The 144,179-nt window shown below is 41.7% G+C and overlaps 1 protein-coding gene across 3 annotated transcripts; it reads right to left on the bottom strand.

Annotated features, from left to right (window-relative positions):
* Nucleotides 1-46,231: 46,231 nt before the first annotated feature.
* Nucleotides 46,232-109,129, bottom strand: PRIMA1 (proline rich membrane anchor 1). Of its 3 annotated transcripts, none has more exons than XM_063440290.1 (5): nt 101,426-101,619; nt 100,782-100,904; nt 93,739-93,886; nt 78,006-78,117; nt 46,232-46,704 (listed from the first exon to the last, which is right to left on the bottom strand). In XM_063440290.1, the coding sequence occupies exons 2-5, from the start codon at nt 100,869-100,871 to the stop codon at nt 46,677-46,679; spliced, it is 378 nt and encodes a 125-aa protein (XP_063296360.1). In that variant the 5' UTR covers nt 100,872-100,904; nt 101,426-101,619; the 3' UTR covers nt 46,232-46,676. The 3 variants fall into 3 exon arrangements, with proteins under 3 accessions (XP_063296360.1, XP_063296359.1, XP_063296358.1); XM_063440289.1 differs by lacking the exons at nt 46,232-46,704; nt 101,426-101,619 and adding exons at nt 54,917-57,457; nt 108,612-109,129; XM_063440288.1 differs by lacking the exon at nt 46,232-46,704 and adding an exon at nt 54,917-57,457 and having other exon boundaries at nt 101,426-101,617.
* Between the last annotated feature and the right edge of the window lie 35,050 nt (nt 109,130-144,179).

Raw genomic sequence — 144,179 nt, 5'->3', positions numbered from 1 at the left:
TGCTGATTTAATCTACAGCTGTGATTTAAGTTGAAGAGGAGGAGCGTGATCTTGGAAACCAGCATGACAACAGCTGAAAGGTAAGTATTACCTTTCAAACCACTACATGGGAAAAAGGGTACCAAAATAGGTGTTAGGATACTAATAGAGTTATTAATTAGAGATGTCCCGAACAGTTCGCTGGGAACTGTTCAATGGCGAACATAGCTTGTTCGCGGTCGCCACGGTGGGCGAACATATGCGATGTTCGGTCCACCCCCTATTCGTCCTGGAGGTGGGAGGGTCTGGGAGGGAGGGTCTGCTGCTGATTGGCTGGAATGTGTCTGCTGACTGTGAGGTACAGGGTCAAAGTTTACTCAATGATGACGAATAGGGGGCGGACCGAACATCGCATATGTTCGCCTGCCGTGGCGACCGCAAACAAGCTATGTTCGCAGGCGAATAGTTCGGGACATCTCTATTAGGAATACATGTTTGTATTCCTAATGCTATGATGTTCCTTTAACACTGAGGACTGGTACATCATATTCTGTTATTTCAAGCGATAAAGGAGCCAAAAGTGAAATTTTCTCTTATTTCTTGCAGAGCTCTCATGAGGGGCGACAGATTAGCGTGGTAATCTTGGCCTTTATAAAAGTCACTTTTTTCACTTGCCCTTTTTTCCTGTTTCCAACACATGAAATTCAAGAGGTGACTGACTGTACACTTGCCTCCTTATATTTCCCACCCCTTGTCAGATGCCATTGTAACAATATAATCAATGTTATTCATTCTACCTGTCAGCGCTTTTAATATCAGTGTATATGGTTTGTCTCTTACATGGATGCTGTCTATACATGGACTTGCCTCACTTTTTGTTTCCGTGTTTGTTTTCTTAAATCTTATTATGTGTAAGATACTTTTGCCCTACGTTATAGAGGCTATGGATGTTTGTACATTCTCTACTATTGACAACTTTACCCCATTTCCTTTTTATTTCTTATGCTATGCTGTATTTTAGCATTTTTGTCTTGTATTCTTGAATTGTCAATCTCAATAAGATTTTTTAAATTTTAAAAACAAAAGGACATACTTAATTTTGATATTTATACATCTGCTGCATGTTGCTAAAATTCACAACCTTCTAAAGTGAGATGTCTTGTTTGCCAGATATGTCCTACTGTGTTGGAAGGTCAGACTTAAGCAAAAAAAAACCTGAGATACTTATGGTAAATCTCCCCAAATACTGCCATTTACACTTTTCTTCTCAAGATGGTAATATTTTGTATTAGAGTGAACTATAAACAAATTACATAATTTAACCACTGAAACTTACAAAATGGCTGACATTTTTGACTTGCAAGACTGACAACTCAGTGGCAATAAGATAATGATTTGGACTTTGATGAATGTGGCCAAAAAATGTGGATTATAGTTTGGGGCAGAAAAAAATTGTATAGCTGTGATTTTTTTCCCCAAAATTAGAAACGAGCTGTGGCGAAATTAACCTCGCCACTGGTTTTTGGAGGGGCCTGTTTGCCAGCCTCCTGCCCTGCGACTATGGTCCTGGGATGTATTGCCCTTTAAGGAACCGAGTTGGGGCTTATGGACTGGCCCTTAAACTACTTTGGAGCAGTGTTACCACAGATAGCTATGCATAACGAAAGACTATGTGAAAGACTTTGGCTCCATGGCAATTGAACTGTATGTATGTAATCTGAGCGCCATTACGTAATAATGTGCGCTCAGATCTAAGCTATCTGGGGATATGTTGAATGTACCTGTTTTATGCAATAGCTGCACAGTTATATATTTTTATGTATTTTATTGTATTTTGCTACCATGTGGCTAATGGAGTTTTGCCTCTGTCCTTGGAGATAATTTGATTACTTCCCAGTTATCTCCAGGATAGAAGACCCTGTGGAACTCGTTTGGGCAGAAAAGCCATGCTTCATTTGGTCACAAAGGACGTTGATCTAACTTTTGACCCACTGGACCGATTTGCATGATTTTTGACGTATGTTGGTATTTGGAGTATGCTGATTCTGAAAATGTAAGTGTGAATGCGATGTATACTTTTAGAGATATGAATATTGTGTAAAACTGTGTATTTTCCTGTCTGTGATAATTAAGTTAGACCATTGTGTTCAGTAATTATATCACAGGCAGAGGGGAGGATTTTGTGTGGGAGTGTCTGAGTGTATTGTACGTATTGATTGGTTGTTCGGCAAAACCCTGTGGGCAGTACTATGGTTGTGAGAAATGTGAATAAAAGAGGCTGTATGTGCCAGTACAGTCAGTTCTACTTCACCCTCAATCTAGAGTCCTGTCTCTTATTGGGGGAATTGCTATATCACCTGGAATAGGTATATGGAACCTGGAGCCTTGTCGTAGGTCCAGGGTGGGTAGGAGACGGCGAGACCCCAACCAAGCTGCAACGGTTCGTGGGGTCCACGGTGGTTGTGGTGTCTGCGGAGTACTTGGAGCCCTCTGTAAGCGCTAGGAGCATCCTTCAACGGAGGTACCCAGTCGGGGTGCCAGGTGATCCGTTACACGAGCAAAACACCTTTTGATCTTGTTAGGATTGTCTGTGTCTTTACAGAATATGTTCTCAATTTTATATTGTTATGATTTCTTTCCCCCTTTTTTTTTGTGGCAAAACTAGAAATTGCTTCAGTTTTGCTTTTCGTCTTCTTTTGGATGAACTGCAGAAATGGATTTCATGATCCTTAAAGGGGCAAAGGAATCGAAACGTTGATCATCTCTATGTAACTTAGTACTGGAAAAAAAGTCACTTTGGAATAAAGATCTGCGAGTGCTTCCATCTGTACTATATATGTAAATATATATTGTCCAAAAGTTAGATGAAGGCTGAAGTTGACTCAGCTAAGGCAGCTTCATAGGCAACCCAAGGGACAAACAGAGCAATATCAGCAACTTCCCACTGGCCACTCTCCTTCTGCTATATGGACTGATGCAATCCTAATGCTCTCAGGAAACCAGGTGCCACAGAGAACTGGGTACCTCTATGGCATTTGCCATATTTCATCACAAACCGAGATCTGTGAAATATCTTACATTTTCTCGAAGTTTTGTTACGTGGGTGTAAGGAATATGTCCATGGAATTGGGATTGATCCCAGAAGAAGGACACATGTGTAGGTTTATTCTTTGTTGCATGGAGGATAGTCTCCCTGTCTAAGACTCATTGGAATTTAAGTAAGTAGTCCCTGGGTGAGTCAGATGGACCACTAGAAGATTTCAGAAGCCAAAAATATCCCTCCAGTTGGATCAACTTTGCTATCTTAAGTGGCAACACAACAGAAAAAAAGCTTGTGAAGAGTGTGAGATAGTTCTACGTCTTAGAACAGGCTTCCCCAAACTCTGGCCCTCCAGATGTTGCTGAACTACAACTCCCATGGGGGGCGTGATTCCGGCTCTGACCAAGATGGCCGCCTATGAGGAGAGCTCCGCTGGACCCCAACAAAGCGTTAGCACCGCAATAAATTCAGCTTAAGGGGGCGCACCAAACGCCCAGAGCAACCCCAGACCCCAAAGAACCCCAGCAGGGCCCGCTGGACGGGTTCTTACAGCGACAGCCCGGAGCGAGCGGGGACTCAGCTAACCCCAAAATGGCGTCGACCATCGGAGATATCGGCCCTAGATAGAATTGAGCACAAACTGCGAGACCTGACGACCTCCATGGTCACAGGGACCAACCTCCAGACCCTGACGGCCACCATTCAAGAAACGCTGCGGTCGGAGGTAGCGGGGATCTGCGCAGAGATAACCGCACAAACGGGCCATATCACCGCGACGGAAGAGGTGACTGCGGCCCTCACGACCCACATGGCATCCACTGACATAGCGGTGGCACGCCAGGGCGAACTGCTGCTCTCCATGCGCCGTCACCTGAAAGATGTGGATAACAGGGGCAGGAGATGCAACATCCGCGTACGCGGAGTGCCAGAAGCCGAAGGGATGGAAAATGTGGAAGAGGTGCTCACGGAGCTTTTACAATCACTCTTACAGTCGCCTCAGCCACGCCATATAGAGTTTGAGAGGGCACACAGGGCCCTACGGCCCCGAGCTATAGAAGACAGGCCGCGGGATCTCATATGCTGCCTACACTCCTTCCCAGTGAAGAACGCTATTATGGCAAAAGCACGAGAATAACCGACTTGGCCCTTCAGAGGGGCTCAGGTCTCACTATATAATGACCTGTCCCCCATTACGTTAGATGCTAGGCGTGCACCTTGCCCGGTAACAGTGATACTGAGGGAACACAATATAACATACCCTTTGCTTTGGTGGCCAGACATCACAATAGCTGGATCACCATGAGATGGCCGGAAGAGGTGCCGTGGTTTATGGGAGAATTGGGACTCCCCTCACTGTCAGTTCCCAACTGGATCCTAGGATCCCTGGGCCCACCACCAAGACCGCAGAGAGGACCTAGGCGACAAAACACGAGATCACCCCTGCTACAACACTCTGGGCGACGCGGAGATCCGACATCCCCGGAGGAATAATTGCATTGGCTCACCCGCAACGACGACCACCGTCCCTCCACCCGATTCCCTGCGGAACCAACATCGACCCTGGCGAGTCAGATCCCCACGAATGGTCACCAACGTATTCTGCCTACTCCTGATACCTGAGATGAACAGGTTGGGCGCACTGTACACTAACAGGTACTTTGGGATAACATAGAAGAGCTTTGGGAGGTGGGAACACGGGTCCACAGATACGTGAGGGGGGACCACACACCTATGGAACTTACGCCCCTGGCCTATTATCAACTTCCTACTACCTGTGTCCTGGACTCTATCTACCACGGGGGGCTAGCAAACGTCTACCTGGGGTGGAAGGTAAAGGGGGAACAGCACGGGGAGAGCTCAACGGCAGCCTCGGACCCTAAAGATCTACCCAGAGGCCTTGGGCTTAACTCCCGCAATCTGGACACTCTATAACTGATGCTGATGTGAATTTAATCATAGCTGCACGGGACATGTGTAATGGGGCACCAAGGCCCTAAACCGCAGAGGGAGAGGTGAGGGGGAAGGGGGTGAAGAGGATATAGTCATGATTATTAATGCTGGAGATCTGTCCCCTAATGCTACGTGTCTCTCACCCACCACCATGCCCTGACCCACTGCCTAGTGCCAGCTCAAGTTTAATGTTTGATAGATAGGTACGATTATATGCCTTGATTCCCATGCTCTGGAGTGTGACGCGGAATCATACTAGTAGAGCTTGTGCTGGGCCCCATTATATTATACTACCTCGTATTGTTGGTTTGTCGACTCAGGCCTGTTAACTTAAAGCGATACTCTGACACACTGCACCGCCCTGGTTCCACCAAAAGTCATCACCTACACACGTGCAGCTAGACGCAACACTGGGCATGCATCCGACACTTACCCTCCTTGACACTTAATTGTCCCGTTATAGCCCTACACCCCAAAATAACACCCTCCTCGCTGACACGCACACATTCATGACTTCACCCATGCACACACATTCCGCATGGACCGACGAAGGTGATGGGTAGAGGCCACAAGCACATAACACTACCGACAAACCTGGTGAATAGCAGCTCGACCCCGGGAGATAGAGGGAAAGCATACAATGACATCAGGGACCACAGAACGGGGTACTACACCACCATTAAGCCAGGGGGGAAAATAACACCAACCAACATGACCGAGGGGTTGAAGGGAACAGAATGGAGCGTGCTGAGGCTGGGAGGGAGCTCACCGATTGGGGGGAAACTGGGGGGGAAAAAGGGTACTCTGGAACAGAAATGCTATGATAAGGTTACTGAAATTGTTTTTTTTTGAGTACTGAAGTTAATGCAAGCTAAGCCTTAAAGTGATTGCGCTCTATATGCATAAGTTGCTCTTGTCAATTTAGTTATAGTGCTGAGGGGTGGGATGGAGCGGAAGGTTCCACATCTGACTTCAATCCCTTTCTTGGGCGGAGCTCGAGTCGCGCTACCCAACTACAAATACTCGTGCTGAGAGTTGAGTGACCAGGCCGTGGGTACCCTCGACTTCTGGGCAGGCACCAGAGCGAGCCTCTACTGGCGCTGGTCACTGCCCGAGACCCCCCCTCCCTGTCTCGAGGGGGTTTGGATCTGGGAAGCTCCCGGAAACTGTGAGGACACCCACATACAGGGCAAACACCTCCTTCTAAATACCACACCACTTAGCTGGCCACGCCTCCCGGGACCCCGGGCTTTGGTTCTCCTTCTCATATTCCCTGCTACAAATTTCCTCTCCCTTTCCCCCTATCTCCCCACTACTCTCCCCCCCTATTTTTTCTCTCTCTCTTCTCCCTCCTCGTACCCCCCTGCCCGCCGTTTGCTGACAATTGACGTGAACGCGTGACCTCCACAAAATCACCAGAGGACAGAGGACGTTCTAAACCTCACACGAACCCAGAGTCACATACCACAAACGTAAAAAATATGGCATACCGGAGCACACCCTTGAAGATTATCACGAAAAACTGCAGAGGTCTTAACATCCCTGAACGCAGGACACACCTGCTAAAGGAATTGAAGAAAAAACGTGTGGCTGTGGCTATGCTACAGGAGACACATTTCATGGAAGGGAAATCCCCTAAACTAGAAAATAGGCATTACCCAAATAACTACTTCTGCAACTGTCCAACGGCCCACAAATCCGGAGTGGCCATAATATTAGCGGCTGAACTAGAATTTAGAGAATTATAACGTGTACAGGACTCACAAGGAAGATATCTATTCCTCAAGGGCATCATAGCGGATAGGATATATACAATAGCGACTATTTACGTGCCCAACCGAAGGCAAGCCCCCTTGCACCCTGCATCAACTGGAAGAATTCACAGATGGGACACTACTCATAGGAAGTGACTTTAATGCCCCGCTTGACCCAACACTAGACTCATCTACGGGTCATAGCTGCCTTCCGCAACGTAGCATCAGATCCATCCGGCGGTCGATCGAGTCTTTGAGACTGGTAGATTGCTGGAGAATGCTTCACCCCACAGTAAAGGACTTCACTTACTACTTTGCTCTCCATGATCGCTATTCTCGCATAGATTACCTCTTCATCACGCAGGAAGGTCTCTCCCACGTACTCAAAGCCGAGATCACACCGGCTACATGGTCGGACCACGGTTCGGTCGAGATGGAACTGGAGTCTCCACTGTTCAGACCAGTAGCCTGGACCTGGAGACTTAATGAGGCATTGCTACTAGACCCTGATACCAAAGAACAAATTAATCGGGCGTTGGAGCATTACTTCAGAGAAATGGGAAGCTCACAAGAGTGTTATCCACGGTACACTCATACGCATTGCCTCGCAGAAACGGAAGGCGATTATGCATGAGATGGCCGATCTATATCACTCAATCTCGACCCTTGAGTGACAACATAAACAATCCCAGCTAAATGAAGTCTACGGAGAATTAATGGAACACAGAAGAAAACTCAAAGACCTCATTACGAGAAGATATCTCCAAACCATACAGCGCAAGAAAGGCTTTTACTATGTACACGCTAACAAGGGAGGTAAATACCTAGCAAGACTGCTGAAAGGCCCCATGCCCCGCAGGCAAATACGTAAAATACGTCTGACCCCCTTCCCACAGAAGATCGCGGAGGAGTTTAGGACTTTCTACGAGAACCTCTATAATCTCCACACACCTGACGGGTATACTGGGACCACAAGTGACCACACTAGGATACAGGACTACCTGTCCGACACGGTCACAAGCAGGATCTATCAGGACTCAGCGTCAACCCTGGACACACCAATCAGCACAGAGGAACTAGCAGCGGCACTTAAAGCATCCAAAACTGGTAAGACTCCCGGCCCAGACTGCTTCTCCACGGGATATTATAAAAACTTCTCGGGAGTATTGCTGCCGTGGCTGACCAAAGCGCTCAACGCCATAGGGGAGGGAGGTACCCTGGGACCGGAATCAGTGGCAGCTACCATCACAGTTCTACTTAAACTGGGGAAGGACCCGCTGCTATGCGGAAGTTACCGACCAATCTCGCTGCTGAATGTTGATGCCAAACTATTTACGAAAGTCCTGGCAACCAGACTTAATCACCTTCTTCCCGACTTAATCCACGTTGAACAGACGGGATTTATCCCAGGCCGAGAGGCCAGAGACAGTACCTTACGACTCTTCTCCATCCAACACCATGTGAGGAAAACGGGGACCCGGTTGCTATTGCTATCCACCAACGAGGAAAAAGCATTTGACTGGGTCAATTGGACGTATATGTTAGCGACATTGAGGCAGCTGGGATGCGGTCAAAGACTCCTTAAGTGGATATCTGCTCTGTATAATAGACTGCGCGCAACCGTGAGGGTTAATGGGGCCACGACTGCTGACTTCGCGATCAGCAATGGAATCCGACAGGGTTGCCCACTCTCGCCGTTGCTGTTCACGATGACCCTGGAGCCATTGCTACAGGCAATTTGGCAGAACCCAGACATACAGGGATATGACGGTCAAGGAGAACAACATAAAGTGGCTGCATACGCAGATGACCTCCTCTTCTTTGTCCGCAACCCCAGAACCACATTGCCATGTCTCCTCTCGGAATTTGATAAATTGGGACAGATATCCGGATTTAAACTTAACATCTCAAAATGCTAGGTCCTGAACATCACACTCCCCACAGAGGAATTCCTGTCTCTAGAGTCGCAAATCGTGTTCCACTGGTGCCACGGCAAGATGAAATACCTAGGCGTATGGGTGACCACGGATCCAGGGGATATATTACGACACAATTTTACACCCCTATTGAAAACCATCCTCGCGGACTTGTCCAGATGGTCATACCCACACGTGACCTGGCACGGAAGAATCGCGGTGATTAAAATGAATATACTCCCAAGGATCCTGTATCTCATGCAGACCATACCATTCGCTATACCAGCGACTTTCTTCTCCGCGCTGAAAACGGCAGTGACTAGATTTGTATGGCGGGGAGAACGAGCTAGGATTCGACACCACATCCTGTGCCGACCAAAAAATTATGGAGGACTGGCGCTGCCAGACTTTAAGAAATATTACCAAGCCACGGTTATGCAACGCATACTGGACTGGCACTTGGTACCAACGACCAAACAATGGGTGAAGCTTGACAGAGACCTCATTGGACCAACACTGGAGGCAAGGATCTGGGGTAAACCTGGAGAACGAACAAACCATAGCGACAACGAGGGGATGGTCCTACAGACCTTACACAGCTGGAAGACATTCAGGCTGCAGGCCCACATATCACCCACGCCCAGCCCAATGATGCCGATCACGCATAACGAGGCCATAGGGGGAGGACTCCCCTCAGGAGCGTGGCCCATCCCGAGTACCGGATCATATATACACATACATAAAGCCCTAACGGATGGGAGACTGCGAGATCTACCTTCACTGCTGGGAGACAGACCACGAACCCCTCTCTCCCTACTCAAATATGTACAACTGAAACATTTCTATGACGCCCTGTTACACGGTTACCACGGCAACGTTACGGCTCTTGCGAGAGTAAACTCTAGCCCTGGAGCTACGGGCTAGAGTTCACTCTCAACACTGTGACCATCAGGGATTCCTGGTGGTCGCAGTGGTGAGAGTGAACTCTAGCCCCATAAACACACTGCCCCCACACACCATACGCATTCACACACTGCCCCCCATACCCACACACACCATACACATTTACACACATTGCCTCACACACACACACACATACACTGCCCATCCATATACACACAGCCCCCCATACTAACATTGCCACACACATACACAGCCCCCTCATACACACATTGCCCCACACACCCTACACATTCACACACTACACCCCCTCACACACACTGAACCTTTCACACACACCCCTTACACATTGCACCACTGCTCCTATACCCTAGTACAGCCTCATATCCCAGCAGACCCCAGGTAACTTGTCAAACTGTTCTTAAACGGTTTGACTACTTACTCTGGGAGGGGGGCCCGGCCCTCCTGGCACCATAACGACTACACAGAGCAGTAGTGGTTATTGTGCATGGATTATTTCTTTAAATAATCTACAAGTGCCCCAGTAGCCAGCAAGCCAGCCAGCCCACAGGTCGGCCAGCCAGCCCACAGGCCACCAGTTAGGCTTACAGCCAGCAAGCCCACAGCCTGCCAACCGCAGCCAGCAAGCCACAGCCTGCCAGCCAGCAAGCCACAGCCAGCAAGCCACAGCCAGCAAGCCACAGCCTGCCAGCCGCAGCCAGCAAGCCAACAGCCTGCCGGCCGCAGCCAGCAAGCCCACAGCCTGCCGGCCGCAGCCAGCAAGCCCACAGCCTGCCGGCAGTAGCCAGCAAGCCCACAGCCTGCCAGCAAGCCCACAGCCTGCCAGCCGCAGCCAGTAAGCCCACAGCCTTCCAGCAAGCCCACAGCCTTCCAGCAAGCCCACAGACTGCCAGCCAGCAACAGGAATTAAGGTAAGAGGAGCCAACTTGGCCTAGGTATCAGCGAGATATGTTGTGTTGCTATATTGTGAATCGGAACCAGAGTGTTGGAGAGACCCCCCTCCAGGCCCCATTAGACTCCATTGTAGTCTCTAATGGGACCTGGAGGAAATTCTTTCTAGCACACTCTCTAAAGGACACTGAGATAGCCTCTGCTTGAATGCTCCCCCCCCTCCATGGCCCATTAGCCCTCAATTGTAGTCTCTACTAGGGCCTGGAGGCGACTGTTTCCAGCAGTGACACTGAGATGGCCTCTGTTAGAAAGACCCCCTTCCAAGCCTGTTAGACTCCATTGTGGTCTCTAATAGGGCCTGGAGGGGATTCTTTCTAACACACTCTCTAAAGGACACTGAGATAGCCTCTGCTAGAAAGACCCCCCTTCATGGCCCATTAGCCCTCAATTGTAGTCTCTACTGGGGCCTCGAAGGGATTATTGCACTTTTGTTCCTTGTGTCTAAAGATTGTGTAGGGTGTGGCTGGAGGCGGTGCATGGAGGCGGGACATTGGTGGCGCTTGCTGTGGAGTATGGGTGGGGCCTGTAAGGGGGCCCTTGATTTATTTTGCCCGGGGGCCCTGAGGGTACTCAGTCCGCCCCTGACAGAGCCTCCCCATTCCAGTCACTGGACTTTGAGGGATTCCCTCTAGCAGGTTAGGAATTTTGTTAAGTTGGAGACACTGCCATCTGAGGATGAGTAGAAGGGTTCTGGCTCTGGCACCATCTTCTTTCGTTCCAGCCCTCTTTCCCAGAGGAAAAGCAAAATAGCAGGACAAAGGCTTATAGTCTAGACTGACTTACTACACCTTTGTTTTGTTTTTAAACACTCGAGGGTTGTTCATATCCAGCACAGATTTCTGGCATCATCAGTCTGTCTGTAAGGCTGAAATATCCAGCGTCATGTGATACAAAAAAAAAACATGATTACTGGATTAGCACGCCAACAGTGATTATTGGAGAATAAGGTGCCAAACACCATTTGTTCAAGCACCATTGCCCAAAGCTAGTGTGCAAAGCATTCATGAAAAAAACATATAATTTTAATGCAAATAATGGTACCTTGATCATGAGATAACAAAATAAAAAAGGTGTGTCACAGCTCCAGTTGGCCACACTTCTATCTCCTATCGTTGTAGTTTCCATGAGGCTCTTACCTAAGCAGTGGCCAGGTCAGGAAGTATTAGAGAAGCTGGCCGCCCTTGTTTCTGATGCTCACGAAGATGCGTGTGACGTCACACACGCACTTTCCAACACCACATGACAGCTGTGGGCCAATCAGATTTAACCCCTTAAGGACACATGACATGTGTGACATGTCATGATTCCCTATTATTCCAGAAGTTTGGTCCTTAAGGGGCTAAACCTAAAATTGCTAGTTTTCAGTGCCCTTTCATGATTTCCAGTTTGGTTATCTGAAAGCACGTTATTTCTATTGATTTTTGTGTATTTTGACCTTGGCTTGTTCTTTGACTATTCTGACTTTTGTATGCCTTGAATATTGGCTTGCCTACCATTTACATACATTCTGTTTCCCTGATTCTACCTGTCCTCTACTATCCTATATTTACATTAACCCCTTAAGACCGCAGGGCGTACTTTTTTAAGCGGCTCTTAACGCCGCCGGGCGTAATTGTACGCCCTCCGTTTTTTTTTTACTTACTCGGTCGCCGGCAATCCCACGCCGGCGATCGCGGTTGGGGGGACTCCCAGGGAGCCCCCCCGCGGCACGTCCGCCCTCTTCAGCCCCACCCCGGGCCATGTGAGAGTGAGGTCCTTGCGAGGACCTCACAATAACATGGCCGGTATAGCTGGCTGCAGCATTGCCACCAGGGGAACTGTCTGTAATGACAGGTAGTCCCCCTGCTGGCTGAAATCAAATAAAACAAAAGTTAAATAAGTGTAAAAAAAATAATTATATACTTAGATCATATATATATATATATATATTATACACATATACATACACACACATACACTGTCTAGGTGTATTTTACTATTAATATATATATAATTATATATATATATATATATTAATATCAAATTACACGTAGACTGATACTGATTAAATATATATAATTATTGTTATATATATATTTATATTTAATATAAAAAATAAATATGTAAATACGTAAAAAAATTTATTAAAAAAATAATTAAAAATAAATAACTAAAAAATATATAGATGTGTTATTTCGTTCTAACTGTATTGTGATATTAATATATATATTTATATCAAAATACACGTAGAACGAAATAATATATATATCTATATACATAAATATATACGTATATATCACTATATATATACCTATATATAAATAAAAATATTTAAAAAAATTATATATATATATATATATATATATATATATATATACGTATATATACACATATGTATGTATGTATATATATATATATATACACATATATTAATTCTACACATATATTTATGTAATATTTTTACATAATTAGGTATTCTAATTAATTACAATTAGCGGGACCTGCCTGACAACCCATGCCGAAAGTAAAGGGAATTTAATTTGCTAGCACTATATTTAACCCTATAACTTTCCAAAACACCATAAAACCTGTACATGGGGGGTACTGTTTTACTCGGGAGACTTCGCTGAACACAAATATTAGTGTTTCAAAACAGTAAAATGTATTACAACGATGATATCGCCAGTAAAAGTGTTGTTTTTTTAATTTTTCACGCACAAACAGCACTTACACGGACGATATTATTGCTGCAATACTTTTTACTGTTTTGAAACACAAATATTTGTGTTCAGCGAAGTCTCCCGAGTACAACAGTACCCCTCATGTAAAGGTTTTATGGTGTTTTCAGCGTTACAGCGTCAAATATAAGGCTTGTGCTTCATTTTTTTCACATTCAAATTTGCCAGATTGCTTACGTTGCCTTTGTGACCCTATGGTAGTCCAAGAATGAAAATTACCCCTATGATGGCATACCATTTGCAATAGCAGACAACCCAAGGTATTGCAAATGGGGTATGTCCAGTCTTTTTTAGTAGCCACTTAGTCACAAACACTGGCCAAAATTTGCGTTTTTTTGCATTTTTCACACACAAACAAATACTAACGCTAACTTTTGCCAGTGTTTGTGACCAAATGGCTACTAAAAAAGACTGGACATACCCCATTTGCAATACCTTGGGTTGTTTACTATTGCAAATGGTATGCCATTATGGGTGTAAATTTAATTCCTGGGCTACCATACAGTCTCAAAGGCAACGTAACCAATCTGGCGAATTTAAATTTCAAATGTAACGTGATTTCCTGGCCATATCCATGGCAGCACAACAATGGGTAGCTCCTCCCCTATCCCTAATTTAGACAGGAACTAATTAAAATTAAGGGTACAAATATCCCCTCCTACCTCCTCCTCCCTCAGTCTTTTTGTTCCTGTCCTATCCCTATAGGACCAACCTAGTCTATTCAGGACTATAATCAGTTTTTCTTTTTGGCTTACCTGAGGGTCTTTACCTTCTATCCCCAAGGGAGTTCAGCCTCTCTTCCTTGGGAAGCTTCAGTATCCGGCCCTGTGCAAAGGTGTCCCCCTGAAGACACCCCCTTAGTGACCGGGGGTAGACTTGCTGTGACCCTAGGGGTAGCAAGAGAAAATTATGCCAATTAATCTTATTCCCTGCAGTGACCAAGAGGTAGCAGGAAGTGGCAAGAAGACTTCATCCTGAAGGATCCTTATCTTTCTCCATATTGACAGCCCACATGTATGTATACAGACAAATACTTTTTTATTACAATGTATTTTGTATACTTGTATATGTGGGTTTCCCCTCCTGCCTTAGAATGATTGTTACTTACTTTTTGGGATTTCGTCCGTTTTCGGCGTCCTGTAGTTTCTTTTGCGCATGTGCGTTCGGCTCGCGCGTGCTCGCTGACCTAGTTACGTGCACGCCGAATTCGCGCATGCGCCCGGTATTGCCATCCATTACAGCGAGCCTGGCTTCCGGGTTTTTGCCGCGCATGCGCACATGTTACTTTACGGGTCTCCCCGTTCGGAGCATGCGCAAATAGGTAATGACGTCACGGGTGATGTCACAGGCCTATTTAAGCGCCAAATTCGATTGTGGTCTTTGCCTGGTTAATTTATTGGGTCTAATAAGGTTTCTTCTGTGCGGTATTGCAAGTTTGATTAGTTCTAACGAATTCCGGTTCTTCTTAAGGTAGGCTTTACATCTTAAAGGTGTATACTCATTTTATTTTATTTTTTTTTATTCCTTTTCCGCATTAATGATCAATCCTTTTGCCTAGATAATTTCAAATTATACCAATATGGAGAAAGAGAAAAGAAAATCAATATCTTCGGATTCTGACTCTTCTGGATATAAAAATAGGTCACACTCTAAGAGTTTTAGGTAAGCCATGTCTATTTCATTCCTATGTTGTAGGTGTAACAACTAAAACTAAAAGAGAGCTAATATATGATATTTTCCCTATCATGATAGTTCTACGGGAAAGAAAATGATGAGACCATCCAAGGGAAAGTCTCCAAAAAGGAATCAATGCGAAGCCTGTAATAACAAGCCGTTGGAAGGCAAACGATTATGCGGAGAATGTTTATCGGAAGCAGCCGGAACATCTAATCCTTCATCTGAAATTAAGCAATTCATTAAACAAGCGGTGGCTCAGGGCATTAAAGAAGCGGGTACGAGAACCAAGAGACCCCGGTTACATGACCCTTCTGACTACCAACAAAACCTCTCATCAGACGAATCCATAGATATGGAGTCATATCCGGGTAGTTTCTTATCTTCAGAGGAAGAAGAAACTCAAGCTCCCACTGATTTTCTTGAGCCAGCACAAGTAGATCATCTCATCTACAGAGTCCGCAAATCCTTGAGTTTGAAAGTGACAGCCTCGGAACAGTCGACTTCCAATCGTTATTTCTCAGACTTGAGAAAAAAGAGAGCAACCTTTCCTGTGCATGACACCATTAAAGAATTGATTAAGGACGAATGGTCCAATACTGATAAAAAGCTTTCAGCACAAGGCAGAATCTCTCGTCTCTACCCTTTCGACAAGTCTGACTCATGCAATTGGGATAACGCCCCTAAAGTGGATGCTGCGGTGGTTAGGCTGGCAAAACATACCACATTACCAGTCGATGATGCGGGCTCATTTAGGCACCCAATGGATAAAAAGATGGACTTGCACCTGTCAAAAGCGTATGTAGCAGCGGGTACTGGCTTTCATCCTGCCGTAGCCCTTACGTCAGTATCCAGGGCTTTGAAAATATGGATTGAAAATTTAGAAGAAGATATCAGAGATGGGAGAAGCAGATCTTCTCTGTTGGAAAAGCTGAATGATATTAAACTGGCTGTCGACTTTACCTCGGAATCCTCGGTTGATATGGTGAAGGCATTAGCAAGAAACATGGCTCTCTCAGTCTCAGCCAGAAGAGCTTTGTGGCTTAGATCTTGGTCCGCAGACTCATCATCGAAGTCTAGCCTATGTGCCCTTCCCTTTTTTGGAGAAATGCTGTTTGGTAAAAATCTAGACGATTGTATCAAAAGAGCTGCAGAGGGGAAACGTGCTTTTCTCCCACAAGACCGGAAGACCCGTGGATCCTTTCGAGCCAGAAGGTACTCAGAATACCCCTCCTTTCGAGATACCAGATCATATAAACCTGGTAGGGAATATGGTAGATCTATTCCTTGGAGAGGAGGTCATTCTTCCAGCAGAGGAGGTAGATCCAGGGGTTCTTCTTTCCACAAGAAGCCTTTATGACAAAGACATGGGCCAATCTGGGGGAGTAGGTGCCCGTCTACTACTATTCCAAGAGAGATGGATACATTCAGTTCAAGACAGATGGGTATTGGATATAATACAAAGAGGCTATCTTCTAGAGTTTGCCAGATTACCACCACCTCACTCTTTCCAAAGGACAAATTGGCCAGGAAATATAGAAAAAAGAACCACTCTAAAGAAATTTATATCGTCCCTTCAGGAGGATGGAATTATTGTTCGAGTCCCACGGGATCAGCAGACGCAGGGGTTTTACTCCCATATCTTTCTCACCAAAAAATCCACAGGAGGTTGGAGGCCAATTCTCGACTTAAGCAGGTTAAACAAGTTCTTGGACATAAGGAGGTTCAAAATGGAATCCCTTCAATCCATTGTGAAAGCTGTTTTCCCAGGTCAGTGGCTCATGTCAATAGACCTGGCAGATGCGTACTTCCATATTCCCATCGCATTCCAGCATCAAAAATTCCTCAGGTTCGCAGTGGAAGGAGGTCACTTTCAATTCCGTGCTCTCCCTTTCGGGCTAAGCACGGCTCCACGTACTTTCACAAAGGTTCTGGTGGTTCTAATCGCAGAACTCAGGAAAAGGGGAATAGCAATATATCATTACCTGGACGATATATTGATTCTTGCAGAAAACAGAGATATTCTAAACGAACACGGCCTTTTTTGTTTACAGTTTCTTCAGCAGCACGGTTGGAAGATCAACATCTCCAAAAGCAATCTGACCCCATCTCAGAGTATGATATACCTAGGAGCTTCATTCAACACGGCAATAGGTTTGATTCAACTGTCCCCAGAAAGAGGTACGAAAATTATGAGAAAAAGCAAAGACATGTCGGCATACAGTGTTTCCTCAGCAGAGAAAGCTATGAGTCTCCTGGGATCAATGTCTTCCACCATAGGTCTAACGAGATGGGCCCAATGGAGGATGAGGCCTTTTCAAAGGAATTTCCTTTATCAATTCAAAGGGGGGAATCTGTCTCAGCCTATAAGCATCCCTCCTCACGTGCAGAGGTCCTTGAAATGGTGGACACAGAAGAAATCTATCTTCAAAGGTTTTCCTCTAGGAAACATCCCATGGACCATCATAACCACAGACGCCAGCCAATGGGGTTGGGGAGCCCATCTTCAGGACAATTATGTCCAAGGAAGATGGTCCTTTTTGACTGTCAACACTCCTTCGAATGTCCTAGAGCTTCTGGCAGTTTTCAAGGCTCTGAAACACTTCCAACATCTGCTACTTCACCATTGGGTCAAAATCAGAACAGACAATGCCACGGTAGTGGCATATATAAACCATCAAGGAGGAACAAGGAGTTGCAGAATGATGAGGATTATGAAACCACTGATGTCCTGGGCACAAGTGAATTTGGAGGGCATCTCTGCAGTACATCTCCCGGGCATACAGAATTCGGTGGCAGATTTCCTCAGCAGGGTGAGACTAGACCCGGGGGAGTGGAGCCTATCTACCGAAGTATTCCATCAGATTGTACGGAAATGGGGCCTTCCACAGATAGATCTGATGGCTACAAGCAGCAACAGAAAGGTCAAGAACTTCTTCTCGAGAGTTCCAGATCCTCAAGCAATCGGAAGAGATGCACTAACATGCAGTTGGGAATTCGACCTAGCCTACGCCTTTCCCCCGAAACCTCTAATTTTTCCGCTACTGAGGAGATTACGTCAAGAGAAGGGATCATTGATTCTGATAGCACCTTTTTGGCCACGCAGACCTTGGTTTCCTCTGCTTCTAAGTCTGTGCACAAAAGACCCATGGAGCCTTCCAGCTGTTCCGTTTCTGCTACAACAGGGCCCAATTCTTCATCCAAACCCAGCATCCCTTCTTCTGATGGCTTGGTACTTGAAAGGGAAGGGTTGAAGAATAAAGGGTTTTCAAGAGCAGTAATCGAGACCCTTTTACAAGCGAGGAAGAAATCCACTTCATCAACTTATTACAGGATCTGGGATGTATTCTCTTCATGGGCCAGTTCAAGGTCTTTGGATATTCTAAATCCTTCAACCAATGATATATTAGAATTCCTACAATCTGGTTTAGAGAAGGGATTGAGTTATAATACCTTGAAGGTCCATGTTTCAGCCCTCTCGGCTTTGACTAATCACAGATGGGCATTGGACTCTGACATAGCGAGATTTATAACTGCAGTCATGAAGATTAAGCCTCCCATTAAGTCTATTACTCCCCCATGGGATCTACCTCTGGTCCTTAAGGCTCTTAAATCTGTTCCTTTTGAACCCTTGGAGTCTATTACCTGTCATCTTCTCACTATCAAAACAGTTCTCTTGGTGGCTCTAGCCTCTGGTAGAAGAGTGTCGGATCTTCAGGCTCTTTCGGCGGAAGAACCTTTTATAATTTTTCATAAAGACAGGGTCGTCCTAAGAACTGTCCCAGAATTCCGTCCCAAGGTTACTTCGGAGTTCCATATGAATGAAGAGATAGTACTTCCAGCCTTGTGCTCTAATGAGACGAATGACGGAGAAGACACCGATTTGTTGAATATCGACTTAGTGAGGTGTCTCAGGATTTATGTTCAGAGGTCCTCAGAATGGCGTATTTCCAAAAGTCTTTTTGTTGTCCCCAACGGCTCTAGGAAGGGTTTGCAAGCTTCAAAAGACTCTATCAGTAGATGGATTGTTTCTGCCATAATCCAGTCATATAACGCGTCTAATACGAAAATTCCTATAGGTTTGAAAGCGCACTCTACGCGTTCTCTCTCCTCTTCCTGGGCAGCTGCTGCTAAAGTGTCTACTGAACTGATTTGTAAGGCTGCCACTTGGTCGTCTTCTAACACTTTTATCAGACATTATTGTTTAGACGTCAGGGCTGGTAAATATGATGCATTTGGCAGATCTGTTCTCTCTGCAGCAAATAATTGATTGACCTCTTATATTGTTCATCACGTGTGAATTTTTGTGATAATACACTTGCATTATATAATATTTTGTCTGAGTTTTTATTTCCCTCCCTTGGTTTTAAGCTTGGGTATTACCCATTGTTGTGCTGCCATGGATATGGCCAGGAAAGAGTAAAATTTACTCATACTTACCGTAATTTTCTTTTCCTGGTCATAGGCCATGGCAGCACATAGATCCCGCCCAGGAATATTGCTGTTAACAAGACTGAGGGAGGAGGAGGTAGGAGGGGATATTTGTACCCTTAATTTTAATTAGTTCCTGTCTAAATTAGGGATAGGGGAGGAGCTACCCATTGTTGTGCTGCCATGGCCTATGACCAGGAAAAGAAAATTACGGTAAGTATGAGTAAATTTTACTCTATATTTGACCCTGTAACTTCCCAAAACACCATAAAACCTGTACATAGGGGGTACTGTTTTACACGTGAGACTTTGCTGAATACAAATATGTGTATTTTATTGCAGTAAAAGCAAACAGTATTATGACATTGACAGTTAAAATGTCATGTAGAACTAAAAAAATAACAAAATTTCTTATTTCCTCCCATTTTTTCCATATTAAATTATGTTTCATAGCTAAATATTTGATATTAAATGAAAGCCCCGTTTCCCCTGAATAAAATGATAAGGGGGGGGGGTGCATTTAATATGAAAGAGGTGAATTACGGTTGGACAGACATATAGCGCAAATGCCAGGTTTTGTTTACGTTTTGTTTTGTTCACAACTTGTACATTTGGCTCAGTCCTTAACCCCTTCAGGACGGGTGACGGACGAGGTCCGTCATCCAGGGGATACCCTTAATGACGGGTGACGGACCTTGTCCGTCACGCGATAAAATTAACCCCAGATCGCCGCAATCGCGGCGATCGCGGGGTTAATGGTGCTCCGGTCTGCCTCTGTATTAGAGGCAGACCGGGAGCACCGGATCGGGCTGTCCCAGCTCATGTGCCCGCTCTGACAGCATGTCAGAGCGAGCACATGTGCTCTGTATACTTACCTCCGCCTCCCTGCACTTCCGGGTTCACTGTGAAGTGCAGGGAGACGGATCAGTGATGATCCTGCCCCCTGCTGTAAAAAAAAAAAAGTTAAATTAAAATCCCACCCCCCTTTACCCTTTTTAATAAAAAATTAACCCCTTCCCTGCCAATTGATCACTGACTACAGTGATCAATTGGCAGGGATTACACTTTAATATGATCTGATTTTTTTTTTAACCCCTGAGGGTTAATTCTTTTTTTTTTTAACCCTCAGGGGTTAAATTTATTTTATTAATTAATTTAAATATTTTAAAATTATAAATTTAGCTAGCTGGGGAGGGTGGAAGTTAGTGGGGAATTGGGGGATTTAGTGTTAGGCTAACTAGGGGTTAACGTTAAAAAAAAGTTTTAAAATAAGCTTTAAAAAGTTAAAAAAATAAGTAAAAAAAAGTTTTAATAACGTTTAAGTTAAAAATTAAAAATAAATAAACCCTTTACCCAGTCCAAATAAAAATTAACCCCTTCCCTGCCAGTCTATCACTGCCTACAGTGATCAAAATACAGATAACAGTATTATACTGTGATCTAATTTTTTTTAACCCCTGACGATGAACTTTTATTTATTTTTTAACCCTCAGGGGTTAAATTTATTTAATTAACTAATTTAAATATTGTATAATTAAATATTTTGCTAGCTGGGGTTGGTGGGAGTTATGGGAAAATGGGGAATTTACTGTTAGTGCTGCTTACTGCTAGTTAGGGGTTAACGGTAAAAGAAAAAGCTTAGAAAAATGTTAAATCTGTAAAAAAAAGTTTTATGAAAGTTTAGGAAACTTTAAAAAAATTAATAAGCAAAACAAAAGTTTAAAAAATAGTTTTAAAAAGTAAAAAAAGTTTTAAAAAGTTAAAAAATACATTTAATAACGCTCATTACCACTACACTTGGTACAAGCTAGCGGAAAAATGATCCCACGCTAAGGTTCAAAATATGCCTTTTGAAATACCCTGGGATGTCTTCTTTAAGAAATGGTATGGCTTTATGGGGTATTTGGATTATATAGCCTGGTAAAATACTATAAAATGGGACATGGGCACAGCGTAAAAATTTAAAGTTTGGAAAAAATGGAATGGCTGTGTCCTAAATGTGCCCCTCCGATGTCCACATATACCTGGCAAAGGTACATACGGGGGTATTTTTGTACTCAGCCGACATAGCTGAGCAACATATAAAGTATTATAGAGTGGTGGTACACATAAGGTTTGCAAAATATACTGTGCAAACTCACTTTGTGTGTCAAAAAGGCAGAAAAAACGCTTATTACCACTACACCTGGTACAAGCTAGCGGAAAAATGATCCCACACTAAGGTTCAAAATATGCCTTTTGAAATACCCTGGGATGTCTTCTTTAAGAAATGGTATGGCTTTATGGGGTATTTGGATTATATAGCCTGGTAAAATACTCTAAAATGGGACATGGGCACAGCGTAAAAATTAAAAGTTTGAAAAAAATGGAATGGCTGTGTCCCAAATGTGCCCCTCCGATGTCCACATATACCTGGCAAAGGTACATACGGGGGTATTTTTGTACTCAGCCGACATAGCTGAGCAACATATAAAGTATTATAGAGTGGTGGTACACATAAGGTTTGCAAAATATACTGTGCAAACTCACTTTGTGTGTCAAAAAGGCAGAAAAAACGCTTATTACCACTACACCTGGTACAAGCTAGCGGAAAAATTATCCCACGCCAAGGTTCAAAATATGCCTTTTGAAATACCCTGGGGTGTCTACTTTTAGAAATGGTAGGCCTTTGTGGGGTAGTTTGAATTTAAAACCTGCGAAGATGCTTGGAAATTGCACATAGGCCCAGCGTCAAAATTCAAAGTTCTGTAAAAGCTGATATGGCTTGGTCTCCAATATGGCCCTGTAGCTTCACAAAATAGTGCCAAAGACATTCATTGGGGATGTCTTTTTACTCAGAAGACTTAGCTGAGCATAATTTGGGGGGTTTGAACTTAGTGGCGCATATGAAATATACAAAATACCCAGAAAAAATGCAATCCGTATGTAAAAAATGCACAAAATTATTTTTTACCACATACTTTGGCATGTAATGGTAAAAAAATGGGGGCATGTTAAGGCACAATATGCACCTTATGAGATACCCTGGAGTGTCTACTTTTACAAATGGTAGGCCTTTGTGGGGGTTTTTTGAACAGTCAAACTGTTATAATACCCCAAATGGAAGCATAGGCTCATTAAATCCGTCTCTCAAAATTCTACTGTGAATACTGAAAAGGACAGGTCTCCTATATGGCACTGTAGCTTCACAAAATAGTGCCAACGACATACAATGGGGGTACCGTTGTACTCAGCAGAAGTAACTGAACACATAATAAAACTTTGTACAGGAATAGCACACACCAACTTTACAAAATACACATGAGAAGTTCTTTGTTATAAGTTTGTGTGCGAAAACCCCCCAAAAACACAATTTTACTCCAATATTTAGCAGAGGTTGGTGGTAAAATGGCTACGTAGAAAGTGTCAAAACAACCTTAGGTAAATAGCTTGTGGTGTCTACTTTATATAAATATATACTTTTGTGTGGCAATTTTGTTTTCTTTTATGGCTATTAGGCTTACAAGACAAACATACCAAATTCTAAAATCGCTCCACATTAAAAGTTTATTTTACTCCTTGTGCTTTGTGACCTGTAACTACCAAAAAAAACTTAAAATCCCAGACACATTATATATTCTGTAAATCAGAACAACTAAATGAATTTATTTTTAATTACTTTCCGTAACCTGCACTAATTGTGCACACATTATTATTGCAAAAACTGTAAAAAATCAAGATTTTTCTTTTTTTTTGCATTTTTCTGTATTTTTTTAATAATAAATAAGCATTTATGTAAATATATGTTACATCAAATTAAAGCCCTTTCTGTCCTTTAAAAAACGGTATATAATATGCGTCGGTGCAATAAATTAGTAAAATGCAAATTGCAGTTAAACGCAAACAGCAAAAAATGCAAAAAAATGCTTGTGTCATTAAGTGAAAGACAAGCTTCTGAAGCTGTGTCCTTAAGGGGTTAAGGGTTAAGGGGGTTAAACCCAGCCATTCTAGGGCTCAGAAATACGTTTTTCGTGTTTCTTTGTTTATTAGTATTTGTTACTTAAGTTCTGCGTGTTGGCTGTTAGAATATCCTAACTAGGTGCAAAAATAGAAAATGCAGTTAACATGGTACAAAATCTAAAAAATGTACAGTAAAAGTAGAACTAGGATCAATTCAAAAGACTTAAGGGAATTAAAGATAAATCTGAGTCGAAAAATAAACTAGTTTATTTAATCATGCTGTGTCAGTGGCCTGCTCTAGGCCAATACTATTTGCACTTCAAGCTAACAGTCAGTAACTTTAACAAGCAACTGCCATCACATTATCATCGATAATGGATGTGACATTGTTTTAGCCCATAGCTAAAGCTATTGTCTTTAAATGTCACTCATGTCCCATAGCCAAGCCATAAAATCTGCTCACCTTTAAGAACAGAAAACGGAAAATGTAAATATGTGGTGAGTGATAAACAATTTTTAGTTAAAGTAATGTACAATATGGACCACAATCATCATTCTCTCTATGTGGGACTCGGTAAGAGGCCAGAGGGGAGGTTCTTTTCCTGACTTTCAAACATTTTAAAAATGTACTGCCTGTTTAAAATGTACTGAAATGTAGATACAGTTTCATGTTAAAGTAATTAAAGGGACAAGGACAAGCAGGAAAAAAGTGTTACATTACATTAACAGTGTGTTTACCCTATTTAGAAAATGAATATATTGAATGGACAACTTACACTACTACATCTTGAAATGCCGGCCTGAATTCCATCTCAGGTTGCAGAATTTATCAGCAATATGCTACATTCCTACTGAAAGTGGTAAATGCGGATCCTATCTTGAAAGAGTGTTCTGAAAAAATTACTGGATTCAGGCCTAGTCTGATTAGTGAGATTTTTACATATAGCAGAAATGTTAATGAGAATGAGAATGGGACTGTGAAGAGAAAATAACGGCTTGGACGGTGATGTGTGGCTTGTGGATAAATAGCAGTCTAATATTTTGACAGGGCAGCATTTATTAAATGTAGGGGGAAATGGTATGTTAACTAGTTGACCTTGGTTAAAGAGCTCAAAGTGCAATCAAAGAGAATTTCTAATTTAAGGCTAGAACGTAAAACATAGCTGACTTAGAGAATTTTTCCAGATGGGCTATATTACGGTAACCTTGAATTTGAAATTCACTTTGAATTCATCTTGAATTCTCACTTTCGTGAATAACCAAGTAAATCTAGCCTATGATACAGTGCCAAGACACAGGTGAAGCGAGGTCATGTGTGACCTGGGGGCAAATCTTTTGTTTGCGCACCCTCACCCTAAACAAATATTCTGAGTCTCTGACAGATTGCACGTTCTGGACAAGAATTGTACTTTTTATATTAATAATAATAATAATAATAATAATAATAAATGTTGTGTTGGTGCAATTTTTTTTTTTTTTAATTCTTTATTTTATCTTGCTTAAGTTAACAGTGCATGCTTGTCCAGCCACAATGGCATCTACAAGCTTAGTAGTAACAATTATATATGATTTTCATTATGACATAGCAAGTGATAGCACAGTTTCTAGTTTTATGAGCGAACAGTTTAAAGAAACATGTTAGTTAACGTAGAAGTACTTAATCATGCAGTAGATCGCTTCTAAAGTAATAATAACATATATAAACTTGCACAATACATGCTGATTTTCAAGTGTCAATAATAGTGTGTTAGAGGCGTCACACATTGTACACTAGGCATTCTAACTAACAGTAAAAATAAATTTATGAATATGCCCTATTTTATAATCTAGGCCTGTATATTGTACGGTTAAAGTTAGGCTAATGTTTATAGGCATAACCGGAATGCAGTGTGTGAAGGCTACGCGTTAATAGCAAGATGTCAGTTATGTATAAAAATAATATGTGTGTGAAAGGTGGACCTGTGCATATGAGTGCAGAGACTGCGGCAGATCTGGCTTTCCTCCGTGACAAAAGTATGCGTGGTGTCAGATTTTTAATACCAATGGCTTACATGAGGGGCACGGTAAGTTTAATAGGCTTGTGAGTTGAGAGTTAAAGTGGTGGTAATAGTACCTGAGCTGTATCGTCCACCAGAGATTTATATTGTGGTAAGCCTATTGGGTATGATGTGGTGTATGCTGAAGTTATACAGCTAGTGCATAAATGCTCGATGGAACCGACTGGCTGGTGTCATTAAACATAACTAGCTGTCCGGATGTGTGAGCATAGGCCCACAAGGGTAACAAAAATATAAATAAGAAATAAAAAGGGGGGGGGGGAAATACACAAGTTCCGTATTCTGCATAAAGTTACAGGCATGCCTGGGCTCTCAGGTTGTCGGGAGGTATGCACGGTGCTGTACAGTTCTTTATGCAAGCCCTACAAGATGTGTCCACCTTCAAGTAGTGACCTTGGCATATGCGTCTGTGGGTGTTCTCCGGGGTACGAACTCCGGGACATCGGCAGAGTATCCTCCTTGTGGGCGCGTTTGGCCTGTTGGTCGTGTCGACGGAGCCAGTGAGTCCATGGGAAGGCCAAGTAAACCCAGCATCCCAGTGGTCTCTTGTATGTCGTGGATTATATGCCTGTTACCTCCTGCTTCTATAGTGAGGGTGCGACCTGGTCCCCAGCGGTACCAGATTTGATGGAGGCGCAGGAGCGCTGTGAATGAGCTCATGTGTCTCCTCCACGCCAGAGTCCCGCCGATAAGTCCGCGTAGAATGAGAGGGTCATTCCCTCGAAGGGATATGTAGGCTGACCTTTAACAATATCTAGAACCGCTTTTTAGTCCCTGAAATTGGAGAATCAGGTCCCCTGTTGCGGCTGGTGGGGCCTTTGCTGGTCGTGGTATGCAGAATATTCCTTCCAGGGGGTTTGGGGTTAATAACGCTATGAGTAATCTCCTGATAAAATGTGGAAGTTCGGCCTCTGGGACGAAGCACATGCAACTAATAATGCCATCACGCGGCAAGGTTCCATGCGCCTGGCTCTGAGGCGCCAGATGGAGGATCAGGATAATCGAAGCCACAGGAGCAATATCAGGGTACGCGGGGTGCCGGAAACCCAGGACCCGGAGAATGCAGGGGAAGTTCTGTCTTCCTTCTTCTGTCTTATATTGCGGCAGGATCAACTAGGGATGTGCATGATCCACAAATTCGGTTTGATTCGGAAATTTGGGTAAGAAAAGAAAATTCTGGACTTTAGCTCGGCAATTCGGGACTTCAGTTTCGGAACTTCGGCAATTCGGGATTTCGGCAATTTGGAAAATCTGTAGGGCTCCCTAACCCTAATCCTACCCTAACCCTACCTTAACCCTACCCCTACCCTAACCCATTTTAACCGTACCATAACCGTACCATAACCCTACCCTAGCCCTAGCCTTACCCTAACCTAACCCTACCTTAACCCTAAACCTACCATAACCCTACTTTAACCCTAACCCTATCCTAACCCTGCCCGAACCTACCCCATATCCTAACCTTACCCAAACCCTACCCAAATGTCACATATTCATCCTCACCTTCTGGTATCTGTGATGGAAATTACCTTCCTGGCAAAAATGGTAGTGTCATTCAGCAGTCCTGCGCCAGTATACCTGACATCTGCAGCATGTCGGTGGACACCGGCTGCTGCAGATCCATGCCATATTATAGCCCCACGTCCGCCCACAGTAATGTCTAGGCCAATCAGATTTGCAGGAGGGTTATTTAAACAAATTTTTCCTTTTTCTCATTGTCCTGTCGTGGTTTCCCTTAGATGGTTATCCGAGAGTGTGTTCCTGATCCTGTATTTCTGTTTTTTGAGTTTGGCTTTGTTTTGACTTCCCTGACTTCTGGTATCCTTGACTATTGACTTTTCCTTAACACTTTGTTTCGTTCTGTGTCCCTGACCTCGGCTAGTATATTGACTATTCTCGGGTATGTTAAGTCCGGCCATTCCAGGTCCGGTTAGACGTTACCCTTAGTCCTAGGTGTGATACTATTCTGTGTGCTGTATCAACTGTAATTCTGACACCTAACCCTACCCTAACCCAACCCTACCCTACCCCTGCCATCAATTAGGTAATTTTCCCTCCCTCTCTTGCTTTGCCACTTTTCAGAAATCCAAAGCACTTCTGCACTTCCGAAATTCGGCACTTCAGGCATTTGGTTCGGTCCGAATGTCCAAATTGCCTGAAATTCGGCCAAATTCACATTCGGACCGAATCGAATTGCACATGTCTAGGATCCACCCTCCATTATCCAGTTCGAGCAGGCACATAGGGCTGCCAGACACCAGCTACCAGACGGACCACCACTGCCTTATATAATGATCGCTCACCCTTGGCCCTAGAGGCACAGAGGGCACTTAGGCTTCTCACGCAGGAACTCCGCTCTCGGAACATACCCTATAAGTGGGGCTTTCCATTTAACCTCATGGCAAGACACCACAACACCTGGCTATCGATGAGGGGGCCTGAGGAGGTCCCGCAATTACTGTGGAAGTTCGACATCCCGCCTATGCCTATCCAGAACTGGATCCTGAGAGCGGTGGAGCAGAAGCCCTAGCGGCTGCCCCAGAGGAGACGGAGTGGAACCCAGATGAGTCCTTCACCATGAAGACGGCTCATCCAACGATAGCTGAAAAGTAACCACAAGAAGACCCCGCCCTCTACTGCCCATGCTCCTGTCCCAGGCCCTGGCGCACTTGAACCCTGCTGACCCAGCATAGCGGAGATGGCAGAGACATACCGCACTTACACGACTCACACAGGTACCCAGGGGACAGAAAATTACAGCACGACAGCTGAGGCCTGCGACTGTCACTTGCAGCATGTTCACAGGTAGCGGGGGAGCCGTGACTGGGCCAGGGGTACTTGGGAGGCTGCGGGCCTACAGGGGAGAGCAAATGGGCGCATCCTGGTCTATAAGGAGTTACTCGATGCTAGGAGACAACTGGTGATGCTCCTCACCCAACGACAGTAACGAGCCATTCGGTTAACAAATTTCTATTATATCCACGCCAACAAAGGAGGTAGGCTCCTCGCTCACATGTTGTGCGGCCAACAAAAGTTAAACAATGAACACAGAATAAAGTTGCGCTCCAGAAGAACGTCACAACTCCTTACAGCCATCGTGAAAGAATTTGAGCAATTCTACTCGTCCTTGTGTACCCTGCGAGATGCCGGAGATCGCGGTAACCCTCAAGACATGACTCAACGAACACAGCGATATCTCAACGATTTCCCCCTGGAGTACGTCTCCCCAGCGGACGCAGAACAGTTGGATTCCCCTATTTCTGAGGAAGAAGTCAAACTAGCGATTAAATCTGCGAAGACAGGTAGAGCACCTGGGCCTGATGGTCTAACACTAGAATAGTACAAGAAATATGGTGAAATTTCTTATTCCGGATCTTACCTAAGCCTTCAACCACTTGATAGACTGGGGCCGATTCTGCCTGGAATCCCTTGCAGCCACGATACCTGTGCTGCTCAAACCGGGAAAGGACCCTGCGATCTGTGGGAGCTACCGGCCGATCCCGCTCCTGAACATGGATGTTAAGCTATTTACGACGGTCCACTCCACCAGGTTGTGCCATGTCCTACCAAACTGAATACACCCGGACCAGAAAGGATTCATTCCCGGATGCGATGCGAGGGATAGTACCCTGTGACTATTGACCATACAACATTTAGCCCAGCGACAGGGCCTCCCCTTATTGCTTCTCTCGACCGGGTGGATTGGACCTTCATGCTGGAGGTGTTCCGAAACCATGGGTTTTGGGCCTAGTCTTCTGACCTGGATTGAGGAGCTATACAGCTCAGCTTCGTGTCAATGGGGCTCTCACGGACTGCTTTCAGATCCGCAATGGGACTAGGCCTGCGTGCCCAATCTCCACTCTTGTATACCCTGTGAGATGCCGGAGATCGCGGTAACCCTCAAGACATGGGTTTTGGGCCTAGTCTTCTGACCTGGATTGAGGGGCTATACAGCTCGGCTTTGTGTCAATGGAGCTCTCACGCACTGCTTTCATATCCGTAATGGGACTAGGCCTGGGTGCCCAATCTCCGCTCTGTTGTTCGCACTGACCCTCGAACCGCTTCTGCGAAACGTATTATGGAGGAACAGGGACATTAATGACTTTGAATGGCAAGGTCACCACGACAAAATTGCAGCATACGGTGATGACCTTCAGTTTTTTTATTTGATTTGATTTGCCCCAAAACCACACTACCCGGTTTGATGGCCAAGATTGCGAAATATGGGGCGTTATCTGGACTCAATTTGGCAAAATGCAAAGTCCTCAATATCTCAATAATAGAATAGGACCAACTAAAAGCGAACTTCCCATTTAAATGGTGCGACACCCAGATTAAATATTTGGGGATATATGTATCTAGATACCTAGCCGACCTCTATCACTGGAACTTTGCACCGCTTCTCCGGCAAATTTAACTAGATCTGAAACATTGGAAATCCACAACACTCTCCTGGCTTGGACGTATTGCGGTTGTCAAAATGAAACCCAGGTTATTTTACTTGTATCAGACGGTGCCAACAGCTCTTCAGAAAACATTTTCTCTACACTACGATCTTCCATTTTACAAATGTATGGGGGGGAGGGTGAGAGACCCCGGCTGAGACATGACCTTTATGCCTATCCCGCTCATGGGGTGGCCTCGCCCAACCCGACCTTCGCAAGTACCATCAAGCGACTGTCCTCCAGAGAATCTTAGACTGGCATGTGGCTTTGAGTCAAGGACAATGGGTATCTTTGGAGAGGGGGTATTAGAGCATTCTGAGTAGCGGTCAGTGGTCAGATTAAAGACATTCTGGGGGAGGACGTCCCGCTGGACATGGCCAACATGTTACTACACTCTACGCCTCTCCTAATCGGTACCTAAAAGAAATCGATACTTAGGCATCTGCTGAATTCTGCAAAATCCTTGATCCCTGCACACTGGAAGCAACCCACGACTCGTTGGAACAATGGATGGAGAGGGTGGAAAAGATCAAGGCACTGGAATCAGTGCAGGCATCAATCACAAACAACAGCGACAAGTGCGATGGCAGCGGGGATCATATACCGGGGTGTCTAGAAGGCTCATTGAACGCGGAGGGGGGAGCCCACAGGGAGTGCCCTAGCAACTTTACCCTTCAATTACTCATCCTATTTACCTATTGAATTTAACATTCCCTCATGTCTTGTTTTCCATATTCTCTTTATTACTATATACCTTTTTAACATTGAATTGAATATCGACCAGCCCGCCTTGCCGCTCTTCACGGCCCACTGCAACTCGGATATGGGATGGTATGTCTGGGGGAAGGGAGTAAGGGAACAGGCAATATATTTCACCAACGTTCAGTGCCCTTCGGGATACGGAAGCAGTGCAGAGACTGGGTTAGGGAAATAGGAAGTGGCCTGAACGGGTGGACAAGGACTGTACCTGCCCCACCCGCACACTTTCAGAGATAGTGTAGGGGATAGGTGCACACTCCTAATTAAATGACTATACATTATCTTGCCCACTGGTATCAACACTACATGTACCACAATAGTTTCTACAAGCAACCTGGACTGACTGGTCTTTCGGTTTCAGATGATAAATCGCATATTGCTCACGCCCCTCCACAATGCACTGGGCAGTGAGGCCCCCGCCATACTAGAGCGGAGAATTAGCAATACTAGAGCAGAGAATTAACCCAAGGAAATCAGAGCATATCCCTAATTAGGGGTTCCTGTTCCCACACCTAGACTGACGACTTGATGATAGGGTCGATGTCCTGTAAAGTTTTACAAGAATGCATTAATCTAATCTAATGAAGCGTACCAGCTGTTAGAGATATTTCTGTTATAGTGCTATTTAATGTAAAACTACTGTTGGACCAGCGGGAAACTGCGAGTTCACCAGCGATACTTCTTTTTGTACCTTACTATACGCACAAAATAAAACTCTTTATTTTCTTAAAACATCACAGAACCTCTTTAAAGAGGAACTGTCACTTCATAAAAATTATACAATCGAATAAACATTGTAAAGCATCTATGATTTACAGTAAAACATTTTTAACTGAATAATGTAAAAAACTATTATGAACGCTAACTTTGGCCAGTGTTTGTGTCTAAGTGGCTACTAAAAAAGACTGAACACACCCCATTTGCAATACCTTGGGTTGTCTTGTTTTGCAACTGGAATTCCATCATGGGTGTGATTCTCATTCCTGGGCTACCATACACTCTCAAAGGCAACAAAACCAATCTGGCAAATTTCAATGTGAAAATTAAGCCTTATATTTGACCCTGTAACTTGCTAAAACACTGTAAAACCTATACATGGGGGTACTTTTATACTCTGGAGACTTCGCTGAACACAAATCTGAGTGTTTCAAAACAGTAAAACGTATCACCACAATGATATCATCAGTGAAAATGCTGTTTTTTTTGTTTGTTTTTTAATTCTTTATTTTTCTTGTGCAATTTATTATATAACAGAGAGACCTGTAGCGCCACGACAGCGTTTACAGGCGTTTCAATGGCATACATAGTCATGGCATAAATTAACCACACATTTTTTTTCCCCAAGAGACAAAACAGGTTAGTGACATATTAAGGTTCACAAACATACTAACTAAAACGTTGTAAGCTCAAGCTAGTTGATTGGCTAGGCAGGATTAATTTCAAGCATTAGGCAGCCAATCTGGCTGTTAACTGAAATGCATTCTCACAAAATCCTGTATTACACCGTTGGAGACAGAGAATAACAGTCTTAGCACTATAGTCAGGTTATAAAACAAAAGCATGTCATACTTGGCTGTTTATCTGGCTAGACATGGTAAAGTTAACTAGATGCATTTGCTGGTACCGAGATTAGGCTGGATAAGGTCTCAGATGTTATCTTGCTAAGATGTGCATTAAAATGATGTAAACAGAAGGATCCTTTACACAGATTAGCATGCCTAGCTAGCTGGTTTAAGTACTGGTCGCTTTAAATCAAGTAGAGAAATAACTGCCCCCCTGAACATTACTAAATCTAAGAAGAAGGTTGAGCAACTAGGCACAGAAGCTTATATAATTATCTGATTGTCGTCTGTATGGTCTCTTCTTCTGTGGGTGGTCTGAGTCAGAACCGGTCCCCAACACAGTCCTCTTTGTTCAGCCTATGCCGCCCCTGGAACCTAGACAGGTGTGCTGGGAGTGAGGGCTGGTGAGATTGACGGCGGGGAGTGCTGCAGGGAAGCAGGTATCGCATGGGTGAGTCAGGTTTCATAACTCCAGTCTGGGCTTCTCTGCTCCAATTCTCTCCACGCTGTTTTTGCTAGTGTACAGTTCACAAGGAGTGGTACTGCTGATGCGCAGCCAGGCAACCCTCTTGCCCCAGGCATGCGTCGGAGTCGGCGCCATTTTGCCTCGAGCCCCTTTGGGGGCAAAGTCCTTCCCATCAGGGAGAATGTCAGAGGCTCTGTGCGGCCTGTGTTTTTGTCTGCGTGGTCTGGGAGTCGGTCGCCTGGTGGCCTTAACCCCATGAAGGCGTGGAGTGGGGTATGCCGTCGGCGGCGGCATCGATTCGCTTGTGAGGTGCTTCTCAATTCTCTCCTTGCGTCGCTGTTTTTCCCCCACCTGGGGGACCATATCTGAGGTTGCTTGCTTTGTCCTCTTCTCCAAGGCAGCCCACCAGCGGTTGAAGACTGCCTCTAGACGGTCTGAGAGAGTGCCGCTTTTGTCAGGTGAGTCCGTTTGGTGTGGGGCCTGGTCTCGTGTCTCTAAGACAAGTGCGTCCGCCATCTTGTTCCCCACCGTTAGGCAATCTCTGTGTGATTCTGGAGTAGCTCTCCTGTGGTAGTCAAGTGCTGGAGAGTATCAGCAGCAGTAGAGGTGGGGACCGGGATAACCCCCACCGGTCCAAAGGGGGGGGGGAGGGGGTACAGGGCTCCGCCGCAGTTAAGCCTGTTCGGCTCTGCTTAGGATGTCGGCCGCCACTCCCAGCCGAAACCGCGCCAGGCCGCAAGGTTGCTGGACCAGAGCTTCTAGTCAGTGTCTCGTGATTGCCCCAATCGGTGCTCGAGGTATCCCTGACAGCCCTGGGTGTGCTCCAGAGTCGTATTTGTCTTATTTTTGTAGGATTTACACCGATTATAGAGAAATTTGTGAGGAGCCCTTGTCTCTTGCGTCCGCTCAGTTAGACGGTCAGGCCCCGCCACCCGAAAATGCTGTTTGAGTGTGAAAAATGCAAAAAACGTCACTTTCACTGACAATATCATGGCTGTGATATGTTTTACTGTTTTGAAACATTAATATTTGTGTTCGGCGAAGTCTCCCAAGTAAAACCCCATGTACAGGTTTTAGGGTGTCATGGAAAGTTACAGGGTTAAATACAGTGCTAGCAAATTCAATTCTCTGGGCTTTCGGCCTGGGTTGTCAGACAGGTCCCTCAAATTGCAAATAATAAAATTACATAATTATGTAAAAATATTACATAAATATGCAAGTAGAATTTAAATATATATAGATATATATATAAATAATACGAAATATATATATTTATATATATATAAACAAAAAAAAAAATAAATGAAAGTCCTGATGAAAGTCTGTGTATAACAGACTGAAACGTTGATTTTTTGTAAGGTTTATTAAAAGTTAAGTTTTATTCTTCTATATAGTCCTGAGAGTGCTATCTGAACGATCTTTTTCTATATATATATAAATATATATATATATATATCCATATACATAAGTACATAAATAAATTCATAAATATGCACGTAGAATCTAAATATATATACATATTTATATATTTGAAGTCTACGTGTAGATTTATGAAATTATTTATGTACTTATGTATATGGATGTGGATATATATATATATATATATATATATATATATTTCGTATTATTTTTATTTATTTATATATACATATATATAATTTCATTCTAAGTGTATTTTGATAGAAATATATATATATTATCAAAATACAGTTGTGTTTCAAAGCTGTTGTATACAGAAAAGCATAGACATGTTTAAAATGGAATGAGGCAAAAATTTGATTCTTTGTTAAAGGACCACTCTAGGCACCCAGACCACTTCAGCTTAATGAAGTGGTCTGGGTGCCTGGTCCCTCTAGGATTAACCCTTTTTTTTTTTATAAACATAGCAGTTTCAGAGAAACTGCTATGTTTATACTGAGGGTTAATCCAGCCTCCAAAACCTCTAGTGGCTGTCTCATTGACAGCCGCTAGAGGCGCTTGCGTGCTTCTCACTGTGAAAATCACAGTGAGAGCACGCAAGCGTCCATAGGAAAGAATTGTAAATGCTTTCCTATGCGACCGGCTGAATGCGAGCGCGGCTCCTGTCGCGCATACGCATTCAGCCGATGACGTCGCAAGGAAGAAGGAGAGGAGGAGGAAAGCTCCCCGCCCGGCGCTGGAGAAAGAGGTAAGTTTAACCCCTTCCTCCCCCCAGAGCCCGGCGGGAGTGGGTCCCTGAGGGTGGGGGCACCCTCAGGGCCCTCTAGTGCCACGAAAACGAGTATGTTTTCCTGGCACTAGAGTGGTCCTTTAAGCTAATTTGTGATTTCTGTGGGAAAAATAAGTCTTATGGCTTGACTGGTGTATATATAATTATTTTTCTAAATGTCTTATTTTAAAAATGTTTCATTTTTATTTACTTATTTATATTTTATAATATATATATATATATATATATATATATATATATATATATATATATATATATATATATATATATACAATATATATAATTATTTTACAAGTGTAATTATAATTACAAGTGTATTTTTATATTATTATATGTGTTACATATGTATATATGTATATTAATATATGTATTACAATAACATACACACACATACATATATATATTCTTTTTTTTTATTATTAACATTTTTTATTTTATTTTAACAGAAGCAGGGAGACTGCCTGTCAGTTTAGGCAGTCCCCCTGCAGGCAGCACTATGGACCCCTATTGCAGCCCTGTGATTGCACTTTCAGAGCGATCACATGGCCCGCAGGGACCTAATTTGCCGAGGGGGGACTGTCTGGGCTGTCAGGCAGTCCCCCCCAGACTAGCAATAACACCGATTGCCGGCGGGGGAATGACGGCAATCAGGTAAGTGCAACAATTTTTGTTGGACGTACCTAGTAGGTCCGCAGTCCTTAAGGAGATAAAGATTCATGAAGGCTTTTGCAAAAAAAATATTCAACTCCATAACATTTTCAGCCACCTACCTCTTGACTTACCATATCACCACAGGAGGGTGGCTGTTCTTTGGACCAGAGGAGATAGTTTTGATGCTGTGTGTGCAGTTAAATGGACTCTCCAGAGCTCTAAAGTACTTTAGCTTGCTGAAAAGCTTTATGTTTGAAGAGTGTGTGCTATTTTTTTCATTTAGTAAAATGTGCAGATTTTAATATAAATTGACACTTTTATAAATTAACCTTGTTACACCCCCCTGACTTTCAAGCAGAAAACAGATCCTGTTACTTCCAGGTTTGGTTAGCTCAGTGGCGCTAAACTCAAAGACTTCTCATTGAGCTGCATTGGGAAGTCTGTGATTGGACAGCCACAGAAAGTCTGGGCGGGGTTAGAAAAGGAGGACTTGCAAATGCAGCAGACAAGAGGACGGCAGGTTTTGCTAGCTGTTTTAGATATAACCCCAGAGGAAAATGCATAATTAAATGCATGCATGTTTTCATGCATGTATATCTATTAAACCGGGCTTTTAAAAAAAATATTTTTGTGAATATATTTTTATTCAGTATTTTCAATATTTTGTGGGATAAACCAACATTGTGGACACGCAAGGTTTCAGTGATAAGCATTGGTGACGTGCAAGCCGCCATAAAACTCCTATAACAACTGTCTGTTGGACTCGCAGGTCCTATAGCATATACGTACAGATAGGCAGAGCTCTTTAATCCCCAGTGATTATGGCCTTTATTCCTTCTCTATCGTGATGGGAGTTTTCCATAATTAGCATGATTGCTAAAGGTAAGTTTCACCTTACATGAGAGGGGGGGAAGGTGATGCGGTTTAGCTACTGGGGTCTGTTGGTGCCTGTGGCAGTAGTTTATGACCTGTGTTCCCGTGCCTCCTCTATGTCGTGTTGGTTTGGGCAGGGGTTCGTTGTGGGCGGTTAGTCTGTTGTTTGCCTGTCTGTTAGGAGTGGTGTTTTTCTCTGCTGTCGTGAAGTTACCTGACAGGCGTCTCTCATATCTCTGTTAATGGTGTGTTTTCCCCATTTCCCCTTTTCCGTTAACTTATAATTTGCGCTTCCCTTTGTTCTGGGCTCAGGGTTGCCTATCTGTGTTATCTCACCTCCTCCTCTTGTCTTGTCTGCAGTGTCGTTTCCCGGCCTGCGGGCTCCCGGCAAAGGGGGGGGGGGTGTGTGTGTGGTGGGGGGAGGTTTCGTTCTTTCCTTCTTGTCCGTCATATGTCTTGTCCGTGGCTCTTCAGTCAGCGCAACATGTCTTGGAAGTCTGGGCATTCGGTAGTCAAGATCCAATGTGTCCAGATCGTCATGTATGTCTATGTCTGTGCCTTCCCCTCTGCCATTAGGGAGAGCTCCTTCAGTGCCCTAAGTTCTACCATGCGTTGGTACCTCAGCCCTAGGGGGGGTGCATTTAGTTTTTTCCAGTAAAGAGGGATTAGGCTTTTGGCCACGTTAAGTATTCTGGTTGTCATGGATATTTTGTAAACTGATGCCTTTGTCGTGGTGTGGTGGATGAGGAATGTTGCAGGGTTCATGGGTGGTGGGGTGTCAGAGAATCTCTTAATGATTGTGTAGATGGACTCCCAGTATGGCTTAATGAGTGGTCATTCCCACCATATGTGGAGGTAGGTGCCTGTGTGTCTTGTGCATCTCCAACATAAGTCGTCAGTCGTGGGGTCATATATGTGTGTGTGGTACGGGGTTCTAAACCAGAGGGCTAAGATATTGTAGGCCATTTCCTGTGTCCCGCTAGATGGTGCGCAGTGTAGGGAGAGAGTGCATATTTTGTCCCATTGGTCAGGTGTAAATGTGGTGCCCAGGGCCACCTCCCATCTCCCCATGAAGCTTGGTGGCGGTAGTCTCCTCATCCACATGAGCATGCCGTAGAGCGTGGAGAGGCCTTTTGTCATTGGGTCTGGGTCCATGCATATCTCCTCGAATGTTGTTAGTGGTCTTGCAGGGTTGTTGGTTTGGAGGATTGTTTGTGTAAACCCTTCCAGTTGTCGGTACCTAAAATGTAGCATGAATGAGTTAGTATTGTTCCCTGTCATGGTCTCTAGTGTCTTGGTATGCTATGTCTAGTTGTCGATGGCATGGCAGAGTCTTGGTATGCCATGTCACAATAGATGGACAAATGTCCTTGGTTCCATCCCTGGTGGGAAGGCCCCGTTGTGGACCAGAGGAAGCAGTGGGGATGGTGTGGTGGTGAGTGAGAGCGGTATGGCCAGTGCGTGTCACACCTGCATGGTTGCTTTTATTAAGGGGGTGTGGGGCCGCCAGTTGTCTGCCTTGGTGGTGGTCTAGCCAAGGGAGGACCGAAATCGGTCTACTCACTTGTGCTGTCTCTATGTCTTTCCAGAGTTTAGTCACTCCTTGTTATCCTTTTGGATATGTGTGACTCTGTGATACTTTTTAAAATCTGGCAAGGTCAGGCCTCCCTTCGCTTTCGGAAGTGTGAGTGTTTTATCCTCGCCCTCAGTTTCTGCCAGGTGAACCTGAAGGCCATCGATCTAAGAGAGGCGAAGAAGGCCTCCGGAATGGCGGCGGGAATGGCCTGGAACAGGTATAATACCGCGGCAGGATATTCATCTTGAGCACTCCCACCCTTCCGAATCATGAGAGACGTCGCTTTTCCCAGTCCTTAAGATCTTTCTGTAGAGAGTTCAGCAGCGGCTGGAAATTGGCCGCGTATAATTGGGTGAGGTCTTTTGTGATCACCGCGGCAAGGTATTTCAGGGAGGTATCGGACCATTGAAACGGGAGACCCCGTTTCAGGGTTGTTGCTCTGTGTTTAGGGACAGAGACATTAAGGATCGTGGATTTAGTGAAGTTCGATAGCTCCCCATATGTGTCGAATTCCTCCATGATTGCTGGCATGGAGGTTTCTGGCTCGGTTACGAAGAACAGGAGATAATCCGCGTATGCTGCCACGGAGTGTTTCCCCCTCCCTGCCTCTAACCCTGGGATGTTTGGATTGTTGCGGATTGAATTAAAAAATGGTTCCAGGGCCAGCACAAAAAGCAGGGGTGAAAGGGGGCAGCCCTGTTTGGTCCCATTTCTTATCGGGAAGGGGTCGGTGAAGGCCCTGCTTATGCAAATTCACGCTGTCGGTCGTGAGTACAGCGCCTTGATTCAGGCCATCATGAATGGGGGCTTTTTAAAATTTATTTAAAAGTGGAGTGTCCCTTTAATAGAGGATCTCCTTCCCATGCATCTTTCATAGAGCACTGGGAGGAAGTGATATGATGTAATATCACTTCCTCCTAGTGCTGCTGAAGAGGAGTTTAGGAGAGAGCACCAGAACAGTGGACGTATTTTGGCCATGGTCAGCTGAGCTAGAGCTCCATCCAGCCCTGCCACTATGCCGGCTTCATGGACAGTATGTTTATGATGCCAGCAAGACATTCCATCAGACCGGCGCTCGGCTGCGCTCTCCCACCTCACTATGTCTAGATATATTTCTACTGTGATGTCATTACGTTTAATGACTTTTGTCTAGCTGTTTCTTATAAAGAAACACTGCAGACACATGTGACTATTGCCACCAATATTTTCAATACTTCTCACAGAGAAACATTGGATTTACACCCACTGTCCAACAGCAGCATACTTAATCCAGCAGTAAACATAATTAAATTATTGAAGTTTGACACTAGAGGCATGGGAATTCCAAAATCTAAACCGTGTAGCTTTTTACAAACAGCACAGTTTTCAAAAACAGAGGAGCAAGGGCAGCCTTCAAATCACTTTATTAAAATGAAGTATTTTTTATACTTGTGTACTGCAAGTACTAAGCCAACCCAAATTTTCTTTCAATGTATTTTTTTTGGGGGGGAAATAGAAGATTTAATCAGTTTCAACCAAGATTTCAATTTGGAAGGCGAATCATAATTACAAAAAAGTGAGCAGAAAATGGGCCAATCAATGTAGTGCAAAATATAATACATAAAATCATGTATATATTTTTCAGTACACTGATAGAATAATTTCCCAACATTTGGTTCACAGATAAAGCAAAATAAGTAACAGAGGGGAAAACCAGGAGAAGCAGAAAAAAGTTTCTATGTTTATTTAATATAAAATATATAGAGATATACACTGATCAGCCACAACATTAAAACCACTGGAAGGTAAAGTGAGTAAGATTGGTTATATTGTTACAATTGTACCTGTCAAGGGATGGAATATATTAGGAAGCAAGTGAACAGTCAGCTCTTTAATTTCATGCGTTGAAAACAGGAAAAATGAGATCTGAGAGATTTTGATAAGTACAAAAGTAGTGATGGTTAGACAACTGGATCAGAGCATCTCCAAAATGTCAAGTCTTGTGGGATACTCCTGGTATGCAAAATTGATGATCTCAGTCATGGAGTTTTTTAGATGGGGCCAGCAGCGGGACAAAAGGTGGGTAAATTCCCCTTTTCAGAGCGATCTAAGGGGACCTGGGAATTTAAAAAAATAAATAAATTCTCCTACTCCTTTTTTCTTTCTATTGGGAACATGTGCAGCACTGTGGAATTTGTTTGGTCTTTGATATGGTGTTTCACATTATTGGTCCAAATTTGGACAAATTGTAGTTTGGTCTGAAACAATTCTGTGTAATATTTTTTGTGTTTTGACTCTACCTTTAAATACAGACCGGCATACCCACAGTTGTCAGTTGAGGTTTTTGGGTTGCTGTTTTTATCTGTTTTCTTTTTTCTTTTTTTTTACAAAAAAGATGAAAACACACTGTACAGATTAAGAAAAATAAAACGTTTCAACCTTCCTAGCCATCCCATAAAAAAGAATTCTTCCCGTAATAAGAGTTCACTAGAAACTCGATAACTGCCCTTCTACTTTCTCACTGTCCATTAATGCTGAGTTGGGTATATTTCTAGTGCAGTGAGTGTGGCTTCTGCTTTTTTGAACACGGCAATACATGTTACTGAAAAACCAGTCACTCCAAGATACATTGATGATTAGGGATGATATTTACTTATTTGGAACTAGAAGTATTCCTTCCACTGTTGGAGCTGTCAACTCTAGTTTACCATCTAGCAGATCAAACTGTGATGCTGGACACTACAGGAATCTTTAAATTGCCTGAAATGTCTAATTGAATTATCCTCCGATTATAGATAAACATATATGGATATAGGTTGCAGACTTACACTGAACCAGTTTCCTTTAGTGTGTTGTTACTTTATTTTTATTTTTTTCCTTTGCCTATGCACGAAGACAACTGTCTAGTCATTAATGAAGGTTTACAATTATTTTGAGTTATGCGTTAAAATGTCTGTTTGGTTATATCACTTTGACACAATATTCAATATCCCATAAAATTAAGATGATCTATTTCAATGTTATAGGAATACGGTGTTATTATTAGTGGTAGCAGTAAATTTAAAAAAATATATTTTTCTTAAAGCTGTTCTTTATAACATTCTCTAAATAAGAATGAAGGCTATATGAACTTATTGTTACAATATCAATAGGCTCTCTAAGAATATCTAAAAGGATATAATAGAACTGTTTTTAATTGTCAGGATAAAACGCACATGGTTTTACTCATTAAAGAATGAATTGCATTTCATTCTTTAACCAATTGCGAAGCCATTTTGGTCTTCAATTTAGGATTATATATGTGTGAAAATAAATATAATAAAATAAATAAAAATACATATATATGTTTATTTATTTTCGTGATGCAGCCATACCTAATGAGCTATCTCACTTTTTTAAGTACTCAGTACAAACATGTGCAAGGTTTATGAGTTCATCACAGTGCCCCACAACAATAAAACTAAGAAGCAAATTTCAATATCTTATATGTATCAACATGTTAAGTTTACATTGTCAGCATTACAACTCACAGTAAACTAGAATGCATGAATATATCACAAACCCTCAAAGCAATGAAATGATATTGTGTATCACTTTATTAAAGGGATCCTATAGTGCCAGAAAAACAAACCCGTTTTCCTGGAACTACAGGCTCCTGGAGTGCCCCCCTCCCTCGCGCCCAACCTGCCCACGGGGCTAAATGGGTTAAAATTCCTTCAGCCACTTACCTGAATTCAGCGCCGATGTCCCTCGGCAATGGGTCCGGCTCCACCCACGCTCCTGCCGATGTCATCCAGCGGGGAAGACCTAACGTACATGAGCAACAATGGCCGTGTGCGCATTAGACCTCCCCATAGGAAAGCATTATTGAATCCTTTCCTATGGGGAAAATCTGATGCTGGATGTCCGTGAGGATGTCCAGTGTAAGATAACGGACCAAAAGTCCGTTTGTACTCCAGAAGCCCTCTAGTGACTGTCCACTGAAGGCAGACGTAGAGCTGCAATGTAAACATTGCAGTTATCTGGAACAGCAATGTTTTACACAGGGGTCAAGTCCTGGGGAAAAAAGTGTGGGTACTCACCCAAGATTCCCGCCCCCCTTCTACTCCCCTATGCATATAGTGCAGTGCAGGGGGTGTATAATGAATGTAATGTGTTTGTAGTGAAAGCAGAGTATGAATAATAAATGTAGTGAGTGCAGTGTGTATAATAAATGTAGTGTGTTTGTAGTGAGTGCAGAGTGTGTATAATGAATGCAGTGTGTTTGTAGTGAGTGTAGATTGTGTATAATGAATGTAGTGTGTTTGTAGTGAGTGCAGAGTGTGTATAATGAATGTAGTCTATTTGTAGTGAGTGCAGTGTGTATAATAAATGTAGCGTGTTTGTAGTGAGTTCAGAATGTGTATAATGAATGAAGTGTGTGTAGTGAGTGCAGTGTGTATAATGAATGTAGTGTGTTTGTAGTGAGTGCAGAGTGTGTATAATAAATGCAGTGTGTTTGTAGTGAGTGCAGGTTGTGTATAATGAATGTAGTGTGTTTGTAGTGAGTGCAGATTGTGTATAATGAATGTAGTGTGTTTGTAGTGAGTGCAGAGTGTGTATAATGAATGTAGTGTTTGTAGTGAGTGCAAAGTGTGTATAGTGAATGTAGTGTGTTTGTAGTGAGTGCAGAGTGTGTATAGTGAATGTAATGTGTTTGTAGTGAGTGCAGAGTGTGTATAATGAATGTAGTGTGTTTGTAGTGAGTGCAGTGTGTATAATGAATGTAGTGTTTGTAGTACGTGCAGAGTGTGTATAATGAATGTAGTGTGTTTGTAGTAAGTGCTGAGTGTGTATAATGAATGTAGTATGTTTGTAGTGAGTGCAGAGTGTGTATAGTGAATGTAGTGTGACTGTAGTGAGTGCAGAGTGTGTATAGTGAATGTAGTGTTTGTAGTGAGTGCAGAGTGTGTATAATGAATGTAGTGTGTTTGTCGTAAGTGCAGAGTGTGTATAGTGAATGTAGTGTGTTTTTAGTGAGTGCAGAGTGTGTATAATGAATGCAGTGTGTGTGTAGTGAGTGCAGGGTGTGTATAGTGAATGTAATGTGTTTGTAGTGAGTGCAGGGTGTGTATAATGAATGTAGTTTGTAGTGAGTGCAGAGTGTGTATAATGAATGCAGTGTATTTGTAGTGAGTGCAGAGTGTGTATAATGAATGCAGTGTATGTAGTGTGAGTGTGTATAGTGAGTGCAGAGTGTGTATAGTGAGTGCAGAGTGTGTATAGTGAGTGTAGTGTGTTTGTAGTGAGTGCAGGGTGTGTATAATGAATGTAGTGTGTTTGTCGTAAGTGCATGTAGTGTGTATAGTGAATGTAGTGTGTTTGTAGTGAGTGCAGAGTGTGTATAGTGAATGTAGTGTGTTTGTAATGAGTGCATAGTGTGTATAATGAATGTAGTGTGTTTGTAGTAAGTGCAGATTGTGTATATGAATGCAGTGTGTGCTGGATGATGTGTGTGTGTGTGCTGGATGATGTGTGTGTGTGTGTGTGTGATGGATGGTGTGTGTGTGTTGGATTATGTATGTGTGTGTTGGATTATGTGTGTGTGTGTTGGATGATGTGTGCTGGATGGTGTGTGTGTTGGATGATGTGTGTGTGTGTGCTGGATGGTGTGTGTGTGCTGGATGATGTGTGTGTGTGTTGGATGGTGTGCTGGATGGTGTGTGTGTGTGTGTGTGCTGGATGATGTGTGTGTGTGTGTGGGTGTGTGTGTGCTGGATGATGTGTGTGTGTGTGTGTGTGTTAGATGATGGGTGGGAGAAGCATTTTTTTTAACTTTATGTGTTTATATATTTTTGTTTTATTACCCCCTCCCTGCTTCTTACCTTGTCAGGGAGGGGGAGATCGCCTGGTGGTCCGGTGGAGGGAGGCAGCTGCTGCACACAGGGGCCATCACACGCTATGTTCCCTCTCCATCTCTAACTCTCGCGAGACTCGCCTGTGCGGAGCGTTGCCATGGTAACCCGTGGCAACGCCCTAACAGCCGCGGGTCTCGCGAGAGTTAGAGACGGAGAGGGAACACAGAGTGTGATGGTCCCTGTGTGCAGGTAGCAGGGCAGGTCCTGCAGGATCACTAGCAGGAACGGCGTTCCTGGTTTGGAAAAAGTGCAGGAACGCCGTTCCCATGCGTTCCTGCAGGACTTGAGCCCTGGTTTTACATTGCAGCACTAAGTGCAAAAGGGACACTACAGTGTCCTTTTAAAGTGCTGTACACCTAAGGATTATATAGTGTTAGGAAAACGAGTTTGTTTTCCTGACACTATAGTGGTCCTTTAAGCACAAAGTATACAGGGTTTTATACTTCTTATGAAAGAGCCATGTAACTTCTAAAACAGAGCTGCAAAAAGGACACTATAGTGTCCTTTTAAAGTGCTGTACATCAATACAATTTACAGTTATGTGCAGAGTTATTGAATGCAATGGAAACATTTCAAATGTAGTAAATGTATTTTGAGATGTATATAAACAATACATTTGATTTAAATTACTTTCTCAACTACGCAAATGGCTAAAGAAAAGCGAGCAAGAGTAGCAAATCTTATGACATGAAGAAAGTATTTCTCTGTTTTTTGCAGCTCTGTTTTAGAAGTTACATGGCTCTTTCATAAGAAGTATAAAACCCTGTATACTTTGCGCTTAAAGGACCACTATAGTGTCAGGAAAACAAACTCGTTTTCCTGACACTATATAATCCTTAGGTGTCCCCCACTCTCAGGGCCCCCTTCCCACTTACCTTTATCCCCCTCTTATCCTCCACTTATCTCCTCCCCCTCCGACGTCGAGTGGAGCCAGAGCCGGGCGCGCATTAAAAACACCCATAAGGAAGCATTTCTCAATGTTTTCCTATGGATGTTCTGCACACTGAATGCGATTTTCGCATTGAGCGTCGCGGAAGTGCCTCTAGCAGCTGTCAGGAAGACAGCCACTAGAGGCTGGATTAACCCTGCAATGTTAACATAGCAGTTGCTCTAAAACTGCTATGTTTACAGCTGCAGGGTTAAAACCTGGGGGACCTGGCACCCAGACCACTTCATTGAGCTGAAGTGGTCTGGGTGACTATAGTGGTCCTTTAATCATTTTCAAATTTTTTTTTTTCATAAAAAAAAAGTATATATGAAAGTTTGCTTGCTAACCTCGGTCACAGAGCATCATGAGAGTTTAATTTAAAAGAAATCCTGTGTCCTGCACAGCAGAATCATAGCTGTTACTCTGAAAATCACAGATTCTGGCTTGCATCATGTGGTTTCCACAACCTTGTTTTATCAATAATTGTGGATTTGAATATAATGATGCGATTCCAAGATGGCGGCTTCCATATTGCAATACTGATAGATTATTTTTTTTCAAATGGTAATTTCAGATAAACTTACTTTAGCTTGGTTTTATTAAAATGCTGTTAATCTACTTGTATTAAACTGATTTACGGAAATATATTTCCAGGTGGCCGTGACATTTTAAATGATCATGGAAGGAATGCGAAATAATGTAGAATCATCTAACTGAAGCTATAAAGCGATACATTTGAAAAAGTCTTTCATTTACTATTATTACATGGGGGAAAAACACACAGAACAAGGTAATATACAAATGTATTCATGATTATACTTATTTTATTTATTTGAGTGTTACAAATATAAAATTATTATAAAACAAAGATCAAGTTAATAGAAGACTATTTCTGCAGGATAGATGGTATAAATTTCTGCAGGAATGGCAGCACATTTCTCTCCATTGTTGAAACACATACATTATTTCTATAGTCTAAAAAAAATAATGTTGAATTAGTTTTGTCGTGGTTTTTTTCTAACCTTTTTCCATTTTAAGTTATTATTGTGTAAAGGTAGGTACTAGTTCATGTTACGGCCCTTATGTCTAAAGAAACCGCTAGAACATAATTTAGTTTCCAGTGCTAATGTCCTACTTTTCCTGAAATGTTTCTTTGTGTTACTTGACTATTGGTGGACCTCAGTCATCAGTCATATCTAAATGGAATAACAAAATTAAAGGGTTATTTCAAGCGCCGTGGCTACTTTAGTGATTTAAAGCGATCATGGTGCCTTGAGACTTCGTTTTGCTATGAAGTGCTGAACAACAGAAGTTTAGCTCCTGTGTTGCCAGCGATGCTAAAGAGTTTGCCCATTACTGGGAAATCGGACCTCCTAGCACCATAACCACTACAATGGGCTATAGTTATGATGCTTTTACTACCTTAAGCAGGAAGAAATGGTCTTGATTATATGTTGTACTTTCATGTATAGATAATATAAAACTAACACACCTTTAGATTAAATTAGAAGAAATATCTCTCCATCCTTCTTAAAGCAGAATTATAGGATATTGCAATTTATCAATATTCATTACCAAAAACTGTAGCATTAGTATGTTTTGATGGTAGTGTACAGCACTACGGAATCTGATGGCGCTATATAAATAGTAAAATAATAAGAATAATAGTGTAATATCACTCCATAATATTGCTCTTTTTTTTTTTTTTTTTCATATTGATAAAATTCTCAATATACTTTTCAGTCCATTTCCCACTAATATACTATAAATTCTTCTGGATTCCCATATTAAAAATTCCTCCAAGTCGTTTGCAGGATTTGGGCGGTCTTAGGTTGATTTATGGGTACACTGAGTGTCCTTCTGTCTTCAAGCAAGTTTGATTCAGCTGTCATGGAGCGACCAAGGTTAATTCTCATGGAAAGAGCCTGGTTACAATAGTCCTGAGGGCAATGTGCTTCCTGTACCCATTTATGATTTTTGGCACTGTGTAGTTATTTTTGACTTATTCTGACTGATGTGTCCTTTGTTGCCTGTGGACACAGGGGAAATGCTTTAGTTGTTTCACACACTAATATTTAAGTTTTCTTGTAATTCATATTTTTATTAAAGATATATAGTAGTACAGTAACATAAACCGAAGGTAAAGACTATTTTCTTTAAAATAACGATGCACAGAGAAATACCGTATGTTTTCCAATAATGGTGATGATGTCCAGCTTATAAAGGAAAAAAAAGTGTTCAGCTCTTTTCTTTATCTTAGAGGGTGACATGCATTGATAAAGGGGATAACCCAAAACGTTTGCACCTTATGTCCTTGTAAATAAATCTCTTTGTAGCACTTCGTGTGCACATCTTCAATTGTTTGCGCTGCCCTCATTTTTTCTATTTTTATGGTGTTCCCTGTGTGGGGTCTGACCGATACATACATTTGGGCATTACGTTACATAAAGAGCATGCATAACAAACTAGAATGTAGTCTATTATTAATTACCCTCCTCAGACCTGATATTGCTGGGATATCTGTTCAATATGCACTTTCATTAGATGTCTCTTACAGAACTTTGCTTAGCTGCATTAATCACAAGTTAATATGAGACAACCAATCAAAGTGTACAGTTCAATTACAGCGATAACCCCAATAGCAGGTAAGATGAGGGCTGATGAAAAAAGCATGTTAGCAGCCAATAGGAGGAGATGGGAGTGGATCAAAGGGTAATAGAGAATTGTGAAAAATAGAACCAGTGACATATTCATCATCGATCATAGTGTGATGTAGTCTTGCCAATATCAATTTAATATAAATTCATTGTTCTTTTGATAAAACTTTGCCCATAATGTTGTCCACAACTTTATTAAGATACATTATTTATTTATAAAATATTTTATTATTATTATTATTATTTTTTTTAGGAAAGATACATTGAGATTTCTCTAATTTCCAAGTATGTCCTGGGTACAACATGATAACATCCCCTGCTCATCTGTCAGGAAGTTCTTGTTTCGTACACTGGAGGAATAAAGGTCAAAAGGCTTTATTTTTTGGTTTACATAACTATTTTTGGTTGCTGCCTAGACACGGATACAAAATAATAACACTATATGAAGAGAGACACATACACTGTATATGAACCTGGAAACTATATAACGAATTTAACATAGTAAGAGCAAACAACACATAGTCATAGAATGAAACAATTGCTCTAAATATGGTGATAACCCTTTAATGCAGTAAATATGTGTTCTTATAGCTTAAACATTGTACCCCCTAATCATTATAATACTGTAATTAATATTACATTATGCAGTAAATATCATTATCTAGCTGCATTTCGTTCTTTGATCATAGTAACACATATATATGCACACACACCACTTACTATCAGAGATTTTAGCGAAGTGTATATATTTATCATTTCAAGTTGTACAATTATAGATTCCTGATTACCATAAATAATTATCAACAGCTGAGGATATATGTAAATATACTTATATACATTGTTGTCATTGAGCCAAGGAAATAGACAGAAAAGCACAGTTTGTTATTTCTTTATTCTGCAGTACACACAGCATAAATATTACCAAATGTATAAGCCACATAATATAACTATATAATGCATTTTCAAACATACACACTACAATATAATGTCTGCTGAGTTAAGAGCCCATTCAGTTAAAAAAATGTGTATGTGATCCCCCTGATTTGGTTTGCGCAAGCCACAATTTTGTAGTGGCATTTTTGTGACTCTTGGTTTGTTTCTAGTAATATCTGTATTATGTGTACCTGTATTATACACAGAGCAGTGTGTGTGTGTCTGTATAGGCAGCCGTGAGTCAACAGAGGGTGAAAAGGCTGAAGTGCTTTTGAGGTGTGGAGTGGTCCTTTAATCAAGTTAAATACTATACTGAGTGACCACCTGCTGTGGGAGCCAGCAAGTCAACATATTATCTAATACAGCAAATGATGTAACCAGAGATTGCTCTGAAGGGACAGTGGGGTCCAATCAAGATAACCTTTTGTTGTCAAGGTGTACTTGTATGAACGGGGAGGGGGATAAGTAGCAAGAGAGGTGAGAACGTACATCAGCTCAATTAGCCAGCTCTTCGGTGGGTCCCCGCTCAAATCTCAAGTTGATTTTAGCTGAACTTGTGCCATTACAGAGAAAACATATCTAAAGCATATCATATATATATATATATATGTATATTTTTTTCATTTGAACTTGATAAGATCTCAGCATCTTTTCTCAGGAGTGACACTGATATCAGCAAGACAATGATAATCCTTGCCAACTTAATTTTTCTTGGCCTTTGCCACCGTCACTGTTACCTGTGATTTTCGTATCTTCAGCATTCCTGGGTCAGTGGTATACTGTGCAAGACCACTCGGCAAAACTCTGTTGCATCAATTCAGCAAATTATCGATATCTTTTTTTAAATAAATTAGATTTTATTCAATGTATACGATTAAGGATCACAGTGATGTGAAGAGAAGTTCACCCTTTTGGATGTCAGCAAATCTCCTTGGTGGAGTATTTTGCCAAAATGTGAATTGTGGAGAATTGGCAAGAGAAATATGATTTTTAGGGTAAAAAGCTGAAATAGAACATTTTCCTCACTCAACTATTTTTATAGGGTTCCAATTTTGCTCTAAAATTTGAAATTCAGATCTCTGAAATCCTGGTTTGTTGTTGTTGTTGTTAAATAACCCATTAACCCCTCAAGGACTGAGCCAAATGTACAAGTTGTGAACAAAACAAAACGTAAACAAAACCTGGCATTTGCGCTATATGTCTGTCCAACCGTAATTCACCTCTTTCATATTAAATGCACCCCCACCTTATTATATATAATTTTATTCAGGGGAAACAGGGCTTTCATTTAATATCAAACATTTAGCTATGAAACATAATTTAATATGAAAAAAATGGGAGAAAATAAGAAATTTTGTTATTTTTTTAGTTCTACATGACATTTTAACTGTCAATGTCATAATAATGTTTGCTTTTACTGCAATAAAATACACATATTTGTATTCAGCGAAGTCTCACGTGTAAAACAGTACCCCCTATGTACAGGTTTTATCGTGTTTTGGGAAGTTACAGGGTCAAATATAGCACGTTACATTTGAAATTGAAATTCGCCAGGTTGGTTACGTTGCCTTTGGGACTGTATAGTAGCCCAGGAATTAAATTTACACCCATAATGGCATATCATTTGCAATAGTAGACAACCCAATGTATTGCAAATGGGGTATGTCCAGTCTTTTTTAGTAGCCATCTGGTCACAAACACTGGCCAAAGTTAGCGTTAGTATTTGTTTGTGTGTGAAAAATGCAAAAAACGCCAATTTTGGCCAGTGTTTATGACTAAGTGGCTACTAAAAAAGACTGGACATACCCCATTTGCAATACCTTGGGTTGTCCACTATTGCCAATGGTATGCCATCATAGGGGTAATTTTCATTCTTGGACTACCATAGGGTCACAAAGGCAACATAAGCAATCTGGCGAATTTTAATGTGAAAAAAATGAAAGACAAGCCTTATATTTGACACTGTAACTTTTGAAAACACCATAAAACCTGTACATGAGGGGTACTGTTGTACTCGGGAGACTTCGCTGAACACAAATATTTGTGTTTCAAAACAGTAAAAAGTATTGCAGCAATAATATCGTCCGTGTAAGTGCTGTTTGTGCGTGAAAAGTGCAAAAAACTTCACTTTTACTGGCGATATCATCGTTGTAATACATTTTACTGTTTTGAAACACTAATATTTGTGTTCAGTCTCCCGAGTAAAATAGTACCCCCCATGTACAGGTTTTATGGTGTCTTGGAAAGTTATTAGGTTAAATATAGTGCTAGCAAATTAAATTCCCTATACTTTCGGCATGGGTTGTCAGGCAGGTCCCGCTAATTGTAATTAATTAGGATACCTAATTATGTAAAAATATGACATAAATATAAGTGTAGAATTAATATATGTATATATATACATATGTGTATATATATGTATATATATATATATATATATAATTTTTTTCAAGTATTTTTATTTATATATAGGTGTATATATATAGTGATATATACGTATATATTTATGTATATAGATATATATATTATTTCGTTTTACGTGTATTTTGATATAAATATATATTAATATCACAATACAGTTAGAACGAAATAACACACATCTATTTATTTTTTATTTATTTATTTTTAATGATTTTTTTAATTTTATTTTTTTTACGTATTTACATATTTATTTTTTTATATTATATATAAATATATATAACAATAATTATATATATATATATTTAATCAGTATCAGTCTACGTGTAATTTGATATTAATATATATATATATATATTAATAGTAAAATACACCTAGACAGTGTATGTGTGTGTATGTATATGTGTGTGTATATATATATATATATATACATATATATACTTAGATCATATATATATATCATATCATGATCTAAGTATATAATTAATTTTTTTATTTAACTTTTTTTAAATTTTATTTGTCATTACAGTTAGTCCCCCTGCTGGCAATGCCTGAGCCAGCTATACCGGCCATGTGATTGTGAGGTCCTCGCAAGGCTGGGGGGGGGGGCTGCTGGAGGGCGGACGTGCCGCGGGGGGCTTCCTGAGGGGGAAAAAAAAACCGAGGGCGTACAATTACGCCCAGCGGCGTTTAGAGCCGCTTAAAAAAAGGACGGAATTGTACGCCCTCCGGTCTTAAAGGGTTAAGAGTTATATTTACAGAATTGTAGTCCAGCTGTTCTCAATAAGAAATGCAAATTTTATTCCGTTTTTATAATCATTTTTGTTGTATTCTTATTGTTCATTGTAGTTTATTTTGTTTTCGCTATAGGAAAAAAAAACATAGATTATTTGCTTAGATAAGAAAACAATTTTTAAAATGTGTTTTGAGTTCAATAGTCCCAAAACAGTACACTTGTATTTGCTTTTGAAATTTTTGGTAAATAAATCTTTCAATAAAGTAAAATATAACATAAAATGGTGAGAGCACTCTTAATACATTTAAAATTACCAAAGCTTCATAGGGAATATTCCTAAAAAATGAGATAAAAAGACCATAGGGTAATATAGTTACAACTAATATAAAACACCTAATTATTGGTCAAACTCACATATATCTGAGTCACTTAAAAGCTGACTCAGACTGGAAAGCGGAGAAGAGCATCTATATTGGTGGATATCTGTTAGGATTCAGGATACTTCCTGTAGTGCCAGACGGTAATCTCTCCAAAGGACCCAGGATGCAGGATCAATTCGAAAATAATTTATTCAGACACAAATCACAAATAAAATCAAACAGATTAAGTCCAACCAAGAATATCGCCACCTGACGCGTTTCGGCGTTACAGCCTTCTTCAGAAGCGGTTGTAACCTGAAGAATCTGGACACTACGCTGACAGACACAGCAAACCACCTTGCGACAGCTCACATTGATGTGCCATCCTGGATGAGCTGCACTACCTGAGCCACTTGTGTGGGTTGTAGACTCCGTCTCTTGCTACCACTAGAGTGAAAGCACCGCCAGCATTCAGAAGTGACCAAAACATCAGCCAGGAAGCATAGGAACTGAGAAGTGGTCTGTGGTCACCACAAGCAGAACCACTCCTGTATTGGGGGTGTCTTGCTAATTGCCTATAATTTACGCCTGTTGTCTATCCCATTTGCACAACAGCATGTGAAATTGATTGTCACTCAGTTGCTTCCTAATTGGACAGTTTGATTTCACAGAAGTGTGATTGACTTGGAATTACATTGTGTTGTTTAAGTGTTCCGTTTATTTTTTTGAGCAGTGTATGTTACAATAGCTTGACATACTTCACATAACTGAACAAACTCTATTTTGTATTTTTTGTTAGCTAAGGTATCCAGGCTCTCCGACAACATGTCTGAGAAATGTGTATGTGGGGGGATGCGGGTGTTGGGCATTATGTGCCTTGTGGCTTATTAGGACTTCGCCATTAAACATAGGCTCAAGTAAGGCGCTTTTGTGGTATTATATAAGCTATTAAGCCTTCAATAGCTTTGTGATGGTGCTGGGAGGAATATGTGCCTACGTGGAAGGTCATTGTTGTGGGCTGAGCGTGCGTTGGCTTGCTGTGGTAATTAAAATAGGTGCTTTTGCGTGCTCTAGGTAGGGGGACCGAGTTAAGCTGAACTAGGGTTTCTTCGCAAGCCTACGGAGCCTGGGAAACGGTGGTATGATAATGTAAATAACTCAAACTAGAACTAATTTACATATAATAAAGTTGAGGACACAAATATCTGCAGCCGCATAATTCAGGTAGGCAAGGTGGGTGTCCCTGGCTGTATTTTTTTTTTTAAAGTAAATAATTGTATTTTCTTTTGAACCCTAATAAAAAAAAAACCTTAACACGCCCCAGTTTGCTTATTTATATTTGAAAAAATGATTCTAAAATTCATTAATCTTGTTAGTGTGTAATTGTATGTGATATTTGAAAATTGCAAAAACTACATTTCTTTTGCTTTTGGTTGAAATTACTGAACGTAGATGGCATGTAATATAACAGAAATCCACCACTGAAACGTGGGTTCTACTGTCACTTGGACTTTTGGGGCTCTTTATTATTTAAATTTTTCATTTGGATGGGATACCAAAATGCAGTTGAATAACTTAAAAATTAGAAATTAATTTGTCAACACTGGGAGAATAGTAGGGCTAGGATTTTAAGGGACACAGTTGAATCTCAGGCATACAGGAGCATGTTTTGTGTGCAAGGGTCTTGTTTAAATCCTGTCTAAAGTGTGCTTACTGACCACACAAACCTATTATTTGATGCATTGAGCATAGGATTTGAGTTGCTACATTGGCAAACCTATTGTAACAAACGTTTCTAAGCCATGTGCCCGCGCTGCTCCCTTTGTCGCGCTGCACGTGGCCTGAATAGAGAATAACCTGTATACCAACCATTCAGCACGGCGAACAACTCCTCCTCCTGGTTCACGAGGGCCAATATACACACAGAAGTTGCTTCCCTGCATAGTTCAAGACGCTGCTCGCTTGAATGGTGCGTCTTTTATTCGTTCAAATGTAGTGACGTCACGGCCCCACTTAAAGTGACCAAGTCATCCAGGCGACCTTATTATCAATCACTTTGGAGTCGCAGACATGGTGTGGACCAATGAGAACATATGTAATCCCATATAATGCTTATTTAGTGCCCTATCATGGTTTCTGCTTTAACAAACGTTTTAGTGCTTATATTGTGGTGGAATTTCAGGGAAATGTAAATTTAGTAGGCCGAGATTTCCACGTGGCATATGTGTATGTTGTGTCAGTTAGTTAGCTACACGTAGCTAGGATACTGTCATCAATGTACTGAGCATGTGCAGGAATGCAGGAACTGAAATTACACTTATTTCTCCTTTGTCTTGGATGAGCCATGTGGTCTGACCAGATGAACAAGTCTATACTCTGCTCATTGATTGGTTAAGGGTATGTATGGGCGTAGCTATTAATGGGAGGAGCTATATTGCTATATAAGGAATGTACTCCATGTGCTCTGGGCTCATACCTTTTGAACACAAGTTCAGTGTGAGACCCGATCGTTATGTTAATAAAGACTTCTTACTTCCTTAAGGTCGGCATCCATCGCTCTGTGTTTTGCTTCTGTAAGTTTACTCGGCAACAATACGTCTTCATACTTTCATATTGACCATGGCTTGTATTTGACTTTGTGTATTTCTGGAATTCTGACCTGACCTGTTTATTCGTATTCTGTATTTCTATAATCCTAACCATAGGTATTACTGACTTTGTCTGTATTTTTATTAAGGTTAAGTCCAGCCATTCTAAGGCCCGGTAATATGTTTATTTTGTACCTATGTTTGTGGAATTCGCAGTTTGGGTACGACCCAGTGACATCTGTCCTAAAAAGAGCCAGACACTGTTAAAAATGACCTATCATATTCCTTTCTTAACACCCTTTGAAACATATTTTCTTCATTACATCTTCTTTCTCCTAAAATGTAGTCCTCTAAAATTCTGCTTGTCAATAAAAATTAAACTTCTTCAAATGCATTTCCCCAAATCAAAGAATCCAACACATATCTGCCTATTTGTGGCCAAAGTGAATTTCATAGAAACCATTTAGTGAGTTCAAAATAAGAATAATTGCTGAGAAATAAAAAATGCTACAAAGGTGTTTCCAATATTATATATTGTGTTATTAAATTTATTATACGTTCATATTTTCACAAAAAAAGTAGTAATTTTAGGAATATAATTGTGAAGGCAGGCATTTAGCACAACATAATATGAATATACAAGTGCTCTAAAGGATATGTACAGCTGCTGATCCTGTTTGTAAACAGTTACAATAATGATTCAACAGGACATGGATATTAACTCATTCAGTACTGCAGAGCCAACAAAGACTTCCTGAAATAGGCTGAAGACTCTATGGTTACTGCATGGATATTAACAGAGATGATTTCATTTCACATTGATTGATTTGCCCTGAAATAGTATTTTCTTTGTGTATAAATGGCAGATATATTATATCATATTTCATCAATACACCCTTTTAGAGAGAAAAGGGGGAAAAAAACGGAAATTACTAAGCAGTCCAATGGTTTTCTTTGACCCTATTGTGTCACTAATGCTACTAATCCTTAACCACCTAAGAACCATAACATAGGACCCTTTATAATATAGAATGCCCTTCCTCAATGAAGGTGACAGGTCTGTACACAGCTTCTAAGGATAAATAAACAGGATGTTCTATACCGGCATAAGGTTCAAACTGTGATGACCGCATTAAATGTCACTGGTCATTAAGGGATTAAATTATTCTCGTCCAACGATGTAATCATTCTAGTGTAATGTAATATAGAAATATATAGATCATGCATTTTACTCTTCGTTTACAAGCTCCTCTAACAAAGCAAAAAGTCCTGCAATGATTTGGGAGAAACATTGTAAATCCATTTGAATTATACCATATGAAGTTCAACTTTTTCTGAATTGTGACTTTTAATTGTAACCTGTCAAATTACCCGTTTTTATGCAACGTTTCAACAGTCATTAAAAAAAATGGTGCCAAATAAAATAATATTGTAAATATTGCTGCATATCTATGAAGTCAATACTGTATGGCATGTTATGTAGCCATAATGCTCTGGGTCAGACTTCATCTCCTTGGATTGAGTCTCAAATATTAATAAGAGACCACATGATGTTTGCCAACATCACAATCTGGTACCAGTACCAGCACCGTAAAGTCCTGTTTATGTTAAAGTAGACTTTCAGTGGGCACTTGGTCAGGAGAATTATTTAATTATCTGAACCTAGTTTTGTTAGTAACTTTGTAAAGAAGGTTAATTTACAGCTCTAACCACAAATAGGTTCGCTGTCACGTATATACTATTAACAGTTATTACCCAATGTTTTCATATAGTGTATAACCTATAAAATAACATTTGGATAATGATAATAAAATTACAGTAAACAAGTGCGATATAATCTGACAATGGTGAAGAGATTTCGACCCATATCCTGAATGATAGACAGAGCACAGAAGTAAAATGTGCAATTTTGTAGATAAGAGACTGATATATTGCACTAAATGAAAACCTACAAGCTCACTGTATGAGTGATTGTAACATACATGTATAGGGAGTATAGCATTTCCATTTAAATGTTTTATTTTTCGTATTATGCTGATAAATAAAATAGTCTGTATAAAAAGAGTTTTGTTATTAGAGCACCTTAAAACCTCTTCTGAATTTATGTGCCACAGGGGTCTGCAAAGCGCCGCCTTGCACTACCCTATGGCTTTCACAGGGTTAAACCATTAACTGCCGCGAAAAGCCAACAATACACTGGCAGGCGATGCAAACGGGTCAGTTCCGGCAATGAATGGGTTAAGCGCACTACCATGTTCTTTAACCCCTTAAGGACATATGACATGTGTGACATGTCATGATTCCCTTTTATTCCAGAAGTTTGGTCCTTAAGGGGTTAAACCCATCTCTTTTTGTCTGCTTGCTTCCAAAAGTCTTCAGCCATTGGGTATTGCATAGAAATGATACCTCAGCTGTATATCCTGGGTAAATTCATATATTGAGTGCATGCATTGTTTGTGGGGTTCCTCCAATTTTATAACACAGTACCCCCCCCTCATCATTAATAATAATCAGAATTATAATATTACAAAGTGTCTGTCTTGGGTATGGAAACACTGCACATGCAGGAAATTTGTTATTCCCTAGTACACAGGAGGTTTGCAGATCATGGGTCTCTGCAAACGATCTCATCCACCTTCTCCACATGAGACCCAGTAAGCACGGTCCTCCCATGTGCTTGGCGGGCAAGTCAGTGATCGGAGCTGCTATTCTCTCAGCAGATGCATGCTCTTTCTTACAAGCTCTGGTTGCCAGCCTAGTTGGCTGAACTTTATAATCAGGAAGTTTTAGGCCCTAACTCAGGCGATCTCCTCCTTCGGGAATCAAACCGGTGTGTACTCAAATTTCCAAGTGAGGTCCCTTCCACTTGCCTGCGTATACTGCTCTTTATTTGTGGGGAAAGACAGGCCCTTTTTCTCTCTGTTTTTTTTTTTTTTCCCCAAAAAACAAAAGTTCAATGCCTCTCATGTTTTGAAGGGTTTACATCAAGGATTTGGTGACCACGCTGCTAAAGTCCTGCATCTTAGGCAGTTTCGAGGGTCATTGCATATTCAGCCCTGGTTGTTCCATTTTCTTCTTTGTGGAGCGGTTTCCTTTTGGAGTGCATGATGATAAACAGAGACAGAGATTGGAATAAATAAAATACATATTTTTTAATATTGTAATAACAATGAGAAAGAAGGATGGAGGTGAAGTTATGGCTTGTTACATATATAAGGGCAGACAGACATTCCATATTACATCCATGGCAAACAACACTTTAAAAAGAATATCATGCCTGCCAACAGTACTGGTACTGAATCAATGAGATAGTTCTAACCTTGGACCCCCTGTTCCACCCTGTGTTACTTTTCTGCAGACACTACAAAAACTTCTCTGTGGCCAAAGTCAGAAAGAAGTCCAGGGCATTTCTGCCCTTGTTGGAAGAATGCATGCCAATATGACACCGGTAATCCTCCTGTCCTCTCACTCTTCCATCCTGGCAGCATACTGAAGCTGACAAATATGGAAAAGTAGAGCAATTCCAGTCCAATCCATTAATTTCTGTGGTGATGTCTCCACTTTCAAAACGTGGTCCCAGTATTCTACTTTAAACATCTGACTCAATCTCTATGATGCAGGGACATCTGAGAGGTGGTATGACCCTAATCTTTTCAGCATTGACTCAACACCAAGGCACTTTCAATAGGAAAAATTCTGGGAATTGACAAAGGATTGGCATATCAACATACCCAAATTGTAAATATTCACAAGTTTGACTTGTTTTTCCATCTAATTTAGTTTAGCAATTGCCAGTTTAGAGAAGAAAACCCAGTGGTCCTGGTAAAAGCATTGAAATACACTGAAAGTCTATGATAAAGGTAACTACAAGACAATCAAGCACACAGTAATGTAAAATTACATGGACACCTACTAGAGTTTAACTCTCGCACTAAATAGTTAATGATTAAAAAAATGAATTACAAAATCTGTTCTTAAAGGTCTAAGATAAACTGATGGGTTGTCAAATTGCCCCTATCTTCATTCTACACCCTCTGCTCATGGGGAACAGGGTGGGAAAATTACAGCTATAGGCTGTTGCTTTATTACAGCTTTTTTTTCCCTTTGTTAATCTTTTTCTTTTTTATTATGGGGGGCAGGGATGACCCCCTGGCCTGTTCTGATTTCCCTTTAACCCACCAGACCTCCCTCTTGTAAAGGTTGAATCCGGGAGACTTCATATCTTTGTTTTTCGTACTTTATATACCCAAATTATCTTGGCTTAGTACTTTGTTAACAAAAACAAAGGACCCCCACAAAGCTGAAGGAAGAAACCCCAGGAATCTCATTCAAAGCTGTGTCTGCATATAAGTTAGTATATTATGCCTACGTCTGTGCCAAAAAAGCCGACAGTCACCTGGGATGGCCAAGAGATACCTGTCTAACTGTTGTAAAACTACACTCCTCAGATGCTTTGCCAGTCTCAAACCATTTTTAGTGGTTGTAGTTCTGCAACAGCTGAGATTCTACATTATGGCCACCCCCTGTTCTCCACTTTTTTAGAGCCCTGTTATGATTCTAGTTAGAAAAATAGATTAAGAAACAGCACACACACATTAAAAAAGAGCTTTACATTTTACAAGGCTACTTAAAATCACCTATCTTAGCAAACAAATATGGTGATTCAGTTCCACCATTTACATATTATTATTATTATTTTATTATTTATATAGCGCCAGCAAAATGCCGTAGCGCTGTACAATGGGGTGACCATATGTTGGAAATAAATCCCCTTGTTTGTTTGCTAAGATAGGTGTTTTTTTTTGTTTGTTTTTTTAAGCCTTGTAAAATTAAAAACTGTATTTAAAAAAAATTACATTATTGTGGGCACCGTTTATTAGCCTATATTTTGATTAATTCAGCTCAAGGCACTACCACTTATGAGAAATGCATGTTGTAGGTGAGCCCTCAATACCATTTTTTTCTGTGGATATTTGGAATCCAAACCAGATTTCTCTTGGGTTTACCACCCCACCCCTCCACCACCGGTGCCCCTTTGGAAGGCACCACAGTAAAGCATAAATTTGAGGAGAATCTCTGGAAGTCGTTAAGCAGTAGGTATTGCAGTCAGCATGTTTATATCCCATGTTAAAGTTGGTGTAGGACCCACTGCTATTGGCATAGCGGTGGCGTTGAGATAATATGGCCATATGCTGGAACAGAATATATGTTTGCTAAGATGGGTGATTTTTAGTAGGCTTGTAAAATGTAAAGCTTTATTTTTTGTGTGTGCATGATGTTCCTTAATCTGCATTTTGTATAAATGTTGGTCTTTATGACAGAACTAGTTCTCGTAAATGCGTGTTCTGAGTATGCCTCCAATTTCCTTTTTTTTAACTTAGAAAAGTAGAACCATACTTTAGTTTCACATGCAGACCAAGATTTAATGAGTAACAATTGCTAACTGCCTTGGTTAAGTAGCTAATTGGAACAGATTTGCATACACCCTAGGTGAGGAGTCTTAGAAAACACTGGAATCTATCAGCAACAGGGGTTTGAACCGGAGAAGTTTGTGAAGTGTTTATTTTACTTGGGAAATGACAGTCCCCTAGCTTACAGGGTTGATAATCAGGCAGCTTTAAACGCTCCCTATGGAGAGCAACAGTAATTAAGCTTCATTAAGGACAGAAAAACAGCAATTCTGTGCAGATATCCCCCTGGGCAATCACTTCTGTGGATGGAAATAAGGAATGTTTAACACTGTCTATGCTACATGTAGTTCTGCTCGGCCCTGGGGTTCTGAAAGGTTGAGCACCGCAACTTGTTTGGTCTTGGCTCAAATATTTATCCATCAGGAGCCCTGCCAGCTTAATTATCTAGAGAGTCAGGGCTAGAAAATCCACAAGTTGTTAAATATGTTCCTGAAGTTTAATATTTTTCTGTTTCCCTTAGTACAGTTCTGCCCAACATGTCTACACTCTATAAATAAATGATAATATTAATAAGACTGTGACTATGTCTCTAGGCAACCACAAATATATCCTTCCAAAACATAGTGTAATGACACTTCCCTGCCAAAACTGCTGCATTAAGAGAAAAGAAGCAAGGATAATGACCTTTCTCATGACCGCCAATGGTCAGAGGTGTCTACCCAGAGGTGTCTGTTGGACTACAATTCATGAAGATTCAGAAGAACCATGACCACACTAGGAGATGGTGAAGATATTGTGGACTTTTATCTTTTTACTAGACGTGTGCATGACTGAAGAATTTGGTTCAACTGAATCAATTTGGCTGAAATTTTATTTATTCCTTTTAAAATCGGATGACAGAATTTTGCTTGACATGACATTTCTGCTCGTCTGAATTTTGGCCATGCAAACAATTCGGGAAAAGCAATATGGACGAACCATAAGGGTGCAATATGAGCTATGCAAATATATTAGTCAGTACAGTGATTTTTGAGCCCTTTTATTGAAACAGTATTTCACCATTGTAATTAGGTCCATTTTCCGTCAATATATTTATTTATAAAATATTTTACTAGGAAAGATACATTGAGATTTCTCTCGTTTTCAAGTATGTCCTGGGTTTTCAAGTATGTCCTGGGTTTTCAAGTATGTCCTATGAATTCTGAGTGGTGCTTTTGAGCATCTGGTTGCTTATTTTAAGCGTTCGGTCTGGCTGATCCCTGGTTTATATCACGTTTTCTTTATTTGATTTAGTGGCTCTACCCTAACCATATTTTTTTGTTATTTTGGCGCGACCTGGTTACCTACAGAATAACAAAATGAACAACCCAGCTCTTCCATTGCTTTTTTTTTGTTTGTTTCATTATTTGGTCATATAGAAATGTTAAAATTCAGATAACTCGTCGTGAATGAAAGGCAATTTGTTTGAAACTGATTGCACAGGTCTACTTCTTACTGTGACTCTCAACTGAATAAACAATACTTATTACTCATTTGCTGACCGTCAGTGTACATCCCATTGTACAGCGCTATGTAAGCTCCAATATTTTATTTTTCTGCCTTCAAGCTGTAAGTGGCATAATTCTGAAGTGGACCTCCTTGTCACCTAGCCCTTTAATCTGCAGAGTCCTGATGAAAGTGTTGAGAGAGACAAGCCCGAATATGGAAGAGATTTACCACAATGCTCTATTACAGGGATGGGCAACCTTTGGCACTCCAGATGTTGTGGACTACATCCCCCATAATGCTCTCACATCCATAATGCTGGCAAAGCATCATGGGAGGTGCAGTCCAAAACTTCTGGAGTGCCGAAGGTTTCCTATGCCTGCTCTATTCCATCAAACAAGTGAACATCTCTAAATAGCTATCAAGTAAGTAGCAGGATATAGGGTTTCAAGCCATATTTGACAGTGTCCATAGCATGTGAACATTTTATTCTTCCAAATCATTAGGACAACTTCTACTCTCCTCCAGTAGCACATTGTTGTGTTTTTGTACACACCCAGTAAAACATACTAAGGACTGGTGATGGAGGTGGCGTGGAGATGAAAAGGTGCAATATGTTAAAACTAGGAATGGTATATTTTGATTGAACTGTAACAAAATTTAAAATGGAATATGAGCAAATTTTCTGTGCTGTGTTGGCGAATTGTTATACATCTAGACTAGTCTAGATATATAAAAGAAGTTTCATATAAATGTTGGTTACGGAATAGCCTCCCATTAATATTACTAACACTTCTGCCATAGTATTTGTAATTTTGATTAGCAGTACAATATATATTGTTTGCTTTTTCTTATCTTTATGTCCTTAAACTACAGGATTTTATTTCCTAACACAACAGCCATTTATATTCATGAGGAAACCAGGATTGCTATAATTCTCTCACTCCTGTTTTTCCGCATGCAGTGTTTGGCTGAAGATTTATTGCTTCTATTTAAGTTTCAGTTGTAAACCATCTGCCCTTTTGTTTTTTGCAATCAATCAACATAAAAGCATCTCAACCTTTATGATAAGATTTTGCTCTTCCTTTTCTTCACACAACATTAGCTACATGCATGTACATAGCACGGTAAATGGAGATAAGAGAGTAGATGTTCTAAATCCTGCACTGTGACTTATTTTTGGGATAAGATTTTACTGATCCCTTGCCTTGAAGGAACATACCATGAAATTCTAACCAGGAAGAAAGCCATCCTTGTTCAAATGGAGTTCCATCATTTAGAAAGACTGAGGAATCCTAAAAATATTACATTTTAGACTTAAGTAATATTTCCCACTGGTTTCAGGAGGACACTATAGAGATATTTCGGGGGCCAATGTGAAACTAAATGTGTAGAATGATATTCATGTTAACAGACTAACAGAGGCCGCGTTTTCCTGGTACTCATGTCATTCCGGAAAACTGTCTAATAGAAACATAGAAACATAGAAACATAGAATGTGACGGCAGATAAGAACCATTCGGCCCATCTAGTCTGCCCAGTTTTCTAAATACTTTCATTAGTCCCTGGCCTTATCTTATAGTTAGGATAGCCTTATGCCTATCCCACGCATGCTTAAACTCCTTTACTGTGTTAACCTCTACCACTTCAGCTGGAAGGCTATTCCATGCATCCACTACCCTCTCAGTAAAGTAATACTTCCTGATATTATTTTTAAACCTTTGTCCCTCTAATTTAAGACTATGTCCTCTTGTTGTGGTAGTTTTTCTTCTTTTAAATATAGTCTCCTCCTTTACTGTGTTGATTCCCTTTATGTATTTAAATGTTTCTATCATATCCCCCCTGTCTCGTCTTTCCTCCAAGCTATACATGTTAAGATCCTTTAACCTTTCCTGGTAAGTTTTATCCTGCAATCCATGAACCAGTTTAGTAGCCCTTCTTTGAACTCTCTCTAAGGTATCAATATCCTTCTGAAGATAGGGTCTCCAGTACTGTGTACAGTACTCCAAGTGAGGTCTCACCAGTGTTCTGTACAATGGCATGAGCACTTCCCTCTTTCTACTGCTAATACCTCTCCCTATACAACCAAGCATTCTGCTAGCATTTCCTGCTGCTCTATTACATTGTCTGCCTACCTTTAAGTCATCAGAAATAATCACCCCTAAATCCCTTTCCTCAGATGTTGAGGTTAGGACTCTATCAAATATTCTGTACTCTGCCCTTGGGTTTTTACGTCCAAGATGCATTATCTTGCACTTATCCACATTAAATGTCAGTTGCCACAACTCTGACCATTTTTCTAGTTTACCTAAATCATTTTCCATTTGGCTTATCCCTCCTGGAACATCAACCCTGTTACATATCTTAGTATCATCCGCAAAAAGACACACCTTACCATCAAGACCTTCTGCAATATCACTAATAAAAATATTAAAGAGAATGGGTCCAAGTACAGATCCCTGAGGTACCCCACTGGTGACAAGCCCAAGCTTTGAATATACTCCATTGACTACAACCCTCTGTTGCCTGTCACTCAGCCACTGCCTTACCCATTCAACAATATTGGAATCCAAACTCAAAGATTGTAGTTTATTGATAAGCCTTCTATGTGCAACAGTGTCAAAAGCCTTACTGAAATCTAGGTAAGCAATGTCTACTGCACCACCCTGATCTATAGTTTTAGTTACCCAATCAAAAAAATCAATAAGATTAGTTTGGCATGATCTCCCTGAAGTAAACCCATGTTGTCTCTGGTCTTGAAATCCATGTGTTTTTAGATGTTCAACAATCCTATCCTTTAACATGGTTTCCATCACTTTCCCCACTACTGAAGTAAGGCTTACTGGCCTATAGTTGCCCGACTCCTCCCTATTACCTTTCTTGTGAATGGGCACAACATTTGCTAACTTCCAATCTTCTGGGACTACTCCTGTTATCAATGATTGGTTAAATAAATCTGTTAATGGTTTTGCTAGTACACCACTAAGCTCTTTTAATAGCTTTGGGTGTATTCCATCAGGTCCCATTGACTTATTTGTCTTTACTTTTGACAGTTGAAATAGAACCTCTTCCTCTGTAAACTCACGTGTAATAAATGACTCATTTATCCTTTTTCTTAACTGAGGTCCCTTTCCTTCATTTTCATCTGTAAATACCGAACAAAAATATTCATTGAGGCAGTCAGCTAGACCTTTATCCTCATCTACATACCTTCCTTCTTTTGTTTTTAATCTAACTAATCCTTGTTTTACTTTTCTTTTCTCATTTATGTATCTAAAAAAAGTTTTGTCCCCCTTTTTTACTGACTGTGCTATTTTCTCTTCTGTGTGGGATTTGGAAGCTCTTATAACTTGCTTAGCCTCTTTCTGCCTAATCTTATAGGTCATTCTGTCTTCCTCACTCTGGGTTTTTTTATAATTACTAAATGCTAACTTTTTGTTTTTTACTATTTTGGCCACATCTGCGGAGTACCACAGTGGTTTCTTGAATTTTTTGCTTTTACTGACAAGCCTAAAGCAATTTTCTGTTGCCTTCAGTAGTGCAACTTTTAAATAATCCCATTTCTTTTGGACTCCATATAAATTGCTCCAGTCTGATAATGACTCCTTTACACATATTCTAATTTTAGAAAAGTCTGTTTTTCTAAAGTCTAAAACTTTTGTTTTTGTGTGGTGTGACTCAGTCACTGTTCTTATATTAAACCACACTGACTGATGATCACTGGATCCTAAACTTTCACCTACAGTAATATCTGATACCAAATCTCCATTTGTTAACACTAAATCTAGTATGGCCTCTTTACGAGTTGGCTCCTCAACGACTTGTTTTAGAGACAATCCCAGTAGGGAGTTTAGAATATGTGTGCTCCTGGCACAAGTAGCTATTTTTGTTTTCCAATTCACATCAGGAAGATTAAAGTCACCCATGATGATAACTTCCCCCTTCATTGTCATTTTAGCTATTTCTTCAACTAGTAGATTATCTAACTCTTCAATTTGTCCTGGGGGCCTATAAATCACACCTACACGAGTTACTGTGTGATTACCAAATTCTAACGTAACCCAAACGGACTCTATGTTCGCCTCACTAACCTTTATTAGGCTAGATTTTATGCTATCCTTTACATACAGGGCCACCCCTCCCCCTTTCTTGCCTTCCCTGTCTTTTCTATATAAAGAGTACCCTGGTATTGCTATGTCCCAGTCATTTTTCTCATTATACCATGTCTCAGTAACAGCGACTAAATCTACACTATCAGTTGCCATTATTGCCACAAGTTCATGGATCTTATTCCCTAAACTGCGAGCATTTGTAGACATGACTCTAAGCTTATCATTTTTTAACACACTTGCTACAGGCACCTTCTGTCCTTGTTTTGGGGGACAATTGGATTGATGTTTTATCACCCTTTTGCCCCCCCCTCCTAGTTTAAAAACATCCTAGCAAAACCTCTGAACTGCTCACTGAGAACATTTGTTCCCTTTTGAGAAAGATGCAAACCATCTTTTTTGTACAGTTTATTTCCATTCCAAACAGAGCTACCATGAGCAATAAAGCCAAATCCTTGCTCCCGACACCATTCACCAAGCCACAAGTTAAAGTCCCTAATACGCATCCGCCTGTCGTTCTGAGTGTTATGCACAGGCAGAACTTCAGAGAATGACAGTGTGGAAGCAACCTGCCGTATATCATTGGCAAAAACACTAAAAACTTCCTTAACCTCTGAAACCTCATTGCAAGCCAAGTCATTTGTCCCTAAATGGACAAGTACATCCAATTCCCCTTCCTGCTTTGCTTGCTTAACAATATTACAGATACGTCTCCTGTCTCTGTGAGCAGTAGCTCCGGGAAGACACCTCACAAGACCACCATTGTCCATCTCCACACCTCTTATGATGGAATCCCCCAACAACAACTGCTTTCTATTAGGCCTCACCATAGTCTTCAAGCCTCTCTGCACAACACCACTAGCCTCAGTGCCTCTCTGCACAACACCTCTAGCCTCAGTGCCTCTCTGCACAACACCACTAGCCTCAGTGCCTCTCTGCACAACACCACTAGCCTCAGTGCCTCTCTGCACAACACCACTAGCCTCAGTGCCTCTCTGCACAACACCACTAGCCTCAGTGCCTCTCTGCACAACACCACTAGCCTCAGTGCCTCTCTGCACAACACCACTAGCCTCAGTGCCTCTCTGCACAACACCACTAGCCTCAGTTCCTCTCTGCACAACACCACTAGCCTCAGTGCCTCTCTGCACAACACCACTAGCCTCAGTGCCTCTCTGCACAACACCACTAGCCTCAGTGCCTCTCTGCACAACACCACTAGCCTCAGTGCCTCTCTGCACAACACCACTAGCCTCAGTGCCTCTCTGCACAACACCACTAGCCTCAGTGCCTATCTCCAGGACACCACTACACTCTGAAAGTGCAGAAAATGAATTATGTAGAACAACAGACTGTGCAATATGCCTTTTATCCACAACTCCAAGTCTACCAGATCCTACAGTAATCCATCTGCCATTCCTAGTATGTCTCTGCGGCAATGGCTTTGCAGCAGTTCCAGCCTGAATTTGTTTACCAGATAATTTACAAATCTCAGACTTCAAAAATACAATCTCCTGCCGCAAGATAGAGAACTGTCTACAGATTAGACAACAACCAAACCTCCAAAAAGTGGAACGTGAAACAAATGCAAAGCAACTATTACACTGAACTAAGTCTGCCATTCCAATGAGGCGAATAATTTAAATCAAACAAATTTTACCTTTTTTTTTTTTTTTTTTTTATTTATCCTCCTGGATACCTCAGATTACCTCCAGTTTATCTCCAGAATATCTCCAACCACACACACACTTAGAAGCAACACTCTCCAGAATATCTCCAACCACAGACACTTAGAAGCAACACTCTCCAGAATATCTCCAACCACACACACACTTAGAAGCAACACTCTCCAGAATATCTCCAACCACAGACACTTAGAAGCAACACTCTCCAGAATATCTCCAACCACACACACACTTAGAAGCAACACTTAGATGAAGCAACCAAGCTCTATTAGCCAAGCTAATGACAACAGCCCTTATATACTCCTCAAATCACCTCCCACTAGGAATGTTTAACACCTGGGTAGGCCTCTGCTTATTAGCAAACAATAGCTAATTTAAATAGCAATCAATAGCAAGTAGCTACCTAATCCAATCAAATGCCTTATAATTACCAACAGGAAATCAAACCTTGTGCAGTCAGTAACCTTTTCCTACAGATGAATCTTACCTGTAACAGTAAAAAAGAACTCTTAGCACAACTCTTAGACAGTTGAAGCTTCTGTAAAACTCTCCAGAATATCTCCAACCACACACACACTTAGAAGCAACACTTAGATGAAGCAACCAAGCTCTATTAGCCAAGCTAATGACAACAGCCCTTATATACTCCTCAAATCACCTCCCACTAGGAATGTTTAACACCTGGGTAGGCCTCTGCTTATTAGCAAACAATAGCTAATTTAAATAGCAATCAATAGCAAGTAGCTACCTAATCCAATCAAATGCCTTATAATTACCAACAGGAAATCAAACCTTGTGCAGTCAGTAACCTTTTCCTACAGATGAATCTTACCTGTAACAGTAAAAAAGAACTCTTAGCACAACTCTTAGACAGTTGAAGCTTCTGTAAAACTCTCCAGAATATCTCCAACCACACACACACTTAGAAGCAACACTTAGATGAAGCAACCAAGCTCTATTAGCCAAGCTAATGACAACAGCCCTTATATACTCCTCAAATCACCTCCCACTAGGAATGTTTAACACCTGGGTAGGCCTCTGCTTATTAGCAAACAATAGCTAATTTAAATAGCAATCAATAGCAAGTAGCTACCTAATCCAATCAAATGCCTTATAATTACCAACAGGAAATCAAACCTTGTGCAGTCAGTAACCTTTTCCTACAGATGAATCTTACCTGTAACAGTAAAAAAGAACTCTTAGCACAACTCTTAGACAGTTGAAGCTTCTGTAAAACTCTCCAGAATATCTCCAACCACACACACACTTAGAAGCAACACTTAGATGAAGCAACACTTAGATGAAGCAACCAAGCTCTAATAGGTTAAGGGAGATGAAATATCAAAATGGATCTACCAGCAGTTAAGTCCTGCAACTCAAATTTCCACCAGTGGTGATATGTCAAACAGAGGACTGATTTTTTATTCTTTGGTAAATGGGCTCCACAAACTAAAAGGAGTCAACTATCTGGAAGATAACGAGAGGACAGAGGCAAACATGTTTCAAGGAAAATACATCATCTAAGAAGGAAGGAGGCATGTCTCAGTAAAGACAGGCAGAAACTGTGTAATGGAAGTATACGATTATTAATTTTGTTTTTCCTACTTACTATTTTTTCTTTTGCTTTATATCAAACAATGGCACCAGCCGTTGGTAACTTACTCTTAATGACATTTGAATATAACCAGACTACAGCATGCATACGTCATCTCTCCATCAAAATGTCACGTTCTTGGACGTGAATTTCTACATCCAAATAAAGCGTCATGGCTTTGTTTTCATACTACTAACAGTAATACCTGGCAAAAATATGCCTTTTGAAAGGATGCCAGTGGTAACAGTACTGGAATGTCCCCTTAAAGAGGATGAATGCATAACCACTTTTCATAGTCAGTATATTTTTCCAATACCTGTGTGTATTTTTTTCCCCATGTAATTCATTGTTTAGATGCAAATTTCTGGGTTTTTTTTTTTTTAAATCCATTGCACGCATATAAAGATCACCCTTGTGTGCACTGGTTTTCTATTCTGAAAATATATGCAGAGATGGCTTGAGAAGGCAAAATGATAAATTTGTATTTTTAGATGGAAATGGTCAGGCTAGACAAGTCAATTTGAATTTTATCTGCCATTGAAATGTATAGAGGTTAAATGCTACTCTGACTTTCAAGTTTACTTTCACATTCAAATTTCTCATTTTGAGTAAAATGGAGTAAGATGGTAGATAATAATAAAAAAAAAATGCCAACACATATAGCATTAACAAACAAGTCCCAGTGAGGGCAATGTTAAAGGGAGACTCAAAGTGGTCTGGGTGCAGTGCATTTTATTCTTACAATGAAAAGCATTGCCATTTTTTGCGGAGGAATGCCAATTTTACAGGTACTTCTGCTGCAATAACAGAGTCAGACTTGGTTATTCAATCAACTGTTTCTCATAGACAGCATTTTATTGTCACAACACAGTGCTTTGATACGCATGAACACATGCCTCCCAATGCTTCCCTATAGGAAATCATTGGAGTGGTTGAGATCATCAAGACTGATGAAAATGAGTGTGCCACAGGAAGTAAGGTAAGGTCAGACATACACCATAATAGGTAGGGTAATACTATGGCATCAGGGATACATAGGGACACTATAGTGTTCTTTTAATAGCACTGTGCAGGTGGTCAGTCTATAACCTCATTCGCTGTGAGATGGAAGGAATTTTTTAAATAATCAGTGAGCCCCTGTAATGACTCCAGTGTCTTCTGGATGCTCACACATGCACCTTGACAGTGTTCATCATTTTCAATGAAGTTTACTCCATGCCTCCTGATGCAGAGCATCATCTTGATATCGATACTAAAGCAGAACAATTTTCTTTTCTCTCTCTCTCTCTCTCTCTCTCTCTTTCTCTCTCTCTCTCTCTTTCTCTCTCTCTCTCTATATATATATATATATATATGCCCTGAGACCCGCGTCATATTTTTACACCAAACCAATCTGCCGATCTAATGATTCAAGTTGCGCCTGTCTTGCCATCACTATTGATGCAGGCCAATTAAATACAACTTGGGGATATATAAGGCCATACTGACCACTACCCTTTGCCCTGTCATGGTCTATGTTACTCAGAAGCTGAAGAACACAGGACACACTCCAGGATCAAGAAGGTATGTTTATTTATTGGTACACCGCCTCATAAAAAGCTCAAAATGTTACATTTCGTCTCAGAGCCTTAATCATGCATAAGGGATACAAAATTACAAAGTGCTTATTTAACCCCAAACCCCAATTAAACTAATTGATAAATCACATCACCTGTTTATCAATCACATACATAGAATAAACTCTAAAACATGACATGGAGTCTACAGTCTACATGTTGATTTCGGACTTGTTGCTACATGGGAACTATTTCTTGTTTGGGGATAGTTATTATAGACAACCTAGAGACACAACCATGGGCTCTAATATGGCTCTATAATATGCCAACTTGTTCATGGATGGTTTTTGAAAAGACACGTGTATGCACATGACTTGTTCGAATACGTGTGTCTGGTGGAGACTCATCGATGACGTGTTTGGCATATAGTGTGGCACTAGGGAAGAACTTGATAATTTTGGGGGGGACATGAACGCTATCTGTGGAGAAATTCAATTTACCATGGAATGTAGTGTGACTACTATTAACTTTCTGAACCTTAAGATTACTCGTAATGGAGATAGTTTTTTTGACAGATTTATATACCAAGCCCACAGACAGAAATAGCCTAATTGAATGTAATAGTTTCCATCCCCAATGGACCATCCATCCTCTACCCCGCAGTCATCTACATTAGAGTAGCCAGGAATGTGTCAGACCCCACAACACAATCACAGCGTCTTAATGAGATAGGGTATACGTTTTTAAGTGTGGCTACCCAGCTGCATTCCTTAATTCAGAAAAAGAAAAAGTATTGGATATGGAGAGAGATTTCAAAACAAAAAACCTCTAATAACCAGACCCGGATACCTTTTTGTATCTACATTTAATTTACATAGTAACAAAGTGGCATACATTGTTCGCAAACATTGGGGGATCTTGAAAATATCCTTTCCGGATATTCCGGAATTTCAAGCCACTCCTTTATTTTCATATAAAAGAACGCAGAACATTAGGGACATGTTAGTTCAAGCCGATATTGGCCCTTTGGAACCAAAAACACAACACATTTCTTTCCACACCGGTTTATGGCACATTTCCATGCCATAACTGTAGCTCTTGTAATTCCATCATTAAAGAAGACAAATTCTTTCATCCCCAAACGGGTCGTTTTTGTAATCTAAATGTTTTATTTACCTGTGAGTCGACTTTTGTTGTCTTAAAGTGCCCGTGTAGACTTCTCCATGTAGGAGAGACTCACGATGAAGGTCCGTGAGAGACTTCATAAGCACAAATCTACCATTAGAACTAGACAGAAGGAACTACCGATACCGATAACTATATCAATTATGTTTTTAGGTGATTGACCATGTACCACCACTCAGTAGAGGTTGCAACCGTCAAGGCTTACTTTAAAAGGAGTCCTTTTGGGGGGCGGAGCCTGAACGGCAAACTGAACGGTTGCACCTTGAGAGAGCTCCTGCCACACATCGTGAAAAAAATAATACCAAGACCCTAACCAAAGCCTGAAACCATGCCGGGGCATTCTATCCAGGTAGGGAGCGCCCTGGCGAATCGTTTGATACCAGACATGGGCATCTTGGATGACCACAACTTTAAACAGGCACTTGGCGGCCCACGGGAGACGGAGAAGGGGAGAGGCGGCCGCTCTCTCCGATCCCGCACCAGGGTAACTGAGACGGAGACAGAATATCAGCCTACTCCCCCCCCCCCCCCATGACCGGCGGGGGTTATTCCGGTCCACCACCCAGAAGCAACTGGGCCACGACACCTAGACACAAGGAACAGCATAATGGCGGACGCCACGTGCACACCAGAGTGCGACTCAGAGGTGCCGGACCTCTCAACAAGAAGCCTTCTGGGCAAAACTAAATAGACGGGCACGGAAGCTCAAAGCATGCAAACACTCACGAAGAGAAAAACCCAAGCAACCCCGATGTAAGCGAGTTACTCCTCGCACTAACAGCGCACCAAGATGGCGCCGCAGGAGGAACTTCCCCTCGCCTACAAACAAACACAAGAAGGGACCGCACACACCTAAGCGAGGACGCAGGATTCTACGAACCCTCCACACACCCAGCAACCGCCTGGGTCGAGCCAAACAGCCGCAGGAAGCACCCTACCTTTCACCACGTTGGCAGACAAAGATGACGCAGCGGACCCCACTTACCGCAGCCCTACCTCGTCCTCTGCTGGCTGACCTCCGTCGTGAAGGATATGCAGACCCAAAACCGAGAACCCAGCACTGGTGGCGCCCCCACATACAGCATACTTTCTCCTGCTGACACCGCTGACCAGGTCTTACCTAGTATGCACCCCTCAGATGCATCTGAACTAATGCTACTTTATGTTATTTTATATTTTAAGTTTGCATATATTACATGTCCAGTTAATGACAATATGTCGCTGACTGAATGCCATGCCTACAAGGAACCGTGTTCATACTTTCAGCCAGCTAGGCAGGGTAAAAACGAATCTAATTGCACGTTAGAATTAAAGCTTGTTGATAGACCGACGCAGGGTGACTCTACCGTGACCCAACTCAGTGGATGGGCGATGCTAGCCAGCACTCAGAATGTTTATGTACCTATAGTATGTTGCAAGCCTATGTTTTCCATGCCTACTAGCCTAAACACCTACAGCATAAAGTGTCTAAGCATAGTTATGTAAACTTAAGGATATAACTGTTCAAGCCTGTTCAAAACTTAACTACACTATTGATGACAATGCTTAAAGGATATATCTACTAATGCTGATACTTGCATGTCATATACCACTAAACTGTCTTACTACGTTTAAAAAATGTTGAAAAATTTGCTTACACTTCAATGCCACATATGTATAAACCTGTGATATCGCTGTGATTATGTTTGCTGTTGTGGCAACGTATATCATCTTGTCAAACCATGCACCAAAAAAAAAAAAAAAGGGGAGTCCTTTTGGATTCATACGTTAGACACCTTAAGGCCTAAGGGACTTAACAGGGAATTGTCACTTATCTCATTTTTGTAATTTCATATGTATCTATGTCTTACTATTGAGATTGTTTTATTTCTCTTTTGTTTTTTATTGCAATTCGAGGAGAAGTCGTACCCTCTTGTGCCCACCTGGATCATGGTGGTTACACATGAAGAATATTCTGATTTACCTGGAATATATTCATTTCATTTTCAAAATTATGATTATGTTTATGAGTTTATGTAGACACTTTGTTTATAAGGTGATATTCGCTGACATTTTCTCAGACCATATTTATAATCATATAGAAAATCAGCTAATTAGTTAATTCTATATTGTTATAATCATCTAGAATATCAGCTAAACAGTTAATTCTATATTGTAGGCCGATTTGTCCTATAGTTTATAGCAATTTTCATTATAGCAATCTTTTGGCTCATGATCCAGTTCTGTCCTACTGACGGTTTATATACCGTATATACTCGAGTATAAGCCGAGTTTTTCAGCACATTTTTTGTGCTGAAAAACCCCAACTCGGCTTATACTCGAGTCAATGTCTGTATTATGGCAATTTACATTGCCATAATACAGACGGGGGGCTGGCAGGGAGCGCTTACATAGCTCTCCTGCAGCTCCTGTCAGCTCCCTCCTCCTCCGCGCCGGTCAGGTCAGCACCTCTGTCAGCTCCCAGTGTAAGTCTTGCGAGAGCCGCGGGGTCATGGTGCGGCTCTCGCGAGACTTACACTGTGACTTTCAGAGGGAGCTGACAGGACCGGCGCGGAGGAGGAGGGAGCTGACAGGAGCTGCATGAGAGGTAAGTGCTTCCTGCCAGCCCCCCTCCACGGAACTGCCAATGCCACTGGACCACCAGGGAGTGAGAGCCCCCCTCTCTGCCATGTATCAAGCAGGGAGGGGGGACGAAAAAACCAAAATAATAATAAAATAATAATAATTTTAAAAAAATAATTTAAAAAATTACTTATAAAACAAACAAACAAAAATATTACAATAATAATTTAAAAAATAATAATAAAAATGCCCACCCCCCCACCAAGGCTCTCCATCACACTCTGCACCACACACACACACTGCACTCATACACACTGCATTCATACACACACTGCACTCATACACACAATGCACTCATACACACACTGCATTCATACACACTGCACTCATACACACACTGCACTCATACACACTGCACTCATACACACACTGCACTCATACACACACTGCATTCATACACACACTGCACTCATACACACACTGCACTCATACACACACTGCATTCATACACACACTGCACTCATACACACACTGCATTCATACACACACTGCACTCATACACACACTGCATTCATACACACACACTGCATTCATACACACACACTGCATTCATACACACACTGCACTCATACACACACTGCACTCATACACACATTGCACTCATACACACACACACTGCATTCATACACAAACACTGCATTCATACACACACACACTGCACTCATACACACACACACACACACACTGCATTCATACACACACACACTGCATTCATACACACACACTGCATTCATTATATACACACATTGTAAATAAATATTCAATTAATATAATTTTTTTAGGATCTAATTCTATTTAGAAATTTACCAGTAGCTACTGCATTTCCCACCCTATACTCGAGTTAATAAGTTTTCCCAGTTTTTTGGGGTAAAATTAGGGGCCTCGGCTTATATTCGGGTCGGCTTATACTCGAGTATATACGGTAATTTAGGATGTCAGTCCTTTGTTTTTTCATGTGATGTGATTTATCAATTAGTTTAATTGGGGTTGGGGGTTCTATAAGCACTTTGTAATGTTGTATCCCTTATGCATGAGTAAGGCTCTGCTGAAACGTCACACTTTGCACTTTTTATGAGGTGGTGTACCCATAAGTAAACTTCCTTCTTAATCCTGGAGTGTTGCCTGTGGTTCTTCAGCTTCTGAGAATTAACTGGTGGATTCAGCGATGTCTGCCTTTGCACCTCTATGGTGGAAGGCAGGAGCTTCAATGCGGAACTAGTGTGCAGGGTTTGTTTCTTCTGTTATGTTACCTGACTTGTGGTTTGCATGTCTAGTTTTGATCTCTGGAATCCTTGACTTTGGCTCCGATTACCTGGTTTCCTGACTTTCTCCAATCCTTGACCTTCGTCTGTCCTAGTTTACTTTTGTCTACTTTCAGAATGTATTTTATAGTCTCATTACACATCACATTAAGATCGTCTGAGGACCAGTAATACATTTATCTTATTTTATAGGATACCTGTTGGCTTTTGGATTGCTTTTTGGGATGCTGGTTCTTAACTTGTGTATTGGAAGTATAAGATAATTAATTGACAGGCTGTACATGCAGTAATAACAATGTTTGTGCTAACTTCTATACTATTTATTCAATGTGCAGTAGATGTGGATATTTTAACTATTTTATTCAAGAACCATGGAGCCATGCCATCTCTTTATGTCTTCACCCCATATATGGATAAGAACACCAACACAGCATTCCTGCAATAAATGTACAAACACAACAAAGGGCTCTCCTAGAACATGTTCCAGGGATGCCCCGTCCTCTGGCCTCAATTGTACAAACCGTATACAAAACTTAAAAACATCCCAGGGAAATGCCCAGATCTCCTAACATAAAATGAAAACAAAGTACTCCTTAAGGACATCAAATATTTAGAGCAGTGGCAAAAATAACCTATAAAATATGTTTAAGTGGCACTGTCACGTCTAAAAAAATATGCTGAATTCACAAAGCTCCTTGATAGTGACATCGCCGCTGGGGGGTGCCTGAGAATTCTGTGACAACAAGCTTTTGTTATGTAAATCCAGCCCTGGGGATGAATATGCATAGAAGGGACCAATAGGGCCTTTTCATAAAACATTTTTTTAAAAAGTCAAGCGAAAAATTGTTACAGTAACCCTTTTACTTGCGTTATTGGTAATGGTTTACAAAAGGTTTAGGAAATCCATTTTGGGAGGTGTAAGGTAAGGAGCGTACAGACTGTTAGTATGGTTTGTATGGGTTGTTTTTATCTCTGTAGATTAATATGGGTCTGCAGGTGGTATTAACAGACGGTAGGGCATCTTAGCAGGTTTCATGAAATGCTAGCTGCAATCTAGAATTTGATTAGCCTTGCTAAATCTTACACAATATGTCAGATAAACATCTTACATTTTTTATTGTGGTTATCCGATTTTGCATTCACCTTCCTGTCCCACGCTTATATTGGCTGCATATTAAGAGGATATAGGGTAGATCGAAGGGTATTTAAATGTTTAGCATTTTCTCTAGCTCATTAACTTTTGACTAAATTTCTAATTTGCTTTTAGCTCTACACAACTAACAGTTTAGTGGATAAATCATCAGTCAAATGATACCAAATGCCATATGTAAAACTGATCTAATTTATGAAGTCTGATTACAATGGGTTGACCTCCATTCCCCATGCTGGAACATATTTTGGAGCCACAATAGTTAATCTGTGATAAATCTATCCATCCATCATAGTTTATTGCTAAAGTGGGCAGGAGAGCTATAACATTCCATAGCAATGGAGGTGTTGGGAGGCATCATATCTTTATTCATACCTGGTAATGGCTATATAGCCAACATATGAGCAGGGAAAAGAGGTTACCCCTTCCATTGAGTTCAACAGGTATGAAATTGTATGAATTTACATGGCAGCAAAGGACTTGCATACAAACATACATACCTCACCCAATACAATCAGCATGGATCTGCCCATGTCTGTTTAGCTTGTCGCCTTTTCATTTCTAACTACATTCGCTTTGTAACTGTTGGACCAACAATGATTAGTTACATGCTCTCTAGTAACCTGTTCAATAACAGGACTATACAAATAAAAAGAGAAGAGAATTGAAGAAAAGGATAATTCACCTACAGCCAAGGAAACGGTTCATTACAGCAAATTGTGGCTTTATCTGTCTGTATTTAAATGTTAAAGAAAATGTTTTAAGAGAAAGACGGAATACGCAGAGTAATAACTAGCTGATTCAAGAAGAAATCTGGTTTGTGGCAAAAGCGGGAATTGCTTCCAATTTGATTTTGACCTTTTAGATCAATAGCAAACTCTGAAAAGCTAAACTTTATGGATTTGAGCACTATGTAAGGTTATCCAGACTGTGGCTAAAACCCATAGCCTTATAAATCCTCTCTAAAACTCTTACTGTGAACTCAACTATTTAACTTTTTAACTTTTGTTATGTAGATTTGAGGTTAATGCTTATAAATTCTACTGGACAGGCATTGTCTTCTACAACAAAATTGAAAGGGTTACACCAAGCATCATAACCATGTAAGCCTACAATGCCAGGAAAGTTCTGGCTCCGTCTGTTGGTAATGTGGAAAACCATTTCACAACGATTTGCCCTCCTACCTGGGTCCCTGCTGGGCTCCTAGGTTTCTCTGTAGCCGGTGACGACATTCAGCTTGTGCAGAGTTGCAGAAACCCAAAGTCAATCCTGACCGCTCTCAACCAATAAATGCAATTCTGTGCTTAGGAATATGCACAGAATTGACATAGCCAGTCCTAATTTGGGGTTGGCTAATAGCTCCCTAATGACGTTGCCGGAGGTTGAGTTCCTGCATAAACTAGGTATGTGCAGCGTCCCACAATAAAACACTGCACATACGGACTTAAGTGGTCATGGTACTGAAGAAACCCTCGAATATTTACCCTACGTTCTTACTCATGGGTTCATTACAATGGCTAAGGGATGAAAGTGATGGAAATAAGGATCTTAAATAAAAAAAAGAAACAAATGCAATCTTACCTTTTTATTGCTTTGTAACACATAATAATGACTACAAAGAGAAGTACTGCAGCAATGGCAATGAACAGGAAATGCCACCAGTTGTTTTCTGCACAGCATGAAGTATTGTTAACTGCAAAACATAAACAAGCATCCTTGAGTGTTATTTACCACACTTAATTAATTTTTTTGCACATCAAAAAACACATTTGTTTGTCCAAGTAATCCGAGGTGGGGATCATACCACCAGCGCTATCTTCAAGGAGCAGTCGGTCTGCTCCTCCCTTGTGAGTACCATTTTATACAAAAATATTTTTTATCACTATTTTACCCAGTGAGCACTATTGGTTGTTTCTCTTTTATCTTTGAGCGTGGAACATATCACTGACGGAGGAAATTTTCCCTATATCCCATAAGCGGGGATTGTACCGCTGTACGCCTTCAACACTAGAGCGAGTTATAGCTCTTATAAATGTGAGTTTTATACCAGCTTTTAATTTCCTATCTACCTCACTATCAGACGTATTGCACTATCCTGTTTTGTATCTGTTTTTTCCACATACAAGTGAATTCCTAAGAAGGAGATCAATGAGGAACTTTCCCCTGACCGTGGATCTACAGACTTCCCATTCTCCATAGGAGCATATTCTAGATAAGACTTTCTCTTTTTACTTGGACTAATTGTCGTTTATATATTGATTTCCCCTGGCGCAGCCTTTTTTGTTTTTTCATTTGTTTATATATAGGAATAAGTAAACGTAACATTAAAAATCCAGAGAAGTTACAACTCCCCTTTAAGAGGTAAAAGAAAATCATTATATTAAATATTGAGTCTACAATGTCATAAAAAACAGCAATAAGAATACTCCTTTAAATTAACATGGCCAGAGGCACCATAAAATATAGTTTGTTACATTTTACTTTCTCAAAGACTAAACAGAGTTATTTGCAAAAACGGTCTCCTACCTTTTCTTAGAGCAACAGGGTTAAATCTTTGTGAATTAACTGGCTGGAGCCGAGGTTAGAAAACAAGAAAAATGCATCAAAAATATGTGGCCTTTAGCTAAATCAGATTTTTGTTACATTCAAAACCAATAACCAGGCAAGACGGATTTTATGACAGCAGCCGTTAGGATTAGGATCTAAGGAATTTTTAATTGAAGAGCAACGGGAAGTTTTTTCTGCAGATTTATGGCATGTTGAAGACTCCAGCCTACAGGAGATATCGATTTGTGTTTCCGGCCAAAGAAGAATTTTATAATGAATTCTCCTTCAGAAAAAGCCCAACATCTTTCTCAATCTAATTATAATAAATCACCCCAGCACACGTCTTGACTATTCATATATAATATATAGAACATTTTTCTTTAGCATTCACATGTATTATTTGTCTGCACACATACGGTCATGCGGATTGTATAAAGGATTTAGAACATTAAATTATTCATAAAAAATACTGGAGCTGACGCTGAATAATGCTTTATAGTCCACAAGACACTACACACATATTAATGCCTCAACGCAATTCTTGACAATAATTACGAGAAAAAAAAAGCATTTAAAAAAGTGGGAAATTTTAAACTTCCTTTTTTCAAACTGGCCTATCATTAGAAAGCGCCATGCATCATAATGCAGCATTTTAGAAACAACGTATACTTTGTGTTGATCATTTTTCAATCTGTTTAGCAGTTACATTTGTATAAATTATAAAATTAATTATACAATTATATAAATGTGTATAATTAAAAGATTTTTTTTTTGCTAATATTGGGCATGCTGGGCACAAAGCATCATCAGAGATTGCAAAGAACCCTTCACTGCTTCCTTGCACAGCGGAATGTTGGAGGCTACTCTGCAAAGAAGACACTGATTGGCTGCTGACATCACATGCTCTCTGCAGCTTTGTTTCATGTTAGAGTAGGACCTTCCAAGAATAGGGTACATTGACATTATGCAATGTATGATCATATACAGTAACTCAACCCCCCCAATTTTTTTTGCCTAGGTGAGGTGTTGTTAAATAAAACTATTACATTCTGTGAGACGTGAAATTGCTGTTTAGTGAATGCGTTAGTGCGCTGGATCTTGTATAAAGTATCAAGAGTTATTTACAAAACGGAACGAGTACAGCTCATCTTGCACTTTGGAAATTATCTGCTCACAGGCTAGAGACGGTGGGTGGCTGATAAAAGTGAAAATACAGCTTATTCAGTCTGACCAACAGATGGCGCTGTAGAAGGCAGTTTGTGGTTCATCTCTTGAAAGCCCCACGAACCCAAATTCAGAGCCCAAGCACCATTCACAGCTTAATGTGGATTAAAGTAAACCTGACATGACGGTTCTCTTCACATATAATTGCTCCTTGGGCAGTGAATATATAATTTATCATATTGAAATATTACATGTTAATGGTCTTTGTGAGATGTTAAAGTCTGTGGTGGCTTGTGAAGTTTAAAGGAACTCTCATAGTACCATAATAATTACAGGTCTCTGTAGTGGACAGTTATGGTACGTGGAGTGCACCGTCACCCCTCCATTGTAAGGAGTGAGACTATATTTGAGCAATTAGGCTTCTTTCCTGAGGTCTGGGCTCCATCTCCTGATGTAAATTCTGCAATGCAGGGATTCACTCATTGGCCTACAGTGTCAGCTAATGGGGGGTGACATGTATTGGTCTCGGAGTTTGTAGCATTCATTTAAAGATAATGGGAAATCTTCCTCCAAGATATCCTGACATGCTGATTTTTCTACCATCAGTTGTGCTCAGTATTTAAAGTTTACAGGGTTGCCTACCCCTGATAAAGTCTTCAATATATTGCACTGTGTTGCTCATTCGTATTTGCTAGCATATCTGCTAGTATTAAAGAGACTAAGTGATGTTCTTTAATTTAAACCGTAGTAGATAAAAAGCGTGCCACACCATAGATCTCCTGCATGAACCCGTTCACGCTCAGCCAAAGCTACAGAAGGTGGCAGTGAAATGAAGATGAACTGTATAAACACACAAAAACAGGATTTTCCAAATTATATATAAATGCCATGTAAATGGTAATGAACAAGTACACTTAAAATAATCTAGCTTGATTTGTTTAATGTTCCACATGGCCTGTTTCTAGGAAACATTCCGTAATAAAGGACAGTCAAAATTCAGATTGCATTACGTGACTCAGTACAGCCCTCTTTCTCAGCGGCCCTTCATATAGCCGAATCCCAGTGCTGTTTGTGGATTTGCTGAACACTACTTGCAGTTTCCATTTGCAAAGGGTATCTTTGTGGGTGTAGCAGAATAACTGCCATATCCCATCCAATTTTGACCCGTTCTTTCTTATCCTTTTGTATTTCCTTACTATCCAACTCTTATAGAGAAATATTTAGGAAATTACATTACTTTTGTATCAAAACTAGCTTGTTCTTATTCTTGGTTTTTGGCGACTATTAATCTGGTTAGTTTGTTCAATATTGTGTACCTAGAGACCATTCCTTGACAATATTGTTACCTATTAGCAGCCAACATACGGTATATGTGTTTGTTTTTTTATTTATGAATCTGTTAGGCTTAATTCGGAGTTGTGTGACATAATTTTTATTTTTATTTATTTGTATTTGAGATACTGGGTTCTTTATAGCCACTTCTTGGTTTGTTATAATGTCCAACTATATAATCCTAATTGTTTCTGGAATGGTTCCCCTTTTAATTTAAATATATCATGGGGGGACAGTTCTGTTTGTAGACAGATTATTCTGGCAATATTAGTGAGCCACATAAGAGGGGGAGATCATTATTGTCTTGATAGAGTCGTCGAGGAGGACAAAACGCATAGATACTGGGCGATTACATTACCAAACTCTCTCTGTGATTTGCTGAAAAGTCACCAGAACACCTACAGCTTATTGTAGCTGTTCTGGTGTCGATACCATGTCCCTGTAGGCTTTTGTTGTAAACACTATCTTTTCCAAAAAAAGGGCAGTGTTTACATTGCAGCCTATGAGCACTTCTAGTGGCCACTCCTAAGCCGGCCACTAGTGGTGATCACTGGGTCAGTGGTGCACAGTCTGACGGTCAGCGTCTCCATGAAGACGCTGAACTTTTCTCATAGAGATGCACTCTATACAATTTTTATGAATATTTTTCACTATTTGCTATCGTTGATTTTGCATATTTCTCCAATCATAACAAAACTTTACATGAAGACCACACAAATTAACCTTTCTTTTTAAATTTATGACCGAGCCATCGTACGGGTGTTGATTTTCAATGAGTGTGACCGTGTGTCTTTCTGATATCAAATATGAAATATTATTAGAGCATCATATCATGAAATAAACCAACATACCATATATTCTCAATAAATAATGATATTGTTACAATGAACATTTCTGTAATAATTAAATAGAACAATGTTTTATAATGGCTAGACTGTGGAACATTTAATTATTATTTTTTTTGTTTTGTTTTATTTTATTTTTTTAAGCTGCACAGACCAGAAAAGCCAATGAATTAATACTTGGGCATAATTTAACATAGTTTTGTCACTGTTCATTGTATGAACACGCTTGGCTGGTGTATTCTATTTAGGATATGATCCATGCTATTTTTAGATCTCGTCCACGTTATTAAATAAACTCATAGAAATGGCCAATTGTTTCACAGCGAACATCCCAAACATCTACATGTCAGACTTTTCAGCTCAAGATCTGATAACTGCTGCCAAAGGTCTGTGCTCTTCCCAGCGTTAAAAAAATTATTTCAGATGTCTGAAAATGAATATTTTACAATTTAATGTGACATTTGATGTCTAAGTACTGGAGATGCAGTGCAGGCCTCGGCTACAAAAGCAAATTAGAGATGGAAGAAAAATCCTGAGTGAAAACATCTGTATCTATAAAAATAAAAACTTAAAGGGAAATTCCACTGTATCTGGTTTTCATAATCTTACACCTGACTAATTCTTAACTGCCCTTTGTGTGCCCTTAATGGGGTTTATTCACTAAACACTAAATTGTAGAGAAAGGAGAACTGCACTGTAAAATTTAGACTAAAAGAGTTAACTTGAAAAATTCTCCAGCTGTACGATAGTCACAGTTTGGTGTTTTTAGCCTGAAATGTGACAGTTCGGATATACGGTGTCAGTAAGGAACTGCACTATATCTAGTGTCAGAAAGGAGCTGCACTGCATTCTCCATATCAATGTAAGAAAGGAGCTGCACTGCATCATCCACATCCAATGTAAGAAAGGAGCTACACTGCATCCTCCATATCCAATGTAAGAAAGGAGCTGCACTGCATCCTCCATATCCAATGTAAGAAAGGAGCTGCACTGCATCATCCACAGCCAATGTAAGAAAGGAGCTGCACTGCATCCTCCATATCAATGTAAGAAAGGAGCTGCACTGCATCATCCACATCCAATGTAAGAAAGGAGCTGCACTGCATCCTCCATATCAATGTAAGAAAGGAGCTGCACTGCATCATCCACATCCAATGTAAGAAAGGAGCTGCACTGCATTCTCAATATCCAATGTAAGAAAGGAGCTGCACTGCATCATCCACATTCAATGTAAGAAAGGAGCTGCACTGCATCATCCACATCCAATGTAAGAAAGGAGCTGCACTGCATTCTCAATATCCAATGTAAGAAAGGAGCTGCACTGCATCATCCACATCCAATGTAAAAAAGGAGCTGCACTGCATCCTCCATATCAATGTAAGAAAGGAGCTGCACTGCATCATCCACATCCAATGTAAGAAAAGAGCTGCACTGCATTCTCAATATCCAATGTAAGAAAGGAGCTGCACTGCATTCTCCATATCAATGTCAGAAAGGAGCTGCACTGCATTCTCCATATCAATGTAAGAAAGGAGCTGCACTGCATCATCCACATCCAATGTAAGAAAGGAGCTGCACTGCATTCTCAATATCCAATGTAAGAAAGGAGCTGCACTGCATTCTCCATATCAATGCAAGAAAGGAGCTGCACTGCATTCCCCATATCAATGTAAGAAAGGAGCTGCACTGCATCATCCACATGCAATGTAAGAAAGGAGCTGCACTGCATCATCCACATCCAATGTAAGAAAGGAGCTGCACTGCATTCTCCATATCAATGTAAGAAAGGAGCTGTCCTGCATTCTCCATATCCAATGTAAGAAAGGAGCTGCACTGCATTCTCCATATCAATGTAAAAAAGGAGCTGCACTGCATTCTCCATATTAATGTAAGAAAGGAGCTGCACTGCATCCTCCATATCAATGTAAGAAAGGAGCTGCACTGCATCATCCACATCCAATGTAAGAAAGGAGCTGCACTGCATTCTCAATATCCAATGTAAGAAAGGAGCTGCACTGCATTCTCCATATCAATGTAAGAAAGGAGCTGCACTGCATCATCCACATCCAATGTAAGAAAGGAGCTGCACTGCATTCTCAATATCCAATGTAAGAAAGGAGCTGCACTGCATTCTCCATATCAATGTAAGAAAGGAGCTGCACTGCATCATCCACATGCAATGTAAGAAAGGAGCTGCACTGCATCATCCACATCCAATGTAAGAAAGGAGCTGCACTGCATTCTCAATATCCAATGTAAGAAAGGAGCTGCACTGCATTCTCCATATCAATGTAAGAAAGGAGCTGCACTGCATTCTCCATATCAATGTAAAAAAGGAGCTGCACTGCATTCTCCATATTAATGTAAGAAAGGAGCTGCACTGCATTCTCCATATCAATGTAAGAAAGGAGCTGCACTGCATTCGGGGACTTTGAAGGTCTGCAAGGCCTCAGAAGTAGCCTGTAGACTCCAGACGCTTGGGCTGTCTACCACTGCTAAGGGGCCACATCCCCCAACACACTCACTGCAACTGTATACATGGGATCCTGCTCGAGCTCACCCGTTTGTACCAATCGCGCACCAGCTCAACAGCTTAGCTTATGATTTCAACATTTTATAGTTAGTTCAGCTTATCATTTTGTTTAGTTCACTTAACCTATGACATACTGGGTGTTCATAGGAACACTGGGAAAGTGGGTTTATTTTCCCACAATCTCTCTCTCCCGCCCACTAGACTTATCGTGAAGTCCCTCATCTACCTTTTGCTACCCTCTTGCTCTGTTATTTGGGTACATATAGTTACATAGGCTGAAAAGAGATGTGTCCATCAAGTTCAGCCTTTCTCACATCTGTGTTTTACTGTTGATCCAAGAGACGGCATAAAACCCAGTTTAAAGCAACCTATCAATTTTGCAACAAATTAGGAAAACATTAATTCTTCAGCTAAGAATGGCAGTCAGATTTATCATTGGATCAAGAAAGTATATGCTTGAACATTTTATGTTTTTGCAAGTACGAATTCAGTTGCTGTTTAAACATCTATACAGACTCTGATAAAAACACTTCTTCAGGCTGAGAATTCCATATCCTTATTGTTCTTATTGTAAAAAAAACAACAACTTTCCTTTGCCTCAGATTAAATCTCCTTTCTTCCAGTCTAAACGCATTACCTTGTGTCCTATGTATAGTCCGGTTTGTGAATAGATTTCCAGACAATGGTTTGTATGGGCCCCGAATATATTTGTATAATGCTTTTATATCCCTCCAAGGTACCGTTCTTCTAAAAGGTACCGTTCTTGTTAAACTTTTTCATAACTAAAATGTTTCATTCCTTTTATAAATGTTATGGCCTGTCTGCACTTTTTCTAGTGCCATAATATTTACCTTTAGAATAGATGCCCACAACTGCACAGCATATTCAAAATTTGGACTTTCCTTTTTAAAGGAACACTATAGTCACCTAAATTACTTTAGCTAAATAAAGCAGTTTTAGTGTATAGATCATTCCCCTGCAATTTCACTGCTCAATTCACTGTCATTTGGAGTTAAATCACTTTGTTTCTGTTTATGCAGCCCTAGCCACACCTCCCCTGGCTATGATTGACAGAGCCTGCATGAAAAAAAAAACTGGTTTCACTTTCACAGATTTTAACAGATGTAATTTACCTTAACCCCTTAAGGACCAAACTTCTGGAATAAAAGGGGATCATGACGTGTCTCACATGTCATGTGTCCTTAAGGGGTTAAATAATTGTATCTCAATCTCTAAATTGAACTTTAGTCACATACAGGAGGCTCTAGCAGGGTCTAGCAAACTATTAACATAGCAGGGGATAAGAAAATCTTAATTAAACAGAACTTGCAATAAAGAGCCTAAATAGGGCTCTCTTTACAGGAAGTGTTTATGGAAAGCTGTGCAAGTCACATGCAGGGAGGTGTGACTAGGGTTCATAAACAAAGGGATTTAACTCCTAAATGGCAGAGGATTGAACAGTGAGGCTGCAGGGGCATGTTCTATACACCAAAACTGCTTCATTAAGCTAAAGTTGTTCAGGTGACTATAGTGTCCCTTCAATTAAGAGGCATATAGCCTTCACAGCCCCTGTGCAGCTTACATTGTTACTTATAATATTGTCTCAATTCTCAATATCCAGAGCCAAAAAGAAGCTTCACTCTATCAGAGATATCCAGTGACAGACAGGAGTAGTATCTCAGATACATAGTATTGGAAAGTATCTCAGCTACTATGGAATGTTATGTGCTCTACGTTGTATATACAATATTAAAAAGTGCTGTATTAATGGTTATGTTTTGTTAGAAAGCAGTTGTAATCTATCCCGTGCAGCTGCTTGTAGAGTATTCAAAATATACTGTTAGCAAGGAGATAAGAAACTTCAAACACTTGTACCAGATTGAATTACTTATATATTGACTAGTAGAAGAATTTGAGATCCATTGGCATCTCTATAAAGTTTATACAAATGCTGGGCCCTGTGCTTTTTTCAGTGAAAAACTAGGTTACTAGTAAAACTGAAATCAGTTGTTTTACTCAAAAAAATTGTGTTTTTAGAAAGAACAATTGCTTTTTAGATAGAGTGCAGAGTGTAGTTGTAAACAGAACATTTTAAAATTGGACAAAGGTTGTAAGTGGAGTTCCTCAGTGTCTCAGGGTTTGGTCCTGGGTCCAAAAAACTAGGTAAGAAAATACAATAAGAACATGATAGAACTTCACTACAGAGGGATTTGAATAAGTTGGGAGACTGGGCAGGCAAGTGGCAAAAGAGAGTCAATGCAGATACATTCATGCATTTTGGAATAAAGAGCTCAAAATCCTCTTTTACAATATATGGGGTTGAGTTAGGGATAACATTCAATGAAAAGGACTTGGAAATCATTATAGATCACAAACTAGGCAACAGTATGCAATGCCAGTCTGCTGTTGCAAAAGCTAGTAAGGTGTTTTTGTGTATGAAAAGGGATTTTGATTCACCTGATCAAAATATAATTGTGTCTCTTTACAAATCAATGGTAAGATCCCACCCTAAAGGACCACTATAGGCACCCAGACCACTTCAGCTCAATGGAGTGGTCTTGGTGCCAGTTCCATCTAGGGTTAACCCTGCAGCTGTAAACATTTCAGAGAAACTGCTATGTTTACATTAGGATAAATCCAGCCTCTAGTGGCTGTCTCATGGACCTAATGACCCAATAGACCCAGGAAAACACGTTTGTTTTCCTGGCAATATAGTGGTCCTTTGAATATGCCGTGCAATTTTGGACACCAGTTTTTATGCTACAAAATTTATAAGAGGCATGGAAAACATTAATTATGAGGAAAGGCTAGAAAAAAAAAGAATCCTCAGAGGAGATATGATAGGACTATAAAAATATATACAGGGTCAGTACAAATCGCTATGTGCTAACCGTTTCATTAGCTGGAATATACAACAGGCCTGATTTCACCCACTGGAGAAAAGTGTGCTTACAGAAGGGAAAGTTAGTTCTCTACAGTAAGAACAATAAAGATATGGATTTCTCTGCCTAAAGAGACTGTCTTATCAGATTCTATGGATAATTTAGAAAATCCTTGGGTGCTTTTTTATAGTAACAAATATTCCAGGGTATAATTGATATGTATGTTGATTTAACCCCTTAAGGACCAAACTTCTGTCATAAAAGGGAATCATGACATGTCACACATGTCATGTGTCCTTAAGGGGTTAAGGAGAAATCTGATTGCCATTATGGAGTCAAGGATAAATAGATTCCCTTTCTAATGTTGTAGCCTGCCTCTGCAATTATTATAATACCGTAATATCCTTCTTTAGAACAGGTGCCCAAAATTGCATATTCAATGTGTTATTTTACCAGTGGCATACTGGCCATGGCACACTGAAACATGACTTTCAGTGAGTATTTCAAGATCATTTATAAAAATGTTAAATAGAAGCGTGTGTATGTGTCTGGACTGTTCTTCCCCTTTTTATAGGCCTGTTCGACAGAGTTATCACACCAAGATACCTCTTCAATAATTCCATCTGTTCGCACTACCCTCTATTACGCCTTAGGCTTTAGGAAATGACTGTGAATCTTCCTTCATTTTTCTGTGGATGACATTCTTAAGCACATTACACAACCACTATCATGCATCCCATCCCCTCTACATTTCACCTGCACGTGGCATGTACATGGAACTATCAACACAGACACTGTCATAAATTTGGGTGACAAAATGCAGATTTTGTGCACTGTAAGTGGCAGTACCCGGAGGTACATGAATTTTGGTCCACACCTGCAGCTTTTCCAAACTCAAAATGTATTTTCCACTCACATTAGAGCTTGTGCCTTTTGGTATACAGCCGTTATACCTTTTTATAGTAGCTTCCAAACGTTATACCTTTTTATAGTAGCTTCATTCTCCAAAATAAATTCCCTGTCTTGGATTAGAAAAAGAAGACACATATAGATTGGATGACCAGACAACAAGCAAAAGTTTGCCCCCATTCATAATTAGCATCCCCCACATATACAGCCACTACCGCCCCACTGATACATAGTTGATGATAAAACAAAATTCTAAATAATTCCACATAACATCTTTGTATATGCAACAACTCCATGGTAAGTACCATATTCCCTTACTCCTCATTGACCTTTGACAAAGGTAAATATTTGAAAACCTGTTTAAAATAAAATTACATTACTGATGTCAAACTTTATGACACCAGTGAGCACATTTTAAAGGGCTGATTTTTTATTTTTTTTTGAAAAACTATACATTTTTTTCTTTCTCTCTCGGAAGGTATTTTCTGTGTGCATTTATCAGTGAATCATCTTGATAGCATTCCGCATTAGAGGTTTAAAGGCTGCAAGGTCAGAGGAGTGATTGATAAAATGCTCCTAACTTTTAAAAATTGAAACATTAGATATCATTATCCCTTTATCGCAGCCATCTGAAAGCTTTCAGAAACAGGTCAAGTCAACAAAGATATTTCATTTCTTTATAGGCATTCTTTGCACATTAGCAAAGCGTTTAACTCTTCAGGAACCAGAAACATGTCAGGGCTTTCATAAAAACTGGAGGTTTTCCAAACCCTGGTCCACAAAGGGATAATAATGTTGACCCACAAACTGTCAGCCTTAGGAAAAGTCACTAGATATTCTAGAAGATGAGCTTGCGAGCAACGTATGTCAACAACCATGACCACTTCTGCTTTTAGAAGTGGTCGTGATGGTTTGAATATCTATGTGCAGCATTTCTGCTTGAAACAACAGACGTGGTGAGCATCTCCTTTGCAGAAAGCACCTGCAAGGGAAAACATGTATCTCCTCTCCCTCCATTCTTTCATTTAGCCCCTTCCACACCATTCTTGCCTCCCTATACTTTTAACATGCCTTTTTTTTTTTTTTTTTAAACCTCACCTCCCTATGTCGGCCCCCACTTGCTCCCTCCTCACCAGCTCAGACTGTGCACATGTCTTTTTTGGGGGGGTGGAGTGGGGGTAGTTGTCAAACCATTTAAAAACAGTTTGACAAAACGCAGAGCATCTGCCTAGACCCATAGCTGCCTAGCACCAAAACCACTGCTAATCTACATATGTTCTAACTGTTCATATATATTGTGTACACAATTCAAGAGATGAGGCAACTCATTAACAAGGAAGCAGATTGTGTATAAGGTGCGCAACATAACTACTAAAGCTTGTTGTAGCTGTAATGATGCTAACAGGCTGCTGATGTTGTTCTCTGGTTCAGTGTTAAAGGGACACTCCAGGAAACCAAGACTACTTCTGCCCATTGAAGTGGTCTGGGTGCCAATTCCCACTACCCTTAACCCTGCAAGTGTAATTATTGCAGTTTTCATAAACTGCAATATTTACCTTGCAGGGTTAAGTCCTCCTCTAGTGGCTGTCTACCAGACAGCCACTAGAGGGACTTCCGTGTTCTTAGAACACGAAAAGTGTGTTATACGACGCTCGACATCCTTACGCTATGTGAGGACCTCCAGCTTTGCCGAAATACCCATAGGAAAGCATTGAATAATGCTTTCCCATGGGGAGTTCTAATGCGTGGCCATTGACACGCATGAGCATTAGGTCTCCCCCGCCGGTTGACAGCGGGGGAGGAGAGTAGGCATAGCCTGACCAGCGCCGAGGGACATTGGCGCTGGACTGTGGTAAGTCACTGAAGGAGTTTTAACCCCTTCAGCAACTTGGGGTGGGGGGAGGGAGGGAGAGGGAGAGGGGCACTACAGGGTCCTGCAGTGCCAGGAAAACATATGTTTTCCTGGCACTGAAGAATCCCTTTTTTTAAGAGTTCTGACACAAATCCAGGATCCCCAAGGCACCCGCAGCTCAGAACCTGCTCTTAGCCAAATGAATGCTTTTTAAATAGGAATGTAACTTCCACATTAGCAATATGATGAGACACAGGCTGTGGGAGCAGGGTGCAGCTGCCTACTAGTACCATAACTACAATTGCCTGTAGATATTATGGTGCTTAGACTACCCCTTTCGTGGTTGTGTAGTGTTATTTTAAATATCATAGGTTGTCCATAGATGATAAGAAAGGTCAGCTGACAATATCAGCCCCCATTCACAAAACTGGCTTGGAAAAGGTACATTTTGTAAAATGTATTGGCTGGGAGCATCGGGGGGAGGGGCATATATCGGCATTGGAGGCAGCTTCCGGGTTAAACCATTAGAAAACGGTTTAACCCCTGAAGGTAAGAATCCACCCAGGGTCCTCCTGGCACCATAACAACTTAATCAGCATGAGGTTGTTTTGGTGCCTAGAGTGTTTCTTTAAGCACTGCCAAACCTTAGGATTGATATTACAGGGTCCCTTTTTCTCTGACTTTTTTGGGTAAGAACTACATTTTGCATGTTAGGGTTTGGCTTACCCTGTCACGTGTATTCTGTTAATCCATATGACATTTTACCTCTCTGTTATAAAAGCTGTTACAAAGATTGAGAACTATGCATAATGAGCCAATAAGGATAGTCAAGGCAATATTTTTTCTCAACAGACAGGAAATGAGAGTGCAAAACATGTTAATATATAGACAGTTATTGTGCTTTTAGGATTTTTTTTTTTTTTTTTAATTTTCTGGTGACAGGCAAAGAAATTCATAATTAATTGTACAATATGATCTAACCTAGATATATATTTTTTACAGTGTTGTACATCATTATTTAAAAAAAAAAAAATGCATCTCTAGGGAAAGACAGTAAAAATAGATGTTTCTCTAGTTTTTTCATTTTTAAAATACTAAATTATACTGATTTTGTATGCATGTGATATGTTTGCATCCTACCTTATAAAACAGACAAGCACTCTCAATGTTTTGGCATTTCTAATCAGAGTTTAAACATACCATATTTTTCCGTGTATAAGACTCCCCCATGTATAAGATGAACCCTATTTTTTGAGCCCAAAATTAAGAAATAGATATTTTGCACATCAAATAGAAAAACTGTGATATTTAAGAAGTGACGTCTGAGGAGAACAACGCACTTCTGATTCTCATGCCTCCCCTGTGCTACAGCACTCTGTGAAATCTCAGCTCCAACAATACAGCAGGTGGTATGGGGGCATGCTGGGACATCACATTAGTATTCTCTCTGCTCCCTGATCCCCATTTCCTCCCCCATAAATATAAATTAGTAAGCAAGACCTGGTGGAGCAAACCTTTTGGCTGCTCTTTTGATGGTGTGGAATGACTCTGGAGCTCCATTGGTGGTAAGTGCTGATGTCTGCTGCAGCTCCCATGCATATAAGGACCTCTTTCTTCTAGCCAAAGCACTCAGAAGTGGATTGGTGGGAGCGAGGCCAGGTATGTGTGTGAGCTGTGGCACACTGAAATGCGGCATGTGCCATCTTAACGTTGGCCCCGCACACAAGTGTTTTTTTAAACCCTGAAGTGACATTACGTGTATAAGACGACCCCCGATTTTAGAAAAATACAGTAATGTCTTGAATATTTCTGATTAGATCCAGAAATTATTTTTATTTGCAAAGCAGTGAAATAAGATCACATTTAATAAAGCAACATATAGACTGTATATAGGAAGTGGATGTTCTGGTGAATAAATGTACCAAGATTGCTAATCAAAATGCTTCAGTATCATCAAATCAGTAATATAGCTCTAGATAGTGTTATCAAGAAAACTTGTCACCAAGACACTGATAATCTTCCCATTCAGAAACTTGCCATTCTAGAACATCTGGCTATGAATTATATTCTCACTACTGATGCTAAGGCTCAGGGAGACCCTCAGAATCTGCCCAGACACCTTGCAGCCATGCTAATATGTTGTTCGCTCCCTATTCATCCTGTGACCCTGAGAATCTGTTAATTCCTACTGAAACCATATCTGCCCATCCCTCCTTAATATCTGTTAAAGGGTTACTCTAACCACCATGACCAGTGGTGTATCCTGGTTTTGTGCTGCCCTAGGCAGGACAAAACTCAGTCCCTCCCCTCTGCAGCTCGCGAGGGAGCTGAGCAGACAGCTCAGAGGAAAGTGCTCCCTCGCCAGCCGCCCGCCCGGTCAGCTAGCCGCAAGGGTAACAAGGCATTTGCCCTGGGCATTTGGGGGCGGCTTTTTTTGCCGCCGCCTGGAAAATGACGCCCAAGGCAAATGCCTTGTTTGCCTCGCGGCTAAAACGTCAGTGATTTCAGTGATTTAAAGTGGCCATCGTTGCAGGAGTATGTATGTGCAGTGTGTTTGCTTGAAATACTGCATATACAGATATATTCTTAACTGTGTGCTGGGGGCTAGTTGCAGCCCCAGCACGTGTGACATTGGCAATCCAGAAAGCTGTTCTAGGCTGCCTAATGTCAATTCTGTGCATATTAATCGTCTCATCAGCATGCACTTCACTTTTTTTTCTAAAGAACTCTATCCCTCCATCTCCCCACGCTCTCCCCTTGCCTGCACAAAGCACATTCATCCTCTCCAAGCTGGCAATTGTTCCAATCACAGACTTCTTTTTGAGAATATTCTGTTAGAAAATTCTTGTTTCTACGTGTAGTGTGTTGATTAGGGGGCCTAAGTCTTTCTGGAATATACATTTTGGCTCTTACTAAAGACTCAAGAAGATGACCAAACTCTTATATAGCTTCTTGCATAAACATCCAACCAAATGACATTAACCTGTTGACGTCAACTGAGGAGTGTAGAAAGTTTGACTATTTGATTCTAGATAATATCTGAACAATTCAGAGTTTACTGAATATAACTTCAATGGAGTGATTACCTCTCTGACATTCTACTCCTTAACAAATCTTTCACACAGGTTATCCATTTTTTCCTTGCAAAGCAGACCTCTTACTTTATATATGACTCCAGAATGTACAATGTATTTGGACGCAGCATGCCTACTGACCAACACAACAGACATAATATCCATCTTGTACTCACTAGGTGGTGCAAGTCTTGGAGGTGGTGGTGGTGGAGGTGGAGGTGGCAGTAAAGGAGGTGGTCTGCATTGGCACACATGTGGACATCCACTGGGTAGACTTTCAGCTGTGGACCTTGAACATGTCTTCTGGAGTTCGGCCTGAGCAATCTAGAAATATAATGCAGTTGATCAAAGTGCCGTAATATATGCAATATAGGCATTCTGTTAATACATCAATCATTCAAAGCATAGATATCAAGATGGCAACACTAACAGACATGGCTAAAATGTTCATTTAAAAAAATATATATATACCATGAGTTTAATTAATTGTTAGCATGAACATACTAGCAAGAGGCAGAAAGCAAGTGTACGAAAATACAGAACCACAAACCACCAGTATATGGACCCTTCAAGGAAGAGGCCCCAGTGTCTTAGGATTTGTTCCTATTTGCCATCAGCTATTGAGAACATTAACAGAATATCATCTATTCATTATATAATTGCATGGATACATGGGTCGTTGTCACAACCAATGTAGGAGCACTGCCTCTTGTTTAAGCTTCATGAAAAGCAAAATGGCTTATCAGCCTCCATTAGTCATATTCTCAATGTCACATTAATGTATATTAGATGACAGCAACTTAGCCTGTGACAATAAATACGAGAAGGAGGAAAAGCTATACAGGTTTAGAATGATTAGTGTAAATTCCTTAATGCATACTCTACAGCATATGGGTACCATTTCCAAAACAATTGACATTAGCTAACTACAATCTACTTAAATAATTGAAAATAATGAATAAGAAGTCAATGACTCTATTGCAGACATTGCTAACAATGTAATGTTCTTGCACAGAACGTCTGCTCTTTTAAATGCCGCCTGTAATCCGCCGACTGGGGCTTCAACATAATTAATCCGGTTTAATTGGCAGTTTCATATTCTCCATATATGGAGTACCAAAACAGCGGCTTGCTTAATAAGATGACACAAGGTTAAAAATAGCTCCACTTCATTCAGGCTTAAAACACACAAATAAAGATCAGTTGTACACTTCATGTTATATATAGAAAGTATTTCACTGAGCAGAACAAATATTTCCTTAAATGAAGCTGGGAGAAAATGTTTGAAAAGAACTAGACAGTTCTGCATCCCACTCTAGCTCATCTGGAGTGGAGGCGTGGGGTGGACCATTCCAATCTATGTTTTCGTACTAGTCAATTAAATGTCAGTTTACCCATTAATTCTGGAATCCCCACTCACTACCCCCTCAGATATTAATGAAAGAACAGATGCACCTTCACTTTGACAGAAAACCTTTGATGGTGATGTAAAGCAGGTTTAGATTCCAGGATCAGAGATGAATGAGATAGCTGCCTACATTTCACTTGGTATCACTTTATGAGGTCCAGAAATTTAGTTGGGGAGTTAGTCACATATGCGAATTTAGGTATAATTTAAGCATAAATATTACAGTGGGGTTGTATGTGAAAAAATGTCTGAGTGGCAAATGATAAAGTTAACTATAGATGCACTTTCCTTGACATATTTGGCTCCTTTATATAGACAGAATGTCCAATTCTGGACATTTCTTTTCTCAGATTACTGTTACTTTTGCTCTGGCAGACACAGGCAGCTTAGAAAAGGTGCAATTGTCAGAAAACAGTTACTTTTAATGTACGCACATGCTGTACATTGTTCAGGAATACTATATACACAGACCTGCTCCCTTTGCACTATACATGGAATCCATTTGCACTATACACAGAATAGCTCCATCTATTACATTTCGTCACTGATTCATAGATAGGCCCCCTCTCGGTCTCTCCGCTCTGCTGGTGACCTTCTCCTGTCTGCTGCTTGCACCCTTACTGCAAATTCACGCATGCAAGACTTCTCACGGCGACTCCTTTCCTTTGGAAAAGCCTGCCTAACCCTGTCAGACTCTCCCCTGGTCTTGAATCATTGAAGTCCCTCAAAACCCATCTTTTCAGGATTGCTAATGGCCTCCTAGAGTAACTTCTATCTCGTAATCCTTTCTCTTGCTCTCTCCTATAGGGACACACTGCACTCACCTCCAGTTCTGCTCCTTTCCCAGCCTGTCTATTTGCTGTCTCCCTCAATACCCTTCCTATTGTGTTTTTATTCCCCCACCTCCTCTAGACTGTAAGCTCATTTGAACTTTTTCTCCAAGACAGCAGAACTTCTCCTATAGATCTAAAGTGACCAGAGTTGGTTGGATAATCACAGATCCTTATATTGCATTGAGTCATGTATTGGTATGTAATAACAATGCGTGATAATTTGAACTGAATATCCCTTTAAATTATGTAATATAGTCATTTCGATTTTTTCACTATTCAAATATTTCTAACAATTATTATCCAGCTTCCTACACTTGGACCTCGAGGTGAGGTTTCTGCCCACAGAAGCTGCATACTATACTGTATTGATCCTGTATCTTATGATATAAGTTTTTATTACATATTTTTTGTATTAATGTAGTCTTAATATGATGACAGATTTATATATGACATTCTGTATGAGTAGTTATGTGCAATAATAGGTTGGACACTAGCCCTTTAACGTTGGTTACCTGATTGAAAATTACACACATATGAGTATGCTGGACTAGAGATTTAAAATCCATCGGATGTATAATACCAGCCTTTCTGAGGAAACCACGCCCCCGGAACAATGAAATAACAGAAGGGGAGGAGTGAGACACTTAAAAGACAGGGCTGGACACCAATGACGTTGTCAGAGGAAGCCTGTGGAGGCGGGCGAAACGCGTCACACACACGTCACGAGAGAGGCGGACCCGGAAGTGATCACGTGATCGGGACGGACGAAACCAGGAAGTGATTTTATACTTGCTGTTTACATGCTTTTATGTGGGTAGCTATGTTAGCATAACCCACCACTCGCAAAGTAAGAGTTTTTAACCATTTACTTTTAATAAATTGTCTTTGATACTATTCAATTGGAGGTCCTGCCTCTCTCTGTCCTATATTGCACAGCTTTATCGGTTTCCAGTGAGCTTGGAGCCTAACCAGTGTGGGAATCTTCCCTCTTAAGTGGAGCATTGCAAACCCAGAGCCTGGGGTGATAGGGCTCTGGTAAATGTGAGTTTTTTTCCCCACATCCCCCATTTTCACATATTTTGGACTTTGTCCAGATAGTCTGCACTATATGTTGTTATTCTCTATCTACAGATCAGTTTAGCGCGCTTTCTTTGGTAAATATCTGTTATTTAATCTGTGTGTACTTCTGTATCACTGGTTTGGAGTGCTGCCATACTGTATGTTTTATATCCTATAGCGCTGACACCCTGTTGGTTCTCATTTGAGTAGGGTCCGCAACTACCTAATGTTCCTCTTACATTTTGTTATTGTCTCATTTGGTAAATTCCCCTCTTATTGTAAAGCGCTGCGGAATAAGCTGGCGCTATATAAATACCAATAATAATAATAATAATAATTCTACAAACTCACTTTACTCTATAGAATTGCTCCCCTCACACTATACACAGCATAATGCAGAATTAGCTGTTGTGTGTTTAGTGCAAAGTGATCTAAAGACATATCAGCTCGCTTTGCACTATATGTGGAACCAGAGAAGGATTAAGATCCCATGGGATCCCTCATTCTTCATCTATGCTATACATTTCCTCATCCCCAGCCACACACAAAGTCTCTACATACACCAACCTTTTTGGCAATAACACTAATTAAATGTTCCTTTAGTTTCTTATCACAGACCATATTGCAGTGACGTTTCTAGTACTGTCCACTGAGCAAACATATTCATGTTCCCTGCTATACCCAAAGTAATGGAGATCCTTTTCAACAATGTTGGCGGTCTGTCTTCTGGAGTATATTTGCCACATGATGAATCTTTACTTACCTGTTCTTGTATCTGTGCCTTCATGAAACCTTCTTTGTTACAAAAATGTATCAAAACTTTAAAAAAAAAAGATTGGCAAATAAAAAATAAATTTTAAAAATCCCATGGAATTTCATGGTTCAGTTGCCCCTGTTTAATCCCTGGGACATAAGTAGCCACCTATGGTCACTTTATGGCTAATCCCGCCCTGCATAGAACACTCTATTACTCTAGTCTACACAGCTCCATTAAACACTGCATATACAAATTAAAATTGCTCTATACTCAGAATCTTTACTCCATACAAAAAACATCTCCATTAAATCTATTTTTTCTGTATACAACCCAGCTACCTTTACACAGATAACATCCATCACCCATCCTCAATTTGCTCCAAACACAAAGTAGCTCCATTTCCTCTATACACAAAGCAGCCTTTTTAAATCCATGTGCAGAAAATCTACCACTACTCTATACCTAGACAAGCTCCTTTCACTCTACATAGTAGTTCGGTATTCATAAAAAAGCTTACTGTTTTACCTGACGCACAGAACTGCTTTCAATAGCTTACACCATGGGTAGTCAACCTGGTCCCTACCGCCCACTGGTGGGCGCTTTGGGATTTCAAGTGGGCGGTGGTAGTTTTTGCAGAAAACTCTCAGTGTGCCTTGATGGCCGTGGACCAAGGCCGGCAGTGGAGATCTTTTCATCTCTGCTGCCGGCCCATGCAGAGCCAGCGTTGCTGTAAGCCCTCTGCTGGCTCTTAGTTCCAGGAGAGGGAGGGAAAGGCCTGGGAAGATCTGTGTTCCTCCCGCAAGCAGGCTGGTCGGAGCTTTGCTGCGTTACCATGGCAACGCTCCAATACAGTGCCTGCTTGCTGGAGGACAGGAGAGTCAGCCTGCAGCCGGAGGAGCTGCAGGCTAAAGTGAACATGCCACCACTGGACCACCAGGGCTTGCAGCACTATGTCCCCCCTCCATGGTAAAAGAAAGAAGGGAGAGGGAGACATTAAGAAAGATTTTTACATCTCTCATCTACACACAGCATAAACCCTATGCACCCTTCACACAAACTACACCCCTTATCCAAACACACTGCCCCCGCACAGACACACAGATTACCCCTCACACACACTGCCCCTCCCACAAACACACTGTCCCCCTCTCCTACACACTGCACTCCTCACACACCGCCCTCTCACACACTGCACCATTCACACACACTGCCCCCTTACACAAACACTACACTCCTCAAACACACACACTGCACCTTTCCACACACACTGCATCCTTCACACACACTGCCCCCTCACACACTGCACCTCTCTCACACACACACTACACCCTTCACACACACAAAAAGTAGAATAGAAAATATAAAAAAAAATGTAATCTAAAAAAACCTTCCTTTCTAAAAAAAAAAAAAAAAAATCGCACATGCGCTTTCAAATTTGTTACTGTGGCACTGGTGGGTGGTAAGGAAATGCTACCACCAACAAAGATACAAAAGTGGGCGTTAGGTATTAAGAGGTTAACTACCCCTGCCTTATACTCACTTCTTATTTTATGCTTTAACCTCTTGAAAAATGTTGTAGCATCTTGTTTTGGTACATCTAAAAGACACTGTTCTGTCACACAGCATACAGACTGGCAATGTCTAATAAAAGGTAATGACCTATATATCACAGAATCTCAGGAAACCATCTCTATTTAGGTGCTATTGGAATTCCCTCACACTGCTTCCTACATTGTATTCCCCTCACTCTCTCTATATCTCTAGAACTTGCCTCCTAAGATCTCTCTTTGGCAGCCCTTGGAATTTCTCCTTATTGACGCTGCCATGTGGTAAGCCCTGTAACTAATTGGAATAGCATAGATCTCACCACATGAAAGAGATTGTTTATCCACACGACATGCCAGAACCTTTCACTGTCATCAGCAAGTTCTGCTTGTCGGAACCATGCCAACTTAACTGTATGCCAAATGGATGACCATCACATTGCAGGAAAAAGCAGAGAGTGCGAACGACCTGAGCCCTTTACCTCCACACACTCTACAATGTCTTCATAATCACTTTTTAATCTGATACAAATGCTGTGTGCCCTTATCCATTCCTGCAGAGAATACTGCAATATTCTAGACTTTTCACTGCACTTTCCCCATTGCACTTCCTGTAGAATAGATTGATGTGGTGTAGAAGAGTCTACTCCCTCCACACTTTTTAGTGTCTGTTGCTTTTACACTTCTGATCACTACCCACCTTACTATAAACTGGAAATCTCTCCCCTGTGCCTAGCAGCAGTGTGTTGATTTTAATTGAAATGCTGTCCCCTTAAATTTGTCATATGTCAGTCATGACAGTCTACTGAGCCACGGCCAAAATATGGACTTATGTTAAACAAAATATGGCCTGTTAAAATAAGCAAGCCTCTCTAAAGTAATGCCAATTTACATTTTCAAGTCAACATTTTATAATACTTTATAATAATAGCAGCAACCACTCAGAACCCAGAAAATATTACACAGCTTCAGTCTGTCCACACTCCTCTGCCTTAAAGTTACAGTTCTCTTTTTACTCTTTTACTCTCGGTAGTTGTGTCTAAGTGTGATTCTAGGAATTATTGCACTGGGAAACTGTCCCAGGCACCTACACGTGTGTAACACAATTCATGTAATTAAGGTACGCAGCTATATTAGCGCACATCATTTTTTTTTTTTTTTTTTATTACAATGGCTGACTAAAATAGATTTTATTAATGACAGTACAGTAGAGAGCTGTAAGCTCTGTTTTGCTTGCTTGTAAAAGAGTTATACAAGAGTTATAGCAGATGGGAGAGGGTTTTGAGCTTCTGGTTAGTACAGATAAGGAACACATGCTTTAAGTACACAAGGGTGCAAAGGCTGACAGGCAACAATCCGAACCCCTGCCATGTAAACTGCAATCCCTACTATGCTGAGCGCCTGCCAATGGAAATGTAGAGCATTTAAACTGGTGTGTCAGTGGACAGCGATCGCTGCCTGTAACTCCTTTTCAACCCTGCTTAGAACGCACAAACTTTCTATTTAAATAATGCAACACCCTCAACAGAGCAGCATTAACCCATTTATGCACAGCAACCATTGCCAATGAATAATTCATTCACGTTGTACAATAAAGCAATACACCTCGCAATCTTACCTGGATGAGTCCAAGGAGAGGTAATACAAGACAGTGAATCAGAAGAGAGGGGGTCAAGGAAACAGGGGAAAGGAACCCCTTGTTCTGCATAACGCCCCCCAGCTCTGCTCTCAGCCTGGAGAACTGGACAGAAAAGAGTCACATTAGCACAGTCATTGAGTAAATGCCAGCGTTGCAGCAGAATGAACTTTACACACACCACACTGTAAATAATAACTGCTCTCTGCATACAAACCCGTATATTAATATATCCCGTATCACATAATACTTCTGCCTGCCATATTCCTATACATACAAAGTATTCCTATGTGTACACTTGTATTTGTGTATGTATCTGCATGATACATGCATGTGTGTATAAGCATATAAAACATTCAAATACATGTGTGCGTGCATCTACATTACACAGCATCTACATTACACACTACAGACACATTTATATATATATATATATTATAATACACACACATACACTTAATAGTGTGTGGATATATATGTATGTGCATATATAAAAAATGTTTAATGTATACAAATGGAACCTAAACATCACTCTATAAGGCGTACATTCGTGTATAAATTATAAAAACCAATATGCAGTAGACACCGTAATAAGCAGGCAGGAAAACTTTATCAATGTATTGTACCTGAAGCCGTCCGGAGTAGGGTAGGTATCTGCAGATAAAATATTATTTCACTTGCTCAGCGTTTCTCCCTCTCGCTCTCTGCTTCCCCACCCTCTGAAGTGACTTGTTTAAGATGATGCTGCAGAATGCTTTGCAAACTCCGCTGGTAAATACTGTGTACGAACAGTCCATCACAGCCAGAGCTTCAGAGCATGTAAACAGAATTCTTCCCCCCCCCCCCCCCCTTACCCCAGCAGGCAGGGACAGCAGACCTATTGTCATAGCACATTGTGGTACAGAGTGACACTACATATAATCCCAAACAAACCTCCACTGCTTTCACTTTTTATCTGCCCCACAGCATGCTAGGACAATGCATGGGTTAATAAAAAGAGCAATAATGGGGTAAAATTCTAAAAGTGGAGCTAATGATGTGGACCCTAAATTATTAGTCGTCCATTACCCCAAAAGGAGTTACAGCAAGCGTAAAGTGCAGTACTATGGGGTGCTCTGTTTGTAGCAATCACTATAGCAACACACAGCATGTTTATACTGCTCCACACATGGCTGTTTTGCAAATTACTTCAGTTTTGTTTTGATAAATAGGACCATTTGAAGGTCTACACAACAAACACTTAACTGTAACGAACTTGAGTTGAACAGACTATAAAATCTCTCTCATTTATTATATTTGTTGCTTTGGCATTTTTAAAAGTCAAGTTTTAACCCATCACAAATCAAGGTTTAGTGAATAGACCCTATGGACTCATAAAATATCATTGGGCCATACATTTAGAATAAAGGAATTGGATTGGGAGAGAGATGATTAATAACAAATACTAGTGTTGGGGATGAGAATTTGGCAGTCAAGTAAAAATATTTTAGCAGGCCAGGCGATACCTGGCTACCAGTAAATTTGTGTAAAATCTTATAATTTAACCCCAGGGCACCCTATAAATAAAGCATCGTTTACCACCTTTTCACAGCAACTTCTGCGATAACCGCTACCCCTACGAAAGAGGCAAGGAGCTGTCTTGAGTAAAGGCAGAAGTTTAAATTAATAATAGCAGATTCACTGCAATTACTGTCAGAAATTTTTGTACACTGTCAAGGAGATTTCATCGTATATAGTATTACTATTGCAGTGAAAAAAAAATGGATTTGCACACACCAATGGGATATCTTAAAGTAGGTCACAAAATCGTATAATGCAAAGGACAGTGACAGGGCACAGGGGAATAGAAAACCTGCAGACAGCCTTAGCGATCAGAGTCAACATACTCACCATTGATGTATAGCTGCTGCTGGAATAAATTATATAGCAAAAATGATTTGGTTTGTTCTGTCTGCCTTTGGACCTAAAAGTTCCATGTGCATAGTGCAACATTTTGGTGGGAAAGATCCAGGGGTAATTGCCCCCCAGGGCGCACAAAATTCTAGCCATGCCAGCTGTATTGCCACACAGCCGGTGCCGGCATTAGGAATATATATTGGCAGCATCGCCAGAATATTTTGCATGTGGCAGCTAGCCAGTCACCTCTGCGGACAGCGGTAGGCAGGCAATGTGGTGTGGTGTCTGTATGCCTCTCTTGCGCCATGTGTGTCTCAGGAAGTCAGAGGTCGCACCTCTGACATCACCAAAAGTGCGAAGAGCGAGAGAGGCATACAGGATGTATGTGCATATACATAGTGCACAGGCACCACACTGCCTCCTACTAGACACCAGGAATGTTGGTCCTGGGATAAGTGCAGGGAATGTCATCTGGGTCCTGTAAATGCTGGGGATATCATCTGTGTCCTGGGGTAAGTGTAGGGGATGCAATCTGTGTCCAGGGGTGTCCTGGGGCAAGTGTAGGGAATGCAAGGCATCTAGGTGCAAAGCAAGTGCTGTGGATGCCACCTGGGTGAATTAGCAAGTTGATGGGCAGAGTGATAGCACAGAGCTGCTTGAGGCAGAAAAATGGCACAGAGCTGCTGGGGGTAGAGAGATGGTACAGAGCTGCTGGGGGTAGAGAGATGGTACAGAGCTGCTGGGGGTAGAGAGATGGTACAGAGCTGCTGGGGGTAGAGAGATGGTACAGAGCTGCTGGGGGTAGAGAGATGGCACAGAGCTGCCGGTGGCAGAGAGATGGCCCAGAGCTGCCGGGGGCAGAGAGGTGGCACATAGTTGCTAAGGTGAAGAGAGGTGGCCCAGAGCTGCTGGGGGCAGAGAGGTGGCATGGAGCTGCTTGAGGCAGAACAATGGCACAGAGCTGCCGGAGGCAGAGAGATGGCCCAGAGCTGCAGGGGGCAGAGAGGTGGCACATAGCTGCTAAGGGGAAGAGAGATGGCACGGAGCTGCTGGGGGCAGAGGTGGCATGGAGCTGCTTGAGGCAGAACAATGGCACAGAGCTGCTGGTGGCAGAAAGATGGCACAGAGAGGCTGGAAGCAGAGAGATGGCACAGAGATGCTGGGGCAGAGAGGTGGCACATAGAGGCTGGGGGCAGTGTGATAGTACAGAGAGGCTTGGGGAAGAGATATGCTGGGGCAAAGAGATGGCACAGGGAGGCTGGGGAAGAGAGATGGCACAGAGCTGCTGGGGCAGAGAGATGGCACAGATAGACTGGAGGTGGCACTGGCAGGTTGTTTGGGGGCACAGATGGCACTGGATGGCTTTTTAAAGGCACATACGGCTCATTGGCATTGGCTGCTTATTAGCATGATATACAAGGTGTATGCATCTAATAAATTAATAGCATTTCCTTGCTGGAAAATTCTTTAGAACTTTTTTTTTTACTGAATGCTTGCCTAGGTGGGGAGATCTTCCTTATTGATTAGGGATGTCCAAGTGTCAAGTGGTCAGGGCAATTGCTCTCTGGGCTGCTCTTTAACTGCATAGCACTTTAATTCTTTCTATTCATTTACCTTGTATGTCTATCAACACATCTATTTTGTTTGTGTACTTGTGTCTATCACAGATGTTGGTAAAATTGCACTATAAGACACTAAATAGTTTTTGCCCCTCAGGCCACAAGTTGCCAGTCCTCCTCTGGAAAGATCCCGGTACAGCAGCTGGCTTTTCAGTTTTTTTTCAGTTGTTTTTCCCGGCATTTGTCATCCTTTGCCCGTATACTTTCTTTATCCTATTGTACAGTGCTACGTAATTTGCTTCGCTATATAAATAATAATTGTATGACCAGAGGGCACAGAGAAACCCTGTAATCTGTTCTTCAACACAACGAAGGCAAGAACTGAACTGCTGATAACTAAAGTTCCTGAAAATCTCCTTACAAGAAGCCTGTTCCCATTTAAAGTAAAATATTTGAACATGAGAAATACTTTCATATAGCGAAATAATAGATCATTGTTTTTTAACCTCTGATCTAAAATTGGGTTCCCATGCCAGTTTAGTGAGTGGTTGTTCCAGGCCTCTGCTCGCAAGTTATTTATCACAGCATTGCTGCTTCTCCCAGTACGGTGAAACATTTAAAAATGGAAACAATCAAATTAAAGTGGTTTTATACTTACATTTATTTATTTATTTACATTCAAAAATTTTTTTTTGAAAAGCTACAGTGGGTCACCAAACTAATTTTGCAATTGAAAAACGTGACTAAGCTAATGCCATGCTTAGAATGTGGGCCCATGTAAAAAAAAACAAGGTTAAATTAATTTTGTAGTGGTTATGGTGTCAGGAGCAAGAACACCCTTGCGAACCCTATTGTAAGTAGTCAAACCATTTTTGAATGGTTGAACTTTTTACCTGGGGTCTGCAATGCAGAACATATTTTCAAAGAAATATGCACACTCCTCATGCATACTGATATAAGGCAATATGCACACACACCTAATTTATACCGTTTACATGATGATGCATTAAAGGTAAATATTGAGGACTATGCATGCATAACCTATGTGCTCCTATAAACGATGACACAATAAGTTCAAATATGTCATGCATACCCCAAAAAAGATTATTATTCAATAATTATATAACTTGCACATATATATTTATATAAAACAAACTCAATTAGGCCTGTATATGACAATGTATGCATAATTATTGAGTACCTAGATATGATGCAGCGAAAATGCTTACATGCCTTACCTGAACCTACAAAAGATTGAATTATGACATCTATACATATAATAAATATTCAATCTTGACCCTGGGTTCTACCTCACTGTATTACAAATCTTTCTTGGTTGATGGCTAGTTGTAATACTTTCTTAGGTATAAAACATTGTGGTTATCATAAGATACATAGCCTGTTTTGTTTTCTTATTTTTGCTATATGTTGTATTGCAGGAAAAACTATGAAAGAATATGGGATAGCATATCAATAAGCACCTTTGGTATCAACTTTTACATTTAACATTCCAATTTACAAAAATAAACATAATAAAGAGGATGAAGAAAAAGTAAGTCTGTAGGGGGGAAGAAATGGGGAGAGACAATAGTTGAGATGCTATGATCTCAACTAGAAACATAGAATGTGACGGCAGATAAGAACCATTCGGCCCATCTAGACTGCCCAATTTTCTAAATACTTTCATTAGTCCCTGGCCTTATCTTATAGTTAGTATGGCCTTATGCCTATCCCACGCATGCTTAAACTCCTGTACTGTGTTAACCTCTACCACTTCAGATGGAAGGCTATTCCATGCATCAACACAACTATTAGAGGTTGTATGAGCATTGTCCCGTACAACAAACAGGCTCATATTCCCAATTTCTGCCAGGTTTTATTAATAAAAATCTGGCAAACCTAAGCAGTCAACTTGTCCATGAGATATGTAACCTTAAACTCTACCTATTGGGGACCTCTGTCTGTAGCCGTGCTTGGCTCAGCGTCCTGCAGGCTGCTAGGCAAATTTTGTTTATAAATCCTTGTTCACTTGATGGTACCTTGTCCCAAGGCTTGGACATCAAGAACGTCCAATTGACGTCCCAGGAAATGTAACATTATGTTTAATATTTCCTATATTTAACAAATGAGCATTTTTGAGGTGTGAAAATTTAAATTAAAGGTAGACATCCACACCTCTTTATCCTGCAACTGGGTGCGTCCATCTTAGCTCCCTGTCAATCATTGTTACAAGATCTGTCTTTGCACCTGGCCTTCTCCTTTTCATTTACATTGTTTAATCTGTCTGTACCTTGCCTGAAATGGACAGTGATGTAATGTGCAAAATTTTTATATAAATTGAACTGAAAATGGCAACCCCAAAGAATGGTTACACAACTTATAGATGATTTTCAATGTTATATTCAGCGGTGTCAATTCCATAGAGGTGACTGTTCCCCTTTAAGGAGTTTATTATTTGATGTGGCAGAGTATATTGAACGCAGGGTCGGTCTATTCCCTCTGAGGCAGAGGAATGATAAGGCACTGCTTAGCTATTTTAATTACATCAGCAGGGGAGGATTAGGAGCAGTCATGGGTCCCAATATATTAATGCGCTTTTACCCATTAGAATAGTAAAGTAATATTCATCATTTTATTCAAATGTATACATGCCATGGCCCATATTTTTTCTGGTTCTACTAATTTTTGTATTACGGTATTCTCCCTCTACGAGTAAACCCCATAAATATCTAAGTTTACAGGGAAAACTGGCCCTCTTTAACCCACATTAATCCACCAATGTGTGTATAGTTAGCAGTAGGAGTCTAGTCTGGATAGCAAGTTGGTGGTGAAGGCTGGGGAAGTCTGCGGTTGCAGCATCATATGTTGATATGATGAGAACTGTAGAGTGACAGAACTGCCCTGCAAGATGTTCTGCAGCATATGGGGTATTTGCCCAATGTGTGTATGTGTTGACTTTCTATCATTGTCAATTGCACCAGCTGCCTAGCCGCAAGTGAACAAGGTAATTTTCACAGGCACCTCCAGATGGGGATGCAAGGTTTCTGTCTACTGACCTGTTATGATCTCTGACTTTTGATTTGTATTATCATGATCCTCAGTAAGCTCCTTGAACCCCTAAATATTTACAGCAACTGATCCCCAACTGCAACCACATCTTTATATTGACTAAGAGAAAAATAATCTCCTCAATCCAACTTATCTCTCTAAAACCTAGTATCCTTGTTTCATGAACCATAGCCACGTACCTTGCTAACGCTAACCCTAGAATTGACCAAACCCAAGACCCCCGCTAATCTCCCCTCATTCATAGCAGCTGTCCAAAGAATTCATAATCCTAAAATACAACTTAAACCTGGCTTTAACACACTGTACTTGTGTATATCTACTAACCTATGCAAAGCTCCAAAGATATGAAAAGCAAATAAACTTGGTCTTCTGTCCCACATTCCAAGCATCTGTCAGGTGAAGATCATGCTATATAAGTATCAGTAATGTTAAGTTCTCAGTTGCAAAAATGGCTTATTTTGAGCCATTTGGTCCAGAGCAGCCTCTGCAATTATTACATGTTCTAAATACCTGAAGTGTTAATAGAGTATGTTCTGGGGGATTAATGATTGCTGAGTACTGATTCTTATGTGGCATACAGTAGTTATACTCAGCACCACTATGGCTCATTGGATTTACCCACTCAATGGGCATTGCAATAAAGTTTATGTTTGTAGATATTAAAACTTCTCTATACTTTCCTACCCCAGTGCAAATACTCACCCACCATGACTGAAACATTTCCCAAAAACATGGTGCATTTTACAAATTTCAGTATCAAAAATACTGTAATTAACCTCTCTCTAAACCTCCATTATCTAAAAAAGAAAATTAAAATATAAATACAGAACGAAAGGAAAAACAAACAAACAATTAAGAAGTGATAATGCTAAGGACCTACTGTGGGAGTTAAGGAAATATGCAATCCCTACTTTTTTTTTAAATCTATCATTTCAAAAATCTGCACATCTATGAATATAACCCTGTATGCCTTCATCTTAACCCAGAATAATACTCAAATATAAATGAAAGGGGGTTCACTAAATAAAGTGAGTAGGAAATCACCAGTTAAAAGAAAATACATTTAACACGGTGTGTGCAAAAATCTACAAGCATTCCCTGCCACTAACATAAATGACATCAACAATAGACATGTGAGACAAGCAATACAATCATAATTATATCAATCATCAACAGAACCGTAAGTACAATATATAAAAATTGTAATAGCTTAATATCATTGCACACATGGACAAATCCACAGGAAATCCCCATTCATTTCATTTTCAAGCAGTGCTTGCTCTCTTACCCTTGGAGATGTCTTGTTCAGCAAATTCCAGGGGTCTCCTCATATACTCCAGATTCTCCTCAGTCTCATCAGAGGAAAGTTAGCATTGAGACAGGGGGCTCTGTGTGAGCTCCCAGCTTGAATTGCTCCACTGGCAGTAATAATGACTCTCCCATGACTCCCAGCACTTAGGATGTATGTGTAGGGAGTCCTGTCTGAGCTCAATTAAAGGGTCTCAGCCTCTCTGACCTCTATACAGTCAGGGTGTGATTCTCTTTTTTCCAGCAAGGTGACCAGCACATGCTGCTCCCTTCCTCCAAACTCAGCTTGGCAAGACCTCTCTCAGCATGAACTAGTGAACTGCTGAGATCCCCATCAGCAGAGAGTGAGTGTCTGTGTTTGTGAGATAGAGAAATGCAGAACTAGGGTGCAGACAGGAGGCTAGGCGTGTGTCCTCCTCTCTGACTGCAATCTAGCCTCAGCATGCTGCAGTGATTTCTCATCCCCATCTAGCGAGTCCATTGTGTATTTGGCACACAATGTTATTTTATTGTTCCATTTCTCTAATGCCACATGATCCTGGAGAGGTGGAGGGAGGAGAAGGAGGGTTTTCTACTCCCTAGAGGAGGCATGACTACATTAGACAGATGAGAGGAGAAGAAGGGGGTGGTGAGGCAGGGGGGACCCTGAGAATTACAAATTTGTGGGGAACTGGGTACTGCCATGGAAGGGGACCTGTCCAGTTTCTATTGTCTTGAGACAGGTAACATAAAACTAGTATATTTTAGGAAAATGCAGCGCCCTTTATTAACTTTCAAACTTTACGCATTATTAGACTTCTCACAAGAAATGAGCTATAAATATTTGCAACACGTCTTCTTGTAGTTCTGTGAGAGAAGCATCCTTTCCCATTAGGCAATGTTGTGACCTACTTTAAAGGGGAACTGTCACATCCATGGAAGTTACACCATTAAATAAAACCATAAAAATCACCTGTAACTTATGTTAACCTTCTTTCTCGTGTGATGCTCTGTTTTCCTTTAACCCCTTAAGGACACATGACATGTGTGACATGTCATGATTCCCTTTTATTCCAGAAGTTTGGTCCTTAAGGGGTTAAAATTATTTTGAAGGATTTGGCAAATGATGTAATCGAGTTCAAGCAAAGCACATCCAGGGCAAATTAAGAGGAGGCATCGTAGTTATTTCATTTCCCTCTTCTCTGTATACTTACCCTAGCTGACTGCTAGGTTCAAAGTGCAGTTCTTATACTAATGACTAACAAAGAGCCAAGATGGAGTCACCCAGTTGCAGGATAAAAAGTGTAGATGTCTGCATTCAAACTTTTTTTTTTCACACCTCACAAAGATATTGTTAAAGGAACACTATAGTCACATATAGTCAGCTCTTTCTCTGTAAATTGAACTTTAATCACACACAGGAGGCTCTTGCAGGGTCTAGCAAGCTATTAACATAGCAGAGGATAATCTAATCTAAATTAAACATAACTTGCAATAAAGGAAGGATAAATTGTAGATGACTCTTTACAGGAAGTGTTTATGGAAGGCTGTGCAAGTCCATGCAGGGAGGTGTGACTAGGGTTCATAAACAAAGTGATTTAACTACTAAATGGCAGAGAATTGAGCAATGAGACTGCAGGGACATGATCTATACACCAAAACTGCTTCATTAAGCTAAGTTGTGTTGGTGACTACAGTGTCCCTAAATATAGCTCAAATATAGAGATGATGTTATTGAACTGATAGTTCCCTCTTTACAATTAGATTTTCCATTGCTTTGCAATGTGTTTTTTTTCTTTGCGCTGCTCTGTTGTATACAAAGTTTCAGTCTTTCAGGCCATGCATCAATCCCCCTCTTTAGATGTCAGAGCTGGCACTGAAACACAGCTTGTAGTTATTGATACTGTAGATTTACTGATCTTCTGGCTTCTCCGTTTACTCACTCCAAACGTGATATTATTGGGAGGTGATCTAAGACGATTGAAGCTTCGCTATCTGCAGGACCTCAAGATGTTAGGGATTTTTTGGCCCAAGTTCTGAGGTTTCTTGCAGGTAAGCTGGATGTTTTGTCTTTATCTAAGGAACCCATACTTGATTCACCTGTGTTAAACAAAAAAAAAAAAAAGCATTACAATTATCATATGCCATTATGGTGGCAGATTATAGTTTTTATGAATCATTTATTCATTATCATAATGCTATGCAAAAGCGAAGCTACTATACTAGTTGATGGAGTATCTAAGCCGCTTAGATACTCAACCACAGTCTACCGTGACATGATAGTGCAAACTGTCCTAAATGTGAGAGGTAATCACTATTGTGCAGGTTGCTAAAAGCTCAAGCTCTATCTGTGAGGACAAAGCATACATTTTTTGCAAGACCTCTCCTAGGCCATCTTGCAATTACGAAGTTCACTGTTCTATATCACCAGTTTGCTTCTGGAAAAAACCCAACACACATAGATGATCCCAAATAGTGGAACATAATAGTGTTGTGATCAGAATGGTCCATGCCACTGACTACCATATTTTCTTGAGGAAAGCCAATAGCCACAGAGAAGTAGGGGCCAAAAGACAATTATTTGGGGCCTTCAGGAGAGATGACAGGGGATGTGAACAAGATCAACCTCTTCTTGACAAGACTATAGTCTCTCCATCAACTGGGATGACATACCTACATCTATCTAATATCAATCACAATAGTGGTTTGCCAACCTGATCTTCATTTCTACGTGACAGATCAGTAGAGCTATGTTCTTATGAAAAACTCATTGTTTTGATATTTCTTGATTACTCCATGTTCTTTCTTCATTTCATCTTATCACCCCAAACAATGCTGTTTCACATAAGCTATATATATATATATATTGTATTTTACATCATGATCAATAAAATGGAATCTAAGTCAATCGTCTAAGGCCTATCTTTAAATGTCTTAGCATGTTCTACTTTATTGTACGAATTGCTTTGAGCCAAATAACTTTACCATGCCTATTACTCAATTATGGTCATGTACCTGCATGCAAAAAAGAAAGAATTTAACAACCAAAACGTTTTTGTTTTTTTAACTGAATCATGTAACACCATAGCATTTATAATGAACCCTAATGGTTCTAGTGCTTAGTGTCCCTTTAATTTAGCACTCTGTATTATTCATATTTCCGATTACAAAAACCATAAAACTACCCTGCACATTCCTTGCCTGGTTCATAACTACTTTGCAAAGATGTTTAAGAACAAAGCACATTTTTAGTATTGATTAATTCGATGATTAGCAGGTGTTCTATTTAGACAAGTAGCTTAAAATCAAGTTTTGCACACGTCTACTTTACATTATATTCAACATGGAAGTGGTTTGAGTAGTATTTTCATCTAGAGCCTCACAACGGCAGAATATTTTACCAGAATTCATCAAATATTCCACCACTTCCAATCTGAAACCCCTGACAAGATCTGCCTTCTTGTATATGGAAATTAAACCATACCTGTAAAAAGTGTTGATATCTAACTGCATGTTTGTAAACTGGAGATTATTCACCTGACATTCACTATTTAGAATTCAAAACCATATTTCTATAGACTCACTTAGGAATAATACACTCTTTTATAACTAGTTTTATGACACTTTTTATATACCTGCTCGAGTAGGAGTCAAATAGACCAACCATAGACTGCACATATTCTGCCTATTGAGACTCATTGGCACAGCAGGGCTTTGATGCATTGGTGATAACCACCAAACCCTTTCTTCATCCAGTTCGGAATGCAATTTAATTTCCCTCTCTCTGCTTCCTTAATCTTCTCCTTCAACCAACCTAATATCAAGCCTCCTTTTTATAAAGCTTCCTTTTTTCCGACCCTGACCATTCAGCTGTGTGTCCTACCTTATTGTTGGTTGGCCCTGGAGGCCTAGACGTAGCCCTAGACGTATCCCAGGGAGCCGACATATCCCTTACTTCTGGATAGGCTATGGTGTCTCTTACTGCCAAGAGCTGCCCGTTCAACATGCTACCCTAGTCTTAGAAGATTCAGGCCTTCATATGCCACTGGCTCAACATGTTGGATCAATAGGTGGTATGATGTATGATGTGTTCATTGAGAATAGATTGTTCAATTATGGATCCACATTTTCAAGTGAATGAGCCACATGTGCTCCCATGAAGGATTGTGAATTCTTCTAGGGGTTCTCTGAGCCAGTGTTGAGAAATTCAGTTTTGCGACAGATCTAATTATCAAAGCAGTGGCATAATACAGGCCAGGGACCACAGTGTCTGTTTCATAGAGGAATAACTACTCTATATGGTATAGCTGAAAAGAGTAGTCTTGTCATTGCGAACGTCTGTATGCCTACAGACAGGGCCGGCGCGTCCATAAGGCGGCACAGGCGGCCGCCTTAGGGCGCCAGAGGAGGGGGGCGCAAAAATCCGAATCTCCTGCCTCTGGCTGGAGACTCGGATTTGTAAACTCACCTCTCTCCCTGCAGCCAGCACACAGCAGGAGCAGGGCAGTGAAGTCAGCCGTCCTCCTCTGATGATGTCAGAAGGGGGCGGGACTTCTACTGCTCCCAGACTCCCCAGCGGTCCTGACTGCAGCTCCAGCCTCCCAGCCGACCACCAGTTGAAAAGTTCTCCCTCCCTGGCCCAAGGTAAGCTTCTGGGAGGGGAAGGGGGTGGGGAAGAAGCATTTTTTTTGTAAAATTTTTTTTAAATCAAAACGTTTTTTTTTCAGCCCCTTTCTACAGCCCCTGCCCCCACTATACTCCCCCCTGCCCCCACTATACTCCCCCCCTGCCCCCACTATACTCCCCCCTGCCCCCACTATACTCCCCCCTGCCCCCACTATACTCCCCCCTGCCCCCACTATACTCCCCCCTGCCCCCACTATACTCCCCCCTGCCCCCACTATACTCCCCCCTGCCCCCACTATACTCCCCCTGCCCCCACTATACTATCCCTGCCCCCACCATACGGCCCCTGCCCCCACCATACGGCCCCTGCCCCCACCATACGGCCCCTGCCCCCACCATACGGCCCCTGCCCCCACCATACTCCCCCTGCCCCCACCATACTCCCCCTGCCCCCACCATACTCCCCCTGCCCCCACCATACTATCCCTGCCCCCACCATACTCCCCCTGCCCCCACCATACTATCCCTGCCCCCACCATACTATCCCTGCCCCCACCATACTATCCCTGCCCCCACCATACTATCCCTGCCCCCACCATACTCCCCCTGCCCCCACCATACTCCCCTTGCCCCCACCATACTCCCCTTGCCCCCACCATACTATCCCTTGCCCCCACCATACTATCCCTGCCCCCACCATACTATCCCTGCCCCCACCATACTCCCCCTGCCCCCACCCCCACCATACGGCCCCTGCCCCCACCATACGGCCCCTACCCCCACCATACTCCCCCTGCCCCCACCATACTCCCCCTGCCCCCACCATACTCCTCCTGCCCCCACTATACTATCCCTGCCCCCACTATACTATCCCTGCCCCCACCATACTCCTCCTGCCCCCACTATACTATCCCTGCCCCCACTATACTATCCCTGCCCCCACCATACAGCCCCTGCCCCCACCATACAGCCCCTGCCTCCACCATACAGCCCCTGCCTCCACCATACTCCCCCTGCCCCCACCATACTCCCCCTGCCCCCACCATACTCCCCCTGCCCCCACCATACAGCCCCTGCCCCCACCATACAGCCCCTGCCCCCACCATACTCCCCCTGCCCCCACCATACTCCCCCTGCCCCCACCATACTCCCCCTGCCCCCCACCATACTCCCCTGCCCCCACCATACTACCCCTGCCACCTCTATGGCCCCTGCCCCCTCCAAACTGCCCCACCATACTACCCCTGCCCCCTTTACAGCCCCTCTATAGCCCCTGCCCCACCATAGTGCCCCTGCCCCATTTGCCCCTCTACAGCACTTCTATTTCCCTCTATAGCCCCTGCCCCACCCCCACCATAGTGCCCCCTTTACAGCCCCTGCCCCCACTATAGTCCCCTGCCCCCACCATACTGCCCCTGCCCCCACCATACTGCCACTGCCCCCACCATACTCCCACTGCCACCTCTATAGCCCCTGCCCCCACCATACTACCCCTGCCCCCTTTACAGCCCCTGCCCCACCATACTGCCCCCTTTACAGCCCCTCTATAGCCCCCACCCTCTATGTCCCTCTATAGCCCCTGCCCCACCATACTGCCCCGCCCCCTCTACAGCCCCTCTATGCCCCTGCCCCACTATACTGCCCCTGACCCCTCTATAGCCCCTGCCCCACCATGCTACCCCTGCCCCTTAACAGCCCCTCTATAGCCCCTGCCCCACCATACTACCCCTGCCCCTTAACAGCCCCTGTCTCTGTCCCCACTCTACTGCCCCATGTGCCCCTCTCCAGCACTTCTATTTCCCTCTATAGACCCTGCCCCACCATACTGCCCATGTCCCCTCTACGTCCCTCTATAGACCCTACCCCATGTGCCCCTCTACAGCACCTCTATAGCCCCTGCCCCCACCATACTGACCCTGTCCTCTACTGCCCCCTGCGGCAAAATTCATCTTCGCCTGTGTAGCAAAAAATCCTTGCACCGGCCCTGCCTACAGACAGCTGCCTCGCTGTACTTCTGTCATTAAATAAATTAAACCAGCAAGCTGAGCTGCTTCATGTCTTGAGTATTTTGTGCAATCTCCTTAATGTATCTGGATAGTTCGTTACATGGTCTTTTATTACAGAGTAGACGAGATTTCTATGGCAGCTGCTGATTTCCTGGAGGTATTTCAGCACTTGTTCATGACACTGATCATAATGCATTCGACCATCTAAATACATGGCTGTATGTGAAAGGAATGGTGACCAGAGGGCAGCAAGCTCTGCTTTCCAATGCAACGGACATACAATGACCCAACGGCAATGCACTTATGCGAACTTATCAGCTCCATCAATATGCAAGGTCTGTGTTTGTCAGCTCGCTTGGAGCCTTTACAGTAGTAATTATCTCTAGAGCCAGAACGTCACACCGTTCATACTTCTGAAAACTGCATTCACCTAATACATTAGTCGATAATTCCCTTCTTGTTTTAACCCTCACAGTTTCAGTCGGTGGGATGAAAAATTGTTTTGGTTCCATTACCAATGTTCTGTATGGCTATGAGAGTTCTTAGACCTTTAAAAACAAACAAACAAACAAACGAGCCCATAATAGTGTAGAAAATCAGAATGATTTTGGCTATAATGAGCATATATTCCTCATTAACTAAACCCAGTGAATGCTGTATGGGCACCCTCATACTATTTCATGAGATAGATCATATAATAATTTTAAATTCTTTATTTTTTGCGTGCATGTGAGCAAAGCGTTATTCACCTGCCACAACAGCTGGTGTCTACGTTTGTTTAAGCATTCAACAACATTTTGGCAAGAGTCTATGCACATATAATTTTTGTGTAAGAAGTGAGTCGTTGTGAAGGTAAGTGGTACCAGTCGCGTCTGTTATAGGGTGGGGGTCCTTCACTCCAGTCTCCTCGGCTGGGTTGTGTTGGCTCCTGTTAAGTGTCCGTAAGTGTGTCAGGTTAAGGTAGGTAATGTTAGTCGTTGGTCTACTATTGTGTTGCAGTCTAGTTAGGGGAGAGGGGGGGTGAGTCCTGAGGGTTTCGGTGGGTACTGTGACCACGTGACCTAATGGGGATTGTAGAGTCCCTTGCCGATTAGGTTTTTGCACTGTGGTGTATATTATGTGCGCCTAAATTACCCCTTGGCATGGGGGGGGGGGATTGTCATTCAGATAGTAGGCAGTCGGGATCTGGTCTGGGCCTCTGCTTGCCTGTCAGTGGTTATGGTCTGATGTGGGGGGAGTTTTTAGAGTCCCTCAAGGTGATGTGGATTGATGATGCATTTGGGAATGTCCCAAAAGTCTTTTGGTGGTCTTTGGGTCTGGTTTAGGTCGTGGCCACTGCCTCCTCGGCATGAACTCAGGTGCACTGACTGCATCCCGCCCAAGGGGGCATGTGGATCTCGTAAAGTAAAGCCTGGTAAAGTGTGGGAGCTCTGTGTCGGGAACTGAATCAGCCACCCCCCTAACCTTTAGGTTTTTGTAGTGTCTTCTGTCTTCCTGTAAAGAGAATCGCTGGTCATGTAGTGCGGTGGTTTCCGCCGGTGCCCAGATGTGGAAAGGGTGAGTTTTTTTATTAGTTTTGCCCGGAGCTCCTCCACCATGCGTCCGTCTGCTTCCCCAGCTTAGCTCCGCCCTTCTATAATAATTTTAAATATTTTGCTTCTTTTACATAAAAAAAAAAGCAAACACTGCAACAGAATCCATTCCACAACGTTGATTTTTTTGTGTGTGAATAAAGCTTATTGCACCTGTCTCTGCTCCCCATTTTCTGAATTAACCCCTTAAGGACACATGACATGTCTGACATGTCATGATTCCTTTTTTTTTTTCCAGAAGTTTGGTCCTTAACCCCTTAAGGACACATGACATGTGTGACATGTCATGATTCCCTTTTATTCCAGAAGTTTGGTCCTTAAGGGGTTAAGGGGTTAATTGATCTGCACTCACCTTCTATTACCTTGTGCTTGTTTTAGTCATTATTTTTCTCAAAGCCCTGTGACTAGATTTATTGCAAAGTTGGCAGCTGAACTATATAGATCTAATGAGCCCTCGCAGGCAAAGCTGTTGAAGCAACAGGATTGCCTAAGATGTTTCAGTCAATTCCTTCTCTGTACGGAGTTCTCTGTGTAATATAAGAATTTGTAGTAAATGCAGTGACTTTAAAAATGAGCATCTTTTTATTTATATATTTTATTCTCTTAATTGTTTTTCCCATCTATAAGGTATAGTTTATCTAACAATTTTGCTATTTAAAAAAATAAGTAATCAGGGTTAATATATAGGGCATGGTATTCTTATTTCAACATTATCAACGGGATCAGTGGAAAATGTATTTTAAGAAACATTTCACTAACAGCTTCCATTTCATGAACAGGTTATCATGTCTTAATTCTGTCTTAATTTGGAGCATATGACTCATTAGTGCATAAAAGTAGTTATCTGTTATGAGATTGTTTTGGCAGGAATATAAACAAATGTTACACAAAACTGATTAAAGTTGAGCTTAAACTCCAAAAAAACGACCAAGCGTCTTTCTGTTTATTTTGGAGTGTCTCTGATAATATGCTCATATTTATAATATGCTTATTCTCTGTAATGAATATAAACCAATTTAAACCCCACTCAGTGCTTGACCCTGGATCCCGATATGACCAGTGCAAGTACAAAACAAACAACAAAACATGAAAACGCTCCCAATGCTCTTATGGACATTTTTTGTCGGTAAAGCAATCAGTTGTTTAATAAACAGTAACTAAGTCACTGTAATGGAACGATCCATCCTTGCACTTGTACTTGTCATTCATTAATTTGTATTGGCTCTTTAGGACAGTATCATAAGCATTGCTTAGTAGGTAAAAACATTTCAAAAGCAACTTCTAATACATCCTGCAAAAGTTCTAGGAATAAGAAAACAATATCTGCCAAGGCAGAAAAACTTTAACGTAGCATATTAAGTCATCATGTGCATGGGATCTGAAGTGGTTAGAGGGATCTCTAAATATGGGTGGGTGTCTGTTGTAAGGAGAGGTTTCTCAGAGGGGTCTGAACTGGACAAAAACATGTTAAGTGTTAAGAGAAGCCTGAAGTAGGCTGATGGATTTGAATAGATCTGAAATGAAATGACAAGAAGGGCCTGACGTGGGCCTATGAGTACGGCAGAGATGGTGATGTCTAAAATGGACAGCGGGGTCTAAAAATGGTGTACACAATGAACAAAAGATCAGAACTTAACATTGTTTTCTGAAACGGACAAGTATGGAACATCAGTGCAGGACCGACTAAAGAATTTTCATCTAAGGAAACTATTGTTTCCATTTCCCTTTCAACTGGCCCTCAATAAAATGTATTTATTTGGCACAGTTTGGATCAAAATATGTGAACACTAATACTGGTGTCAAGGACGAGTGCCTAGTCCCCCATGGACAGGCCGACTACACGTCTTTTAATCAGGATTCTCTGAAGCACAAGGCTGATATCAAAAGCTGTTATTCTGCTAAAAAATACTATTTGTCTGGAATTGTTTATCCATGCACGATTTCTGGAATCTCTAGTTTACTGTGGATGCGTTTATTGTGTGATGCTTTCATTCACGAAGACTATACACTGTAGCTTTTTGCATGTGTAATAGGAACGTGATCATTTCCAAGGACAGACACTGCCATGTCTCTGCATTTTTCACTAGATGTCATTTTAACTATTTAAGCAAATGAAATGGTGAGAATCTCCAGCGTACCAACAAGATTGGATAATTAATTAACCAGGATATCATTAATCCACTTGTGGTACGGATAATTATTTTTATTATTATTGTTTTTATTATTATTAGTTCAGTAGCATCTGAAAAATAACACATCTGTCTGGGAGAGGACTTTTGATTTGATATTTGACCCTAAATTACAAATGCAGTCTAATGGTTAAAAATTACATTCTGTATATAATAATATTAGTTTTTTGTAAATTCGTTTTTATTGATTTTTAATAAATTACAGGAAAGGAAAGGGGTACATTGTACACTAACAAACATTAACATTTAAGGCATAAGTGCCTCTTCACAAATACATGTTCTAAATTGCCCATTGGACCTATTCAAGTCAGCCTGTTTATCATTCCTTTCAGCAGGTATATAATAAGTTTATGAATAAAGATAACATAGGGAACATGTGTACAGTAGAATTGTACTTTATGAAAAAAGTTAGTACACAGTAAAATTTTCTGACAATGACATGGCCAATGACATATACTCCTGAGTGCACTGTGTATCACAGACTAGTAACACAAGTAGAGTAGAGCGGGGGAGGGTATAAATGCACACCTGTAACCAAGAGCTCCGTCTTATTCATGACGGGCCTCAAGGTAGTAAGGCTGTGAATTCAGTGGTATCTATAGTAAGGAGCCCGTGGATTTCCGCATATGCAGGAGTGTATCCATCCGCAATAAAAACTAGCTCCTCAACAGAGCGGAACTCCTCCATCTGGTGAAACCACATATACAGGAAGAGGAAAAAGTCCCTTCGCTACATTCAGAATTCAGATTGTAAATGATTTTGTTTCATTTTTTTTTTGTAGGCAGAGGAGTGGGTAGGTGTGTGACGTAACTGCTTCGGGGCGGTTGTAGTGAAGGAGGATGGTCAGTAAACCTTTTGAGTGTGTGGATCTTGTTCCAGAAAGGGTGTATCTGTGGATACGTGTGCAGAACGAATCTCCCATCTGCTCCATAGCACCAACAACTGTTGTCAGGGAGAGGTTCATGGATAATATGCCCTGGGGTCTATTCTACCAGGTCACATATCTTTTGCCATTGGGCAGCCATAAATGTGATTCCCAATGCCTCTTCCAATCTTCCCCAAAACCTTTGGAGACAATATCTCTACCTGATGTCACAGAAAAGCATAGAGGAACAAAATGCCATGGACCAATGGTTTGAGTTCAAGGCACATGACTTCAAAGGGCATCAATTCCCTCATGAAAAGGGGTTAATGTGGTATTGTCTTGATATAGGTTAGGCAATTGCTGGTACCTAAATTTAACTGGGTATGTCGAAGTATGGCTCCCTGTCAGAACAGGAAGTGTTTGAAAATGTCCTTGCACTCATTTATGTCTGACCTGTGGGATGGGTTGTTGGAAGAGTCATGTGTAAGGTAAGGCCTCTAAGCCAGAAGAAAGATTGTTTTGCAGATCAGTAGGAGAATAGGTGACTGGAATTATGTCAGTCCCAATTTTTCTAGCAGAAATGTTTATAGTACATGAGAGGCTGTCTGCCAGGGCATTTCCACAATTAAGATGCTTTAAAGGCTATGCCTGACCTGTATTCTGTGATTGGATCATCTAGTGAGCTTCTGTACTCTAGGGTAAGGTGTTTGTCTACATGTTTCTGTAGGTAGTCTCGAATCGATGAAGCATCGTAATCGTGAGTCATCTGTGGGTCTCTATCTGAAATGGGTCCTGAGTAGGTAGGTAGTATAGACGATGATGGTTGTCACATATTCTCGAGATGTAAGAGGTTGCCCTCCTCTTCTTACCATGCTTGTTAGTAGTTTTCCGCATTTCTTGGTATTAGATGATAAGAAGGTTTTAGTCTTCACCAGGGCTCGGTGATAGGTTGAGGTAAGTAAAAAAGGCAATTGTCTTCATAGGGCCATTAAGTCAGCTTTGGGCCATCCATAGTCAGTTTGTGTAACCTTTCCAGATGTTGAATTTCATGACACAGAGGAGAAAGCTGTGCCGAACAAACTTTCTTGAGCTCCGCTCCCTGTGCTATGAAGAAACCTCTGTGTTGTTTTCTGTAAAAGCCTACATTGGGGGCACATTGGGAAAGTCTGATTCAATATGACCAGCGCATGGTCCAACCCCTATGGTGTATCGTTGTAATTCTGGCAGGTGGTAGTAAAAAAAGACAAATACTTTCCTGTTTGGACTAGGTGTCATATGGTGTGGAGTAAAATGTATGATAACATTATACAAATATATTCGGGGCCAATACAAACCATTGTGTGGAAATCTATTCACAAACCGGACTTTACATAGGACACGAGGCCATGCGTTTAGACTGGAAGAAAGAAGATTTCGTCTAAGGCAAAGGAAAGGGTTTTTTACTGTAAGAACAATCAGGATGTGGAATTCTCTGCCTGAAGAAGTGGTTTTATCAGAGTCCATACAGATGTTCAAACAGCTACTAGATGCATACTTGCAAAGACAGAATATTCAAGGATATAATCTTTCAATGTAGGGTAATAACTGCTTGATTCAAGGATAAATCTGACTGCCATTCTGGGGTCAAGAAGGAATTTTTTGTCCTAGCTTGTTGCAAAATTGTGCTTCAAACTGGGGTTGTTTTTTTTTTTTTTTGTTTTGTTTTTTTTTTTTCTTTTGGATCAACAGCAAAAAACAGGTGTGAGGAAGGCTGAACTTGATGGACGCAAGTCTCTTTTCAGCTATCTAACTATGTAACTATGTAACTATGTATACCCCTTATGATCTGGGTGAAGGTCTGTCCAGCAGTCAAATAGTCTTAAGTCATGTAGAACTACAAATAGATTGCAAAACATGTGTGTGTGCAACCTTTGGAAGTGTCAAAGAAAGGCACTAGTGGGACATTGAATTCCCCACCAAATATTAAACCCTCCTCCAAGAAGGGAACTAGTATTAGGCGGATACACATTGCCCATAATATAGATTTTGTCTGAGATGGTCCCCTTGATAAGTATGAATCCTGTCTCTATCTGCCAAAAGGCTTTTGTGGCTAAACTGGAAGGATCTGTAGATATCAGGATGGTTGTTCTCTTAGATTTACAGACTGGGTTATTGCTAAGGAAACTTTGTGTCTAATAATGATTTGCCAAAACGTATCACGACTATATTATCAGTGAAAGTGAAGTTTGTATGTGAAAAAGGCAAAAACAAATAATATGAATACTAACTTTGTCTAGGGTTTGTGACTAATTGGCTACTAAAAAAGACTGGATTTTGAATACCCTGGGTTGTGTACTTTTGCAAATGGTGTTCTATGATAGAGGGGAAATTGTAATTCCTGGGCTGCCATAAAGGCAACATAACCAAACCAAATTTCAATGTGTAAAAGCTGAAATGGACAAGCCGTATATTTGACCCTGTAACTTTCCAAAACACTATAAAACCTAGACATGGTGTGTTCTGTTATACTCGTATAATGCTGATGATATCATTGCTGAAAAGGCAGGTTTGTTTGGTCTTTTTTTGTGAAAAATGCAAAACAAAAATATGAATGCTAACTCTGTGACTATGTGGCTGATAAAAAAAAGACTTGGTATACCCCATTTTGAATACCATGGGTTGTCTACTTTTGCAAATGGTATGCCATGATGGGTGTAATTTTAATTTCTGAGCTGCCATACGATCTCAAAGGTAACATAGGCCAAGCAAACCAGTCTGGCAAATTTAAATGTGTAAAAACAGAAAAGTGGAAAGCCCTGTAATTGACTGTTACAGTTGCCTCCAGGCTAGCTGAAAGTTGGACCGTTTTGATGTCCTGGTTCCCGATCTTGGAGAGTGAGAGCGCCGCTCCGGACAGCATACAGCAATAATCCTGGAAATTTAGAAATCCCACTAGCTATCAATGAAGCTAGTATACGCCTTTCCCTACAACACAAGTCGAGGCTGTGAGTTGAGGGTCAAATAGAACTGGTTTAATGGGTACTCATGCACGGTCTTAAATACATATTTTCAGGCCAGAGGAACACCCCTCTGGACCTGATGGTACACAGGATAATACAGTATCACAACCAATAGGAACAAAGTGCATTTTCCAAAACATTCCCCCCTACCGTGGAGATAATTGGTCTCAATGGTTACAGTAACTCAATTATGTCCAGGTACATGAAATGTCCATACTTTATTACACACATGAAAAATGAATAAAAATGCATAGCTTTTGCATCATAGTACTTAGATATCCCATTCAACCCATCCCCAGGCAGCTTGGATCTGAGCGCACAAAGTATACGAATAGCGCTCAGATCTCACGAATGGTATACGAAAGCCATGGGGATGAACATGTCTGTACGGTTATTTGACTGCTAGCAGCCTGTGTGTTCTCGGGCAGGGGATCTGGCCAGGGGCCGGTATAATGCTCGTAGAGCCAAATTGTCGAATTATATGTCTTTCATGACTTTAGGCTCGAACGGACGGGGCAAGCTGTATCCTAGCGGGATTCGTGCAAACTATTGTCCGAGAATAGTACCATGAGATTGATTATCAAGTCCCGCTGGGCGTTCGACAACCCAAGATGGCTGCCGCCATGTGTTCGGCATACGAATGATGACCACCCTGGCGATAAGCAATTATGTTGCGATTAACCACAAACTGCAGCTCCTGGGTGGTTGATTGTAGGCACACTCCTAAGGTAAGGTGGTCATCCGTTCGACAGTTTGTTAGTTGTTTAGAAGGTGAACGGGGTTAATTAGCGGCACATTCGTGGTCGGCCATTTGTGCATACAAATGGCCTGCAAGGGTTGTTCGGATACAAAGCAACAAAATATAAGTAAAAGTAACTGGGTTGTAGCAGACAGAGGGGACTTCTGTAACATTGACCCTGTAACTTTTCAAAACCCCATAAAACCTGTACATGGGGGGTACTGTTCTATTCATAAAACATTTCTGAACACAAATATGTGTTGTGACGAACTGGACCTCATCTGGGGTTCTTGGAGGGGCATACTTGCCAGCCTCTTGCCCTGTGACTATGGCCCCTGTGTTAAATCCTGGTTAAGCTTGTCATTAATATAAAAATTGTGCAGATGACTTGTCTTAAATGCTGACAACTGATCTATGTTCCTAATATTCCAACAACACTGCCAATCTGTTGGTACTTTTCATGCACAAAAATAAATAAAGAGGAGGCGGGGCCTGATCGTGGAATGAAGCAGACGCAAGATGCAACTGCTCCTGCATTTTACCGCTAAAGCTACCGAATTTTCACAGAGCAGAGCCCGCAAACCGGCACAATCTTACCTACTGGACTTCCTCGCCGGCTCCGAGCAGACAAACCTTGCGGCCTAGCAGCATGGTCGGCCTGGGGGAGACGCCCGCTCTCCCGCCACCACAGCTCACTGCAGACTCCAGATTGGGCTCCTGTTCCCCCCCTATGGACCGGCGGGGGTCATCCCGGTCCCCACCGACCCGGCACTCACAAAGTCTCAAGCTCCTATTACCCGCTACGATGTGGGCTCCAACTACACCGGGCCGTACAAAATGGCAGACACTAGCCGCTCATCAAGGCCTGTGCCCACGCAGTCTCTGCTCACACAACTGGACTCAATACTCACCCAATTTTGGGAGAAGCTGGAGGAGAGCTCCAATGCTCAATTGCTTCCTGACCGGGGATAGAAAGGAGAGGGACCGGAGAGAGTGAGGCAGAATGGGCCTGTCTCAGGCACAGCACTTTGCCCAGCATATGACCCACGCATCAAAAGCCCACCCGGGCTGAGGGTCATCTGGAGTCCCCCTCAGCGGTATCACCCGAACCGTCGGAGGGCCGCCCGCCACAGGCGGCGGAAGAAGTTAAGTACCTCCCAAGTTCCCGATTTTCCCAGAAACAAATGCCGACATCATACCAGGCCTGGGGCAGGAGAGGCGCCTCTTTCTGCCCTCAGCTTACCATCACTTTCCGAGATCTTCAAGCATCATCTTCCTGCCTGCCAAACACGGGGATCGGCTGACAGAATGTTCGGAGGACAGGATCCGGTCTGCCACTCAAGAAGAACTTTCCTCCGTTCCAAATTACTCCAGTCAGGTAGACTTTGACTCATTGCTCTCCTTAGCACTCCACCCCCATTATGTCTCTTCAGCCCGACTATTTTACTTCACTCGTATTACATGACACCAATATCACTTTACTAACAGCACAGGCTGCCAGCGACCATAATGCCCACAAAATGAGCCCCAAGTTGCCTCAAAGGGAATCTCCAGTGCCAGGAAAACAATCAGTGTTCCTGGCACTGCAGGATTCCTCTCCCTCCCACCCCCCAATCCCCAGTTGCTGAAGGGGTGAAAACCCCTTCAGTGCCTTACCTGAGGCAGCGACATGTCCCACGTCGCTGCCTGCTCCTCCCCCGCCGCTCCACCTTCTGCCTATGTCGGCCGGTGGGTGAGACTGACCCCGCCCACCGGCCGAGGAGACCTAATGCGCATGCGCGGTAATGCCGCGCATGCGCAATAGCGCACCCCATAGGAAAGCATTGAAAGCGATTTTCAATGCTTTCCTATGGGGAAATTGAGCAACGCTGGAGGTCCTCACACAGCGTGAGGACGTCCAGCGACGCTCTAGCACAGAAAACCTGTGCTATAGAGCAGGAAGTTCCCTCTAGTGGCTGTCTAATAGACAGCCACTAGGGGAGGACTTAACCCTGCAAGGTAATTATTGCAGTTTAAAAAAAAATGCAATAATTACACTTGCAGGGTTAAGGGTAGTGGGAGTTGGCACCCAGACCACTCCAGTGGGCAGAAGTGGTCTGGGTGCCTACAGTGTCCCTTTAATTTCACTGTTGTCACTATGCCCCTTTGGCCACCTTGTATAGGAGTCATGATACACTATATTACGCTCTAGCCGATCAGGTGGTTCTAAACACCGCCACATGGGCCTACTCAAATTCCTATCTCAAAATGACTAACTACTGTATAGATACGCAGTCTCTCTTAGCATACTACTACACACCCAATGTATCTTTTACTAAGCATGCTTCATTCTACCATGCCTATCTCACGAAAATCTAGTTTGACGTACTACGACTTTAGCCAGTTAACTCGTACATAGGCAATCAATTACTAACTCAGTCTATCAGCATGTCGAATCGCACAAGCTTGTTTAACCCCTTAATGCCGTTACTGCGTTATATGCCGCCCTGCATTAAATGGGCTTTAAAGCCGTTGCCGGGGCATAGAACGCCGTAACGGCTTTTAGCTGAAGGAGCTGGCCAAATATTTGTTTTCACACAAAAACAAATATGAACGCTAACTTTGGCCAGTGTTTGTGACTAAGTGGCTACTAAAAAAGACTGGACATACCCCACTTGCAATACCTTGGCTTGTCTACTTTTGCAAATGGTATGCCATCATGGGGGTAATTCTCATTCCTGGGCTACCACACGGTCTCAAAGGTAACATTACTAATCAGGCAAATTTCAATTTGAAAAAACAGAAAAATGGAACGTGCTTTATTTGACCCTGTAACTTTCCAAAACACCGTAAAAGCTGTTAATGGGGGTACTGTTGTACTTGTGAGACTTTGCTGAATCCAAATATGTGGTTTTTTGCAGTTAAAGCTAACAGTATTATGACATTTACAGCTAAAATGTCTAAAACAAAATCATTTAACCCCTTAAGGACCAAACTTCTGGAATAAAAGGGAATCATGACGTGTCACACACGTCGTGTGTCCTTAAGGGGTTAAATCTTAATTTCTCATAGTTTTTTAAATTTATTCATAATAAATTATGTTTCAATTATAAATATTTCATGAGAAATTAAAGCCCAGTTTCTCCTGAACAAAATTATATATAAGCGTGGATGCACTTAATATGAAAGAGGTGAATTACAGTTGAACAGACATATAGCGCAAATTCCAGTTTTTCTTTACATTTTGTTTCGATCGGAACGTGTACTATTGACTCCGTCCTGAAGGGGTTAACTCTTAACATGTTTCCAGTTCGGATTATAAAAAAAAAAAAAAAAAAAAGTGCAATGTTTTTCAATGCCATACTAATGATATCGTATGTCTACATATTTGCTTGCACCAGCTATTGTGGCAGTGCAAACTTGGTTGTTCAAACTATGCATGAATAAAATAAAGAACTGAAAAAAAAAAAGAAAGAATTATAAATTATTTTTTTTAAATTATCCTTGAACAGACATATAGCACAAATAGTTTCCAAACTCCAGTCTGTGCCTGAAAGCTTGCTCATTGAAGTGCAAATAAAGTTTCTATTTTTCTGTTGGTTAGGTGGATGGAAGACCTCTAAAAGGTTTGCTGGTGAGGTGAAAATTAAAGGAACACTATAGTCACCTAAATTACTTTAGCTAAATAAAGCAGTTTTAGTGTATAGTTCATTCCCCTGCAATTTCACTGCTCAATTCACTGTCATTTAGGAGTTAAATCACTTTGTTTCTGTTTATGCTGCCCTAGCCACACCTCCCCTGGCTATGATTGAAAGAGCCTGCATGAAAAAAAAAAACTGTTTTCACTTTCAAACAGATGTAATTTACCTTAAATAATTGTATCTCAATCTCTAAATTTAACTTTAATCACATACAGGAGGCACTTGCAGGGTTTAGCAAGCTATTAACATAGCAGGGGATAAGAAACTCTTAATTAAACAGAACTTGCAATAAAGAAAGCCTAAATAGGGCTCTCTTTACAGGAAGTGTTTATGGAAGGCTGTGCAAGTCACATGCAGGGAGGTGTGGCTAGGGTTCATAAACAAAGGGATTTAACTCCTAAATGGCAGAGGATTGAGCAATGAGGCTGCATGGGGCATGTTCTATACACCAAAACTGCTTCATTAAGCTAAAGTTGTTCAGGTGACTATAGTGTCCCTCTTTTTTCTATAGTGTTTCTCTTTTTTCTGTGGAATGGTAATCTGTAAATCACTTTAAAATAGTAAGTACTCACTAAGCTTGGTATGTTAATGCAGATGTGTAATCTTATAGCAAGTATAAAATGATAGCAACTCAGACTGGCATGACCACAGGTATCCAACAAAAAACAGGGAACCTTTATTGGATTATATTGAAGATTTTTCTGGGATAAAAAAAAAAAGGGTAAACTAGGCTTCCATGCCGACCCATTACTGCTATGGTAATATTGACCCTGAATTCTGGCATTCATATATGAGATTACTTGGAATTTTCTGGTAATTCTTTATTTTTACATAGCCCTAAAAGTGAAAAAAAAATGCATCTTGGTAAACTGAACTAGAATTGCCCCCTCCTAATATAATTCTTTTAATCCAACCTCAGCTCAATACAAAGAATATTTATTTGGGTGCAAGAGAATATTTGCCTTTCAGAATTAATTTGCTGCTACGGATTCTAATTTCAAGATTAAATCCCCTCATGGTGTCTTAAAGTCAATTTCTCGGCAACGTATAGTCACGTCAGAGGCAGAAGATTATCAGCCTAGCTCTGGATAAATACCAATATGGTGCACAGAACAGAAAAAAAGGACTTCCATAAATATATTTTAAGAACAATAAAATGTAGGATAAAGAAGCAAAATAGTTTACACATAAACTGATTGTGGATTTGGGGAAGCTCATCGCTGCATCTCGAAGGGCTGCTTGATGATCCTGCAATGGCAAATCTCCTCTAAACAGGGATACTACAGATGTTTGTCAGACATCAGTGACAAATGTTGTAAGAATATAAGCCACGGGAATTAAAGAGATAAATAAAATGGGATTTGTGTGCTTGTGATACGTTTTGCTGAGCTTTACTGTACTTGGAAAACATTGTTATAAGACCATGACCTTCAAACTTGTTTGTGTTTTTCAAAATAAGTAATACAAAGATAATAAAGAAATTGGCTAGCTACAGGTTTGATTATCAAATGTTATATGTAGTACACCCCTATAGTGAATCGCTTCAGCACCTCCACTAATGCGCACAGGAGGTCAGAGTGTGATTTACATCTCAGCTGGATATGCGAAAAAACTGTGTTCACCCAATACAACATTAAAGGTTTGTGGACAGAACATGAGTCGAAAAAATTCAGTGCTGCTCTAGTGGGCACATTTGACATAGTTACATAGCTAAAAAGAGACTTGCGCCCATCGAGTTCAGCCTTCCTCACACTTTTTTTTTGCTGTTGAGCCAAAAGAAGGCAAAAAAAAAACAAAATAGCAGTCAGATATCTCCTTGGATCAAGCAGCTATTACCCCACTAATTAGAAATTATATCCCTGTATGTTATGGTTTTGCAAGTATTTATCCAATTGCTGATTAAACATCTGTATGGACTCTGATAAAACCACCTTTTCAGGCAGAGAATTCAACATCCTTCTAGTTCTTACTGTAAAAAAAAAAAAAACATTTTCTTTGCCTTAGACTAAATCTCCTTTCTTCCTTCCTTCCTAAATGTGTGACCTTGTGTCCTATCTATAGCCCTGTTTATGAATAGATTTCCAGATAATAATTTGTACTGGCCCCAAATATATATGCATAATGTGATCATATCCCTCTGAGATGCCGTTTTTCCAAATTAAAGAGATTTACATTTGTTGACCTTTCTTCATAACTCAAATGCTCCATTCCTTTTATCAATTTTGTAGCCCACCTCTGCACTTTTTCTAGTGCCATGATATCCTTCTTTAGAACAGGTGCCCAAAATTGCACAGCATATTCAAGGTGTGGTCTTACCAGTGATTTATAAAGAGGCAAAATTATATTTTCATCCCGAGGATTTATGCCCCTATTTATACATGACAAAACCTTACTGGCCTTAGCAACAGCTGATTGACATTGCAAATTGCTGCCTAATTTGTTGTCTATAAAAATTCCCAAATCCTTCTCGTGTGTTGTTACCCCTAATTCACCACCATTTAGGGTGTAAATTGCTTGCACATTCTTTTTTGTTTATTTACAATAAAATAAAAAGCTTGGCAGATTTATTTCAATGATGCACCTGGAAATTGATACACTAGGCACAGGCCTAATCTGTTTAAGAAGAAACAATAAGACAACATTAACTTAGTACAGGCAGGGCCGGATTAACATAGGGGCTGATGGAGCTGCAGCTCCAGGCCCAGGCCCATGGAATAGGCCCATTAAAAAAAAAAAAAAAAAAAAAAAAAAAAAAATTTTTTTTTTTTTTTTTTTTTACACACACTACTCTTAGGTTTGCCATCTGACTGGTATTCTACTGGTTTGCCACCTGACTGGTATTTGAGGCTGCCTGGCCGTGCCAGTATTGCAGTAATACTGGCAATACAAATTACAGGTATAAATACAGGTATTTTTCTCAGAATAAATGGAGATTACTCTGCAATACCAGCACCGGCCAGTAGGGGTCACTGGAAAACATGGGGACACTGAGACACTAGGGGACACATGGGGATGCTGTGAGCCATAGGGACATTGGGAGACACTGAGACATTGGGACACGGAGACACTATGTCCCCATTTCTCCCAGTGTCCCCATTTCCCCCATCCAGTGTCCCATGTCTCTCAGTGTTCCTAGTGTCCCCATGTGTCCCAGTGTCCCTATATGTCCCAGTGTCCCCATGTCTATGTCCAGAACTGTCCCCATGTCTCCCAGTGTCTCCAAGTGTCTGTCTCCCAGCCAGTGTCCCCCTAGTCTCCCAGTGTCCCTATGTCTCCCAGTGTCCCTAGTGTCTTAGTGTCCCTAAATGTTTCGGTGTCCCCATGTCTCCCAGTGTCTGTGTCCCTCGTGTCTCAGTGTGCCTAGTGTCCCCATGTCTCCCAGTGTCCCTATATGTCCCAGTGTCCCCATGTCTATGTCCACAACTGTCCCCATGTCTCCCATTGTCCCCAAGTGTCTGTCTCCCAGCCAGTGTCCCAGTGTCCCCTAGTCTCCCAGTGTCCCCTAGTCTCCCAGTGTCCCCTAGTCTCCCAGTGTCTGTTCCCATGTCTCTGTGTCCCTAGTGTCTTAGTGTCCCCAAATGTTTCAGTGTCCCCATGTCTCCCAGTGTCTGTGTCCCTATTGTCTCAGTGTCCCCATTTCTCCCAGTTTCCCTAAATGATTCAGTGTCCCCATGTCTCCCAGTGTCCCCATGTCTCTATGTCCCCGGGTCTCTCAGTGTCCCCATGTCTCTCAGTGTCCCCATGTCTCTCAGTGTCCCCATGTCTCTCAGTGTCCCCATGTCTCTCAGTGTCCCCAGTATCCTAGTGACATGGGGACACACTGAGACATTGGGACACTGGGAGAAATGGGGACACAGAGACTAGGGGACTGGGCGACATGGGGACACTGACACTGTTATACATAGGGACACTGAGACACTGGGTGACTTGCGAGACTGAGACACTGGGAGCAATCCATCTATACAGCAGAATCAAACTGTGAGTAGTTTGTTGGTGATTTTACAGAATTTTCTCTGATGTCACTCCTTGTGATTAAACAAATGATTAAGACTGGTATTTTTTTTTTCCAAGAAAGGTGGCAACCCTAACTACTCTTCACATACTCTTGCTTAAAGGAGCACTATAGGGTCAGGAACACAATCATGTATTTCTGACCCTATTATGTTAAAACCACCACCTTGGCCCCTTCTTGCCTGCCTAAGTATAGTAAAATATTACTTGTATTCAAGTCTGCAGCTGCTGGCTCTGCCTCTGAACTGACTGTCTGCTGACATCATCAGAAGTGGTGGTCTGAGCAAATTACAATACTTCCCCATAGGATTGGCTGAGACTGTCAACTAGGAAGATCAGGGGCAGAGCCAGCACAATTCCAATCAGCATCTCCTCATAAAGATAAATTGAATCAATGCATCTGTATGAGGAAAGTTCAGTGTCTGCATGTAGAGGGTGGAGACACTGAATGGCAGTGCTGCACACTAGGCAGTACTGCCCCAGGAAGCACCTCTAGCAGCCATCTAAGGAGTGGCCAGTGGAGTTATTTTCTCTGAAAAGACAGTGTTTACTGCAAAAGGCCCGAATGGAATGATTCTACTTACCAGAACAAATACAATAAGCTGTAGTTGTTATGGTGACTATAGTGTTCCTTTAAGTTTGAAAGCTTAAGAGGGATGTATGGGAACAAAACTTGTGTGGACTGGCTGACAATAAAATTAGTTTAGGTAATGCAGACGCTGGTCTCTCTAACACTGTGGCATGTCCCCTTTCTTCTACACTCACTACATACACCTTTTCTCTGTTTCAGACTATATACCAGGAACTTCTGCCTGCTAGTAAGAAGGTAAGGAGACAAGTGAGTGCTAGGGGACAGTCCTTAGAAAGCATGGAGTGAGCGCAACATTAGACGCATTTATGTCAAGCTTAGGGTGCTGCCTGCATAGTATGCCCTTAGTTGGAAAGCCTGCAGGATTGGCGGGCAGCCTGACATGCATTCATGCCAGGCTGTCCTTCAAATTCTTTGGACAGGCATGCCCCCTTTTTGGGCATGTTCTCCCCTTTTGGCAGGTCTGGTCACGTGATTCGCACCAGTGGCCCACCTTTTACCCCGCCCATTGACTTCCTGCTTCACTGGACACTGCTGTTAGGGGTTATGGATTTACTTGAAAGATGAAAGCAAAAATTAGAGAGAGATTAGAATAGAGTATGTGTTTTCTTATAGCCGCATCCTATGAGTTTCCCTCCAGCACCATCTCTATTAGATACATGACGCTTGGGAGGTATGACTGTTTTAGTGTTTTTGGTCAATAAGATTCCGTAATTAGGCCCATCATAATTGTCAGCACCAGGCCCAGTGTGCTCTTAATCCGGCCCTGAGTACAGGTGCATCTTCCATCAATACAAGATTATCTTCCATTAGTCCGGGGTGGACCTTCCATAAAAATAGGTTGATCAACGAAATGCCCAGGTGGAAATTCCATTATAGAACTGGATCTTTCCCAAGGACAGGGAAAGAAAAGCTGGATTTTCCATTATTATCATTGGATTTTACACTAGAATTACCTCCATTAACACAGCAAACTCTTACATCACGTAGATCTTCTAACATCACTCATGGTTATGTTATGACTATATGTATTTATTTAGATTTTTTTTGTATAGGTTGCACTTTACGAGGCTAAGTGAACTGGGATACTTATTGTGCTACCAATTTTGTTTAATTTTATTCTGTTCCCATATTTTTAGAACCCGACTCCTTATTGTTGGACATACCATGCTAATTAGGATGCATAATGACTAACCTAGGGTTACCATAAAGTTCAGGCAGCTAGGCTAATAATCTTGAAGGCATAGATTATGCCATTCTGCTGCAAACATAAACTGACCCAGGAAATATCTCATTCTCAAGTTACAAGTAACCAGTTTTAAGTGATCTTCATGGAGAGAAATAGACATAGAAATGTTTTACTAGATAGTTTATTCACTAAACAGCGAGTTTTTTGAAACTGAAAACCACATTTTGCTTTGTTGACATAAATTATTGAACAACTTTTTCTGAATTGGCTATTTCCTAAATGGTGAAATACACGTATCCCAACTGTCCCAAATTCGTCAGGACAGTCCTTATTTACAGGCCCTGTCCCGCCTTCGTTCCCTAGTGTCCGGCTTTTGGGAACACCAGAGAACAATCTCCAACACTCTCTCGCGAGCGCATCAATAGACGCGCCTGTGCTGATGACCAGATGTCCCGGTTTAGTCGAGGTTTTTTACTCACGTGTCCCAGAGTTTCCGAGATGGTTAATCTGGACACATAAATGTCCCGATTTTTAAAACTATAGGGGCCTCACTCCCTAGTTCCAAGCTGAATTACAGAGCCACTCAACTTGGTGGATGCCCCAGCCAGACCCCGATAGCCCTATGCTCCTAAGATGAATCCATGCCATCCACTCAACTTGGTGGATGCCCCAGCCAGACCCCGATAGCCCTATGCTCCTAAGATGAATCCATGCCATCCACTCAACTTGGTGGATACCCCAGCCAGACCCCAATGGCCCTATGCTCCTAAGATGAATCCCCTGCTCCTGATGCTTAGCAGCTAGTAATGGGCCAATCCACGTCTTGTTGCTACGTGGATTGTGCCGATTGCCAGCCAATTAAAGAGCATGCAGCGCTGATGACATTACGCCGCAATGTCACCCCTCCCTTCAGGCCCCCGCCTGCGGTGCCCAGCCGAGAAGGAGCAGAATGCAAAAGAAGAGAAAGAAGTAGAAGGGAGCAAGCAAAAGGAGCAGAAAGCAAAAGCAGAAGGAGCATAAATGTAAGGAAGCAAAACGGTAAGGGATCAAAAAAAGTAAAGAAGCAAGAAGTGATACCGGAGAAACTGACAGAAGCCAAGCACAGAGAGATGGACACAGGTTTCTTCAGGAAGGAAGAGATCTTTATTCGATTCACCGACCGGGACTCAGAGGGACTAATGTCACCAAAAACAGCTAAAATCTGAGCCCTGATCTTACAGTGTAGATCCCTTATATAGACATATAGCTCCTCCTATAATCAGTTCCACCTACATGTACTCTAACCCAATCAACAGAATAAAGACTAACTTTCCTGTTTGACCACTTGGCTTGCCCAGCACAATGGAGGAGGGGAATACTCGTATATTTTGTATTCCTGCACATGCTCCGTACATGTCAGGGATCTTACCTGGAGTGGGAGTCCGGCAGGCAGAGTTAAGGCACCCTTTGCAATTCGGCACAGACCGAGGGGACTCAGGACAGAAATCCCCAAGGGTGTGACACAGTGCACTGGGGCTGAAATAACCAGTGCTTCCTGGAACGCAGTACAGACAAGGGAAATCCAGAAGAGTAGTCGGTAACAGAATCAGAAGTCAGGGCTGGCGGCAATCAGGCGAAAACAGTAGACGAGCAGGAGATCAAAACCAGGAGTCAGATAAACAGCAGTGAAACCAAAGGGAACAGGAAACACGATCTGACAACGAGGACCAGACTTGCGAGGTTTAAATAGGGAGTCTCAAGCAATGATCATGGAACCAGGAACAGGTGTGCAAATCCCAGGCAAACAGGCTCAGGCTACTGGATACCAAGAACATCTAGAAACAGTCAAAGATGCGTGGAGGCCAATGTAAGAATCCTGACTGGGATGCAGGCAACTCAGGTTTGATCCCAGCCAGACCCAAATACACAATATTGTGTAAAACCCAATGATGATCCTGACAGTACACTACTGATTGTATTGATGCCACGAGTTAGATGGTTTTTTATTCCTAATGCTATAGTGTTTCTTTAAGATTCATAACAGTGCTTTAAATATACTATATCAGCTTTTAAGATATCTATATTTCCTAACTGTTCATAATCTCTTACATATATGGACTCTGCGCTGTAAGGAATAAATAATTTTTCTGTGGAATGTAATTAGAATATTGCAAGTCACCTTTGATTTCGGTAATCTCATGCCTCCGTGACTCTTCCTTACAGGGAAAGCCTCTGTCACTGTGACTTGCAATATCCTTATTACATCAAATTAATTTATTCCTAATGTCTATATGTATGAGAGTTTAAATGTCAATGAAGGTCTGTTAGGCTTGCATAGCTTTAAGACTGAAGGGAAATAAAAAAATAAAAAAATTATAGAATGTTATTACTGGGATTTATTAGACGTGCTTCATGTAATTCAGTTGCAAGAGATTGAACAACACAACAACTACTGCAGTAACATTAATATACAAAATTAAGCCCTGCTCTTAAACTCAACCTACTCCTGGGCGGCAGCAATCATTATAGTACACATCAGCCACAATACAAAACAAAGAAAAACTTTTTTTATGCACTAACCTAAATCCCTATACAAATGTAAATAATTTGAGTTTTTTTTAGTATTACTCCAAAGTTTCCACCCCACGTGTTCCCTCTTAAGGGCTAATAAGTGTGTAGGGGGTTAAAATAACCCTCTCGGTCTCATTAGAGATTTTCCCTATAAGCTGAAGGAAAGAAGGTGAATTGTTCGCCTAGGATTCGCCTAAGAGGTTTTTGCTTTGGCATGGCAGATGAGTTTACAATTGAATGTCCATTGGAGTAATACTAAAAAAACATCCAACTATTTAAATGTGCCTGGGGATTTGGGATAATGTGCAAATAACTATTTTCTTTGGTTTTTATTATCACAGCAACATTGATCATAAACCAACACAAACAACAGTAACACTGACAATTACCCAGCAACAACACTAATCAGCAACTACCACAGTACCCTAGACCAGGGGTAGGCAACCTTTTAGCAGCAATGTGCCGAAATAGGATTGTGATGTCCCGTAGCGTGCTGGTCCTATTTTTTTTAAACTGAGATGTGTATGTTGCCGTATTCCCCTTGTGTTATTTATACTGCAGTTGCTTTGTATTGTTGTATTTGTGCACATATGAGCCATTATATTGTATATGTTCATGAGTAGTTTGTGGTATCATGTATGATACCTATGAATGTGGGCTGTGTAAGGGAGACATGGGCTGCAGGATTTGAGAGGGCACATGGGGCTTCTGGATGTGTGAGGGGACATGGGGCTGCTGGGTGTGAGGTAGAAAGGGGCTACAGGGTGTGAAAGGGGACATGGGGCTGCTGTATGAGAGGGGACATGGAGCTGCTGGGTGACAGCGGGGCATGCAAGCTGGGTGACAGAGGGGGGACAAGGGCTGCTGGGTGAGAGGGTGTGTGTGTGTTTGTATAGTGGATGCAGTGTGTTTGTGTGTAAATATGTGCGGTAGGAACTCCCCCCCCCCCCCACAAACCTCTTACCTGTCTCTTAGTACCTCCCTCTTACCTGTCTCTTAGTGCCCCCCCATTCCCCTTAATGTTCCTTTCTCTTCTCCTTTAGTGGTCCTCCTCCTACCCCAGTGTTCCTTTGCCCTTCCCTCCCCTGTACCTTAGTGTCCTCCTTTAATGTTCCTCTCTCCCCCCTCCTTTCTTGTCCCATCGTGTTCTTCACACCCCCCTTCCCTGTCCCATAGTGTTCTTTCCCCCCCCTGTCCCCATCCCCATAGTGTTCCTTACCACCCCCACCGCGTCCCATAGTGTTCTACCACCCCGGTCCCATAGTGATCCTTACCACCCCCCCGTCCCATAGTGATCCTTACCACCACCCCTGTCCCATAGTGTGTCCCCTGTCCCATACTGCCCCTCTCTCTCTCCCCTCCTTGGTCCCCGGTGTGTGTCTCCTGGTAGCGTGGCCGAGCGGAGCAGTGCGCACCGCGGTAAAGGAGATTCAGTCTCCTGTACCCGGCTGGACTGACAGGAAGTGCTCTCTCAGTGAGCACTTCCTTTCAGTCCGGCCGGGTACAGGAAACATAAGTTCCTGTACCGCGGTGCGCACTGCTCTGCTCGGCCACGCTGCACAGAGTGCCTGGCAGGAGGGAGCACTGTGCGCCCCCACCTCCTGCCGGTCATTCCTATCTAGCACCCCTGGGCCAGTGCGCTCTAAGGCCGCCTTATGGATGCGCTGGCCCACCTCATTATCGGTGTTGCCGGTGATTATCGGCCGATACTTACAAAAAAATCGGAATATCGGCCGATAATATCGGCAAAACTGATGATCGATCCCTACAATTAAATTTGAGGAGCAAAAATGAGTTGTAGCTGTTTTGGATAATTTTTCCATTTCAAGTCTAGTTAATAAACCTAATATTTTTTTATTGTCATCAAAAATACAAAGTAATGACAATTTCCCTTTAGGGCTCATTCTAAACTTTGTCGGTGTAGCGGTACTTACCTTATCCGGGGGCCGGCCGCGGTCCTCTCTTCAAGCCGCGCGCGGTCCTGCGGCTGTACGAGCCGCGCGCGGCTCATCCGACTGCTCAAACAGGAAGGCGGGCAGTGACCCCGAGAAGCGGGCAGTGACCGCGAGAAGCGGTCACGTGTCCCGCCTGCAGCTAAGAGCGCGCCGCGAATCTCGGGCGCGCTCTTAAAGAGACAGTGGGAGCCTAAATTGCAAAAAGGCTCCCATTGGCTCCTGTCATGCCAATCACCCCATACACTTACCTGTTGGGGGAGTGGAAGTGACAGGAGCCAATCACATTAGTTTGAAGGCTACTTATACTTACCCTTTTCCCTTAGTTCCTTGCCCTATCGTGGTTTCTGCTACAGTTCCCTTTAGTGCTTGTTGTATTCAGTTGTGTTTCTCCGTACTTGACCTTGGCTTTGTATTCTGACTTCGTTTTCGCTTTATCCTTGTCTGTACTGTTTGCCGGCTTGCTGATTCCTGTGTACCAGACCCCGGCTAGTTCTCGTTTACGCTGTCTCTTTGTGCCCTTGACCTCGGATCGCTCCTGACTCTGTACTTCTCCTTTACGTCGAGTCCGGACACTCTAAGGTCCGGTAGACGTATCTCTCCTCTGTGCTGTCTTCTGTTTGGCTGGATCCTGCGTGTAGGGGTATATACTCGTTACATTACGATAGGGCCATGGACCCCGCAGATTTAGCTCAACAGATGGCGACCCATGAGGCTAGATTTGTAGAGCAGGATCACCGTATGGATCAAATAGCTCAGGCTCTCCAGACGCTCTTAGCTAGAACCATTCCAGCAACCGCACCTAACCCTCCTGCACCCCTGCTTCCTGAAGTATCGACTATGCCTAATGCTACAGCACATTTAACGCCTCCTAGGTATGGAGGGGATTCTAAGACATGCAGAGGGTTCATTAACCAAATAGAGTTTCATTTTGAAATGTATCCACGTTCATTTCCCACAGAGAGGTCCAAAGTTGGGTTCTTTATGCACCAACTTACCGACAAAGCACTTGAATGGGCAAACCCTATTTGGGAGGCTAATGGACCTATGGTGCATAACTTTCACAGTTTCCTAACAGCTTTTCGCAGAACTTTTGACACTATGAAAAGGTCTAAGAATGCCGCTAGAGCATTAATGAGGGTTAAACAGGGTTCTAGGTCTGTGGCTGATTACGCTATACAGTTTCGTACCCTTGCCTCACAGGTCGATTGGACCAATAATGGGTTAACTACTGCCTTCATGGAAGGCTTATCAGATTCTATATTGGATGAGGTAGCAGCTAAGGAACTTCCTGTTGCCTTAGAGGACCTTATTGACTACCTCATCGATATAGATAATAGGATTCGGGACAGGCTCTATACCAAGAACAGGAATAGACGTTTTGTTACGCCTATTCACCCCAGAGTTAATACACCGGAGAGTGTAAAAGTATCTGAAGAGGAGCCAATGCAATTAGGGGTTGCCAAACTCTCTGATAATGAAAAATTACATAGGAGAAGGGAGGGACTCTGCCTATATTGTGGTAGGAGAGAACATATGGTAAAGGAGTGTCCTCTGCTCCCGGAAAACTCTCGCACCTAAGACCTTATAGGGGACTGGCCTTGGGTGTGATTTCTAAGTCTCCTACATTGCCTCCTAACCGACTGCTTCTCCCTGTTTCTTTACATATGGGAGAGAGTTGTATAGTTGAAAACATATACGCCCTGGTTGACTCTGGGGCAGCTGAGAATTTTATAGACTCTGGTTTTGTAAAGGAAAACAATATTCCCATCAGGGAGAAGGAGATACCCTTGGCCGTTGAGGCCATAGATGGTAGACCATTGATATCTCCTGTTGTTACTCATGAGACTGCACCGCTACACATGTACACAGGGGTTCTACACTATGAAACCATTCGGTTCCAGGTCATCACCTCTCCCTCTTCACAGTTGGTGTTAGGGTATCCATGGTTACGTGCCCACAATCCCATTTTTGACTGGGAGACAGGGCAGATAAAATCATGGAGTGAAGCCTGCCATGAGTCATGTACTATTGAAGTCACGCCTGTGAATTCTATTAACGTTCCTACTGTTCCTCCTTTATCTACGGCTATACCCTCTCAGTATTTAACTTTAAAGACTGTCTTTGATAAAAGAGAGGCTGACAAATTACCGCCTCACAGACCCTACGATTGTGCTATTGATTTGTTGCCTGGTACTATACCTCCTAAGGGCAGGGTGTACCCCCTATCGGTTCAAGAAAACCGTGTCATGGAGGAGTACATTAAAGAATCATTAGAAAAGGGATTTATTAGGAGATCCTCTTCTCCGGCTGGAGCGGGGTTCTTCTTTGTATCTAAGAAAGAAGGTGATTTAAGACCTTGCATTGATTATAGAGGTCTTAATAAAATCACCATCAAAAATGCTTACCCTATACCATTAATAACAGAATTGTTTGACAGGCTCAAACATGCTACGGTATTCACCAAATTAGATCTTAGAGGAGCATACAATTTGATACGTATAAAAAAGGACCACGAATGGAAGACAGCCTTTAACACTCGGTCAGGTCATTATGAGTATACCGTCATGCCATTTGGGCTTTGCAATGCCCCAGCAGTGTTCCAAGAATTTATTAATGATGTCTTAAGGGACTTTATTCACTCATTTGTTATTGTGTACTTGGATGACATTTTAATATATTCTACAGACATTGACACTCATCACAGACATGTTACGACAGTTCTGAAGACCCTTCTTGCTAATGGTCTTTATTGCAAATTAGAAAAATGTCTATTCGACCAATCCGAGGTCCAGTTTTTAGGGTATTTGATTTCCGCTGAGGGTTTTCGGATGGATCCCCAGAAGCTCGCTGCGGTCATAGAATGGCCTCTGCCGCAAGGTCTGAAAGCCATCCAGCGTTTTCTGGGTTTCTCTAATTATTATAGACGTTTTATCAAAGGTTTTTCGTCTATAGTAGCGCCTATTACTCGTATGACTAAAAAGGATGGCAATACACGTGTCTGGTCTACTGAGGCACTTCAGGCTTTTGACTTTCTTAAGACTACGTTCGCCTCTGCCCCTATTTTACAGCATCCTGTCCCCTCATTGCCATATATACTTGAGGTTGATGCTTCCGATATAGGGGTAGGTGCTGTCTTATCCCAAAGAGAGTCTCCTGACAAGCCATTGCATCCTTGTGGCTTCTTTTCTAAACAAATGTCCAAAGCAGAAAGGAATTATGATGTGGGTAATCGCGAACTCCTTGCTATCATTTTAGCACTCAAAGAATGGAGACATTTGTTAGAAGGAACTAAGGATCCTATTCTCATATTTACAGATCATAAGAACCTATCCTACCTTAGCGAAGCTAAAAGATTGTCTTCAAGGCAGGCTAGGTGGTCACTGTTCTTGTCTCATTTTAATTATATAATAACCTACAGGCCAGGTGACCGGAACACTAAAGCGGACGCTCTGTCCAGACAATTCGAGACTATTGACAAACAGGAGATTGATGTCACTCCTGTCATTCCCCCAGACAGGATAATAGCAACTACTATATTGTCTATTTCCTCGTCCCTCTTGCAGGCCATACAAGCGAAACAGAGCATGGCACCTAGCGAGAGGCCTAATGATAAATTGTTCGTTGACATTCCCGAGAGACGGGATATTCTGTCACTGTATCACGATACTAAGACTGCTGGACATCCTGGTATTTCCAAAACAGTGTCAGCCGTTTCTCGGTATTTCTGGTGGGATACCTTACGTAAGGATGTTACTGACTATATAAGTGCTTGTACTACTTGTGCATGTATGAAAACCTCACGTAGAGTTCCTTGTGGGCTGTTGCATCCGTTACCCGTTCCAGAGAGGCCTTGGTCTAATCTATCAATGGATTTTATTGTTGAATTACCCCCTTCGAATGGTAACACAGTCATCCTAATGATAGTAGATCGGTTTTCCAAAATGGCTCACTTTGTGTCTCTTCGCAAGTTGCCCACTTCCAAGGAACTGGCTCTTATCTTCGCTAAAGAAGTGTTTCGATTACATGGTATTCCCTTATCTATTGTATCCGATAGGGGTAGCCAATTTATTTCCAGGTTCTGGAAAGCCTTTTGTTCGGAGATGGGTATTTCCCTCTCATTTTCTTCCGCTTACCATCCCCAGTCTAATGGAGCTGCTGAACGTGCCAACCAGTCTCTGGAGCAGTACCTCCGTTGTTTTGTGTCTCACCATCAGGACAATTGGTCTGACCTGCTTCCTTGGGCTGAATTTGCTCGGTATAATGCCACTCATGATTCTTCCGGCAAAAGCCCTTTTTACGTTGTCTATGGCCAGCATCCCGTTGTTCTTCCGGCTGCATTCTCCTCACAGGGCATGCCAGTTCTGGATGAGCATTTGGCTGGTTTGCGTAATACTTGGGAGCAGGTTCAGCGTTCTTTGGTGGACTCTGCTGCCCGCCAGAAGGCTCAGGCTGACAAGCATCGCAGAGCGGCTCCTTCCTATGTTGTGGGGGACAGGGTTTTGCTTTCCACACGGAATATTCGCCTCCGGGTGCCTTCTATGAAACTGGCTCCCCGCTTCATTGGTCCTTATCGCATTATACATAAGGTTAATCCCGTTTCTTATGCCTTGGGTCTGCCTAAGAATCTGCGTATACCCAATGTATTTCACACCTCGTTGTTGAAGCCTTACGTACGCAACCGCTATACCCGGCATACTCCCCCTCCCCCTCCTGTCTCTGTGGAGGGTCATGAGGAGTTCGAAGTGTCTGCTGTTATTGACTCTCGTTTCCTCAGGGGTCGGCTTCAGTACTTGGTACATTGGAAGGGTTATGGGCCTGAGGAGCGCAGTTGGATTTCTGCGGATGCTGTTCATGCTCCCCGCCTTGTACGTTCTTTCCATTTGCGTTTTCCTGCCAGGCCTGGTCCTGCCCGCCCGGAGGGCGTGTCCTCAGGGGGGGGAACTGTAGCGGTACTTACCTTATCCGGGGGCCGGCCGCGGTCCTCTCTTCAAGCCGCGCGCGGTCCTGCGGCTGCACGAGCCGCGCGCGGCTCATCCGACTGCTCAAACAGGAAGGCGGGCAGTGACCGCAAGAAGCGGTCACGTGTCCCGCCTGCAGCTAAGAGCGCGCCGCGAATCTCGGGCGTGCTCTTAAAGAGACAGTGGGAGCCTAAATTGCAAAAAGGCTCCCATTGGCTCCTGTCATGCCAATCACCCCATACACTTACCTGTTGGGGGAGTGGAAGTGACAGGAGCCAATCACATTAGTTTGAAGGCTACTTATACTTACCCTTTTCCCTTAGTTCCTTGCCCTATCGTGGTTTCTGCTACAGTTCCCTTTAGTGCTTGTTGTATTCAGTTGTGTTTCTCCGTACTTGACCTTGGCTTTGTATTCTGACTTCGTTTTCGCTTTATCCTTGTCTGTACTGTTTGCCGGCTTGCTGATTCCTGTGTACCAGACCCCGGCTAGTTCTCGTTTACGCTGTCTCTTTGTGCCCTTGACCTCGGATCGCTCCTGACTCTGTACTTCTCCTTTACGTCGAGTCCGGCCACTCTAAGGTCCGGTAGACGTATCTCTCCTCTGTGCTGTCTTCTGTTTGGCTGGATCCTGCGTGTAGGGGTATATACTCGTTACAGTCGGTATGTAGCCGTTGCAAACTGTTGCTATTAACAACAGTCACTATTTAGTAGGTTTTAGTGGTTTCTAACCTGGTCACTATTGTTTTTATCGGCTGACCACCAGGGGCGGACAGACCACTCGGGCACATCGGTCATGGACCGAGGGCCCGAGACAGCCAGGGGCCCGGCCGCACAGCCATGCTCCAGCTGGAGAGATCAGAGATCTCTCCAACTGGAACGGCAAAATAAAAAAAAAAGATCTCTTCCATTAATAAGTTGTGGGGCCCCTGTTGGAGTGCAGGGCCTCAGCAAACTACCATTCTGCACATCACCTCTCCCCTCATCCTCAAATGAGACCTGGCAGCTTCACCTGCTCTCTGCCAGGTCTCCTTCTTCCTGTCCCACACAGCACTCTCTGTGATGAGGAGAGGCGGGGCTAGGGAGTGACATCACTTCCTGTACTCTCCTCTCACACAGAGCCCTCTCACAGCCAGCGAGGGGAAGGAGCAGCAGCCCGGGAGAGACCAAAGTTGGCAGAGAAAGGTAGGAAATACGGGGGAGATGGAGAGAGACCACAGGGAGCAAGGGGAAGATGGGGAGTCACTCACTCACTCTACCACTAGTCACCCATTCCCTCCCTCACTATGTGTCATGGCCGTTACTTGCACTGCCTGTCTCTTCCGGGTTGACGGACTGTAGCCACACCCCCCTCTGACGCGGTCTCATTGCGCTACATAATGCGACCGCGCCAGGCAACAGACGCTGGATTAATGAACAGCGTACCGCGGAATTATACCGGCTGCAACTTTTCTCTTCAACCTTACCTGTGTACCGACCCGGACTCGTAAACGACTAACCACCTTCTCCTTCCTCGACCACGGCTAGCACTTGACTCCTCTCGACATCTCTCCACGGAACCGCTCCGGAAGGCACTCTGGAACCAACTTCAAATCCTCTGGAAGCTAAGTTACCTCGTTGTATT

Source organism: Pelobates fuscus, chromosome 13 (genome assembly GCF_036172605.1).
Source record: "Pelobates fuscus isolate aPelFus1 chromosome 13, aPelFus1.pri, whole genome shotgun sequence".
NCBI classification, from domain to species: domain Eukaryota; kingdom Metazoa; phylum Chordata; class Amphibia; order Anura; family Pelobatidae; genus Pelobates; species Pelobates fuscus.
Note: the sequence above shows the minus strand (reverse complement) of the source record. Positions and strands in the feature narration are given on the sequence as shown.

Coding starts and splice junctions, on each gene's coding strand:
- PRIMA1 (XM_063440289.1), bottom strand. CDS start 100,871: ATGCAGAACAAGGGGTTCCTTTCCCCTGTTTCCTTGACCCCCTCTCTT. Junction 93,887..100,781: donor CTCTCCTTGGACTCATCCAG/GTAAGATTGCGA, acceptor TTATATTTCTAG/ATTGCTCAGGCCGAACTCCA. Junction 78,118..93,738: donor TCCAAGACTTGCACCACCTA/GTGAGTACAAGA, acceptor TATGTTTTGCAG/TTAACAATACTTCATGCTGT.